Source organism: Oncorhynchus kisutch, linkage group LG18, assembly GCF_002021735.2.
Source record: "Oncorhynchus kisutch isolate 150728-3 linkage group LG18, Okis_V2, whole genome shotgun sequence".
NCBI classification, from domain to species: Eukaryota; Metazoa; Chordata; class Actinopteri; order Salmoniformes; family Salmonidae; genus Oncorhynchus; species Oncorhynchus kisutch.
The window spans coordinates 49425948-49539009 of NC_034191.2; the positions used below are offsets into that span (position 1 = coordinate 49425948).

Consider the following 113062-nt stretch of genomic DNA (forward strand, 5'->3'; position numbering starts at 1 on the left):
TTGTATTACTAGGATATGACACTCTGAGGCTCTGAGTGTGTGTGTGTGTGTGTGTGTGTGTCTGTGCGTGCGTGCATACGTGTGCTGTTAAGATATGAAACTGAGCTCTGTCTCTATTTCTCTCTCTGAGGACCCATTCATCATTAGTCCCTCCATGCTGCCATCAGAGCTGGTAAAGCAGAGCGCGGCCAGCGCCGAGTCCACCGACTAAAGCGAATTGTGTGAAATATACCCAGTAGGATCGTTGGGTGTCCAGGAAGGCCAACGCGGCCCCGCCCAGCTCCACCGCATCTCCAGCGCATCCTCCCAGGGCCCGTTGCCTGGCAACGTGGGCTGATTGGGTTAGCAGGGTTAAGAGGGGGTCTGACAGAGGGCTGGAGAAATCAGATCACTCCCATTGATCATCCTTTCTCTGTGCTCTGCTGAGGCCCGGGGCTGCGGCCGCACAATCAAAGCCCCTGGCTTTGTGTCTATCTGGGAGGGAGGAAGAGACTGGGGGGGGGGGGTATTACGCATGTAGGGGAGGAGGAGGAAGACGAGCCTCCTCAGTGTCCCATTGACTTCCGATGAAATGTTTATTGAACCATAGTGGGGGAGAAATGGCAGGAGGAGCAGGGTTGGGTTGGTGGGTCGGAGGCAGAGTCTGTGAAAGGTCCCTGGCTGTCCCTGGCTGCCCCTGCGGTGGCCACATGAGATGTGGGGGGGGATCAGTTTGAGGTCATTAGCTCTAATCCGGCATGACAGGCATTAAAAGGTTCCGCTTGCGTCCCGCTGGGGGGTTTTGTGGTGGTATTCCAGGTGCCTCCGGGAGGCACAGCCAGGCTGGTGCGCCACCTCACACCTCCACCCCCTCTTGGCAGACCAGAGGGCACAGAGACAGACAGCGACCTAGCCTGGATCCACCTCTGATTAGTATCACCACCCTTATGGAAAAAACACATGAATTTCACATGTGATTTTATGTGATAACATGAAACTACACGTGAAAACATTTGAGCACATGTGAAAACATGAGCTCGTGAGCTCAAAATGTGATACCATGAAACTACACGTGACAACATTTGAATGTTTTTGACATAAGAAATCGCAAATTCAATTTTAACATATGACTGTTTTTGACATATGAAAATTTAATTCCAAATGTGAGTTATTTTTGTTGTTGTTGCTAATTTCACATCTAAATCTGCAATTCACATGAGGTGAAAACATGTTATTCTGAAAAGGTGGTGTTAACATACACTACCTTTCAAAAGTTTGGGGTCACCTTGAAATGTCCTTGTTTTTGAAAGAAAAGCACATTTTCTGCCCATTCAAATAACATCAAATTGATCAGAAATACAGTTTAGACATGGTTAACGTTGTAAATGACTATTGTAGCTGGAAACAGCTGATTTTTAATGGAATATCTACATAGGCGTACAGAGGCCCATTATCAGCAACCATCACTCTTGTGTTCCAATGGCACGTTGTGTTAGCTAATCCAAGTTTATCATTTTAAAAGACTAATTGATCATTAGAAAACCCTTTTGCAGTTATGTCAGCGCAGCTGAAAACTGTTGTTCTGATTAAGAAGCAATTAAACAGGCCTTCTTTAGACTAGTTGAGTATCTGGAGCATCAGCATTTGTGGGTTCGATTACAGGCTCAAATGGCCAGAAAAAAAGACCTTTCTTCTGAAACACGTCAGTCTATTCTTGTTCTGAGAAATTAAGAAACTGAAGATCTCGTACAATGCTGTGTACTACTCCCTTCACAGAACAGCACAAACTGTCTCTGACCAGAATATAAAGAGGAGTGGGAGGCCCTGGTGCACATATGAGCAAGAGGACAAGTACATTAGAGAATCTAGTTTGAGAAACAGACGCCTCACAAGTCCTCAACTGGCAGCTTCATTAAATAGTACCCACAAAACACCAGTCTCAACGTGTAACGGTTGTCTTCGGTGGAAGGAGAGGAGGACCAAAGCGCAGCGTGGTAATTGTTCATATTTTTAATAAAACAACTGAACACTGAATAACAAAACAACAAAGTGAAAGAACGAAACGACAACGAAACAGTCCTGTCTGGTGAAGACACAAAACAGAAAACGATCACCCACAACTAAAATGGGGCAAACAGGCTACCTAAGTATGATTCTCAATCAGAGACTACGAACGACACCTGCCTTTGATTGAGAACCATACCAGGCCAAACACATAAACACAACATAGAAAAAAAGAACATAGACTACCCACCCCAACTCACGCCCTGACCAAACTAAAACAAAGACATAACAAAGGAACTAAGGTCAGAACGTGACACAAAGTCAACAGCGAAGAGGTGACTCTAGGATGCTGACCTTCTAGGCAGAGTTGAATAGTAAAAGCCATATCTCAGACTGGCCAATAAAAATAAAAGATTAAGATGGGCAAAAGGAACTCTGCCTAGAAGGCCAGCATCCCGGAGAAGCTTCTTCACTGTTGACGTTGAGACTGGCGTTTTGTGGGTTTAATGAAGCTGCCAATTGAGGACTTGTGAGGCCTCTGTTTCTCAAACTAGACACTTTAATGTACTTGTCCTCTTGCTCAGTTGTGCACTGGGGCCTCCCACTCTTCTTCCTATTCTGGTTAAGGCCAGTTTGCTAAAACAACGTTCCATTGGAACAAAGGAGTGATGGTTGTTGATAATGGGCCTCTGTAGATATTCCATTAAAAATCTGCCGTTTCCAGCTCCAATAGTCATTTACAATATTAACAATGTCTACACTGTGTTTCTGATCAATGTTATGTTATTTTAATGGACAAAAAATTTGCTTTTCTTTAAAAAACAAGGACCTTTCTAAGTGACCCCAAAGTTTTGAAGGTGGCATATGAACTCTAAATGGGGAACAATTGTTGACCTCACATGTGGCTCTTTTGTTTTCACATGTGAACCTTTCAGCTCAACATGCGAAAACAGCTATTTTACATGTAAAAATTTAATTTCACATGTGACATTTTTTGTAAAGGAAGTAATGGAATGGCATGAGGGTTTTAAGGTAAGTAGTATGCTGTCCAGCTAAAATAGTGTAAAAATAATGAATCAGTGACAACATGATTACATTTAGTGTACTCTGCACCACAAACTCTGCAGCCTTCTCAGAAGTCCCCTACACACTCATTACCTATAATATATCTCTGCACTTAGCAAAAGCGTGCCATCTGCACTGTTATTTACTCAGTCTGACTATTCTTGCATCATTGATTTAATGTACTTATTTAAACAGTTTTGGGGGGTCTTCTATATAGTTGTCTAATGTTAGTGGGGCATATTATTCTGTTTTCATGTTACTCCTGAATCACCATGATAAATAGAATATTTGTTCTTGAGTGTATTATACAAAGCTGAGATTTACTGTCAACTCCAAAGTGTATGAATACAGATGAAATCAGTCATTGACACAGACGTGGTGGCGTAGCAGGAAGATTGGATTGCCGTGAACCAAGAGGTTGAGGTTGAATAATATTTACTGTATAAATAAATATACACAATGTAATCATGTATGTCAACATGTGTTTAATACGTAAGTTGAAAACACTGTGTGCATTTTGTGACCTTCCGGGGATGTCCTAACAACTCATTTTTGTTTCCCAGTCGTCACCTGTGAAATCGCACGTGAGAATGATGCACATGTGATCATTTGAATACACGTGTGAAAGGTTATGTGGATCAAATTGGGAAAATCCACATGTGAAATATCAGCATGTGGAGCTTTTCCAAAGACACGTTTTCACATGCCATCCCATGTGAGATTTCTCATGTGAAATCAAATATGACACATTTTACATGTGAAATTTTACACGTGAAATCGGGTATTTTTTCAATAAGGGCACCACAGTGGAACACACTCAGGCACCGTGAAGCCACTCCACTGAGCCCTCAGTCAACCATATACTGTACATACATCTCACCAAGAACACATGTGTAGAAACAAAACTAAAAAAGACACTCAGTGAAACCAAAACAAAGTCAGAGCGACATAGTATGTGCTTTATTACAGCACTCGATTCCTATGATATTTCTTACAAATTGTGTTCCTTCCACACAAATGATGTGGTGTCCATTGCACAGTCACTTGCACTTCTAATATGGGCATGATGGTCTATCTTCTGTTGTCTTTGTTACCATGGGGACTGAGGAGCTGGGTGTTCTTGTAGCTATTGTGGGACTGGACCCATGACAGAGCTCAAACCCACAAGCAGCCTGTTAAGAGCCTGCCTGCCTGGGTTTAATGTGTGTGTGGTGGGTCAAGTGTTTAAAATACAAATTTACAGATAAGTAAATATGTCTGACCCATCTGTAACCTTACACTAAGGCAACATAAAATGATTGATTAGTGTTGTGCACAGTAATACTGACTGCTTTTGGATGGAGAGCCACCTCGGTAGCTATAGACAACTTGTTGGATTGGCTATGTAGTATACCATGTGTTTGCATATACATGTGTGTGTATTGTATGCAACCTTTTGGTCTAGTGTTTTGCATGTTGAGTTTATTTATTTGATTTTCCACATTTTCTCACTTCGTTCCTCACTTCATTTTGCTCCTCAATTTATGCACCTTGGTTGGAGAGTTTGAAAGTTAGGTAGCGGCCTTGTTACTTTACCTTTCCTATCAGGGTAAAGAATGTGTCATTGAGAATTGACGGTCTGGTATATACTGTAGGCTTGTTCTAGACGCCATCCTGGCCCTAGTTCTTCATCTGTGATGTCCTAGTCGGATGTTGGGTGCAGCAGGAGCGCAGGCGGGTGGAACTGGTCGGGAGATTCCTCCCACATCTGTCTCTCCACTGGTGCCGTCCCAAGAGGGTCTGGGGGTATCGACACCCGGGCCAAGCGAAGAGTCAGGGATTCACAGTATTCACGCCAAAGAGCAATTTAGTGTTCTCGAATTCTTTGAAGGGCAGAGACAGCAGTCTGGGTTTTCACCCTCAGATCCATGATTCCTATGGGTAGTGTAATTCTTAGAATCTTGATGTTCATTCATTGTAGACTTATAAGACTTTTTGCTGTATTTATTGAGGTTTATTTGTTTAGTAAGACATTTATTGACAGCAAGGACATTTGAGGTTTATACTGTGCTTTTAGCAGTACAAAATTGACTGTATTTTTAGGAGACTGTAGTTATGGACACTTGTTTCCTTTAATATCCATTTGTTGTTGTTTTTGTTTGTTGATTGCTTCAGATGATGATTTAGTGTACCCCTATTTAATTATGTGATACCCTTTAGGTGCCTAGATACCTGAAAAATGGTATTCTCTTGTCCTTTGTCCTTGTCTTCTCTCCAATCTGTCCTCCTTTCTGTGATTTCTCTTTAGGCATTTTGGTGCGATGGGCTAGTGAGAAAGTACACGTATTGGATGGATGCACTATAATATGTGGAGCAGGACTAAAATGAGTGAACAATTATTGTGTATTGTTGTATAACAATGGTACTCTACAGTGGTACTGTTCTAGCACCCTCACCTATGAGCTGAGGATGAACTACTTGTAATGTTATGGGTTTAAAAGATTAGACGGAATTGTGTTGTTTACAAAAATTTATTCATACAAATCTTACAACACTGTTTTTTTAAACATTTATAGACTTAACCCTTGTGGATCGCCATTTTTTTTCTCATTATAATAGTACTCTCTAATATCAATTTACTACACAATAAATATATATATTCTAAGTTTAATCTTCACGTTTAGTAAGGCTGTTGGCGCTTTCAAAATGATACACATTATGGAAAGAGGGTAATCATGATGCTTGCAACTATCTACCACAAATCTCTAAGTCTAAGTGCTCAAAAAAAAAAAAAAATGTCAAAAGAAATGATTGTGAGCAAGAGTGCTCGGAGACTACACCTAATGGCACTAAAGATCCAATCAAATGTCTGCGCAACACAAAAACAACAACCAAATGGTGAAATGTAAGCTGATGATGTGCAGCATTGTAGGGCTACTAAATAGCCATCTGTGATTCGTGGCGATTTTAAAGTCGAAGCAAGGCACCACAGCCGCAAGCTGCATTCTGCGTCACAAAGCCTGGAGGGGAATGCAGAATTAAAGAAAGATTGATTTCATACACACAGGCACAGATCGAAGAACTTTGCCCTACTGCTAAGTGTCACAAAGCTCAAACCTAGCCTACAGTGTCTGTAGAATCTGCCTGGTCCACTACTGGAGTTAGATCTCCTTGCAATTTAGGGAAGTGTGAATATGATGTCGTGGGGCCAGGAAATGGAAGTATACTGTACGGATTCAGAAGCTACATTTTTCATTATCTTTTTAACTGTTTTTCATAGTGTCGAAAAATGGGATGGCGCATAACAGAAGTAGCGAACCCAATCATGCCTCTAGTGAGAAGAAGTGTGGCTTGTTCTGTCTATCTGTCACTGATGGGTACAAGTGAGATGATAGGCCAAGTTCTTCTAATGAGGTGTGGAAACCTTTGTCTGGTAAATTCCTTTCACTGCCAAAAATCACCCTGTTTTCTCTCGAATCGATTGGTCATGGACTCTCCTTCTTTCTCGGTGTCCCTCTTTCTCTTTGTTCTCCTCTCTCGCACCCACTATCCTCATTCCTCTCTCTTCCTCCCACTCCCCCTCTCGTACTTGGGTCTATCTAGCACTGAACAGGTTTTATCTGCTTCTCATCTTGTGATCACTTACATCAAGAAAAAAGAGGCAAGTAAACTGAGAAGCTAGTTTGGAATTGGTGGTGTTCAGAATAGTACAGGCACGGTGAAGTACGTTTAAGGCTTTGTCTAACTGTTGATTAGGTAGAAGTTTGACTGTGCTGTGCTTGGGCTGCCAGGATAGGTAAGGATTATTCAAAACAACAATCATTCAAGCATTGTTTTTGGCATATAATACATTGGAATGTAACAGAATCTTGTCTCAAGTCCCATTGAGAAGAGACTAAAAAGAAAATATGACCGCGACTCTTTCTGAAAGCTTCTCCCCTGCAGTACATTCATCTGAGCTTTCCTATACAGAAGACAGGGGTGAGACGTTCAATCAAACACTTTGTGCAGTAATGTTGGGGAGAGAACAAAAACAAAACAACATCCAGAAAAAAACACATATGTATATACGTCAATCAGTGAGCAAAGAAAACCATCCAATTGCAGTAGTTTGCACAGATTTGGTGGCTAGTGCAATTACTTTAATCATGCGATCTAGCTTTACATTGGTTCACATGACAAGATAGGGGAAAGCACAGTAGACCAGGAAGGTGCAACGCGTCTTCAAATTGCCTCTGAAATGTTCCTCATGAAAAATAACAAAAAACACATTGAAATTAAGTGAAGCCACATAAAAAGTATAATGTCAGTGGAAATGGTCTCCGTTTCCTTATTGGACTTTCTTTTTGAGTCCGATAACCATTCTACGTTCATGATGCTTCTTATGTGGCGAGAAGAGACAAATGGAAAACCTTTACCAGCATTCCAGGTTTTCAAGAGCTTTTCAAACACATGTATATCATTACAGAGGAACACAAGATAGATATTTTGCACAAAGTTCAAAAGTGTAAGCTCATTTTCTTTAACACTGACGAAGAAAAAGAAGAAGAAGAAGAGGAAGGAAAGGAAAAAGCTCAAACGCACTCTGGTCCTCATCTTACGAGGGTCATAGAGGTAATAGGGGTCATTCTAACACTTTAGTACTTGAATTACTGCCATATATAAGGATTCTACAGCCTGTTGGGTCATGTCTGTTTTGGCCTTAAATAAACAATTGATTTATAATACTGTTTAGCAGTCACAATATTAACCTACTGCCTCCCATAGGATATTTATGGGGAATTTGAAAGGATTTACAGTATATCCATACACATTCAATGTGTAAAAAATATCTATGCATCTATATTCACGTTCATACATATACTGCATGCAGTATAGGTGTGAATATAGGTACAGTTGTACAGCATTTCAAGAGAGACAGGAGCCCAAATGAGAAAAGAAGAAGACTGGGTTGTATTTCGTATCTGGAGGGTAAGGTCACAGGGTAAGGTGAGAAAAAGTGGGAGGGACAATAGACATCCCTCAAGACAAGGCCTCGGGAAAGAGCCTGGAACTCACCGGAAATTCGGGAGAGAACTGTTTCAGCCAGTCTCCCAAAATAGCCTCAAACTCATCCCCATCCGGTAGGGCATCAAAGTCTATGTCTTGTAGAATATGGTGAAAACCTAAGTCTTCAGGGCTGTTGTAAATAAAGACACTGAGCTCTTAATTTCAGTTGCCACAAAGTAACATTCAATACATTGACTGTCTTTTAAACTATTTATTTCCGTCGCATTCATATCTGGATTTAAATCTTTAAAAGACAGGGTAAAGAGCATATTGATCATGTGCACATCATTTCATCTTCTTGTCTACGTAGGTCTAAAAATAAATAAATATAGGCTATATTTAGGTTGAACAAAAGGATTGGTCCACAAAGTAGATCTGCGCGTTCTCAAGTGCTTAAGTACAAAAGAAAAACAATATTATTATCAAAATATTAATTTTAATGGCTTTACTTCATACATAAATACATGTTTAAAGAACACAAGAGCGATCCACCGATTGTTCAGTTTTCTCAAAATGACTTGATCTGGGCTGTACACACATGGTAGTTTGGTTTAGCAACGCTACAAATACGCTAGCCGGCGTCCTTTGCTTCTATATCTCTGTCTATACCTTTTCCCAAGGACTGCCGCCAGGTATTTCTTGACTGCCATTTGCTTTCGGTAGCGGCTGTAGCTGTCTGTGAAGATCCCATCCGAGTGTCGCTTTGACAGAGGCTCTGAGTCGTCTTCCATGGTGCTCCCTCCACTAAGAAAGGGGGAGAGCAGAATAGTTTTCACTGTTAGAGGAGACGCCTACCCTGCCTCGGAATGTAGCCCATAGACTGCACTGCACAGCTCTTCATTTTTATATTTTCTCATCTCTTCAACTTTTAATCAATCATCCCAAATTGATTTTTATTTCGATATCATCATGGTTAGGCTGGCTGGTCGAGGATGTAGGGAATAATTGAAGCCTACATTTATCTTCAACCCTTGGGACTAACCCCCTACCCCCATCAAGTATTAATAATGAAAATGAAATGTATTCATCCACGTGGATCCTGGGCTTTGCTACTTAAAGAGACAATATCAGCACTGAGATCCACCGATTTGATCTAAATCATGCCGCACCCGGATTTGCGCTGTCGGAGATTTTATCAAGTCAACCCACTCTGTGCCTGAAGGCGTCAAATTCAAGTCGGAAGAACACACACATAGACACACCGGACAATTTGACGAAACATAGAATGAATAGTGAGTATTCGGAAAATCTGAGTTAGAAGAAAAACGAACACCAAAAATAACTAAGATCACAAAATAAGAGACGAGAACTAAGAAGATGTCCTTACCCTACACGCTTTGCCATCAGAGAATGGAGATATTTTCTTGCTGATAACTGACCCAGCGCTTTCCTGTAGGCTTTATTAAACATTCCGTCTGCATGCCTTTCCGTTCTGGGATGATAAAACGCCAAACAATAAATGATCACACGTAAGTGGTAACATAATGTATTTAGCCTACCAAATCCAACGCGTCATGTGGGCTGCTTTCCAAAATGTGAGCTGAAATAGTGGACAATGCTATTCTGGTGAATTTCATGACTTTGGAAATGGCCGGTTCATATTAAAAGTGTATCGTTCTGTTTTAGTTCGCTTATAGGCTTCTAACTTGATTCTATAGCCCACAGAGCTTTCCGATTATCTTCGTTTGAATACCAGGCTACCAACCATAGTCTATCTTGCTGCAATGAACATGTGGGAAGCTTGTTATTTTAAAGGCAAATTTTTTCCCCCTATGTATTTCCATCTAAAGATTAAATAACAAAATGTGATTATTGATGGTACAGTACATTTACTAACATAAAACATATAACATAGATGAACATAAATACGAGCCCGATAATGAAATGTTTAGCATGAATGTCAACGACATAAAAAAATAATAGGTTGAGTATAGTGATAATGATATAGTCACCTTTTCTCCGGTGGGTAGTATAAAGTGTACACGTCGTCCGCCACAGACGGGGGGCTTCTTATAGCAATTTGATCACCGTCAAAAGCCAAGTCCGGTAACGAATTTCCATCCTCGTCATAAACCTCATTTTCAAGTCTGAAATCGGAAATGCATTTGAATTATATGCTTTTTGATATAGGATTAATCATGTATAATCATGATAAAACCAATTCTGAAAATAAACACCAAAATAAATTACTCGCATTTTTAGATTGTATAGGCTATATTCCATGTTAAGAAATTAGAGTAATTAAAAAATATTTGATAGGCCTACAATAGCCATAATGTATCTGCTTAAATGTGTAATAATTGTAATTGCTATTGACCATTCCTAAGTAAGCTACAACACCTTACATAAAAACATTAGTGGAACCATAGGCTATATTTCCCAAAAGGCAAGCAAACTCATCCACATCGGAAATTAGGGGAAAAAACATGTTTAATTTAAAATCCTTTTGATTGTGAATTAAATAACACCATAACCAGATCTCAAAAACCAAATTAAAATGTATAGTTGTGATTCAAAAAATAAAATAATGCAGATTGTGTCTGCTTAGTTAAGAGAATACAAAATAAATCGATCTTGTTATTCTATGAATTAGTGGCTCCCACGTTTGCCTCACGCCTCAGCAAATTACCCCTCACTGTCATTCCCACGGGACGCGTCTAAACGCTGAGATAGAGTTCTGTATCAGACGCTTGATCTACCAGTAGCTGGTAATATGCTATATTCCACTGCTATGATTCCAGGCGCTCTAAAGCCCCTCATAGCAAAACATTGCAGCATATTCAAACTCAAAATAAAACGCATACACCAGTATCTGTCAATGCATAGCATATATTTGTATACCCAAATTGACAAGATGCTCTGGAGGGGAAAACGGTGTATTAATTTAGGTATCATCTATTTCCTTTATTTCTCCACACATTGATTGAACGAAAAAAATTGTATAGCAATTAATGGCATAGTTCTAGACCTATGCGGTTGCAAGTAGACTCGATCTAATACATAACTACTGTCCTCAGCAGCAGAAACAATGCGTTTTCCAATGTTCCTTTTACATGCAGAGATGTTCAGTTGAATGAGAAGTGTTCAGGTACCTACCTAAGGTTAGGATAGCTTAGCCCGAGAGGTGAGCAGTGGATGCTGTAGTGCATTATGATTCCATAGATGAGTAAGGCTAAAGTCGCTTTACTAGACATTGTCCTGCTGAAAAAGAAATGATTACAAAGTTAGACGTGCGAAAGTTATCTACCATTTCCAAAGTCAGAGCGAGGAAAAACGAAATGAATGCACATATTTGGTTTTAGAATGGATAGGGTTTTCTTATATTTTGGAGAACAATACGCTGACAAAAATGATCCAAACTCCCCATCTATTCATCACTTAGTGCTTGCGAGTGCAACAGTGCCTCAATGCACCTCAAGTGTGTTGCCCCATACATTCTAAAGTGCCAAATATGACCTCCAAACATTACATCCAAACCTTCTAAAGTACTATAGCCTGTTGCTGTATTCTCGTTTGTGTGTGTAAAAGTTCAGAAAGCATCACGTACCTATTACCGTGTGGAGAGACAAGCTGGATGTGATCCGGTTGCGACTGCGACTGGGAGAGTGAGATAATCTCTCTCTCTCTCCCTTTCTCTCTTTTCTTGCTTCGTCTGTAAAGCGTCTCTGCCGCCTCCCGATGCTCCTTTAATGTGTCCAACCCTCCGTGCGCTCACACATAAAACGCGATTATCGGATCTCTGTATGCACACAACCCCAGGAGAAAGAGCCCAAACGTTTGTCTTCACAGAGGAAACTTTTTGTTCTGAAGACCTGCTTGCATCGGCTTTTTTTAAATTCCTGAATCCAACAGCATGCCTTTTCACTGGTCACACTGGGGGATACTATCTACGTCATCGCCCCCATCCTCTCGGAATGTAACACTGTAGTACTTTTCCTTCCCCGTCAATGAGATGGCCCGAGTCATAAAGTGCATATGCATGTTTAGTTCAACCACGTAATTGTGGGACAATGCATGAACGCAAATATTTGTCAGCGTGACATATATAAGCCGTACGCTAAGTGAGGTCATTGTGCGTGGTTAATTTCAATACCTCAACCAAATGACTACAGTAAAATCGACTTGACCAACTTGACCAATCATTCAATTATGGCCATGTATTGTGAAAATGATCAAGGTCAAGTGCTTGCTTTGTGCCCCATCGCCCTTAGCGCACGACAGGTAATAGAGCGGGAGTTGTCCAGTACTCAGGTGCTGAAACCCTGGGCCTGGCAATGGTTGAATCGGCGTGTTTCAGCAAGACGACGTGAAAGGCATGTGGAGCTTGTTCCACAGAAACATTTGGTTTGAAACAGAAAAATAATAATTCAATTCAGACTACTGAATGTTTTCCTAAAATGTTTAAGGACTTCATAGCCTCCATGCATTCAATGCATTATGTACTCTATATGTACAAAGTATGTGGACACCACTTCAAATGAATGGCTTCGGCTATTTCAGCCACACCCGTTGCTGACAGTTGTATACAATCGAGCACACAGCCATGCAATCTCCACAGACAAACATTGGCAGTAGAATGGCCCATACTGAAGAGCTCATTGACTTTCAAGGTGGCACCGTCATAGCATGCCATTTTTCCAACAAGTCGGTTGGTCAAACTTCTGCCCGTGCTAGAGCTGCCCTGGTTAACGCTAAGTGCTATTATTGTGAAGTGGAAGCATCTAGCAGCAACAACGACTAACAGGACCGCCGAGTGCTGAAGCAGGTAGCGAGTAAAAATCGTCTGTCCACGGGTGCAACACTCACTACCAAGTTCCAAACTGCCTCTGGAAGAAATGTCAGCACAAGAACTGTTCCTCGGGAGCTTCATGATATGGGTTTCCATGGCCGAGCAGCAGCCCACAAGCTTAAGATCACCATGCGCAATGTCAAGCGACGGCTGGAATGGTGTAAAGCCTGCTGCCATTGGTCTCTGGAGCAGTGGAAACGTGCTCTTTGTAGTGATGAATCACACTTCACCATCTGGCAGTCTGTCGGACAAATCTGGGTTTGGCGGATGCCAGGAAAACGCTACCTGCCCCAATGCATAGTGCCAACTGTAAAGTTTGGTGGAGGAGGAATAATGGTCTGGGGCTGTTTTTCATGGTTCGGGCTAGTCCCCTTAGTTCTATTGAATGGAAATCTTAATGCTACAGCATACAATGACATTCTATATGATTCTGTGCTTCCAACTTTGTGGCAACTGTTTGGGGAAGGCCCTTTCCTGTTTCAGCATGACAATGCCCCCTTGCACAAATCGAGGTGCATACAAAAATGGTTTGTCGACATCAGTGTCGAAGAACTTGACTGGCCTGCACAGATCCCTGACCTCAACCCCATCAAACACCTTTGGGATGAATTGGAATGCTGACTGCGAGCCAGGCCTAATTGCCCAAAATCAGTGCCCGAACTCACTAATGATCTTGTGGCTGAATGGAAGCAAGTCCCTGCAGCAATGTTCCAACATCTAGTGGAAAGCCTTCCCAGAAGAGTGGAGGCTGTTATAGCAGCAAAAGGGAGGGACCCAACTCCATATAAATTCCCATGATTTTGGAATGAGATGTTGGATGAGAAGGTGTCCTCATACATTTTGTCATGTAGTGTACCATTGGCTATTATCTGTTATGCACACGATGGAACGATAAAGTTGCCCAATAAGCCATAGAAGCATATGACATGTCTTTAAAAATGTAGCCTGTACAACTGCCTCAAATTATGTCTCAATGATACAAGGTTTACTTTCTTGGAAAAGTTCTATTTTCCACAGATACACAAAAAAATGACATTCTATGACAAATGATCATGTTGTATGCAGTTTTTCCGATATTATAGATAGGGGTTGAATGGAATTTTATAACGGGACATAGGAATCAGTGGAAATGATCATGGAGTAGCAACATACCTTGTTTTATATCCAATCCCAAATTAACCCCTGAAGTGACAAATATATAAACTTAAAAATATATATATAAATTGTCGTTTGTCAATCTGTTAAACTACTTTTCCATTGGCACATGTATTTTCAAGTGTCTTTGACAGTTGACCATCATTCATGAATGACCATTTCCTGTAAGTCTATTTCACGCGCGTGTCTGGATCATGTGTGGAATCTTTGGTGAATTATTCAGACGCCCAGTTCTGACGTCATGTGACGAACATTTCCCCAAACTCATGTACTTTTTTTGTCTTTTTCAATGGGGAGATGATACGAAAAATTGCCCAGAAAAACGGTCCTTATATAAAGTGGTCGCTCCATGTGCTGAGCGAGCACTGCATCCAAGTGGTGATATGGAGTAAGTGCATCAGGATGAGAATGGAAGATCCATCCAATCCAATTTTGCAAACAGGATCAAATACTGACGATATAGACGACTATACATTTTCAGTTAGATCATATTCATGACTATTGCAGACACGTTGCCCTATGAATTCAATGTGTTAACAATTACGTATAAGTATTCAGAATAATTCCATGTACATAGACTATTTTGAACCACAGGAAGGGAACAGAAATATAGCTAAATATTTTCCCAGAAGGAACTTCACTTGTGGCAAGTCAGATAAGATATATATTAAAGCAACATTTGCACATGACAGATTCAAATGATATAGGAGTCATGTACAAGAATAACATAAGTCACAAACAAATCTATCACAAGATAATACTATGGATAAAGTTCATGATTACATGGCGACTGTAAACCTACCATAGCCATGACTACTGAGAATACCTTTTTTATCAAAAAGATATCAATCGCCGAAATATTGTCCCATTTTGGGCCCGGTGAAATCTAATAACAAGAACACAATCAATAACCAACCCATCATCATTTCCAAAGTGCAGGATGTGATGTCTGTCAGGAAGATTGATAAGGTTATTTATATCCCATAATTTCTGAGTCATGCCATAAAGTGTTTACACAGAGTGCTTCAGCTACTTCCTGTCATAATATGTGGCCACTCTGAAACCAACCCTTTCCCAGTTTGTTGACAAAGGTTTACTGTAAGTCGCTCTGGATAAGAGATCCTGCTAAATGACCAAAATGTAAATGTGAAAATTTGTTCGGAATATCCACCAAATCGTTAAGTGAATCTAATGACCATTAGAGCCATTCCCAGCTGAAAGGGCTAATTGAGGCTGCAGCTGGCTGTTGCAACCACATAAGCTTTTACTGCAATTAAGAAGAAGACCTGACCACAATCTAGAAAACTTTGGATAAAACATTTGGATGATGTCAGCTTCAGATGAGTTTGATGACATTTTCTCTCTTTTGTTTACAGCAAACACAGTGTTGTGTTTTTACAATGGCATACCCCTCACAAAAATATATCCTCTTTTCAGGCTTTATTTGATGTGTACCCGACTCATAGAGTTTCACAGAGTGACTCAGATTTACTCATGCCTTCTGATAGGATCTGAGTTTATACAGCCCTTCATAACATCCATACCTCATACAAACTCCTTCTGTCCTTTGTGTGTAGTGCGATATTGGCTACAGAACTCATCATTGGCCCTTCACAATAACCCCCACTAGATCACCATGTCCACTGTTTGACCGAATGGGTACACAAACATTCTATCTGCTCAATCTCAATCTGTTAATGACTTTACGACACACATCCAGGATTAGGATCAATTAAACCAGGCCATAGGGCATCTCTTATCATATTGAGTGAGCTGCCAGGGGTAACTGAAAAAGCACTTTGGACTCACCTGTAATAAGAACCACTTTCTCTTTCTGTTGACAATACTAATGACTAATTTATATAGGTACAACCTTTTATTTGGCAGTGGGCAAATATCTATCTCACTATAGGGTTTGTGTGTGTGTGTGTGTGTGTGTGTGTGTGTGTGTGTGTGTGTGTGTGTGTGTGTGTGTGTGTGTGTGTGTGTGTGTGTGTGTGTGTGTGTGTGTGTGTGTGTGTGCAATTTATGCATGCGTTTCTTACAGCAGTGGGCTTTAATTAGATTTTGATTAAGAAATCTTTCAAATAAAGCTTCAAAACATTTTCCACAGATGGACTATAGCGGTTTGATTGGCATTAATGAAATATATTTCAAAGAAAATAGGTATCAAAACAGGACACTCACCAATGACAAAACATTTACATTAAAGTCAAAACATAAACGAGGAAGACATTCAAAAGCAACATTTAAATGAATTGTTCATTGCCATATGTTATGACAAACCCAGACTTGTTGCAAGCCCCTCAAATATCTGACATTGTGACATCAAATAATATACTTTACAGAAATGTTACTCCACCACTATTAACAGTAATGGCCCTCTAATGGTGCGTCTCATAAAGCGGAACATCCCACTTACAGTTAATTTCATAATTCATTTTAGTCATTTAGCAGATGGTCGAGAGAGCAGTTAACAGTTAGGCTAATGGTTATTAGGGTCGACAGACCGGAAATACAGACATGACATGCAAAACATTTAAAGAGTTGGTCAACATTTTTTAAAATGTTATTAATATTTAGGCTTTGGTTTACTTGAACATATTGGTACATATGTAGACACATTCATAAAATGTCTTTAGTGAGTGTCTTTAGAGAGTGCCATTTGTATAGCTCAAGGGGTTCTTGCCAAGAAAGATGTCTGATTGTCTTGTAGTGTGGCTTGTTGCAATAGAGTGTTTGCTTGGGATCCTCAGATCATACTGCCTCTGTGTAGGGGTTAGGAACTCGTGCAGTGGATTGGTGGTCATGCAGGGGCACTTTAAAAGTCTCGACTGTGGCTTCATCTCATCTGCTCTCCAAAGATGGGAGCGAGTTGTAGCAATGATGCAACAGCATCGTCTCTGAATGCCCTCTAAGTCCTCAGAGAGACACTTTGGAAGGCCGGCCCACACTGGCGAGTCATACTCCATGATTTGTCCAACGAAGGTCAGGTATGCCTGCAAGTAGGACTTCAGTAGGGAGGCCGGCTCGTCTTGCAAGCTCGTCTTGCTACACTTAGTTCCTATGTTTAACCTTTTTTTAGGATATGACTGACGTGCTCTTCCATGGACAATTCAGCTGACACCAAGCAGGTGCACGGTCTCCACACGCTCCAATGGGTGGCCATTTACAGCAACCGCTGGTGGAGAGGCCTTGTCAGTAGCCCTAAAGCTGATAACCGTATCCTTGGTTTTCTTTTTCGTTCACATACAGTACAGGCAGTTGGTTTTTACCCACTCAGCCACTACATTGACGGCTGCTTGTGTTTGGCCTGGTAGCTTGCCAGGAAGCAACTCTGTGGGTGTGAAGTCATTAGCATACAGGACAGGTTGGGCGCTGCTTGGGGAGGATGGAGTTTAGGGTGTTCATGCAATTGCACAAACAATGGGGGGGAGCACTCCACCTTGGGGAACCACAGCTGGACTGGCTGTGAGTTAGAAAGGCATGTTCTCGATCTCACTGTCTGCTTGCTGTTGATAGTGAGTGGGACACCCCATGCTCTGCTAGAGTGAGGAGGAGCTGGCCATGGTCTATGGTGTCAAATGCTCTGAAAAAGTCTATAAAGGTTACATGAACATCCTGCTTTGGCACTTAGTTTGAGGCGTTGTGCCACTCCTGTTGGAGCTGAATGAGAGCACTGTTGACCTGTTCTTCACAAAGTCATGTTGCGAAGACTTGATGACACGAGCAGTCTCCTTCTCCAGTATGTCATGTAGCAACCCCTCAAAGATTTTTCCCATGAGGAGAGAGATTTGCCTGTACTCTTGGGGGAAGGTGGGGTTGCTCTTCTTAGGCACAGCACAGATTATATAGCATTTCCATTGAGAGGGGAAGTTCAGAAATTTACGATATGGCACAGTACTGGTGCAAGCTCCTCATGGCAGGTTTTCAGGAACCAGGGAGGAATCTCTTCGGGGTCTGCAGACTTCTGCCCATTCAGACGCTTCAGCAGTGTTAATTTCGTCAACAAAAAGAGTGACTAAAATATTTGTCTAACACCTATTTTTCTGTGGCAATTGAAGAGACTATAACTGACAAATAAGACCCAGAAGAAACTAGAACTAAACGACTCTCTTACCTGCCCATAACTAACCAGTCACAACCAGCCTCCTAGTTAGCTACCCTTCACCTAGTTAAGAAATACAAACTTCTTTACGAAATTAAAAACAATAGCAGCATTGTTTATTAGTAAAACCATTTTACATTCATAAAGCATACCGCAGGCTGTTCTAAAACTAGGCTACTTGCAAACGGGACCGTTAACCATTTGTTTAGGCTTTACATTTTTCAGTCATGATCCCTCATTATCTAGCTATAGCTAACAACCTGGGGCATGTTCAGCAGGAAGCAACATTTTGGTACGTTCTGATAGAAATATACTATATAGAACAAACATGCCTCACTGACATGTTGAATAAGCAATAATGCCAGCTCTGTTCATGAAATTTCTATCTGCAACGTTTGAGAACGTTTTGCAACTGAACGTGGCTCTGGTGACATTACCAGTAGCCTACATGCAAACATTTGATGGCACAGAAAGAAAGTAAAAGTGATAGCAAACTATTTATTGTCTAAATTCCTCTTGGCACTACACAAAAGCTGGCTGGGTAAATAACTTATTTTGACTTATTGTAGGTCCAGTGACTTGGGCAATTGGACCAGGACTTGAGAACTGGGACATGGACTACAGTCATAGGGACTCGTAACTTGACTTGTGACTTGACCATTGGTGACCCGGATTTGATCACAGGGAACTTGGGACTCAATTCAGACTCAAGGTCTTGTGACTTGATTATGTCACTGGGCGAAACAGTCATTAGTACCTATTCAAAGTCATTAGCAACCGTTCTACTATTGGACATCAATGTGGCTGTGGCGTCTGTTGAACGTTGATAACAATGGCAATGACGCGACCGAGTGACGGAGGTCCAATCCATACTACTTTGCGGTACCAGCTGGTGATTGTGCTACTCCATCTCTCTCTCTCTCACTCTCTCCGTGCGTGTGTGTGTGTTGGTTTTGTATGTTGTGCATCTATGTAGGCTGAATTAGGAATTTACATGGCCAGATAATTCATATATAAACTACCAGTCAAAAGTTTAAACACACCTACTCATTCTAGGGGTTTTCTTTACGTCATCAAAACTATGAAATAACCCATATGGAATCATGTAGTAACCAAAATAAGTTTTAAACAAATCAAAATATATTTTATATTTTATATTCTTCAAAGTAGTCCCTTTTCCTTCCTTTTTGTTGAGGACTGAAGCGTTTATATTTATTAAGGGGATAATTATATAGGGTTATATTCCTATAATAAGTGTAACAGTTATTACAATTAACCATTGTTACATTGTACTTACAGTGTAGGCCACAGTTGAAGTCGGAAGCTTACATACACTTAGGTTGGAGTCATTAAAACTCATTTTACAACCACTCCACAAATTTCTTGTTAACAAACTATAGTTTTGGCACGTCGGTTAGGACATCTAGTGCATGACACAAGTAATTTTTCCAACAATTGTTTACAGACAGATTATTTCACTTATAACTCATTGTATCACAATTCCAGTGGGTCAGAAGTTTAAATACACTAAGTTGATTGTGCCTTTATACAGCTTGGAAAATTCCAGTAAACGTTGTCAGGGCTTTAGAAACTTCTGATAGGCTAATAGACATAATTGGAGTCAATTGGAGGCGTACCTGTGGATGTATTTCAAGGCTTACCTTCAAACTCAGTGCCTCTTTGCTTGACATCATGGGAAAATCAAAAGAAATCAGCCAATACCTCAGAAAAAAAATGTAGACCTCCACAAGTCTGGTTCATCCTTGGGAGCAATTTCCAAACGCCTGAAGGTACCACGTTCATCTGTACAAACAATAGTATGCAAGTATAAACACCATGGGACCACGCAGCCGTCATATCACTCAGGAAGGAGGCACGTTCTGTCTCCTAGAGATGAGTGCAAATCAATCCCAGAACAACAGCAAAGGACCTTGTGAAGATGCTGGAGGAAACAGTTACAAAAGTATCTAAATTCACAGTATAAACAAGTCTATATTGACATAACCTGAAAGGCCGCTCAGCAAGGAAGAAGCCGCCATAAAATAGCCAGACTATGGTTTGCAACTGCACATGGGGACAAAGATCGTACTTTTTGGAGAAATGTCCTCTGGTCTGATGAAACGAAAATAGAACTGTTTGGCCATAATGACCACCGTTATGTTTGGAGGAAAAAGGGGGAGGCTTGCAAGCCAAAGAACACCATCCCAACCGTGAAGCACGGGGCTGGCAGATTCATGTTGTGGGGGTGCTTTGCTGCAGGAGGGACTGGTGCACCTCACAAAATATATGGCATCATGAGACAGGAAAATGATGAGGATATATTGAAGCAACACCTCAAGACATCAGTCAGGAAGTTAAAGCTTGGTCACAAATGGGTTTTCAAAATGGACAATGATCCTAAGCATATTTCCAAAGTAGTGGCAAAATGGCTTAAGGACAACAAAGTCAAGGTATTGGAGTGGCCATCACAAAGCCCTGACCTCAAACCTATAGAACATTTTTGGGCAGAACTGAAAAAGTGTGTGCGAGAAAGGAGGCCGAGAAACCTGACTCAGTTACACCAGCTCTGTCAGGAGGAATGGGACAAAATTCACCCAACTTATTGTGGGAAGCTTGTGGAAGGCCCGAAACGTTTGACCCAAGTTAAACAATTTAAAGGCAATGCTAGCAAATACTAATTGAGTGTATGTAAACTTCTGACCCACTGGGAATGTGATGAAAGAAATAAAAGCTGAAATAAATCACTCTCTCTACTATTATTCTGACATTTCACATTCTTAAAATAAAGTGGTGACCTGACTGACCTAAGACAGGGAATTTTTACTAGGATTAAATGTCAGTAATTGTGAAAAACTGAGTTTAAATGTATTTGGCTTCCGACTTCAACTGTATGTAGGGTTAATTAGGGTTTATGGGGCGGCAGGGTAGCCTAGTGGTTAGAGAGTTGGACTAGTAACCAAAAGGTTGCAAGTTCATATCCCCGAGCTGACAAGGTACAAATCTGTCGTTCTGCCTCTGAACAGGCAGTTAACCCACTGTTCCTAGGCCGTCATTGAAAATAAGAATTTGTTCTTAACTAACTTGCCTAGTTAAATGAAGGTAATATAAAAAGGGTTAGGGTTACTGCTCTAAGTACATTGTAATTCATTGTAGCAATGATTCATTACAATACCAGTTACACTGTATTTAAAGTGTTGCCAAAGTCTGCTACTTTTGTAGTCCCGTTGTTCACATGGATTTAAAAATAAAATAATGTATTAGGCCTAAATGGTTCAACAGGAGCAGACAGGGAGAATCAATGGAGAGCCCGGTGGATTTTGAGAAGATTGGTCCTTGGTCCTTGTAGCAAAATATGCAACTAACCTCTTCCCCACTCAAACAGTAGAAAAGGGCAGTTCAAACAAGGGATAATCCGATATTAGGCTACTGCCAGTAGGTGGCGATATAGCACCAGTTTTGGAGAGATATAATTGGATTCATCTTTCATAAACAAATCACATGAAACCACACACACGGTACACAGACGCATTTCTGGTTCAAACAATGACTTTTCCCTTTCAATATATATATATATTTTATCGGGGGGGATCATCCTGTGATGATCATCCTACCATCTCGACACCGGTCTGTAGGGTTGGTATCTCCAGCTACGGCGTCATTCCCTGGAGTCAGGTCGGCCATGTTGTAGTGGGGGTGGATGCGGGCTGGCGTAAGTTTAGAGGTAGGAAGTGTATCTACAGGAACTGGGTTACTTTTGACGACTTCTTTTGTCATCATGTCGCTGGACAGATTTCGCTGGGGTTTTATGCATTGAATTTCTGTCTGTGTCAGCCCCTTTTAATAATTTATTTTCTTCAACATTCGTCTTGCTTTGATTTAAATTCCTTGTTTTTTTTTCATTCACCGAGCACAAAAACGATTGAGAAAGGCTGATTTGTTGCAGGGAGTCGGGATGGGGGCGACTGTGATTTCCATGTTGGAATACTAGTTGATTTTGCGTCGAATAAATTGGAAATACAAACACAGGCGCATGTGGCACAAGAGCGTGGATTTCTAAAAGGTAAGATTGTTTATCATGATAAAAAATAAATAACAAGTTGACGATCCAATAGTCTTGATAGGCCTACCAGCCCTCTATGGCCGATTTTTCAGGGCATTGTCTGCACATCATTTTTCTGACCCCTACGAATAGCGGTCAATAGCCTATTATTAAAGTTACATGACAATCTTAGTGTGATAAGTTCCAATTCGTTTTTGGAGATACGCTTCACAGGCCTAAGTGTAGTTCACAATAAGGCTATCTCTGGTCTGAGCCTGTAATTTAAGTTGTATTTGTAGGCAATGGCTTGAGTTTCCGTAAAGCCTGCACCCCTTTCTAAAACCCCGACAATCGTTTCTCGATGGCAATCACTGTTAGTCCAGACGACAGTGTCCGATATTTCGAGACGACTGCTCAAATACCGAACACATGGAACAGTTAGCTGAAGAAGCAACAATGTAGCATTGTCTGGACTCTTAACACCGCATGGCCATGTTCAAATGTAACACATCCTAGTCTTGATTGTCCTGAAGATTGCTAACAGGTAATTAAGTTAAAGCAACTGTACGGAATGTGATTGGTAAATTGAAGATGTGCATCTGCAGGCTACACGTAGTCCATTCCTACACCATTTCCAGTAATGAGAGTGAAGAAATTAATTACCTCAAATTCAATTTCGGCATAGGCCTACACTAGTCATGCCAGAATGCAAATACGGAGGTTCAATTGGTAGAAGGGAATAGAGTACTACCTCTTAAAAGAATAACAACTCCACACCACCCTATGTTAAACATATCTGAGGCATATGCTTGAGCTTGTAACACGTCCAAATACACCAACAGATGTTTGGAGCGATGTCAGTTCAATGGAGAGAACTACTGACTGACTATCATTGCAGGGATAAAATACTATGTCTGAAAGGTCCAAGGCCTTTAAGCACTGTTATGTCTACTGTCATCCTCAGGATTCAGAGCAACCTAGACATTACCAAAGCTCCAAATGTGACCCCATAGGCTAGAGCCTATTCATGAAGACACTGATGCACCCTCTTGGAGGAACCAACATCAGCTTAACGTCCACTAGCATTCACTGTGTGTTGCTCTGTGATATTGGTTGCATTTAATGTTATAGTACAGAAATGACCCGGTATATAGGTTACCTAAGGCACAACATAGTAACTGCACAGTAATAACAAAAGATTTACAACCAAACTGATTGAGAAGCCACTGTTATAGAAGGACGAGAACATCAGTCACATACAGTAGGTCATGACTTGAGAGACATGGGTCTGATTCTCTAGAGACTGTCACTGTCAGTGGGAATGAGGACATTTCACACCCACGCCAGTGCCTTACAGCGAGAACGTCAGCTGGATCTGGGACAGAAGTATTGAAGAGTTGTGAATAGCATGTGAATAACACAGAGTGGGCTTGCCTTCTATGAGCTTTTAGTAAACTGTTCCAGCTGGGAGATGGGAGAGCTGGCCGTATGTATATTAGACACCAATGAAAGAAATTTGACTGAAATAGGGACGGACTACCTGAACTTCAATAAGCTACTGTATTTTTCCATTGCTACGTTTTACTATTACTATTGAATATGACCCTGAACCCGTGGCGATGCCAGGTCAAAGGTAGTGTCTGTCTGTCGTAGCTACATATAACATAGAGATAATTGTTGAGTGTGGAACCAAGGATATTGGGGGGACTTCTCTTTACATCAGGTAGCTTATTGCTGAAGGAAGTAGCGTAGGATGTAGCTTAATCTTATACCATCCCTACTTCAATACCATGCAGCCAGTAAGTTATGTCAAGCTACAGTTGTGTACATTGGTGTGACTGAACACAAGCTGTGTTCAAATACTCATACTAACCATACTATTTGTGACACAAATTGAGCATGTGGTATGCTTATTAGACATAGTATGGATATAGTTAGTATGCCAAAGGTTCCCGGATGTCGTACTGCATTCGTCAAAATACGAAGTATATAAGCAATGGGACACTATTTCACGTTTTCGGATTTGAAGAAAATGGAGGAGAAATATGCAGCCGCATTCCGACGAGAGTGGATACAAATTTGTTGACAAATGTTAAGAAAAGGTTGAGCAATGTAATAAAGTAATGACTTTTCAAATAAATTACTTTACACATTAGGTTGGCTGACAATTTGTTAGCTATGCTGTCCTTATGAACAGCATAGCATATCATTACAGCAATATGTACCCGGGTGTGTTAGCTACCTACTGTAACTTTAGGTGGCTACTAACACATCAAACATGCCAGTATATTTACTTTATTCTATTTAACTACCCAAAGTTTATTGACTTGATTATTCACGTCATTCATAGCTTAGTAAGTGGTTTAGAGGTTTGGCTGTGTTTGTAAATTCGCTCTGGCTATCTAGTCGGATTTCAGAGCACTCTCATCTGGCTGTGGCAGAGCGCAGAATAACTGATGAATTTACGAATGCTCAACACCTATTGAATATGACCTGTGTCAGTAAACGTCAGCAAAAAAAAGCGTAAATAAATTGTTGCCAGCAGCACAGTTCGAGTAACCAACGCTCTGGATAATATAAAAACAGCCTAACCAGCTCTACTAGGGCAAGTAAAATGGTCAGTGAGGTGTTCTCTCATTTGAGTCTGGAAGTAGCTAGCCAGTTAGCTTGGGGGCTTGACTGCGGTTGTGAGGTCAGAACGCTCTGACAAAACCACTGTGCGTTCAGAGAGCGGAAAGCTCTGAATTTACGAACAGACAATCTGACAACTACCTGAATTTACGAATGCCCAGAGCGCACTCTGGCACTCCAGATTGAGTTTATAAACACACCCGAAGTCGAGCTAGTAATTTGTTTTGCTAACAAGCTAGCAAGAGGTTGCATAGCAACAGCATCAACTTCCGGTAGACAGAGTACGCTCAACTGAAAGGATACCGTTTGTTTACAATATACTAAAATGAATTAATAGTATATAGTATGTAGTATATACTCATTAACTATACAGTATGTTAGTATGGGTATTCAAACACAGCTACAGTGTTTTAAGGAAGGGTTAGTAATGGTGGTGATGTCACTGAAGTCACCACAGCACACATTGGCAGTCAGCGCAAATCCTGAGAAGTAGGTGTTGATAGTTTAAATAGTCTTTCTCTGGCTGTTACTGTAAAAAGAAAAATGGAAGGTGTGTGGTCACCTGCTCCTAAAATAGCTCCTACACACTCAAGATTGACTACTGTATTGGCAGACGCAGCCAGGTATTCTGTGATGCTGGCAGCTTTGCACAGCTCCAAAGGTGGAGAGATGTTCTAATTCTAATAGTAGGCTACGTGGTTTTCCAACATCATAACACACACTATACAGCATCCTTAATAATCATGGCAACCTGTATACTACCTCTTCATTTCAAATTCATGTTTGGCCATGTCTTGCATGCCATGTAAGAGACTACATTAAGGCCTAATTCTGTAATTATGCTGATAGAATAAGTCACCAATGTAAAGTGATGTTCCAACTTCCTTACTTTTTAAATATTTATTGTTTGATATTGCAAGACTGCAGTTTCCAAGTTTCCAGTTTAAGCCTTGGCATTGGAGGAATGCGGAGGAAGACGCAGCATCTGTTGGAGATTTAAAGCATGGTAATCTCTAAGGACCCTCCCTGTCTACAGCCATGGTGTCAGCTGCTAACAGCTGTCCGTCCAGAAGGCGGGGCTACTCCCATACCCCTGGTTGCCGTGGAAACTTCCCCCATCACGCTCCTTCTTCATTCATTCAAACATAAGAGATGGTTCTCCTTGCGTTACAGTGGGCACGTTTCCGTTGACCCAGGTTTATTTGATAAAAGCATTGTCGCCATATAAATCACGCAAGTAGAACCATCTCTTATTGACGTGTAATGGAAAAGGCAGATATAGGATACATTTTCTAAAGATCGACAATCTTTGTCCGTTTGACAGTGTTGGATAATCTATTTTTGTCTAACTTTCTTTATTGCGACAAATGATGATGTGAACGCTGTTTTTCGAATAAATTATGATTGCCGAATAGTTTTGAAGGTAAGCGGGACACGTGATGTAATCACTTAACTATAAGCTACACTCCACATTTTATTCTGAATGACGACTGCAAGCAAAATAACATGTAACAAAAAAACATGTATATTTGCAGGACAAGGATTGTCCTGACTGAAGAGTGTCTGAATAAGTTTCACCATCCAATTATTTCTGATCTACAGGAGTGCAAGTTTCACCATTGCACGGACTGTGGCAATACGTTGGCACTTGAGAATTATTTGAATATCGCAAATAATAGTCATTTATTGCATTCTATAGGTGCTTGCTTTCGCAGGCTACCTGAGACATGATCGGTGGGATAGCTTACATACAGTCGGCAATTTATTAATGTGAAATTTGCCTAAATGGGTAATGAAAACACTTCAACCTCTACATTTTTATTCAACACAGTTTTTTTTTTGTGTGACATCCAGCTGTTTTTATCGACACGACAGTTTAATGGAAACGCACCCTAGCAGGCAATTGTGGCATCTATTTTCTAAGCATTCTAAATGGCAACAAGAAATCCCTGGACAAGTTAATAGAAACAAAGCTATTGTGTCAATTAGGGCTGTTATGGTGACCGTGCGCTCACGAGTCATGGCGCTAGTCAAATTTCACGTGACCGCTTAGTCAGGGTAATTAGGCTTCCCCGTGTGTTGATGGTCATTAGTAGCCTACCAAACTTGCTAACTGCCTGGTACTCAGTACTCTATTGTCCCTCTAATCACACTGACATCCTAGGCCTACTATATTATGAACTTTCCTAATATTAAGAACATTGCTTTGCTTTGCAGCAGGAGTATAGCTTACCTGACAGGCATGACAATTAACCATGGGAAATGTGTCCTCCATTCTCTATTTAAGTGCATAGATGACATGTATTTTTTTTATAATGCCCTTGTTCTGAGGCAGGTGCATGATAATGGTCCACTCTAAATCAAAACTGATACACATTATTTAATATATGTAAATACAACATTAAATTAACTTCTCTAATGTAGGGGGCAGCATTTGGAATTTTGGATGAAAAGCATGCCCAAATTAAACTGCCATCTACTTAGGCCCAGAAGATAGGATATGCATATAATTAGTAGATTTGGATAGAAAACACTCTAACGTTTCCAAAACTGTTAAAATTATGTCTAAGTATAACAGAACTGATTTGGCAGGTGAAAACCTGAGAAAAATCCATTCAGGAAGTAGGATTTCTTTTTTTGGTAGTTTTCTATTCAATGCCATTACAGTATCTATTGACTTAGGACTCAAATTGCAGTTCCTATGGCTTCCACTAGATGTCAACAGTCTTTAGAAATTGTTCCAGGCTTGTATTCTGAAAAATGAGGGAGTAAGAGCAGTCTGAATGAGTGGACCCTGCCGTGTCACAGAGCTTTTTCATGCGCACGACCGAGAGAGTGCCTTTCTTGTTTACCTTTTATATTGACAACAGTATTGTCCGGTTGAAATATTATCGATTATTTAGGCTAAAAACAACCTGAGGATTGAATATAAACATCGTTTGACATGTTTCTATGAACTTTACGGATATCATTTGGATTTTTTTGTCTGCCTGTTGTGACTGCGTTTGAGCCTGTGGAATACTGAAGAAAACGTGCGAACAAAACTGAGGTTTTCGGATATAAAGAGAGACTTTATCGAACAAAAAGAACATTTATTGAATAAATGAATGTCTTCTGAGTGCAAACATATGAAACATATAGATCATCAAAGGTAAGTGATTAATTGTATCTCTATTTCTGACTTGTGTAACTCTTCTACTTGGCTGTTTACTGTTTGTAATGATTTGTCTGCTGGGCTGTTCTCAAATAATTGTAAGGTATGCTTCCGCCGTAAAGCATTTTTGAAATCTGACACTGTGGTTGGGAACACAAGAAGTTAATCTTTAAACCTATTTAAAATAGTTGTCTTTTCTGAATTTTTCTAAAGAGTATTTCTGTATTTGAATTTGGCGCTCTGCAATCTCACTGGATGTTGGTCAGGTACCCTAGAGAGGTTAAGAATAGTCTGATGGGTGACAATATTAGCCTATCACTTGTGAATGATGTATTATTACTTATTAATGATGCCCAGCTTGTGCATTCAGGCAAGAAACAGCGCATACCTTTTTTTTGTCGCCATTTTCAAATCATAGTCGCACACCTTGTATCCTAGCCCATAGGCCTACAGTGCCTTCGGAAAGTATTCAGACCCGTTGACTTTTCCACATTTTGTTATATTACAGCCTTATTCTAAAATGGATTAAATAACTAAAAATATCCTCAGCAAATCTACACAAAATACCCCATAATGACAAAGTGAAAACGGGTTTTTAGACATATAAAACACAAATACCGTATTTATATACAGTACCAGTCAAAAGTTTGGACACCTACTCATTCAAGGGTTTTTCTTTATTAAATTTTTTTTCTACATTGTAGAATAATAGTGAAGATATCATAACTAGGAAATAACACACATGGAATCATGTAGTAACCAAAAAAGTATTAAACAAATGTAAAGTATATTTTTATTTTAGATTCTTCAAAGTAGCCACCCTTTGCCTTGATGACAGCTTTGCACACTCTTGGCATTCTCTCAACCAGCTTCACCTGGAATGCTTTTCCAACAGTCTTGAAGGAGTTCCCACATATGCTGAACACTTGTTGGCTGCTTATCCTTCACGCTGCGGTCCAACTCATCCCAAACCATCTCAATGGGGTTGAGGTCGGTTGATTGTGAAGGCCAGGTCATCTGACCCGGCACTCCATCACACTCCTTCTTAGTCAAATAGCCCTTACACAGCCTGGAGGTGTTTGGGTCATTGTCCTGTTGAAAAATAAATTATAGTGGGACTAAACGCAAATCAGATGGGATGGGGTATCGCTGCATAATGCTGTGGTAGCCATGCTGGTTAAGTGTGCCTTGAATTCTAAATAAATCACCTACACTGTCACCAGCAAAACACCATCACACCTCCTCCATGCTTCAAGATGGGAAACACACAAGCGGAGATCATCCATTCACCTACTCTGCGTCTCACAAAGACACAGCGGTTGGAACCAAAAATCTAAGGACAGATTCCCACCAGTCTAATGTCCATTGCTCGTGTTTCTTGGCCCAAGCAAATCTCTTCTTCTTATTGGTGTCCTTTAGTAGTGGTTTCTTTACAGCAATTCGACCATGAAGGCCTGATTGGGGTGACAGGCAGCCTAGTGTTTAGAGCGTTGGGCCAGTAACCGAAAGGTTGCTAGATCAAATCCCTGAGCTGACAAAGTAAAAATCTGTTGTTCTGCCCCTGAACAAGGCAGTTAACTGGTAACTCTAATTAACTTATCTACTGCCGCAGAGGTAGCTGGTTGAGTGAATGCCAAGAGTGTGTAAAGCTGTCATCAAGGCAAAGGGTGGCTACGTGGACAAATATAACACTTTTTTGGTTACTACATGATTCCATATGCGTTATTTCATAGTTTTGATGTCTTCACAATTATTCTACAATGTAGAAAATATAAAAAATAAAGAAAAAGACTGGAATGAGTAGGTGTGTCCAAACTTTTGACTGGAACTGTAAGTATTCATACCCTTTGCTATGAGACTCGAAATTGAGTTCAGGTGCATGCTGTTTCCATGGATCCTTGATGTTTCTACAACTTGATTAGATCAACCTGTGGTAAATTCAATTGATTGGACATGATTTTCAAAGGCACACATCTGTCTATATAAGGTCCCACAGTTAACAGTGCATGTCAGAGCAAAAACCAAGCCATGAGGTTGAAGGAATTGCCCGTAGAGGTCCGAGACAGGATTGTGCCGAGGCACAGATCTGGGGAAGGGTACCAAAACATTTCTGCAGCATTGAAGGTCCCCAAGAACACAGTGGCCTCAATCATTCTTAAAATGGAAGAAGTTTGGAATCACCAAGACTCTTCCTAGAGCTAGACGCTCAGCCAAACTGAGCAGTCAGGAGAGAAGGGCCTTGGTCAGGGAGGTGACCAAGAACCCGGTAGTCACTCTGACAGAGCTCCAGAGTTCCTCTGTGGAGATGGTTGTCTTTCTGGAAGGTTCTCCCATCTCTGCAGCACTCCACCAATTAGGCCTTTATGGTAAAGTGGCCAGATGGAAGCCACTCCTCAGTAAAAGGCACAGCCCACTTGGAGTTTACCCAAAAGACACCTACAGACAAGGTTCTCTGGTCTGATGAAACCAAGATTTAACTCTTTGGCCTTAATGCCAAGCGTCACATCTGGAGGAAACCTTGCACTATCCCTACATTGAAGTATGGTGGTGGCAGCATCATGCTGTGGGGATGTTTTTCAGGGGCAGGTACTGGGAGACTAGTCAGAATTGAGGCAAAGATGAACGGAGTAGTACAGAGAGATCCTTGATGAAAACCTGCTCCAGAGCGCTCAGGACCTCAGACTGGGGCGAAGGTTCCCCTTCCAACAGCACAACGACCCTAAGCACACAGCCAAGACGACGCAGGAGTGGCTTCGGGACAAGTCTCTGAATGTCCTTGAGTGGCCTAGCCAGAGCCTTGATTTGAACCTGATTGAACATCTCTTGAGAGAACTGAAAATAGCTGTGCAGCAACACTCCCCATCCAACCTGACAGAGCTTGGGAGGATCTGCAGCGAAGAATGGGAGAAACTCACCAAATACAGGTGCGACAAGCTTATAGCGTCATAACCAAGAAGATTTGGCTGTAATTGCTGCCAAAGAAAGGTGCTTCAACAATGTACTGAGTAAAGGGTCTGAAGAAAAAAATAAAATAAAAATGCTAACATTTCTAAACTTGTTTTTGCTTTGTCATTATGGGGTAATGTGTGTAGATTGAGGGAAAAAAATAATGTAATACATTTTAGAATAAGGTTGTAACCTAACAAGATGTGGAAAAAGTCAAGGGGTCTGAATCCAACGTCACAGTATGTTCGCCAATTAACTTAAAATTAACTTAAAATTAAGCACATTAACATGCTTTATAACCGGCGTAGAGCCTAACTGGCATACATTACTGAACGTGAGTTTCATGTTTGGGAAAGATGATTTTCCCGCTAATTGATTGCATTTTGGAACATTCGCGCTTATAGCCTACTGCCATGTGCTCATTGCTGCGCTTATAATGTGAAAAAATTGCCTAACATTTTATCAACATTTTTAAGCTAAATGATCAGCCTAATTTCTTTTAAATAGTTTTTTTGATGCTGGGTGGTTGTATTAATTTGGGATCTATTGCATCCCACAACTGTAGCAGAGTATGTTTTCAAATATTTATTTCTCACACAGGAGGACAAGTTAACCAAAAGAATAGGTCAACGTATGTACTATGGTGGATAGTAGATCGACATAGGTTAGTGCTTTTGCTGTTCGTTAGGCCTACTCATCATGTTGGCTGATGAAAAGTAGGCTACATGTGGACAGTTCTATCTTAAATATGCACCTAGGAATTCGATAAGGGGGACTCGAGCGGTTGCGTCCCCGATGTTTCTGTCTTCATTCACTTGTAGCCTACTTCTTAGCTGAAATTCCTGCGAGAAGAACCCGATCATGTGATGGGCATTGGCGACATCTGAGAGAGCCATGTGAGTGAGAGGTGCTTCGGAGCACGGCAGCTGGGAGAAGGGAATTATAATTACCCTATTATATTCAGCCCAAGGGCACAACGGCCACTTTGGCCTCAAAAGGCATGGATTTTTTTTAGGGGGCATTACAGCCACACAAGTGGGATGCCACCGGGAAATTCGAGTCCTGATGAGAATATTATCAAGTGCTTGTCAAATTGTGAGAGGCTGATGAAGAGTGTTCAGATTGCAACTTTTTTTCATATCATCGTCCCATCATGTAGCCTTAGAATGTATTAAACATCAACAGCCATATGGCATAGCCATATCAGGGCCTAACATAAGGACAACTCAGAGTATGTTCTTCTGAAATAGACTACATTTTCTTCATGTCATGTTTCTTTAGACCTGTCTAAAATAAATAATGGACTTATTGCGAATGTGTCGGCTATATTAAATGGATTTATTAGACTTTTTAAAATGTAGATGTTCCAAAGGTCTGCATCAGTGGCTTGTAAGCTATGCGTGGAAGCCAGGAGATGCTAAATGTGTTTGTTAATTAACGGTCAATTACCGCGAGACCGGCAGTTTATTTGCATGACAATCACTGGCTGACAAAATGTCATAACCACCACAGCCCTAGTGTCAATCAATGTTCCCATTTGTCACTGACTGATATTTAATGTACATTATGTAATTTCACCTGCACCATTCATTATTGTCAGGCATCAGCTTTATGTCTAAGTTACCTTGTTCGGTAACAGTAGCCATGACCCAGAACAACAAGGTTGACTGATATCCATCAGCTAACCAGTTTGTCTGTTTGTTTGTTTCCTATTCCTTCTCTCTCTCTCCCTCGCTCTCACTCTCTGTCCTTGGTAGGAAGAGCACATAGAGGTGTCATTGAGATGGCCTCTTGGCTGTACTGAATGTGTGTATTCATCAGTGAGTTTCCTTAGTGCGCACACTAATTTGTTTGTGCACGTGCGCTTGTGTGTAGACTTTGAGCATGCGTTTTTGTGCGTGCGCGTGTTTCTGCCTGCCTGCGGTCCTCTCAGTGAAAGCCACAGCAGGTGGCCTGGAGCAGAAAGGCCCGGCGGAAGGAAGTCTGGGCCAGCGTGATCTGTCCATTTCTCACTGACCATCCCAACACTCCCTCCATTTCAGAGCAGTCAGCACAGGGGGATTCATGTCCCTATGAGTTCTAGTCTGGGTGCCAGTCTGTTTCTGCTCTCTTGCCAACTCCCCGTGGAACTGTAATGTAAAACAATGTCATCAATGGAGTTAGCAAGAACAAACAGATCTGGGACCAGATCTGGGACTATCGGTCTAGTCCTCAAACAGCTCTACTTGCTATGCAATCATGCCATTTTCATCACGATGGGGAGAATCCTAACTGAGTTTTCAATTAGTCATGTATTGTTGAGGCGGCAGGGTAGCCTAGTGGTTAGAGCGTTGGACTAGTAACCGGAAGATTGCAAGTTCAAACCCCCCAGCCGACAAGGTACAAATCTGTTGTTCTGCCCCTGAACAGGCAGTTAACCCACTGTTCCTAGGCTGTCATTGAAAATAAGAATTTGTTCTTAACTGACTTGGTTAAAAACATTTTTTTTGTAAAAACCTTTGTGGAAGTTAGGATTCGATTTATCTAGCGGAAGTCTGATGCAGAACTCCCGGAGAAGGGTGAAGTTGCCCCTAGATGGTGATCTATGGTCAGTTTCACATTTTCCCCACTCTAGATACAGTATGTACTGACCCTAGATATGTACCTATGGGAAATGTCACCCCAGAGCCAGAACTCCAGGCTGTTTAATGGTGAATGAACCTGTCTCCGCTCACCTCCATGTTATCAGCCCAGGACCTTTTCATGAAGCTTGTGTGGAATGTCCAGTTCTTTCCCACTGTCAGGAAAGAATGGGCTGGTTGTGGAGGATACCATATACACAGAACCTTCATTCCACTGCAGTCTACAGTCGTGGCCAAAAGTTTTGAGAATGACACAAATATACATTTTTTACAAAGTCTGCTGCCTCAGTTTGTATGATGGCAATTTGCATATACTCCAGAATGTTATGAAGAGTGCAAGTCCCTCTTTGCCATGCAAATGAACTGAATCCCCCAAAAACATTTCCACTGCATTTCAGCCCTGCCACAAAAGGACCAGCTGACTTCATGTCAGTGATTCTCTCATTAACACAGGTGTGTTGACGAGAGAGTGTTGACGAGGACAAGTCTGGAGATCACTTTGTCATGCTGATTAAGTTCGAATAACAGACTGGAAGCTTCAAAAGGAGGGTGGTGCTTGGAATCATTGTTCTTCCTCTGTCAACCATGGTTACCTGCAAGGAAACACATGCCGTTATCATTGCTTTGCACAAAAAGGGCTTCACAAGGATATTGCTGCCAGTAAGATTGCACCTAAATCAACCATTTATCGGAACATCAAGAACTTCAAGGAGAGTGGTTCAATTGTTGTGAAGAAGGCTGCAGGACGCCCAAGAAAGTCCAGCAAGTGCCAGGACCATCTTCTAAAGTTGATTCAGCTGTGGGATCTGGGCACCACCAGTACAGAGCTTGCTCAGGAATGGCAGCAGGTAGGTGTGAGTGCATCAGCATGCACAGTGAGGCGAAGACTTTTGGAGGATGGCCTGGTGTCAAGAAGGGCAGCAAAGAAGCCACTTCTTTCCAGGAAAAACATCAGGGACAGACTGATATTCTGCAAAAGGTACAGGGATTGGACTGCTGAGGACTGGGGTAAAGTCATTTTCTCTGATGAATCCCCTTTCCGATTGTTTGGGGCATCCAGAAAAAAAGCTTGTCCGGAGAAGACAAGGTGAGCACTACCATCCGTCCTGTGTCATGTCAACAGTAAAGCATCCTGAGACCATTCATATATGGGGTTGCTTCTCAGCCCTTGGCTGAGAAGCAACCCTATATATGCCAACACATCCTCCGTGCCAACACATCCTCCGAGAGCAACTTCTCCCAACCATCCAGGAACAGTTTGGTGACGAACAATGCCTTTTCCAGCATGGTGGGCACCTTCCCATAAGGCGAAAGTGATAACGAAGTGGCTCGGGGAACAAAACATCAATGGCCAGGAAACTCCCCAGACCTTAATCCCATTGAGAACTTGTGGTCAATCTTCAAGAGGCGGGTGGACAAACAAAACCCCACAAATTCTGACAAACTCCAAGCATTGATTATGCAAGAATGGGCTGCTATCAGTCAGAATGTGGCCCAGAAGTTAATTGACAGCATGCCAGGGTGGATTGCAGAGGTCTTGAAAAAGAAGGGTCAACGCTGCAAATATTGACTCTTTTTCATCAACTTCATGTAATTGTCAATAAAAGCCTTTGACACTTATGAAATGCTCATAATTATAATTCAGTATTCCATAGTAGCATCTGACAAAAATATCTAAAGACACTGAAGTAGCAAACTTTGTTGAAATTAATATTTGTGTCATTCTCAAAACTTTTGGCCACGACTCTACAGTAGAGGTCTTCACGGATCCACCTGTACCCGAATACCAGAGACCCAACCCGGGACCCGAGCGGGTCTGGATCCAGAATTCTGAATAATGTCATGGGTCTGGGTCACATCTGATATGATTGTCACGGGTCTTGGATATATGTCATTTTAACCGACTTGTCCGGATGGCCCCATACACATCCGAATGCCACTGCTGCAGTAGAGAGAGACATGTTATAGTTTCTGCTGCTGCACTTTGCTGTTCACGAGAGTGCTTGTTGTTGGCCAGTCATCAAAGCGACAACAGGCTACAGTCAAGTTAGGAGATATCTCATCAGTGGAGGAAGATGGAGTTAAAAAGATGGAATTAAAAGTTCAAGGAGAAGGATAGGCTACAACTGGTAGGCTGTTCTGTTACTTTATATTCTGAATGCAGTTGTTGTTGTGTAACTGTGTAGGACGAGAAAGCCCATTTGAATACATATCAGGTCCCGATGGGAAAGCCCCAGGTTCACTTTGGAACGGGCTCAACATACTATAATTATGTTCTGCCGTGTTCAGCAGAATTGCCGAAGATGTTATCTTATTCTGTTGTAATGCGTTTTTTTGCTGTTGTTGATAGCTCTACAGAATATTCTGTGATCTGAGATTTAGAGTAAACGCATCAAATCCCTTTTGATGACGAAAGCTGATTCTCCAGTTTTAATGTGGATTTAGTGCGACTCTTTTTAATCCTCTACCATTAAAACTTTTGTGGAGGGACTCAAATCTATTGGTATCCATCCAAATATAAGTGGACTGACAAACAGTGCAGACTGCCAACCGATTTAAATCCGTACAGCTTTAAATAATAGCTCCTAGCTATCATAGCTCCTCTCCAGCCTTGACCCTCCAATCTGGGCTGACCTTTGGGAACATGCAGAAGGGACCACTTTAGCCCTTTTAATCTTATCTGTGTTATTATTTCATAGTTTTTCTACCAAACATACTTTCAATAAAGTTTTGTTATGAGCATTTGCATTTTCCTCTGTTAAATATATTATCTGTCCGGGTACAACACCGTTCTAAAGGTTATTTAACTCTGTGCCACTGTGGCACCCAAACCTGCCTGCGCCAGAAACACGGTGCACTCAGGACAGCGGGCTGTTCACTGGAGAACTGTAGCACCAATCACTGGCATGGAATACATATAAGTGTCACACCCTGACCATAGTTTGCTTTGTATGTGTCTATGTTAGTTGCTTGAGTCAGCACAGTTCTTAGGATAGCTTCACGGTCGTTATTTGTTTATTTGGTTTTGTACAGTTTACTTCGTGTTTGTTGTCATTTATTAAATGATGCATTTACACCACGCTGCGCTTTGGTCCGCTTCATACGACGATCGTGACAGAATCACCCACCAACCAAGGACCAAGAGGCGTGGTGACAGGCAGCGGCAGCAGGAGCAGCGCAAGGAGGAATGGACATGGGAGGACGAGTTGGACGGTAAAGGACCCTGGGCACAGCCAGGAGAATATCGGCGCCCCAAGGGCGAGCTGGAGGCAGCGAAGGCGGAGAGGCGCTGGTATGAGGAGGCAGCACGGCGGCGCGGATGGAAGCCCGAGAGTCAGCCCCAAAAATGTATTGAGGTGGGGGGCACACAGGAAGTGTGGCGAAGCCAGGTGGGAGACCTGCGCCAACTTCCTGTGCTTACCGGAGGGCGAGAGAGACCGGGCAGGCACCGTGTTATGCTGTGGAGCGCACGGTGTCCCCAGTGCGGGTGCATAGCCCGGTGCGGTACATACCAGCTCCTCGCATCGGTCTGGCTAGATTGGGCATCGAGCCAGGTACCATGAAGCCGGCTCTACGCATCTGGTCCCCAGTTCGTCTCCTTGGGCTGGCGTACATGGCACCAGCCTTACGCATGGTGTCCCCGGTTCGCCAGCCCAGCCCAGTGCGGGCTATTCCACCTCGCCGCACTGGCAGGGCGACCGTGAGCATTCAACCAGGTAAGGTTGGGCAGGCTCGGTTTTCAAGAGCTCCAGTGCGCCTACACGGTCCGGTCTATCCAGTACCACCTCCACGCACCAGCCCTCCGGTGGCAGCCCCCCGCACCAGGCTGTCTCTCCATCTAATCCCTACAGGTGCTCCTGCCCCTCAGTCCGGAGCTGCCCCTCAGTCCTGAGCTGCCCCTCAGCCCTGAGCTACCCCTCAGTCCAGTGGGGTCCTTTAGTAGGGTTGCCAGTCCTAGGTCGGCGGCGAGGGTCGCTGCTCAAAGGACGCTACTAAAATGGACTAAGACTACGGTAAAGTGGGGGCCACGTCCAGCGCCAGAGCCGCCAGCGCGGACAGATGCCCACCCATACCCTCCCCAATAGGTTCAGGTTTTGTGTCCGGAGTCCGCACCTTGGGGGGGGGGGGGGGGGTACTGTCACACCCTGACTATAGTTTGCTTTGTATGTGTCTATGCTAGTTGCTTGTGTCAGCACAGTTCTTAGGATAGCTTCACGGTCGTTATTTGTTTATTTGGTTTTGTATAGTTTACTTCGTGTTTGTTGTCATTTATTAAATGATGCATTCACACAACGCTGCGCTTTGGTCCGCTTCATATGACGATCGTGACAATAAGGAACTTCGTCATTCCTTCTCCTCAGATCTCATCAAGTCAAGTCTCACCCCTGCACCAGTCAAGTTTCACTCCTCCTCTTCAACACTCACCCCTCCTCGAGAATCAACCAGTGGTGTCGCGCAGTTCTGCGAGGAACCTATACATTTTGCCATGAGGCAGAGGGATAAATGTGCAGTTTTATAGCTAATCTCATTCTTTTCTACACATCCTTTTCCATGAGGCCGAGAGAAAATGTTGCTATTTTAAAGCTAATTTACTTGAATTCTAAGCATTTTGCCATGGCTTATGACGTGTTCATATGCTATCTGGGTGGCTTGCGACAATATTTTTTTTTAGCCCGGGGCAAAACACTGGTGATGAAACACTAGTGAGCACACCAGGGGTGAGGAAGTCAGGGGGTCAAGGAGCCTAAGGTGGCGGTGGAACACCAGGTTCCTCTCTGTGGAACGCATGAGGGGCGTACCTTTTTCAGCTAAAGCAATTCCAGGGTGAAGTTTTCCCCAGGTACAGATCTAGGATCAGCTTCCCCTCCCCCATCCTTAGGACAATCCTGAGGACAATGAAAAACGGACCCAAGATCACCGTCTTGGGGCAACTTCACCCTACACCAGCCAATGCATTCCACATGTACTAGAGTGTAATCTGAGCCACAAGAACCCTATGCAAATCAGGTCTACACTTTTGACGGCAAAATGTGTTTGTGTTTTCCTCAGCTTGCTACATAGTGATATTTGCTGTCTTCTTAAGCAAGCTATTCCTGAATCTTTCGCTATCTCAGAACACAATGCTTTTGATTTAGACAGAGGGAAGGATGGGGCAACTTCGACCTAGTTTTGGAAGGACACGTTTCTATTCTATTTCAACATCAGCTAATGCACTGTGAGCTTTTCCCTGATAGGACAACACATCTATGGTCTGCATTTATTCTGTCTCTCCTTCAGATCAGACCGAGGAAATGTTTGAGGGTTGTAAAATAACAGAACTTTTCCTTTTTCAACTCTACCTCGCCCAGTTACAGTAATATTTTATGGTGGACTACTTGCTACACAGAATGACACCACTGGAAATCCTTTCATGTATGTGTGCTGTTATTCTGTTATAGGTTATATGCTCAGGGCAACAGGATGCTGTCAGTAATTAGAACATGTTACTAAATTTAGCTCCAAATCAACAAACATATTGGCAGTTTTGTTTAGTATTTTTGGCTCTGTAATGCACGAATAATGAGAGCCTCTATGCATTTTAGATCCTTGGAATTGATGGTTACTAAGACTTAAGACTCCTTTGTGACTTTGGATTCATGGGAAATCATTTGATTACATGACTAATGCCCCTTAGGTTACATTGTGGACTCGCTCTTTGTTCATAGGGATCTGGGGATGGCTAATATGGGTACCATTTCTCAGCGTGCGGATTCCTTCAACCTTGCTTAGAACTGTCTCGTTCTCCAAACAATGTTATAACCTTTAAAGAATAGTTATACTACAATTTAAATCCGTAACAATATCCATGTTGCATCTCCACTATTTATGTAATCTCAGTCAAACCCAATCTAATCTCAGTCAAACCTGCGTGCTGGAGTTGGGGGGCTTTAAAGACATTGAGGGAGAAAGAGAGTGGACACAGTGGTCTGGTCAGACTTAAAGGAACCTTTTTCCTAGACGTGTAGGCCGAGATCGTTCAACTCTAGACCAATAATCTTAAAGGCATGTAAACATGTAGGTAGGCTTGGGTGGTATACCTTATACAGTTGGAAAGTTGGAAGTTTACACACACTTAGGTTGGAGTCATTAACTAGTTTTTCCAACCACTCCACAAATTTCTTTTTAACAAACTATAGTTTTGGCAAATTGGTTAGGACATCTACTTTGTGACGCAATACATTTTTTCCAACAGTTGTTTACAGATTATTTCACTTATAATTCACTGTATCACAATTCCAGTTGGTTAGAAGTTTACATACACTAAGTTGCTTGTGCCTTTAAATAACTTTGAAAATTCCAGAAAATGAGGTCATGGTCAGAAGCTTCTGATAGGCTAATAGACATAATTTGTGTCAATTGGAGGTGTACCTGTGGATGTATTTCAAGGCCTACCTTCACACTCAGTGCCTCTTTGCTTGACATCATGGGAAAATCAAAAGAAATCAGCCAAGACCTCAGAAAAAAAATTGTAGACCACCACAAGTCTGGTTCATCCTTGGGAGCAATTTCCAAACGCCTGAAGGTACCACGTTCATCTGTACAAACAATAGTACACAAGTATAAACACCATGGGACCACGCAGCTGTCATACCACTCAGGAAGGAGACTTGTTCTGTCTCCTAGAGATGAGCATACTTTGGTGCGAAAAGTGGGTCAAAATTCACCCAATTTATTGTGGGAAGCTTGTGGAAGACTACCAGAAAACTTTGACCCAAGTTAAGCAATTTAAAAGCAATGCTACCAAATACTAATTCAGTGTATGTAAACTTCTGACCCACTGGGAATGTGATGAAAGAAATAAGAGCAGAAACAAATCATTCTCTCTAATATTATTCTGACATTTCACATTCTTCAAATAAAGTGGTGATCCTAACTGACCCAAGACAGGGAATTGTTACTAGGATTAAATGTCAGGAATTGTGAAAAACTGAGTTTAAATGTGTTTGGCTAAGGTGTATGTAAACATCCGACTTCAACTGTATATCGTATACCCGGGTATTATGAAATAGCTACGGGATGATTTTGTCAATACTGTTGAAACTATTTCTTCGAATTTTTTCAATACATTCTAATATTTGTAGCTATTTTTTTTAAAAGTAAATACCTGCTGTCAACTTGTGCAATATGTTAGAAGATTAAGCACCTGTCACATTATTTTACATTATGAAGCTTATGTAGTTCCCCAGAACAGTTGATCCAGTCATGTGTCTGTTTTGTAAATAGCACAATGGGAGAAAGCAGGAGCAGGTGATTCCAGCTGTGTATCGACAGGGGTCGTGTTTTATATTGAAAGTAGAGTGTTTTTCTTTTCGTCAATAAACTGATCAGGGACTTGCAACTATAGTTTTCCTTCAGATAAATTACATTAGTGCAACACATTCGTCAAAAAATAGCGACGATGCATGGCCGTCATATTTATAATGTTAAGGCCTATCATAGGAAGAATGTAGCCAGCTACATTTCCTAATGTTTTGCTTAAAGTTAATCTTGCATTTTACCAGAGAAAAATAGGCTGGCTCCACCGAGAAAAGTACTGGAGAAAAGTAGCTAAACATCAGGCTCTGTCTTCTGATAGAATGCCCTTTTAGTGAATTCTCCAAGTTTAGAAGTGCAACTGAAGCACAAAATTAGTGCAATGCCGAGCAGAAATTACAATAAGATCCGTGTTTACAAACATAGCAAGATATTTCTTATGAGTTTTATATTTTTGTCCTGCATGAAAAACGCATAATTCTGTGTTAAACTTAGGGCTCATGTTAACTTGCCATCTAAGTAAGAATTATTAAAGTGATGGGGCATCATATTGTGCTAGCGTTTGAGAAGTCAAAGCCTTTTGGTTGAGTTAGTTTTACAGCTGCCACTGCTATCTTGATTTCCTTGCGTTGTTTCTCCTCTCTGTTCTTTGGTCTCCTCCCCACCCCCCCTTCTCCGAGCAGAGCAGGCAGGCCCGTTGCCCTAGTGACTCCAGACTCCACACAGACACAGTGTGTAGACATGCTGCTGGAGAGCCAATACGGCATTTGTCAAAACTTTGTTCATTCGCACAATGTCTCTCGTTCACATTCGCTTGTAAATGTCATTAGCTCCTACACATATATGTATAACTTTATACGCTGGATTGCCTGTCTGCAATTTGTTTATTTTAGTTTGCGTTCGTTATAATATAGGGCCCTATGAAATCCGCGTAACTTTTTTCAGAGTTCCGTTTAATTGTTTTCCCAAATTCATTTTTTTCCGTTTCATTTTTCTGAATTCTGTGTTTTACAATTTATGCTAATTTAAGCATCAGAAAGAGTGTCTAATAATGTGAATGAATAAAAAGTGAACCATTTAATAAGATATAACGGTACAGTTGTAATGATGCAACACATTGCACTATTTTTTTTAATCAAGGCAAGTGCTTCAATACAGAGTTCTAATAAGTGTTTCATTAAAAATGGAAAAAAGTAAGGCAAGAATCTAGGCAACAATGCAGCAAACTTCTCCTCTGTTTCCAGCTGGCCGAGGATGTTTGCGACGGCCTGGGATGATGACTTTTCTGCCAACAAAAACTCTCTGCACAGATGAACATGCTCTGCGTGGTACTTCACTGCCCCAAACTAGCTATTCCATCTGGAGCTCACTGCTTCAGGAGGGAGCCTTGTTCTGCACAAACCCCTTCATAATGAGGAAGCTCACCCATCTTCTCTTTCTGGCAGGGTTCTTGAAGAAGACAGATCTCATCCATGTCACAAGTGATGCAACTTCAGAGAAGTATTTTTAGTGCTGCCAGGTCTCACCCACCAGATTAAATGACATGGCAGAGACCGGTTACATGGACACTTGGGCATCACTCCTTTCAGAACCTCCTTGTATGCCTTCTGGCAGTAGGAGGCATTATCTGTGACCACTACCCAGGTGTCATTCAGGTTCAGATCGTTGCTGTGGAGGGAGGCTAGTATAGCTTGGGAAAACTTTGAGTAACACAATATAGATACAGCGATAGTTAGCTAGATGGAGAGGCAGTGAGTTCAATTCGCATTGCAGAATGTAAATGTAGGCTATTGCAACGGTATATTAATAGGCTGTTAACTCACCAATGACGATGTTTAGAACGCTGGAATCCCTTGCATCTGTTGTCTCGTCAACAACCACCGGAAACTTATTCCCACGGATCTTCTGTAAATGGCAGTCATGTGTTGGTCGAACACACTGGGCAGGTGCGTTTGACGGAGGCTGCTCTCATTTCCGGGCACCGCTCCTCCCTATTTGCAATGCTTCACTAGAAACGGCCGTAGCTTTCTTAGCTTTCCTAAGGGGATGTCAGACTCGGCGCAACACAGCCACAAAGTCCTGAATAAATCCTCGTCTTGAATCTGCTGATGCGCTTGCACTAGTAATGGTCGTTTGAAGAGGCATGCTCTGGCTAACATGGTGTTTTTCCTTGTTCTTCACATGGGCTTTAGACTTTAAGTGGTCATCATACATATTTTTACAGGTCCAATCAATAGTATGTTGACAGAATTTATTGCCTGACTGATACCCGTTTGGGTATTGCGCTTCTCTGAATTTAGGGGTCAGGGAAGATTTTTTAAATTATTATTTTTAGTTTTTTGAAAACTTGGCCCTCCCAGACGGCCGCTTCGACATGTTTCTCAAAGAGACAGCCAAATTATGAGGTGACGTAAGGGTCCCACACACGACCGACCCCCCCCCCCCCTCAAAACACCCCAATCAAAAACTAAATTGTTTCTCTAAGCCTACTCGTCTGTAATTTTACAATTATGAAATAATTTGTTACTACAATAATTAGGCCCAACTTTGATTAAAAAAAATTATATATATTTCAGCCAAATCATGTAATATTCTGCAATATTCCACGTTTTAAAGTTGAATCCATTTTTATAACCAAATTCTGCGATTCCGTCCGCATTTTCCGCATCGCAGAAAACATAGGGCACTAATAATATTTAGCTAGTGGCCTCCATGGAAATTCGCAATTACTTGGTAATAGACGCCCAATTATTTGCAATAGACTCCCAATGGGCTTTTCTTTGTGTTTTTGACTGAGATAATCATTATCATCAGCATAGTCTCTACACTATGATCAATGAAGAGTAGATGACATTGCAGCGCATTCCTATCTCATCTCGCCTTGTTTTATTTCTCCCCCCTCTCTGAGGAGATTGTGCTTGGTGTTGAAGACGACCAAGCATGATGTGGGCTAAACCCATCATGTCATTATGTGTGTGGGTTGCTTTAACTGTGGCCTGTACTGATAGCGGGTTAGCTGTGAGCTGATGAAGGCTGTCAGCCAAAGCCTGCCCAGCCACTACGGATCACGCCATCACAGCCAAGAGTGTCGTTAAGCTCCACCGGGACAGAAACCATCAGATCACTGGTAGCCTGAGGACGTTATCCTTCTTGAGGACTTAATGTTATTGGATCACAGGAAGGATCGATGCAGACAGGTGGCACAAGGAGAATAATTAACTGTGGAAAATGAAGCGAGTGCTATAGTGGAAGTAGTCGGAGAACAATAAAAAGCTAGGGAAGTAGTTGGGCCTACCATTTAAGCCCTCGTGCCCTCATCTGTTCTTCAGATAGTTCCCTCCCCCACCCTCTTTCAGCCTACGTCCACCACACCAGGTCTGTACATATATGGAAGCAGGTTGTTATGTTTCTCTCATCATCCTCACAGCCAGCGCAAAGCCTCCCTCCTCATAATCCTTCATTCAGTTGGCCAGGGGATTCTCTCTCTCAACAGATTCTTCCCTGCGCTGACAGTCCCCCATGTGAGAGGGTTTGGCACAAAATCCCAGCCCACTCTCTGTGTATCTTTGGCACACGCGCATGCACACATAAATACGGTCTTAAAAAAAATGTATATCTCTACATTCAGAGCAAATCTCTACCGCTCTCTTTGCCAGGCAATGTTATTCTGCTCCGATTATCTGCATTTGTGTATCGGAGGGGGGCTATGGGGATTAGCGTATGGGCGAAAGCATGACATGAGATGAAGAACAATCACTTGTAACACTGCACTAGGCATCTTCAAGGCTATGTGAACCTGCTGCTGTGTCCATTTACTTAGGATGGGAGAAGAGTTTCACTTGGGCCATGGGTTAGGGAAGGGGCTTTTTAAAACGGCTCGTTCCCCTCCTCCGCTGTCTGTTGATACAAATGCGCCAGAGGAACAGGTGTGTATGTGTGTCTACGCAGTCGGGTGCAGCCTGAATGCGCACGGCCTTTCCAGCTTTACGTGTGTGTCACCCAGACTAATCCAGTCTGTTTTCTCAGCGAGCTAGAGCTCATTCACTATATGACTGTGTTTGACTCACTGTGACGTAAGGGGGGCGAAGTTGGCGAATGGTTGACTGTGTCTCCCTTAGAAGAATGTTGCACCAGATGGTCTCTTGAGTTTTTTTTATACAGATGTTGTAATGGCATTGATGCAGGCTGGAGCCTTGAGACTGGGATGTAAAGGCCTGGAACTGTGGCGTGGCAAGTTAAGTGACCTGTCTCTGGACCACTTCTTTCTGATGGTAAAGTTCAAACCAACCACAGTCAACCAACCCAACCATTTCTACCCACCAGGAGCCCAGCAGTTAAAAGGGAGGGTGGGTTAGACTCCTTTTTAAAGGGAGGGCTGGTTCTGTAGTTACGTGGCTGATAGAATTCCTTGGCCTCCGAGCTGAACATCTGTGATTAGATTCATATGGACCAAGGCTTTTAATTATTATTATATATATATATATTTTACAAATCTGTGTTCACTTAATATAGTTTGGTCAGATAATTAGTATTGGCAACCAAGTATTGTGATAATATCGTAAAGTGAGATCCTTGGCAATTCTCAGCCATACTCTTAAATCAGTTTTATAGAGAACTACCGACACGTAATTCAAACCATAGCATGCAATTTATTCAGTGTACTTGGAAGTTCTGCTACTGACAAACTCTGAACTTCTGCCATTCCCTTTTTATTTATTTTATTTTACCTTTATTTAACCAACCAGTTAAGAACAAACTCTGCCTAGGAACAGTGGGTTAACTGCGTGTTCTTCTAGGCCAGTGTTTCGCAATCGTGGGCGTGCAAAATTCTGGCAACTTTCCCAAAAATCACAGGATTTCCAGAAATCCTAGTTGGAATATTCCTGGGATGTTGCTAACTGACAGGTCGCTCAGATAGTCAGTCACACTAATTTAGTCAGCTCTCAAGAGTAAATAAAAGTCCTCCTTCAAAGTAAGGAATTAATCATAGCTTGTTTGCCAGAAAGCTCCCGATTTTGAAAGACAGCTACCCACCTCAGGGTAGAGAAAACGATAGCGAATCCTGGCTGTAACCCTCTGACTAGAGCAGCTGTTTCCGAGATCAGTCAAAACATCTGGAGCCTGCTATAGGAGCGTGTCTGATGGCAACCGTATTTACTAGGCCTTCTCTTCACAAAGGAATGCCTTGACATAACACTGGCCAATTCTGTTGGATGGAAGAATGACAACAATGCAGATGGGGAAGACGCCAGTGTAGATGTGTTGTAGCTTTTTGGACATATGGTTTCACGTAAGAGTTACTGGTGGTTAAGGCGACGTGCCGATTCGCCAACCGTCTCTTGAATTATGTACTCGCACACGCTATTGCATGGATGTAGCAATGGTGGAAACTCCCTCCTGCCAATGCTTACACCATTCCTATGCTTTTAAATCCATGACAGGGAGTGTGCAAGTGCACACTTCAGAAGAAGGATGGAGAATTGGGGCAATACCTAATGTACATGGAGTTTTTAATGGCTAGTGGCCATGTTTTGCAACACTTATTGTGATGTTTGACCCACAAAATAAGTAGAACATTTTTATTCTGGGGGGGAAAACATGCTTTTAAATCCTTTTCTCAGAATTCTCACCATTTTGCCTCATCAGCACTGCATTTCAGATGCTGTCAATTTGGAATTCATATGTAATAAACGTCTCCTTAAATCCTACAGGTATACAACACAACAGCCCTCAACCCCTTTATAAAATGTCTTTGCATGTATTTTCTTGCGTTGGCTACACTAGACTAGTGCTGTCTCACAGTCGTATGTGTGTGCTTGATCCCGGTCATGTGTTTGATTATGACCATGTAACATGCGTTAGGACGCTCTACAACCAAATCATTTTTAGATCAGATTTAGGATTTTTGTCCCCAGATTAATAGAGCATCATGGGCTTGTGGCTTAAGCCATAAAATGACAAACAAATGGTTTATGACAAAACATTTTAATAGACGTAGAGTCGTCTAGGTTGCAGGATGGCTACAGAGGTAGTCATCTCATTGTTAAAGGCATCCTCCTAACCAGTCCATATGTTGTAATCCTTAATCATTTTTTTACCTCTTCGCTTTCATCGTTGATTCGACTGATGAAGGGCCACCCCTGCACACTCAGCCTATCACGTATATGCCGAGGGTGACACAGTGAATACTGTCCTGAAACTATGCTCTAACTAAGTGTGTGTGTGTTTCCCTCCAGACGTCACCATGGGCTGCATCAAGAGTAAAGAAGACAAGGGTCCCACCATGAAGTACCGGCCGGACAATGCTTCGGCCTCGGACGTCATCGCCCCCCACGTGGGCCCCTACGGGCCCGACCCCACCCAGCTGCAGCAGAACCAGCCACCTTCCTCTGGACCCGCCACAGGCTTCAACCCCCACGCTATCACCCCCTTCGGAGGAGCCTCCATCATGACCCCCTTCGGAGGGGCATCCACCTCCTTCTCCGGTGCTCTCCCCGGTGCATTCCCCGGTGCCGTATCAGGTGAAACTCGCCTACTATCCACATAATCCTAGATGTAGATCTTCAAGCATAGCCTACCTCGAATTTTCGTGCGAATTACCCATTGACATTTTAGACTTGCCCTACTATTTACAGAATTCGAACTTGAGACCTTAAGGCGGGTAGCACCCCCCCCCCCCCCGAGTGTCGGTGCAATCACGTGTTGACATCAATGGATGATTTGTACGATGCGTTTGTGTGCATGTATCTTTCGAGTGTGGGTTTCTTTTCGTACCCGTATGGCTTTCTACCATAACAACAATGCTATATAAACCCTCTAAGGTGTGCCATATGAGACTGCTATGGTTCCTTCACAAGGGCCCATATACTTATTTTCCAACAGAATAGTTGGTGACCTGACAACTCAATATCCGGAGTCGCTCGAAAAAACCACCTGCCATTGTGTTCCAGCCAATACAAATCCAACGGACTATCGTCATCTCCCTCTAGATGTCCTTCAGTCACGTTGTACACAGGTGCCATTGGCAACAACAACAACAAAATCAGCAACGATTGAAAGAGACATCTTTTTATAGGTCTACGGTCCCAGTGAGCAGGGAGACGAGATTGAGCCCTCCTGTATAGGTGGGATTAGGTTTGTAATCCCCCCCCTCCCTGTTGTGTTATCTGGTTTCGGGGTGGTGGCGGGGCTCCATGGCACGTTATGGAGTTCCTCTACCAGTTAATGGGATTAGTGTTGGCAGCTTTGTGTTGTTCAGCGTTGGTTTAGATGAACATGTGCTCCCTGTGAGGTGTGTCATAGGCTATGTCCGAAATGGCACCCTTATGGGCCCTGGTCAAAAGTAGTGCACTAACAATATATAGGGAGCAGGGTGCCGTTTGGGACGTAGCCGTAGATGGTTATCCACACAATCTGCCTACCTATCTAATCTCTGTCCAGCAAGCAGAATGGCTTACATTGTGTTCTGTATTGACATTACAGCTGTGAGATTAGATGACCTGTGCTATGCTATTATTCATGCTTTGTAATTGTTAGATTGGCACCGAGCTGACGTAAGCATTTCCCCTACGACGCTAAACAAACAACAACCTTGCCGGATGATGAAATCCACTCCCGTCAGAGCAACCAATTTAGTATCCACCCCCCTGACAAATTAATACTTGACATGAATGACAGTATTTCCCTTTACCCTTCCCAATATATCCATTGCAGACCTGGGATTAAATACTAGAGTGCCAGATGTGCAGTTTTCAACAATTATATTGATTCCATTGCACCAGGAAAGCTCAATTATGCCCAGCTTAAGTATTTTCAAATAATTTCCAATAATATTTCAACCCAGGTCGGATCCAGGGCCAATGGCGTGTCTATGTTGCTTTCCTGACACGTGGCAGTTTGTTCATATTTTTATACACTGGACATTGCCATAGAGTAGAATTAACGTCGGGGAGAAAATCGACAGGGAGCGCGCAGGCTGGAGACCACGGATCTATTGCTCCCCTCCACTCACAACAGTGTCACACTACACATACCAGTCACGTACCACCGCTATGGAAACGGAACGCGCCGCTACAGATCTACGTTCTCTGACTGACCTCCCCGTGGTCCCGTTTATCTTTGCAGCAGAGTTTGTTTCTGTCAATGTCACTGGATGTTGACAGTACCAATCTTGGCACAAATGTCACCAGGTATTTATAGAAAGTCTTTGTGTCTTTAGTAGGCTGTTAGTAGCTGTCAGAATGCCGTCATATTCAGACTTTTTCACCATCTGTATTGGTTCTCCACCAAAATGAGTCAACAAATGTATATACTGTCCATGAATTTCACTTGTGCTTTTTTAACGTTTTGCTGAATGTTTTCTGTCTGTGTGTGTGTGTGTGTGTTCAGGTGGGGTTACGTTCTTCGTGGCCTTGTACGACTATGAAGCCAGAACTTCAGACGACCTGACGTTCAAAAAAGGGGACCGCTTCCAGATCATCAATAACACGTGAGTTCTTGTGGGCCCTGGCCAAAAGTAGGCCACTATATAGGGAATAGCATGCCATTTGGGATGCAGGCTCCCTCTTTGCACCTGTTCTATACAACTTTCTTCCTACATGTTAAATAAAGGTTAAATATTTTTTTAAACATGGATTAGAGTTTTGCTTTCACCCTCTGATCCTGTTTTTTTACACCCAGATCGCTGGAGTCTTTCATTTATTTAACTAAACCCCTTTAACACAGATGTGCCTTAGGTCATAAATAACTCTCTGCTCTAGAATGTAGCCTTGGTTGACTTTGCTCAATTCAAATATAATGCATTGCTGCGTGCCATAATATAGCTATAGAACACATGCATAAAAGACAGCATGTACAAGACATAACCAGACTTCCGTTACTAGGAACCGTGTGTGCTGGAGTGTGCAGACATAGTGACACTAGATCTGGATGATTATCTCTTTCGCTCTGTGTTTTTCCCCCTACAGAGAAGGGGACTGGTGGGAGGCGCGCTCCATCAACACAGGGAAGAAAGGATACATTCCCAGTAACTATGTGGCTCCAGCTGACTCCATCCAGGCTGAAGAGTAAGGCCCTTGTTTATCCTCTCACCTAACCTAACCTGATTAGGACCTTCCACTGACACAACAGCGCTATCCTAACCACAGCATCATGATCATGCGTCACATGCCTCTCACTGGAAGCCCATTCACATTTTTTAAATTTTATTTAACCAGGCTAGACAGTTATTTGCAATGACAGCCTCCTGGGGTACAGTGGGTTAACTGCCTTGTTCAGGGGCAGAATGACAGATTTTTACCTTGTCAGCTCGGCGATTCGATCCAGCAACCTTTCGGTTACTGACCCAATGCTCTAACTACTAGGCTACCTGCCGCCCCCAAACTAGAATAGCTCATAGCTTCTTCTGCTCTCCTGAGGCCATATGTATCAAGCGTCTCAGAATAGGAGTGCTGATCAGGTTCCTCCTGTCCATGTAATCTTATTCATAGCGATCTACAGATGTAGGATCTTAATTAGATCAAGACAACTTTCCTGCAATTTTCAATTTGTAGTGTATTTGATGTTTAAAAAGACTTCTGAAGTTTCCACATTGACATTTCAGACTTAATTTTCATAATGTATCAACCCCTACCAAAAAATGCTCATGAATTTAATCCACATGATAATTCGCATGACTTGTTGCTGCAGGATTAATTTCCTGCTGTAGAAAACGGTCTCAAATTTAAAACGGGTTCTAAATCAGCACTCCTACGCCTGAGACACTTGATCCATGTGTTCCCAGGGGGTTTCATCTACCATCTCGTGTTGGATATAAGCCTAGAGCTTTATGATCGTTTAGCAAGGAAATAGAATGTAATCCTGTTTGTTCGATGACCCCTGACGGACTCAAATAATTCTGTATTTCCTCTCATTGTGTATTTCAAGTTTGACTTTTCCAAACACGGAAATGATCCTTACGAGTATTGAGTCAAATAAAGTTAATAATAACATAAGCCGGTATTCATGTTAATGTGTGTCATCATAAGAATAGAATGATATGCTAGTTCTGGAGCGCAGTAAATACCTGGAATGGCTAGGGTTTCTCAAGGACAGATTTGGGAAAGGCTCATTTTTACAAAGGCTCAACTCATTCTAAGTCTGTGTTCTTCCTCAGGTGGTACTTTGGTAAAATGGGCCGTAAAGATGCCGAGCGGCTGCTGTTGAATCCAGGCAACAACCGAGGCACCTTCCTGGTGCGAGAAAGTGAAACCACTAAAGGTGACGATGATTAACGTGGAAAACGTGCATGGACTGCATCTCAAGTAACACGCTATTCCCCATGTAGTGCACTACTTTAGAGGGTTCATATTCATAAAGTGCCTCAGAATATGGGTGTGCTGATACAGGATCAGATTCTCCCCGCCCAGAATAATCTGATTCATTGTGATCTAAAAGGTGAAACTGATCTTAAATCAGCACTATATGGAGAATAGGGAGTCATTTAAGACATAGCCAGTGACACTCTCATTTACATGAATAGATAAAGCCTAGATCTTAATACTGTTGGTTGGATGGACGAAGAATCTGGTCATTGTCTCCTCCAGGTGCCTACTCCCTGTCCATACGAGACTGGGATGATGCCAAAGGTGACAATGTGAAACACTACAAGATCCGCAAACTTGACAACGGGGGTTACTACATCACCACACGCGCCCAGTTTGACACACTGCAGAAACTGGTCAAACACTACACAGGTAGGTCTTGTAGCTCTTTTTCATAGGATCTCTCTCTCTCTCTCTCTCTCTCTCTCTCTCTAAGCCACTCACTCACCTCTCTTCTCTAACACTCTCTTACAGACCTACAACCCTCCAAATGTAACCTTGCTGAGCGTGAGACACTCCTATTCATTTCAATGAAACCTGGGTGGAAGCAGCACGGCTCCGTGTGAGGCTTGCACTGCTCATCGTAAAATTACACTGGTTCTATTTTGAAGAGTATGATGTGCAGCTCACACACAAGAACACTTAATAAAGTGGCTTGCGTTCTGTTGCGTTCTGTTCACACAACTGTTTTTCCTGTTTTCCCAAGTGTAGCTCCCCAGTAACTTTCTCATTCACAGCTTCCCTCCCTTCTCCAAGAGCAGAGCAGTTGCTGATCTAAAATTCACTCTCTTTTGTCTGTGCTTCAGTAATACCTGGCTTACCTGTAATTGTCCCAGTGATTTCTCCAGCTAGAGGAATGGTACTCAGATTGAATATTTAATGGATACCTTCCTCAAGTGCTTCTCTTGCCGCTAAAGGAGAGAGGTTAAAGCGCTCTGGGAGACCCCACTTTACGGCTTGGTTTCAAAATGCACCAGAGAAGAGTAAATTATGTCCCAAATGGAACACTGTTCCCTACATAGTGCACTACCTTTGACCTTAGCCCTATGGGACCAGGCGAAACGTAATGCACTACAGTGGGGCAAAAAGTATTTAGTCAGCCACCAATTGTGCAAGTTCTCCCACTTAAAAAGATGAGAGAGGCCTGTAATTTTCATCATAGGTACACTTCAACTATGACAGACAAAATGAGAGAAAGAAATCCAGAAAATCACATTGTAGGATTTTTAATGAATTTATTTGCAAATTATGGTGGAAAATAAGTATTTGGTCAATAACAAAAGTGTACCTCAATACTTTGTTATATGCCCTTTGTTGGCAATGACAGAGGTCAAATGTTTTCTGTAAGTCTTCACAAGGTTTTCACACACTGTTGCTGGTATTTTGGCCCATTCCTCCATGTAGATCTCCTCTAGAGCAGTGATGTTTTGGGGCTGTTGCTGGGCAACACGGACTTTCAACTCCCTCCAGAGATTTTCTATGGGGTTGAGATCTGGAGACTGGCTAGGCCACTCCAGGACCTTGAAATGCTTCTTACGAAGCCACTCCTGCGTTGCCCGGGCGGTGTGTTTGGGATCATTGTCATGCTGAAAGACCCAGCCACGTTTCATCTTCAATGCCCTTGCTGATGGAAGGAGGTTTTCACTCAAAATCTCAAGATACATGGCCCCATTCATTCTTTACTTTACATGGATCAGTCGTCCTGGTCCCTTTGCAGAGAAACAGCCCCAAAGCATGATTTTCCCACCTCCATGCTTCACAGTAGGAATGGTGTTCTTTGGATGCAACTCAGCATTCTTTGTCCTCCAAACACGACGAGTTGAGTTTTTACCAAAAAGTTATATTTTGGTTTCATCTGACCATATGACATTCTCCCAATCTTCTTCTGGATCATCCAAATTCTCTCTAGCAAACTTCAGACGGGCCTGGACATGTACTGGCTTAAGCAGGGGGACACGTCTGGCACTGCAGGATTTGAGTCCCTGGCGACGTAGTGTGTTACTGATGGTAGGCTTTGTTACTTTGGTCCCAGCTCTCTGCAGGTCATTCACTAGGTCCCCCCGTGTGGTTCTGGGATTTTTGCTCACCGTTCTTGTGTTCATTTTGACCCCACGGGGTGAGATCTTGCGTGGAGCCCCAGATCGAGGGAGATTATCAGTGGTCTTGTATGTCTTCCATTTCCTAATAATTGCTCCCACAGTTGATTTCTTCAAACCAAGTTGCTTACCTATTGCGGATTCAGTCTTCCCAGCCTGGTGCAGGTCTAAAATGTTGTTTCTGTTGTCCTTTGACAGCTCTTTGGTCTTGGCCATAGTGGAGTTTGGAGTGTGACTGTTTGAGGTTGTGGACAGGTGTCTTTTATACTGATAACAAGTTTAAACAGGTGCCATTAATACAGGTAACGAGTGGAGGACAGAGGAGCCTCTTAAAGAAGAAGTTACAGGTCTGTGAGAGCCAGAAATCTTGCTTGTTTATAGGTGACCAAATACTTATTTTCCACCATAATTTGCAAATAAATTCATAAAAAATCCTACAATGTGATTTTCTGGATTATTTTTCTCATTTTGTCTGTCATACTTGAAGTGTACCTATGATGAAAATTACAGGCCTCTCTCATCTTTTTAAGTGGGAGAACTTGCACAATTGGTGGCTGACTAAATACTTTTTTGCCCCACTGTATATAGGGAATAGTGTGGGACATAATCTACTTTTCTCTGGTGCATTTTGAAACCAGCTGGTCCAAGCCGTGTTAAACCATGCTCTTCTCATTCATATTTTAGCTGTGTAATTATAGGCTGAATTTAGCCGTATCGCATGGCGTACGGAAACACTTGAAGTAATGTGTGATGTCCCCTTTTTAAGCTACGTTCGGTTTTCCTTGTATATTAGTAACTCCTGTGACTCGTAAAAATATTGACCATGGTATTTATGTGTGTGGGTGTGTGTGTGCGTGCATCTGTGTGTGTGTATATGTGTGTGTCTGTCTCCCCGCTCAGAGCATGCAGACGGGCTGTGCCACCGGCTGACCACGGTGTGCCCCACGGTGAAGCCCCAGACTCAGGGCCTGGCCAAGGATGCCTGGGAGATCCCCCGGGAGTCCCTCCGCCTGGAGCTCAAACTGGGCCAGGGCTGCTTCGGAGAGGTCTGGATGGGTAAGACTGTACCCACACACATACAGACAGACAGAGACACACACACATACTTGACACTCCGAATGGTTTGGATGGGCAAGACAGACAGAGAATATACAGTATGACATATTATTATATTACTATGACTTTTAAAATCACCCAGCAGTGCTATTTGTAGAGTTAGCTCAGAGTAATTGTTTCAATTTTTCAACCATTCCCGAACCTGCAACCAAAAATAAGTTACACATGGGCAGTAGCAAAACAAGTGACCAAATGATTGTCTCTTCGCATGCTAAATCTGCAGAGCTGTGAGGGTTGTATCCCCCATATATATGGCATTCTATTGGTTGCAAGAATTTTGTTTAATAATTTAAATTGGAAAAACTCTACGTTTTGAACCCGGCGTCGTTTTGTGTATCAATTCATAAACCATGGGAACGGAATTGGTGTATCAAAAATCTCCTCCCAACTATTATTTTTCAACCAGTATGGCGCATCTGTCAATTGTTTGGTCCTAAAATGAACCTGGGATACTTTTTTTTATCTATCACAATTTTCTATAGCCAACTTTGGTCTTTAATGCAAGGCTAACAGACAAGTTCCTTACCTTCTCACATATCCACTTGTGTCATACATTTTTGCAGTAATGCTGCAATTAGTTGGTTGTAATTTTGGGAAGAGCAGACATTTCCATGTATTTTTGTTAATTGCATGTGTGACATAACTCCACCAGTCCTATTTATGATATAATTCACAAAGATCATATTTATTTATTTTCATAAATAATGTTTTTTCATCAATTAGTATATTTGAAATAAACCATAGTATTTGTTCTGTATTTTATAGTGGATTAAACTGAAATTGCAACCAACCAACTGTTCCTAGGCTGTCATTGTAAATAACCATTTGTTCTTAACTGACTTGCCTAGTTAAATAAAGGTTAAAATGTATATAAATATTTATTTTAATAAAGGGGAAAAGGACATTCTTAAACATTCTTAGAGAACCAGTTCAGATTTAAGTATAGTTTTTGTGTGATTGAAGCCTTTAGTGAGAGTTCTGATGCTTTAATATTTAATAATTTCTGCCCTCTAAATTAATATTCACGATATAAAAAGGCCTGTTTAATTTTGTCAGACTTCTATTCTAAATAAAGTGAATATTTTTTTCTCATAATAAAAAAAATAGGTGTAGGCAGGGCCATAAGTAAATAGGTCAACTGGGATATGACTGAATAATTAATCAGGGTGCACATCATTATTCAGTATTAATCCAGAGAGGTTAGAAAAATGATCTAGCTCCTGTCAGGCTGTGCAGGGATCCAAATCAGCGTACAATGACACCTTTGTTTTTAAGCCCTGGATTTCTAGCCCGTCAATATTGTTGTCGGATCTGACTTTAATAGCTAACATTTCGATGGCCATAATAAATAGATATGCCGATAGTGGACAACCTTGTTTTACTCCTCTTGACAATTTATTACTTTCTGAGAAGTAGCCATTATTTACTATTTTACATCTGGGGTTACTGTACATAACTTTAACCCATTTTATAAGAGATTCTCCTAAATTAACATAGTCCAGGCATTTATATATACATTTCCGGCGTACTTTATCAAAGGCCTTTTCAAAGTTAGCTATGAATACCAGGCCTGGTTTTCCTGATTTTTGTTGTTATAGTGTTCTATTGTTTCCAGTACTTATCTTATATTATCTCCAATGTATTATCCATATAAAAACCTGTTGTAAATGACTATTGTATCTGGAAATGGCAGATTTGTTTATTTTTATGGAATACCTACATAGGCGTACAGAGGCCCATTATCAGCAACCATCAGTCCTGTGTTCCAATGGCACGTTGTGTTAGCTAATCCAAGTTTATCATTTTAAAAGGCTAATTGATCATTAGAAATCCCTTTTGCGATTATGTTAGCACAGCTGAAAACTGTTGTTCTGATTTAAAGAAGCAATAAAACTGTCCTTCTTTAGACTAGTTGAGTATCTGGAACATCAGCATTTGTGGGTTCGATTACAGGCTCAAAATGCCCAGAAACAATTAACTTTCTTCTGAAACTCATCAGTCTATTCTTGTTCTGAGAAACAAAGGCTATTGCATGTAAGAAAGTGTCAAGAAACTTCAGATCTTGTTCAACGCTGTGTACTACTCCTTTCATAGAACAGCACAAACGGGCTCTAACCAGAATAGAAGGAGAAGTGGGAGGCCCCGGTGCACAATTGAGCAAGAGGACAAGTACATTAGAGTGTCTAGTTTTAGAAACAGACGCCTCACAAGTCCTCAACTGGCAGCTTTATTAAATAGTACCCACAAAACACCAGTCTCAACAGTGAAGAGGCGTCTCCTGGATGCTGGCCTTCTAGGCAGAGTTGCAAAGAAAAAGCCATATCTCAGACTGGCCAATAAAAATAGAAGAATAAGATGTTCACAGACACTGGACAAAGGAAGATTGAAAAAAAGTGTTATGAACAGACAACTCAAAGTTTGAGGAGTTCGGATCACAAAGAAGAACATTTGTGAGAGACTGAAAAAATGAAAAGACGCTGGATGAGTGCTTGACACCATCTGTTGTAAAGACGACTAGCTTTATTGAGCCTCCGCCATGTATATCTCACTCGTCAGGATATTTAAGCCTCCATATATCCACTAGTTCCAATACATTGATAATATTAGTAATTTCCTTAAGTGTGCGAGGGTGATAGTTTGCAGTGTGATTTCCAGTGATTTGCAGTTATTTCCAGTTATGTTCCATTGAGTTACACTATATATACAAAATAATCTGGACACCCCTTCAAATTAGTGGATTCTGCTATTTCAGCCACACCCATTGCTGACAAATGTATAAAAACGAGCACACAGCTGTGCAATCTCCATAGACAAACATTGGTAGTAGAATGGCCTTACAGAAGAACTCAGGGACTTTACATGGTACCGTCATAGGATTACACCTTTCCAACAAGTCAGTTCTTCAAAATTCTGCCCTGGTAGAGCTGCTCCGGTCAACTGTAAATGCTGTTATTTTGTGGTGAAAACTTCAAGGTGCAATAAGGCTCAGCCACGAAGCGGTAGGCCACACAAGTTCACAGACCGGACCAGAGAGTGCTGAAGCGTGTCGTGCGTAAAAATTGTCAGTCCTCAGTTGTGAAACTCCCTACTGAGTTCCAAACTGCCTCTGGAAGCAATGTCAGCACAATAACTGTTTGTCGGAAGCTCCATACAATTGTTTTCCATGGAATAGCAGGCGGCTGCTCAAGGCTAAGATCACCATGCACAATGCCAAGCGTCGGCCAGTGTGGTGTAAAGCTCACTGCCATTTGACTCTGGAGCAGTGGAAACATGTTCTCTGGAGTGATGAATCACGCTTCATCATCTGGCAGTCCGACAGACAAATCTGTGTTTGGCGGATGCCAGGAGAACGCTACCTGCCGAATGCACAGTGCTAACTGTGAAGTTTAGTGGAGGAGGAATAATGATCTGGGGCTGTTTTTCATGGTTCAGGCTAGGCCCCTTAGTGAAGGGAAATCTTTGTCTAGATAGGTGTGGAAGAACATGACTGTCAGGCACAGAGCCCTGACCTCAACCCCATCGAACACTGTTGGGATGAATTGGAACGCCGACTGTGCGCCAGGTCTAATCGCTCAACATCAGTTCCCGACCTCACTAATGCTCTTGTGGCTGATTGTAAGCAAGTCCCTGTAGCAATGTTCCAAAATGTAGTATATTTCGCCCCCCTGTACACATGGATCCTAGGGTCTTTAAGAGATAGGGGCCTATCCTTTAAAAAGAGCACAAGGTGACACCTACAGTACAGATCCAGATTCTCAGCCAATGTAATTTCAAACACATTCGCCTTGTTTGTACCCCTTCCCAACTCAAGAGAATACTTTATGTGTGAATGCATATACAGTTTGGCTGTTTAAGAAGGCATGCCAAATTGAGCATGAATCGGAAGATTTAATTAACCAATATCTAGTGCAAGCAGATGGAGCTCGGATATCCCCATTCCCCCCCAACACCCACACAAGTGTCCCCCATTGTGACCCATCTTACGAAGCACCTCTGTGCAGTCAGACCATTTTATTATTCTGTGCCGCCAGGGCCACAATAATATGCCCCCACTCTGATTGTCCGAGTGCAACTCCCTCCCCATGGGTTACTACAGCCAGTGTTTCCAGCACAGCCACTACCTGGGTGGGGATACTCCACCGGAATTCCCACCGGCTAGGTGCGAGGTCATCAAGGTTCTCATTAGCAGCTTTGAGAAAATCCCATCTGGGTCTTTAGCGTTTGGACCTACCCTGCCAGGCAGGGTCAGACTCTTGTGGTGGCGGTGCTGCTTTAGTGGATCTCAGACCACATCCACCTTTCTGTCATGACTGCATAGGCTACTTGCAGCAGGCCTATAAAACGGATAAGGACTAATCCTTAGTGGGTGGGTCACTCAGGTGGGTGTCTAGGATATAGGGTTGGCACTGTTCGATCATGATAGGACAAAAAACAAGTTGGTTAGGACATCTACTTTGCATGACACAAGTCATTTTTTCCAACAATTCTTTACAGACAGATTATTTGACTTATAATTCACTGTATCACAATTCCATTGGGTCAGAAGTTTACAGACACTAAGTTGACTGTGCCTTAAAACAGATTGGAAAATTCCAGAAAATGATGCCATGGCTTTAGAAGCTTCTGATAGGCTAATTGACATATTTTGAGTCAATTGGAGGTGTACCTGTGGATGTATTTCAAGGCCTACCTTCAAACTCAGTACCTCTTTGCTTGACATCATGGGAACATTTTTTTAAATCAGCCAAGGTCTCAGAAAAAAAGTTGTAGACCTCCACAAGTCTGGTTCATCCTTGGGAGCAATTTCCAAATGCCTGAAGGTACCACGTTCATCTATACAAACAATAGTACGCAAGTATAAACACCATAAGACCATGCAGCTGTCATACCGCTCAGGAAGGAGACGTGTTCTGTCTCCTAAAGATGAACATAATTTGGTGCGAAAAGTGCAAATCAATCCCAGAACAACAGCAAATGACCTTGTGAAGATGCTAGAGGAAACAGGTACAAAAGTATCTATATCCATAGTAAAACGAGTCCTATATCGACATAATCTGAAGGGCCCCTCAGCAAGGAGGAGGCCTCTGCTCCAAAACCGCCATAAAAAAAGCCAGACTACGGTTTGCAACTGCACATGGGGACAAAGATTGTACTTTTTGAAGAAATGTCCTCTGGTCTGATGAAACAAAATTAGAACTGTTTGGCCATAATGACCATCGTTATGTTTGGAGGAAAAAGGGGGAGGTTTGCAAGCCAAAGAACACCATCCCAACCATTAAACACGGGGGTGGCAGCATCATGTTGTGGGGGTGCTTTGCTGCAGGAAGGGACTGGTGCACTTAACTAAATAGATGGCATCATGGGGACGGAAAATTATGTGGATATATTGAAGCAACATCTCAACACATCAGTCAGGAAGTTAAAGCTTGGTAGCAAATGGATCTTCCAAATGGACAGTGACCCCAAGCATACTTCCAAAGTTGTGGCAAAATGGCTTAAGGACATCGAAGTCAAGGTATTGGAGTGGCCATCACAAAGCCCTGACCTCAATCCTATAGAATATTTGTGGGCAGAACTGAAAATGCGTGAGCAAGGAGGTCTACAAACCTGACTCAGTTACACAAGCTCTGTCAGGAGTGGGAAGCTTGTGGGAAGGCTACCCGAAACGTTTGACCCAAGTTAAACAATTTAAAGGCAATGCTACAAAATACTAATTGAGTGTACGTAAACTTCTGACCCACTGGGAATGTGATGAAAATAAATCATTCTCTCTACTAACATTCTGACATTTCACATTCTTACAATAAAGTGGTGATCCTAACTGACCTAAGACAGGGAATGTTTACTAAATGTAATGGGGTAAATGTCAGGAATTGTGAAAAACTGAGTTTAAATGTATTTGGCTAAGGTGTATGTAAACTTCCCACTTCAACTGTATGTTTGTATATCCCCATATCTGCGTAAAAGTGAAGACTCGCTCTGTCACAGTGACATCCGCTTCTTCGGGGACTCAAGTCCTTTCAGCTTCAGCTCATAACTTAATGTGTGCTTTCCTCTATGTACCCAAATACACCCCGTTTGTCACATTGTACCTATGACACACTGTGTAACTCTATAAACAGTAGCCATACTATAATATGTCAGAGGTTTGCATCCCAAATGGCGCCCTACTCCATACGTAGTGCACTTCTTTTGACCAGGCTGTGTAGGGAATAGGGTGCCATGTGGTACACATACATAATGTGTACTGTGCTGGAAACGACCATTTGTTTACTCCTGTTTACACTATTGTCTTTCTGGTACAATATGACTCAAACATGACTTTTGTAATTCTATTCAGGCACATGGAACGGCACCACCAAGGTGGCGATTAAGACCCTGAAGCCAGGCACCATGTCCCCCGAGGCCTTCCTCCAGGAGGCCCAGATCATGAAGAAGCTGAGGCATGACAAGCTGGTGCCCCTCTACGCCGTGGTGTCTGAGGAACCCATCTACATCGTCACTGAGTACATGGCTAAAGGTACACATCGTCGTACGCACGTATAGCGGACGCGTATAAATCACACACACACATACAGTGCCTTGCGAAAGTATTCGGCCCCCTTGAACTTTGCGACCTTTTGCCACATTTCAGGCTTCAAACATAAAGATATAAAACTGTATTTTTTTGTGAAGAATCAACAACAAGTGGGACACAATCATGAAGTGGAACGACATTTATTGGATATTTCAAACTTTTTTTTAACAAATCTAAAACTGAAAAATTGGGCGTGCAAAATTATTCAGCCCCTTTACTTTCAGTGCAGCAAACTCTCTCCAGAAATTCAGTGAGGATCTCTGAATGATCCAATGTTGACCTAAATGACTAATGATGATAAATACAATCCACCTGTGTGTAATCAAGTCTCCGTATAAATGCACCTGCACTGTGATAGTCTCAGAGGTCCGTTAAAAGCGCAGAGAGCATCATGAAGAACAAGGAACACACCAGGCAGGTCCGAGATACTGTTGTGAAGAAGTTTAAAGCCGGATTTGGATACAAAAGGATTTCCCAAGCTTTAAACATCCCCAGGAGCACTGTGCAAGCAATAATATTGAAATGGAAGGAGTATCAGACCACTGAAAATCTACCAAGACCTGGCCGTCCCTCTAAACTTTCAGCTCATACAAGGAGAAGACTGATCAGAGATGCAGCCAAGAGGTCCATGATCACTCTGGATGAACTGCAGAGATCTACAGCTGAGGTGGGAGACTCTGTCCATAGGACAACAATCAGTCGTATATTGCACAAATCTGGCCTTTATGGAAGAGTGGCAAGAAGAAAGCCATTTCTTAAAGATATCCATAAAAAGTGTAGTTTAAAGTTTGCCACAAGCCACCTGGGAGACACACCAAACATGTGGAAGAAGGTGCTCTGGTCAGATGAAACCAAAATGGAACTTTTTGGCAACAATGCAAAACGTTATGTTTGGCGTAAAAGCAACACAGCTCATCACCCTGAACACACCATCCCCACTGTCAAACATGGTGGTGGCAGCATCATGGTTTGGGCCTGCTTTTCTTCAGCAGGGACAGGGAAGATGGTAAAATTGATGGGAAGATGGATGGAGCCAAATACAGGACCATTCTGGAAGAAAACCTGATGGAGTCTGCAAAAGACCTGAGACTGGGACGGAGATTTGTCTTCCAACAAGACAATGATCCAAAACATAAAGCAAAATCTACAATGGAATGGTTCAAAAATAAACATATCCAGGTGTTAGAATGGCCAAGTCAAAGTCCAGACCTGAATTCAATCAAGAATCTGTGGAAAGAACTGAAAACTGCTGTTCACAAATGCTCTCCATCCAACCTCACTGAGCTCGAGCTGTTTTGCAGGAATGGGAAAAAATGTCAGTCTCTCGATGTGCAAAACTGATAGAGACATACCCCAAGCGACTTACAGCTGTAATCGCAGCAAAAGTTGGCGCTACAAAGTATTAACTTAAGGGGGCTGAATAATTTTGCACGCCCAATTTTTTTGTTTTCCAATAAATGTCGTTCCACTTCATGATTGTGTCCCACTTGTTGTTGATTCTTCACAAAAAAATACAGTTTTATATCTTTATGTTTGAAGCCTGAAATGTGGCAAAAGGTCGCAAATTTCAAGGGGGCCGAATACTTTCGCAAGGCACTGTATTATTGTACACACACGCATGTGACATGGAAATCCATCTACGTAGTTACAAAGTACATGACTAAACGCACCCATGATTATGACACACGAATGCATAAAGGCATGTACGTATGCGTTGCATAACCCATCTGCATAGGGGCAGTAGTCAGAGGGCTTGTTCGACAGTGCAGGCGACTGCCGACTGACTGATCTACAAATGACCTTGCGTCATAAATAACTACTCCTTATTATTTGTGGATCAGGCAGTCAGTCACATTTTAAAATGCTTCACGTTGGCAACAATGTGGAACAAGCCAACAGACATGGCTAGGTAGCAGGTACACATGTTCATGACACACACAGATGCAGTGACGTGTGTGTGTGTGACTGGCAGCATGGTGTTGAGATGTAGATCTACGGCTGATCAGATGTGTAATTAAAAAAGGTATAGCTAGAGCCTCTCTCCAGAAGGGTCCTTACACACTCACACACACGCCTGGGGCAGGTGATTGGCTGACTGGCTCAGCTGGCGCTTGTTATACATGTGTGATGGAGTTGGAGAACCTGACATGGAATTTAATACAAAGAAGAGAAAGCATGAGATTTGGACGTTAGTTGTTGCATGTCTCCGAAAGATTTTTCGGAGGCAGAATTTTTAGATATTACGCCACAATGCACATGTCACCCTATTAGAAGTATCCCGGACAATTTCCTTAAATATTACATTTTTTAAGTGTTATGGCCGTTTTAATTAACGTACCCTACTGGTTGAAAGTCCTTGGAAATCCCATGTGGGTTTTGGAGGCCCGGAGCAGAGATGTTTAATTGAAAACTGCAGTAGTTTTGTGGCGAGCTTTCATCTTTCTTGACTGCAATGCGTCTCACTGTTTCTTTTTAATTAGTGATTGAACACTAATGACTTATCCCTAAGTGGACTCAGTGATGTGTGTGTGTGTGCTAAATTATATTGCATTGGTGTGCGTGTGTAGACTAGCCTAACTCACAAGGGAGTGTGTGTTTATCCCATTGATGTCCCCTGTGGCTCTAATCTTGGTTTCCTCTCACACCGAGGAAATGTCCCAAATGACACCCTATTCCCTATACAGTGTACTAGTTTAAATAGTGTATCAGTCACCAGGGCCTCATAGGGCTGTGGTCAAAAGTAGTGCACTATATAGGGAATAGGGTGTAATTTGGGACATATACTAAATGTCATTAAGAGCCATGTACTAAACATATACACACGCTGCTAGCTTCATCAATACAAAGTGAATATTTAAGATGTCTTATTTAAGAAGCCTTAAGTCACTATTTCTGTGGTGTTTTGTTGCCGCACCGTTGGCAACATTTACAGCACTCTCTCTCTTTGGTACAGTAACTGTCATGTGTTGCTGATTTTGTAATTGTAGGAAGTTTGCTGGATTTCCTGAAGGAGGGAGATGGTAAATTCCTCAAGCTTCCCTTGCTGGTGGATATGGCCGCACAGGTAAGTCAAAAGTCAGCCTCTCAGTAAACCACCATGTATGATTACAAGTGTCTCGCCCATCAGTTTCTCCACCTAAGGATACGTTTGGCCTCTTTTTGACTACCAGTAGTACATGAAAAAACTATTTCTTCCTTTCTCCATCACAAGATTCCTCCCTCTTGTGTGTATCGATGGGTCCCAGATGGCACCCTATTCCCTATTTAATGCAATACTTTTACCCAGGGCCCATAGGGCTCTGGTCAAAAGTAATGCACTATATAGGGATTAGGGTGTCATTTAGGACTTAACCTAAGAAAGGCTGCTGCGCTCTGAGTGGGTCACATCAAATATTAATGTGGGCATCAGTGAGGAAATGGAGTGTTAAACTATTTTTCTTGTTTTCCTCAGATCGCTGACGGTATGGCTTTCATCGAGAGGATGAACTACATTCACAGGGACCTCCGTGCCGCTAACATCCTGGTCGCGGACAACTTGGTGTGCAAGATCGCCGACTTCGGTCTGGCCAGGCTGATCGAGGACAACGAGTACACGGCTAGGCAAGGTTAGTAGAGCACAGAGTAGGCTTGAGCGGGATACCGTATACCGAGGTATTTGGAAATAGCCACGGGGTGGTTCTTTAATACCATCAATACTAATAAACAATTTTAAGTTTTTCAATACATTGTAATATTTGTAGCTATTTTTAAAGTAAATACCTGTAGTCAACTTGTGCAAAGCGTTCTTATTTCACCTGTCACATTATTTTACATTATGATTTTTTAAATTTTATTTCACCTTTATTTAACCAGGTAGGCTAGTTGAGAACAAGTTCTCATTTGCAACTGCGACCTGGCCAAGATAAAGCATAGCAGTGTGAACAGACAACACCGAGTTACACATGGAGTAAACAATTAACAAGTCAATAACACAGTAGAAAAAAAGAGAGTCTATATACATTGTGTGCAAAAGGCATGAGGAGGTAGGCAAATAATTACAATTTTTCAGATTAACACTGGAGTGATAAATGATCAGATGGTCATGTACAGGTAGAGATATTGGTGTGCAAAAGAGCAGAAAAGTAAATAAATAAAAGCAGTATGGGGATGAGGTAGGTAAAAATGGGTGGGCTATTTACCGATAGACTATGTACAGCTGCAGCGATCGGTTAGCTGCTCAGATAGCAGATGTTTGAAGTTGGTGAGGGAGATAAAAGTCTCCAACTTCAGCGATTTTTGCAATTTGTTCCAGTCACAGGCAGCAGAGAACTGGAACGAAAGGCGGCCAAATGAGGTGTTGGCTTTAGGGATGATCAGTGAGATACACCTGCTGGAGCGCGTGCTACAGGTGGGTGTTGCCATCCTGACCAGTGAACTGAGATAAGGCGGAGCTTTACCTAGCATGGACTTGTAGATGACCTGGAGCCAGTGGGTCTGGCGACGAATATGTAGCGAGGGCCAGCCGACTAGAGCATACAGGTCGCAGTGGTGGGTGGTATAAGGTGCTTTAGTGACAAAACGGATGGCACTGTGATAAACTGCATCTAGTTTGCTGAGTAGAGTGTTGGAAGCTATTTTGTAGATGACATCGCCGAAGTCGAGGATCGGTAGGATAGTCCGTTTTACTAGGGTAAGTTTGGCTGCGTGAGTGAAGGAGGCTTTGTTGCGGAATAGAAAGCCGACTCTAGATTTGATTTTCGATTGGAGATGTTTGATATGAGTCTGGAAGGAGAGTTAGCCAGACACCTAGGTACTTATAGATGTCCACATATTCAAGGTCGGAACCATCCAGGGTGGTGATGCTAGTCAGGCGTGTGGGTGCAGGCAGCGAACGGTTGAAAAGCATGCATTTGGTTTTACTAGCGTTTAAGAGCAGTTGGAGGCCACGGAAGGAGTGTTGTATGGCATTGAATCTCGTTTGGAGGTTAGATAGCACAGTGTCCAAGGACGGGCCGGAAGTATATAGAATGGTGCCGTCTGCGTAGAGGTGGATCAGGGAATCGCCCGCAGCAAGAGCAACATCATTGATATATACAGAGAAAAGAGTCGGCCCGAGAACCCCCATAGAGACTGCCAGAGGACCGGACAGCATGCCCTCCGATTTGACACACTGAACTCTGTCTGCAAAGTAGTTGGTGAACCAAGCACGGCAGTCATCAGAAAAACCGAGGCTACTGGGTCTGCCGATAAGAATAAGGTGATTGACAGAGTCGAAAGCCTTGGCACGGTCGATGAAGACGGCTGCACAGTACTGTCTTTTATCGATGGCGGTTATGATATCGTTTAGTACCTTGAGCGTGGCTGAGGTGCACCCGTGACCGGCTCGGAAACCAGATTGCACAGCGGAGAAGGTACGGTGGGATTCGAGATGGTCAGTGACCTGTTTGTTGACTTGGCTTTCGAAGACCTTAGATAGGCAAGGCAGGATGGATATAGGTCTGTAACAGTCTGGGTCCAGGGTGTCTCCCCCTTTGAAGAGGGGGATGACTGCGGCAGCTTTCCAATCCTTGGGGATCTCAGATGATATGAAAGAGAGGTTGAACAGACTGGTAATAGGGGTTGCGACAATGGCGGCAGATAGTTTCAGAAATAGAGGGTCCAGATTGTCAAGCTTACCTAGTTCCCCAGAACAGTTGATCCAGTCACGTGTTTGTTTGTAAATAGCACAACGGGAGAAAGAGAGAGCAGGTGAGTCCAACTGTGTATTGACAGGGGTCGTGTTTTATATTGAAAGTCTTTTATTTATTTATTTTGGCTTCAATAGAGTGGTCAGGGACGCGCAACTATAGTTTTCCTTCATTAGTGCAACACAGAAAATAGCTTCATTTTCGTCAGATTGACAACACAAGTGCAATGCTATTTGGCTGGCAGCTACACAACTAAATGAGCTAACAATTAAAAAGCAAATACGATGCATGGCCGTGATGTTTGTAATGTTTAGGCCTGTCGTAGAAAGACTGTAGCCAGCTACATTTCCTAATGTTTTGCTTCAAGTTCATCTTGTAAAGCACCAGAGTTAAGTGGCTGCACATCAGTCAGAGCGCGGCCAGCTCATCGAATGCCCGTTAGTGAATTCTCAGCCGAGTTTAGAAGTGCAACTTGCGCACAACATTTGTCTGGTGCCGAGCAAGAAATTACAATAAGAAGTATTTTAGATCCGTGTTCACAAAACACAGCAAGATATTTCTTATGCGTTTCATTTTATTATTATTTTTACCTGTGTGAAAACCGCATAATTCTGTGTTAACGTGACCCCTAAGTTTAACTTGCTATCTAAGTAAGTGGCTGAATTATTAAAGTGATGGGTCATCGTGTTGTGCTAGCATTTGAGAAGTCAAAGCCTTCTGAATGAGTTATTTGTACAGCTGCCTCTGCTATCTTGATTTCCTTGCGGTTTTTTTTCTTCACCTCTCTGTTCTTTGTGGTCTCCTCCTCCCCCCGCTTCTCCGAGCAGAGCAGTCAGGCCCGTTGCCCTAGTGACTCCACACAGACATAGCTTGTAGATATGCTGCTGGAGAGCCAGTACGGCATGCATTAAAACTTTGTTCATTTGCACAATGACTCTCGTCCCTGGGATTAAACACCTCCCCCTGCAACTGGTTTCTGGACTTCCTGACGGACCACCCCCAGGTGGTGAGGGTAGGCAACAACATGTCTGCCACACTGATCCTCAACACTGGGGCCCCTCAGGGTTGTGTACTTAGTCCCCTCCTGTACTCCCTGTTCACCCACAACTGCATGGCCAAACATGACTCCAACACATTAAGTTTGCTGCCGACACAACAGTGGTAGGCCTGGTCACCGAAAACGATGAGACAGCCTATAGGGAGGAGGTCAGAGAACTGGCAGTGTGGTGCCATGACAACAACCTCTCCCTCAATGTGAGCAAGACAAAGGAGCTGATCGTGGACTACAGGAAAAGGCGGGCCAAACAGGCCCCCATGAACATCAACGGAACTGTTGTGGAGCGGATCAAGAGGTTCAAGTTCCTTGGTGTCCACATCACCAACAAACTTTCATGGTCCCTCAGGAGACTGAAAGGTCTTTTCACCCTCAGGAGACTGAAAGGTTTGGCATGGGTCCCCAGATCCTCAAAATGTTCTATAGCTGCACCATCGAAAGCATCCTGACTGGTTGCATCACCGCCTGGTATGGCAACTGCTCGGCATCTGACCATAAGCCACTACAGAGGGTAGTGCATACGGCCCAGTACATCATTGGGGCCAAGCTTCCTGCAATCCAGGACCTATATAGTAGGCAGTCTCAGAGGAAAGCCCATAAAATTGTCAGACTCCAGTCACCCAAGTCATAGACTGTTTTCTCTGCTACCGCACGGCAAGAGGTACCCGGAGCGTGAAGTCTAGGACTAAAAGGCTCCTCAACAGCTTCTACCCCCAAGCCAAAAGACTGCTTAACAATTAATCAAATGGTCAGCGGACTAGTACGTTGACCCCCTCCCAAGGTCTACAACTTGTTGTATTCGGCCCATGTGACAAATAAAGTTTGATTTGATTTGAAACTCACAAAAAATTACATTAGGTAGCTCCTACCTTCAGTGCCCTCGGAAAGTATTCAGACCCCTTGACATTTTTCACAATTTGTTGGCGTTCTAGCCTTATTCTAAAACATGTATTAAATCATCCACCTATACACAATACCCCACAATGACAAAGCAAAAACAGGTTTTTAGAAATATTTGCTAATTTATTAAAAATAAAAAAACGATATCACATGCTGCCAATACCATGCTTCACCGTAGGGATGGTGCCAGGTTTCCTTCAGACGTGATGCTTGGCATTCAGGCCAAAGAGTTCAATCTTGGTTTCATCTGGTCTGAGAGTCTTTAGGTGCCTTTTGGCAAACTCCAAGTGGGCTAATTTTGTTAGCATTCTGGTAATAGACGCCCAATGGTCTTTATTTAAAATCAAATAACTCTGGAAAAATATATATATATTTATTATTATATGAGAAGGGAACAACATTCCCACCTCTTTCATTGTCAATACTAAACATTTCTTTGTTGAAGAATGCCGAAAATGCTGTGATTGAAGAAAGATTGTTCAGAGATTAAATTACATTTAAATAATTATAATTTCTACACACTTTCTACCTGGTTTAAGTCGTTTAAGTTCAGACAAGTATTTTTCCATTAATAAAATATATATACATATATATATATATATATATATACTGAACAAAATTATAAATGCACCATGCAACATGTTTCACTGCGTTACATTAAATTAAATTAAAATATATTTAGGCCCTAATGTAAGGATTTATGTCCTCCCAGGCCCACCCATCCCTGGGAAGGCATAGGCCAACCCACTGGTTGGGCCTAGCTCCCCAATCAGAATGTATTTTTCCTCACAAAGGGGCTTTATTACAGACAGAAATACTCCTCAGTTTCATCAGCTGCCGGTGTGATTGGCTCATTAAATGTCATTATTGTAGGGCCCATAAAATGCATTGAATATATGGCGCATCAGGATTGGATGTTCATGCTGATCAAAGCTCTAATCAAATCCAGACATATTTATATCCTTTATAATGCTTTAGATTGACACTTCAGGTTTTGGTGGGAAATACCGGGTTTCCCGGGAGAAAAGTGATTTATTCTCGGAATGGAACATTTGTAAAATACCGGGAAAATACTCAGCCCTATTTCCTACCATGGTAAATTAGGCTAATGGTGAAAAGCAGATGGTCATATCCAATCGGATTAGTTGAGGTGAGTAAACTCTTTCTCAAGCTTCCTGCTGCTTAACCATTTAAGCCCAATGGTTTCAGCAGAGAACTAACACTCCTTTTCCCACTCAACAACACTCTAAAACCTCAAACCTTTTGGAATGGGACTTTTGATTTTTCACCCCGCTGTGATATATCTATTATGTAGGATTCTTTTTCGATCAATTACCTTGCAATCAGATCACACTTCAACCGTAAAAAAATTCAGCTATGATTCATTTTGTTACGGGAGGTCAATAGTGTAATTGTTATGGCAGACTTGAGTGTGAACTGTAATATCGGTCACCTCTCAGTGGTTATGGTACAGAGCTGTATGTAAAGGTCTCTGATGACCCCTAGTGGAAGTTAATGTTCTGTCTCTCTTCTTTCTCTCTATATTTCCCCCTCTTCTCTCTCTGTCTTTGTCCTTTCCCGCTCTTCTTTTATCCCTTCCCCTCCTGGTTTTTAGGAGCCAAGTTCCCCATCAAGTGGACGGCTCCTGAGGCTGCTCTGTACGGCCGCTTCACCATCAAGTCAGATGGCTGGTCGTTCGGCATCTTACTCACTGAACTGGTGACCAAGGGCAGGGTGCCCTACCCAGGTGAGAACACAGACAAAATGAAAAACCATGTTTGCGTCCCACATGGGACCCATTTCCCTATACAGTTCATTTCCTTTAACTAGAGCACATAGGGAATGGGCACTATGTAGGAATTAGAGTGCCATTTTGGGATGCAGTCCCATAACAACAATGGCAGTCTGTGAGGCTGTCCATCTGGTTAAGATACTTCAATTGTATGATGCCTGAAGCTGGGAAGCAGATTTCTTGTGTGACCAGGAGGAGTAGTCATAAATTAGATGCCAGCGCAATGTAAACAAGGAAGTGACTAATTTGGTTAAAGGTGATCCGTCACAAGTCTTATAGCCTAGACTAGTTAATACTGTCATAGGAAGTGGGCCAGGGGTGACACTGTCTGATTGCTGTTTTTGTCTCTGTGGGGTAAACACACACACACACAAGCTGGCTGAGATTAGAGGAGACCATCTGGTGGGATCTGATCCGGAGATTGAACACCACTCTTGTTTAGAACCATCTGTCCCAGACTGATCGAGCACTGGGGAGAGAGAGGGAGGCTGGCGGGTGCTCTGAAACACTGACACACACAGACACTAACCTTCAGGCTTTAGAACCGAAATAATTTTCCAATCGTTTCGTTCTGAACAGTACCATTATTATAATTTTTTTCCCGTCCAGCAAAATGAAATTCTGAACCGGTTTGAACCCTAACCCTTTCTGTTCATTTTTAAACCTCTTGATATCAACCTTTTTATTACATTTAGCTCAATATTAAATTACTTCACCAATCAGTGCAGGTAGAGCAGGTTGCTATGGAGTGTGCAAACTATTTACATGCATTGTACAGACTATTGTAGGGCACGAGATGCGACTGAACATTTGCAGGTGGGGAGAGACGGCGGAGGAAGAGGCTTGACTTGAAGCGCTGGGCATCTTGTTGTTATGACATTCGTTAGAATTATACCTACGGAGGAGCGGCTTCTACAGTATGAAGGAACTTTGAGTGTCTTTGAACTTCAGAGAGTTGCCTTAACGTTGGACCAGAGCTAGCTAGCTAGCTATCTAAGAAGCGTGTGTGTGCAGAGCGGCACCAGAATTTACTTCGGAAAGTATTCAGACCCCTCGACTTTTTCCACATTTCGTTACGTTACAGCCTTAATGACAAAGCGAAATTAGGTTTTTAGATTCTTTTTGCAAATTAATACAAAAAAATAATAATTGCAATACCTTATTTGCATAAGTCTTCAAGGACATAGAAATTGAGCTCAGGTACATCCTGTTTCCATTGATCATCCTTGAGATGTTTCTACAACTTGATTTAGAGTCCACCTGTGGTAAATTCAATTGATTGGACATGATTTGGAAAGGCACACACCTGTCTACATAAGGTCCCACAGTTGACAGTGCATGTCAGAGAAAATACCAAGCCATGAGGTCGAAGGAATTGTCGGTAAAAGTCCGAGACAGGGGTGTGTTGAGGCGCTGATCTGGGGAAGGGTACCAAAAAACCTCTGCAGCATTAAAGTTCCCCAAGATCACAGTGGCCTCCATCATTCTTAAATGGAAGAAGATTGGAACCACCAAGACTCTTCCTAGAGCTGGCCACCTGGTCAAGTTGAGCAATCGGGGGAGAAGGGCCTTGGTAAGGGAAATAACCAAATACCCAATGGTCCCTCTAACAGAGGTCTAGAGTTGCTCTGTGGAGATGGGAGAACTTTCCAGAAGGACAACCATCTCTGCAGCACTCCACCAAACAGGCCTTTATGGTAGAGTGGCCAGAAGGGAAGCCACTCCTCAGTAAAACGCACATGACAGCCCGCTTGGCATTTTCCAAAAGACTTTCAGACCATAAGAAACAAGATTCTCTGGTGTGATGAAACCAAGATGACACTCTTTGGCCTGAATGCCAAGCGTTACGTCTGGAGGACACCTGGCACCATCCCTATGGTGAAGCATGATGGTGTCAGCATCATGCAGTGGGGATGTTTTTCAGCGGGAGGGATTGGGAGACTAGTCAGGATTGAGGCATAGATGAACGAAGCAAGGTATAGAGAGATCCTTGGTGAAAACCTGCTCCAGGACCTCAGAATGGGGTGACGGTTCACCTTCCAACAGGACAACAACCCTAAGCACACAGCCAAGACAACGCAGAAGTGTTGACAAGTCTCTATGTCCTTGAGTGACCCAGCCAGAGCCCGGACTTGAACCCGAACAAACATCTCTGGATAGACCTGAAAATAGCTGTGTAGCAACGCTCCCCATCCAACCTGACAGAGCTTGAGAGGATCTGCAGAGAAGAATGGGAGAAACTCCCCAAATACAGCTGTGACAAGCTTGTAGCGTCATACCCAAGAAGACTCAAGGCTGTAATCCCCGCAAAGGGGTGCGGAGTAAAAGTGCGAAGTAAAGGGTCTGAATACTTATGTAAATGTGATATTTCCATTTCATTCCAAAAATGTATTAGCAAAAAATGTCTCAACCTGTTTTTGCTTTGTCATTATGGGGTGTTGTCTGTAGATTGATCGGGGGGGCATTTTAATCTAATTTAGAATAGCTTGTTACAAAATGTGGAAAAAGTCAAGGGGTCTGAAAAACCTTCCGAAGGTGCTGTATAGCATCCTTAACTAGCATTTAAAAAGTTTATCCATTATTTTCTAATTAAATATCTCTCTCCCTAATTTCTGAATCCCGCTTGTAACATCAGCAGGCTACAGTAGACTATGCCTCGGAAGGGGAGGGGCAGGCAGCCTTCACGCACTGGCAAAGGTTTTCCAGCTGGCATGCAGACAGCGGAATACGTTTCTAAGTGACAGAGGGCTTTTCATAGGTGCTATGTAGTGTTTTTTTTTGTGGGACTGAAAAGAAATGCCCGTAACATAATATAACGTTATTAACCGGTTCCCATGCTTTTAAAATAATGCTTCTGTTCCGGAAAAGGATAGATCACTTTCATTACAGATTCTGTTCCTTGAAAAATTTCATTGTTTTAGGATCTGTTCCCTGAACCGATTCCAACCCCTGATTCAGGCCTCCTTTTTAGGCCTCCCCTTCAGGCCTGCCCGCGCTCTGTTATTTATCTCTTTCTTTCTATTTCTCTTTCTCCACCCAGGCATGGTGAACAGGGAGGTCCTGGAGCAGGTGGAGCGGGGATACCGTATGCCCTGCCCCCAGGGTTGTCCCGACTCCCTCCACGAGATGATGAAGCTGTGCTGGAAGAAGGACCCCGACGAGAGACCTACCTTCGAGTACATCCAGTCCTTCCTGGAGGACTACTTCACAGCCACGGAGCCACAGTACCAGCCCGGGGATAACCTATAGTCAGGCCTGGCCGCAGCGCAGCCCTGGACCCCTTCACCGTGCAAAGTATCCCTCCACCCAGGAGGAACAGACTTTGATACTGACGCATGGAGATTAAATGCTATGAATAATGTGCTTCAGAAAAGGCAACTGGAAGCTTGGTTATCGAGTTGCACAAACCACTGCTATCCTTGATGATAAAAAATAAATATGCTTTTTTTTTAACACTAATTTTTACTGATAATTTTGTCTTTTTTATTTCAGGTACTACAGGTCTTAGTTTGTATGACTTTACTCCTTTTGTTCCTTTGGTTTTTTTTTATTCCTCAATTTCCCACATGGTTATAATGATCATGTTATTTTTCGAAGTGACCAATCATTCTGTTGTGTTGTTTCTAAAATCTTTGTTGAACTGTGAAAATGCCACATGAGAGAGATGGGTAGCTGCCCTTGTAATAAGAGCTCTTCAAAATGGTGGATGAGAGAGAAGGGTGTACTGTAAGCGATGAAAATATTGTCAAGTACTGTGGGAATATTTCAGTTAGGATAATTCAGTTCTGTGTTCAGTACATTTCATCAGTTCAACTGGAAAATGCTTTTTTCTCCTCCTGTGTTTTTCTGAACGATTGACTTGAGTGACGCGGATCAGGGACAGTTGCGTGGGTCCGTCTAGTCTGCTCATTTTCTATTTTATTTGTTGATTTTATTCTATGTAACTGTAAGAATAATTCATATCATGGACATGGTTCAAGGTTCATGTGAAGCCTTCCCTTCGAGTCCTTCAGTTGGACAACACTAAGGCCATCATGTTGTGTCCCTGACAGACCATTGCTATGCCAAGTTAAATCGCCTCTTTAAAGATCACTACAGAGTATTTTCTGCATATGTAGTTGTAAGATGAAGTTGCCCCTAAACACTGATCTTGGTTCAATTTAGCATTTCCCCTACTAATTGTTATGGAAAGGGAAGCTGATCTTAGATCTGTACCTAGGGGAAACTTCACCCCAGAGCAATATATCACTGTGAGATGGGAGAATATTCAGCTCTCCTTGCAAAGCCCACAGCCCTGTAGCTCACTAAGCTACATGCCAATGTGTCTCGTCTCTGCACATATCATTGCACTACACAAAAACAAACTAAATATTCACCCTTATTTCCAGATTTGAATTTGTTGATACAACCACCTGATTTGGCCATTACATGCCAGAAATTGGTTCTACACACCTATGTTAAAGAGGACTTGGCCTTCTCTTTTACATGGAGAAGTCCTTCAACAAACGTTATCTTTTGGATTGTATACTTGACTCATCCTCACGTGTTTCATTTTCAGATCTAAAAATAGTTTTAAAAAAAGTAACAATTTTGCCTTTATGGGAATATATTGCCAAAGCACCTGAACTGTTTTATGTTGTCTACATGTGATTTTATTTTGTGAATGGATTTAATTCAGTCTACAGTTTCAGCCTAGATACAAAGAGAATGAGTTTTTAATTACATTTTCGTTTTTATAAAGTAGCTATAAACCAGTGAGCAGTCAGTTATTTTAAGACTGCAACAGGAGGAAGCTCAAAGGTCTTTTTAATGTGTCATGTCACATCAACAGTTGTCATTTTACTCCTTTGTTTTTCTTTAAACTCATCAATTTAGTGACGCATTTGATTATGCATACTTGCATAGATGGGCAGAACACACATGGTCAGCTGAGGTTTTAAAGAAGGGCTTTCTACAAAATCCTAATTTTATAAATACATTTTAAAAAAGGACAGCAAAGACTAGAATGCAAGTAATAAAGTTGGTGGAAAGATAAATAAATATGATTTAGATATTAATCTGTGGAATTTGTAATTAAACATTACAAAAATTTAACATTTCAGATTTTAATGTGTGCTATTTGTTGAACTCGTTAGATTCATCAGTTTCATACAGACAACAGACAGTTGATATCACGTTTTTTTAAGACAGCTAAGACTAGAATTCAAGTTATGAAGCTGGTGGAGAAATAATTATGGATGCTTATCTGTGGAATTTGTACAGTTGGAAAATTAAACATGTCGGATTTGAATGTGTGCTATTCTTTGTTGAATTCGTTAGATGCAATAGTTTTATACAGGCAAACAAGGAGTTGATGACACTTGTCGAGGCATGAGCTGTCACAATGTTAATATTATTGGCATGAATTCATTTTTTGCCAGTTGCTTTGACGGAGATCTATGAAACTGCCCCGGATTTACCGAAGCTATGGCCCGTCACGTGACCAGATGTATCGGTTAAGGGAGGCCAGCCCTGCTCAAAAGTGAACGGTAATCTGCTCTGCACTCATATTGTCAACAATGCTGCGTTTTTAATCAAAACCAATAACTGCTGCATGTGAAAACACTGAATCCTACTCATTACTCCACGCGCGTCACTTTTGCCGTCGGACAGAACGGAGCACCCGGCTCAAGCCCAAGAGGCAGCCGGTACCCAGGAAGATTGTAATCAACGCCAACCTCGTTCACCCGGTTGTAGCCACTATGATTGCATAAAGTCATGTGAGAATCACACTTTTCCTACGCGGAAAGGCATTTCAACCAATCGCAGTGGGCGAGACTCCATGTTGAGCAAGCGATAGTACACTAGCGGGCTACTTCCCTGTATTAAGAAAACAATGAGCAAAATGACAAAAACAATTATAAAGTTGACTGTCCGCGATGTCAGATTTCCAACATCTTTGGAGCAACATGGTTCAGACGCAATGGTAGGTGCATCAATGCAATGAATGCGTTCTTGCAGAAGTTGCAGACAAAATTGATTTCTGCAGCACTTTCTTTATTCATGTCACATTTTCCCCTACCTATGATAGGCCTAAGGATCATATAGGAAAATATAAATGTTGCTTCTTTCAGCACACCGACCCGGACTACTCTGTCGCCTATGTTGTCATCGAAACTGATCAAGGAATGCAAGGATATGGCTTGACTTTTACTGTGGGGAGAGGCACAGAAATTGGTAAGATTCTTGATCCAACGTTCACCATTTCAATGTGTTATTGAGTGTCCCAGTTGGTGGGCTTTGTTTAGTAGTCTAAATACATGTTATCCACAGCTACATCTTGTGGTAGTATGTGTAAACACAACACAGTCTGGCTTTGTATGCATAGGTGCAACCAGAACATAGGTACTCCCGGATCTCTAAATGATTACGCATTACATGCTAGTTGTCCCCATGTGAACTTATCTGCCAGTCTGAGGATAATACTGTGTACTTTTTTTCAAATTACTTAAAATTTGTCCCTTTTTTAAACTGTGCAGTTGTGTGCGCTGTGGAAGCCCTGTCCGCCCTAGTTGTGGGGAAATCTCTAGAGGAGATTGTGAGTGACTTCCGTGGATTTTACCGTCTCCTCACCAGCGATGGACAGATGCGATGGGTGAGTGTACACAACCACTCCAACACAAACTACCCTAATCAATCCACACTGAGTAACTAACACTTCACTGAAAGACGTGTGTAAGCAGATCCTTTACCCCGGTCTTGTGCCAGATTGGACCAGAGAAAGGAGTCATTCAGTTGGCCACTGCGGCGGTCCTGAATGCAGTATGGGACCTCTGGGCGCGGTCCGAGGGCAAGGTGAGACATTGGATCCCTGTCCCCTATATAGTGCGCTAGTTTTGACCATGGCCCACATTGCCTCAGCAGTCGTTGCTGTCTGAACCTTGTAACTGATTTTATTTATTTTTCAAATGAATTGAAAGCAGTAACCCCTCAATGTACTATATATATATATATATGTGTATATGTATATGTATATGTATATATGTGTATATGTATATGTATATGTATATGTATATATATATATATATATATATATATATGTATATATATATATGTATATGTATATATATATGTATGTATGCAATGAGGGTTTTCATCAGACAGCGACACTATGGATGCCAAGCAATATAGCAAGACCCTTCATATGTCGAGATACTGCTAAAATGACTGTTGTCCTTTTTGTCAACAGCCACTGTGGAAGCTGCTTGTTGAAATGGTAAGTTGCTGATATGGAGAGCTTTTTAGCTTTACTCTCGAGTAAAGCATCAAACTTAAAGGTGTTTTTTTTTGGGGGGGGGGGGGATCATATCTGTATTTTGGATGTAAATGGCATGTTCTAGAAATGTCAAGACAGAAACTTACCCAAACCAGCGATTGACATCCTCGTTCTGTAGTATGTGGGCTCGAACAAAAGCTCCAAATACGTCTTTATAAGTGGAAAAAATGTCAGTATAGTGATGCAGGTCTTTAGATGTGTACAAATGAAATTGTCGTGCCGAACTTTATCCGCCACGTCATATTCAGTTTTGTGCGACATTGAAATATGACCTTGCGGATAAAGTTTGGAATGACACAATGTAATGTGTACACCTTGGAATGTGCTGTAATCAGACACGTTTTTAGGATGAAGTAGTGTATGTACGTGTGCCTGTACACGCTTGTGTTCTTGCCTCAGGACCCCAGAAAGCTCATCTCATGCATTGACTTCAGATATATCACTGATGCCCTTACTGAGGAGGAGGCCCTTGGTACGTCTTGCTGAACACTGTCCATAATATGTTCCTCTATTGGCCATCTGCACTCTGGTTTAACGGGTTCACAAGGTAGTTTACAAACACCATTACCTATTGTCTTTGATCTGCGTGTTCTCTCTTGTTCTCTCTTGTTCTCTCTTGTTCTCTCTTGTTCTCTCTTGTTCTCTCTTGTTCTCTCTCGTTCTCAGATATACTTGTGAAAGCCCAGACGGGGAAGCAGCAGAGAGGTAAGCACACAAAGGGCCTGAGCGACGTTAACGGCTTTGATAAGTGGAGTTTAGTGGCTGTAATTGCTCCTCCATGAAGTGCTTACAATCCCATAATATACTCAGTACTGCAATTATAAAAATGTACCTTCCTCTATTGGAATATGAATTTTATTAATGAAGTGTATTGATGTGAATGTATGACCTCTCAGTGGACCAGATGCTGAAGGAGGGTTATCCTGCCTATACCACCTCCTGTGCCTGGCTAGGATACTCCGACCAGCTGCTGAAACAGGTCTCCTCTCATACATATGCTGTGCATTGGTCCGAGTACCAAATGGCACCTTATTCCCTATGTAGGGCACTACGTTTTACCAGGCCCCATAGGGAAACCTTATATACAGTGTGGTCCTAAATGATTGACACCCTTAATAAAGATGAGCAATTACTGTATTTAAATTATTAAAATACTGGGCTATAATTAATGCAAAAAAAGGGATTGTTTTCTATACCAATACAGTTTTTGAGTTTTTAACAAGTAATACTTTTTTGTTCTCAAAGATAGGGGTCAAAATTGACACCCCTGAAGACTCTTATGAATAAAGGAGTCAAAAGTGTAATATTTGGTCCCGTAGTCCTAGTATGCAATGACTACATGAAACATATGCAGTTCGTTTTGTTTTGTTTTCAAATTATTTTGTGCCCAATAGAAATTAATGGTAAATGTGTTGTCACTTATTTTAAATAAGAATATGTTTATAAACACTTCTACATTAATGTGGATGCTACTATGATTATGTATACTAAGTGAAAAAGTCAAAGATCATACCCCCAAGACATGCTGACCTCCCCTGTTAGTAGTAATTGTGAGAGGTTAGCATGTCTTGGGGTTATGGGTGTCAATCACTTCGGACCCCACTGTATGTCAGTCTGTGTATTTCTATCTTCCTATAGCTCTGCACCGATGCACTAAATGATGGATGGACCAAGTTCAAAGTGAAGGTGGGGGCTGACCTAAAGGATGACATTCGCCGGTGCAGTCTCATCCGGCAGATGATTGGACCCCACAACACACTGGTAAATCTGTAATGCCGTTGGATTCAGTAAACCTCATGCACAGGATTGGCTCAATTCATTCTGCAGCCAATTGTCTTCTCTGTTTCAGATGATTGATGCCAACCAAAGGTGGGACGTAGGCGAGGCCATAACCTGGGTGACCAGGCTGGCTGAGTACAAACCCCTGTGGATCGAAGAGCCCACCTCCCCTGACGATATCCTGGGACATGCTGCCATCTCCAAGGTGATGAGGGAAGGATCTGAGGCCTTGGTTCTTAATTGCTTTGTGATTCCTCACATCCTATTTCCCTGCCTCCTTTTCAACTGTATTAGAGAAGGTCCCTCCCCTTGGACCTTTTCTCCAATGTGTTTTGAGGACTCAAGGAGATGGAATGTGAGAAATTGCGGAAGCACAAATTGAGAAACAGTCATGGCTTCAGAATGAAAGGTTATTCTCCAAGCCTCGACGCTTGTTTCTGCTTAAGTTTAACATCTCTGTTCTTGCCATTGCAGGCCTTGGCGCCGCTTGGCATTGGAGTGGCCACAGGAGAACAGGTTAGGACTCCCTGTGTGTCAATGTTACTGACTCGTTGTGTTCAGTGTTTTACACAAGCGCTGTCAGTATTTAGTCAGTTTATCTGATATGTAATGAATGAATGTTCTTGTGGCCCCTCCAGTGCCATAATAGAGTGATGTTCAAGCAGTTCCTCCAGGCGTCGGCGTTGCAGTTTGTCCAGATTGACAGCTGTAGACTGGGCAGTGTCAACGAGAACCTAGCCGTGCTGCTCATGGCCCACAAGTTCAAAGGTAAGACATCAGCAGTCATATTCATAAAGCATCTCGGAATAGGAGTGCTAATCTAGGATCAGTTTTGCCTTGTAGGTAAGATTGTATGGACGGGGGGGGGGGGGGGCTTGATCCAAGATCAGCAGATGCTTGATGAGTATGAGCCCAGCTGTGTGTCTCTGTGCCCGTGCTGTGTGTTTATCTTTTAATCTATTTCCCCAGTGCCTGTGTGTCCTCATGCTGGAGGTGTTGGACTGTGTGAGTTGGTTCAGCACCTGATTCTCTTTGACTACATCTCTGTGTCTGCCAGTCTTGACAACCGGTGCGTGAACATGGACATCCCAGCCCATCATTCTAAACCATTCAAGCTACAATGACATAATATAGAATATAACAATGACCCCATAATTATGTCAGTTGGTTATAACTGTAATTATTTGAGCTGTGGTCAGGTGCTGAAATAAAATCTGTTCTCTTTCTCAGGATGTGTGAATTTGTGGACCACCTCCATCAGCACTTCAGAAGTCCCGTTGTGATTCAGAACGCCCACTACATGCCTCCCAAGGTATGGTTTCTGTCAAAATGATCTGGTGTTGTGATCATTAATTTAAATGCTGTGGCTCTTTAAGTCTTGCCCATGGTTTCTGTTGGCTATTGTTCCATCAGGATCCAGGCTACTCCTGTGAGATGTTGGAGTCGTCAGTGCAGACACACCAGTACCCTCAGGGGCAAGTGTGGAAGAAGCTCCAGTGACGGGTACGGTGCCAGGCAGTTAAAGTAGATTTTTCAACCAATGATTTTCTTAAGTAACCATTGAAAAATTCCTGTATTTGGTTATCAATGCACAAGATGAAATGATTTCACTTTTGTATGTTTCTAAAAGGGATGTTTGTGCCAATAACTAAATGTATATATTCTTTATTTACCAAATTCCTGTGATACAAACAATATAAAATACACAATTGAATCTAAAAAGGCAACAGGTAGAAACTGTACTGTACCAGAATATTTCAATCAAAAGGAAAACCTCAACCCAGATATTACACTGAACAAAAATATAAACACAACATTTAAAGTGTTGGTTTCATGAGCTGAAATAAAAGATCCCAGAAATGTTCCATATGCCCAAAAAAGCTTTTTTTTTTTGTGCAGAAATTTGTTTACATCCCTTTTACGGCGCATTTCTCCATTGCCAGGATAATCTATCCACCTGACAGGTGTGGCATATCAAGAAGCTGATTAAACAGCATGATCATTACACCGCTGCAGCTTGTGCTGTGGACAAATGGCCACTAAAATGTGCAGTTGTCACAATGCCACAGATGTCAAGTTGAGGGAGTGTGCAATTGGCATGCTGACTGCAGGAATGTCCACCAGAGCTGTTGCCAGAGAATTGAATGTACATTTCTCTACCATAAGCTACTTATGTCATTTTAGAGAATGACTGCGACAGTGGCAGCAGTTTCAACTGTACCAGGCGGATGGCTTGTATGGTGTTGTGTGGGTAAGCCGTTTGCTGATGTCAACGTTGTGATGAACAGTGACCCGTGGTGGTGAGGGTATGGGCAGGTGTAAGCTACAATAAATGAATAATTGCATTTTAATCGATGGAAATTAATGCACAGAAATTCAATGACGAGATCCCGAGGCTCATTGTCGGTCCATTAATCCGCCGCAATTACCTCATGTTTCCGCATAATGCATGGCCACATGTAGCAAGGATCTGTACACAATTCCTGGAAGCTGAAATGTCCCAGTTCTCCCAATATCCAGCAACTTCGCACAGCCATTGAAGCGTGGGACCACAGGCCACAATTAACAGCCTGATCAACTCTATGCGAGGGTGTCGCGCTACACGAGGCAAATGAATGGTGGTCACACCAGATACGGACTGGTTTTCTGACCCATGCCCCTATTTTTTTAAGGTATGTCTGACCAACCAATGCATATCTGTAATCAGAATCATGTGAAATCCATAGATTAGGGCCTAATGAATGTATTTCAATTGACATTTCCTTACATGAGCTGTACTTGAGTAAAATCTTTGAAATTGTTGCATGGTGTTTATTTTTGTTCATTGTAGTTAATTGAAGGCCATTTAAACTGCCATCTACATTTTGATGATGCGTTGGAGATTGTAGTCAACGATCTTAGTCTTCTGCACGGAAGTCATCTCTTTTTTTCCACTGTCCGAATGAGCTTCAGCTTGGGGAAGGGTCGAATCTCTCTGGGGCTGTAAGGGAATCACGTTTGGGCCGCGGCCAGACATTTTGTGTCAGAAAATGATGGATTGAGCCAATGGTTTTGCAATGCGAGTCATCCGTTGACGGATAATGGACGACCGTCCGTCAAACGCACAATATGTAGGCCTTTGTACGTTTTGCAACCAGTCCAAAAATAGTTTAACTTTTGATGGACAAATACAGAAGGATGAATGTGTCTTTGTTTTCATGCGTCTGTGTGGCCATAGCGTTACACACTTGTCACTGCAGTGTGTATATCTCAGTTGTTGTATCTGTCATGAACCTACTTTCACCAGGCTGGAGGGAGAAAGGCAGGAATGAAATACATTATTTTACTACCCTGCTTTTATTATAGACCGGTTATTACACTTAACAGATCATCCTTTGTGTCGAAGGGAGGGTGTTAGCGAATAGGGGATTTAAGCTGGTGTCAACCCCACCTCAAGTCCTGTGATGTGTGGGCGATCATGTAGGTGAGGATGGCGTAGCTGGCGATGTTGAAGGGCACTCCCAGGCCCATGTCCCCCGAGCACTGGTACAGCTGGCACGGCAGCTTCCCGTCAATTGAATACAACTGACACAGGGCAGGGCAGGGGGGCAGCGCCATATGGTCTGGGAACAACACAGGCACAGGTGTGTGAGCAATACAAAACCAACATTGACTGTTAAGTGTATACACAGTGAAGACTGTCAGATGCCTTTGAGGTTCCACGCACACATGATGATTCTTCTGGATTGATCTTGATTGTGTCAACTTTCTGTAGTTAGTCCACACTTTGTCCTGTGTAATCTATAAGGGAAGTATTATCCATGAAAATTAAGCACTAGTTTTAAAAAAATTGAATTGAAACACATATCATAATCCTACAATACCATGTTAGAGTGTGGTGTACCTGCGTGCATATTTCTGTATTCCGCACCATAGTGCCTCCACTGGAAACTATACACAGGTCCCAGGTCTCCCTCATCCCGGTCTCTGAACCCCATCTTGTCCAAGAAGTGTCAGGACCCGTTTGCATCTCAAATCTTCACCCCTTTCTCTGAGCTCCTTGGCATTTGTTGAGTCCTGCAGCATACACACACAGAGAACCAAGACCTGTCAACTTCTCTGTCCCCTGTATGGTATGGAGCACCACCTACTGGATGTAGTATGCAAGTGCGTAGGCAGACCTACAATTCAATGCATTTTAGCTAACACACAAGTGTGGATTATTTCAGAGGATATGGTTTCATTCTTACTTTGATAAACCAAAGTAGTTTTTCAAGAATTCCTTTCCAGAAACTATTTTCGGCGTCAACAAAGGAAACTGATCTGGAATGATAAACAAATTTGCAAGATGGCACCGACAGATGGTTGCCTCGCTTCGAGTCCTTAGGAAACTATGCAGTATTTTGTTTTGTTATGTATCATTTCTTTGATTGTTAGACCAGAAAATCTTAAGTGTTATTACATACAGCCGGGAAGAACTATTGGCTATAAGAGCATCGTCAACTTACCAACATTACGACCAGGAATACGACTTTCCCGAAGCAGATCCTTTGTTTGGACCACCAGCCAGGACATTGGATCTAATCCCAGAGGCCGACCCAAAACAACGTCGCCGCAGAAGAGGTAGACGGAGCGGCCTCCTGGTCAGACTTCGAAAGCGTGTACACTGCTTCCGAGTATATTGCTCGCCAATATCCAGTCTCTAGATAACAAGGTATATGAAATTAGAGCAAGGGTTGCCTTCCAGAAAGACATCAGAGATTGTAACATTCTCTGTTTTGCAGAAACATTGCTCTATCGGGATATGTTGTCGGAGTCTGTACAGCCACCGGGTTTCTTCATGCGTCGTGCAGACAGAAATAAACTTCTCTCTCAGAAGAAGAAGGGCAGGGATGTATGTTTCATGATTAATGACTCATGGTGTAAAAACATCATACAGGAACTCAAGTCCTTTTGTTCACCTGACCTAGAATTCCTTACAATCAAATGCCAACCATATTAAGAGAATTCTCGTCGGTTATTGTCCCGTGCATATACCCCCTCAAGCAGACACCACGACGGCCCTCAAGGAGCTTCACTGGACTCTATGTAAACTGGAAACCATATATCCTGAGGCTGCATTTATTATAGCTGGGGATTTTAACAAAGCAACTTTGAGAACAAGGCTTCTTATATTCTACCAGCACATTGATTGTTGCGCGGGCAAAACACTCAAATTTGCTACTCTAATCAAAGGGACAAAGTGGAGTTGCAATTCAACGGCTCAGACACAATACCTATGTTGCAGGGTCTACAGGCAATTACAGACTACAGAAAGAAATCCAGCCAAGTCATGGACACCAACGTCTTGCTTCATGACAAACTAAACACCTTTGCCCGCTTTGAGGATAATACAATACTGTGGGCCTCCTTCTTCGTGACCGACGTAAGAGAGTTAAACATGTTAACCCTCGCAAGGCTACTGACCCAGAGAGCATCCTTAGCCGCGTCCTCAGAGCATGCATAGACCAGCTGGCTCGTGTGTTTACGGACATATTCAATCGCTCCCTATCCCAGCCTGCTGTCCCCTCATGCTTCAAGATGGCCACCATTGTTCCTGTACCCAAGAAGGCAAAGATAACTGAATTAAATGGCTGACTACCGCCCTGTAGCACTCACTTACGTCATCATGAAGTGCTTTGAGAGACTAGTCAATGATCATATCACCTTCACCTTACCTGCCACCCTAGACCCATTTCAGTTTGCATACCGCCCCAACAGGTCTACAGACGATGCCTACAGCTTAGCCTTCAACATCCATAGTACCCTCCAAGCTCATCATTAAGCTTGAGGCCCTGGGTCTCAACCCCACCCTGTGCAATTGGATCCTGGGCTTTCTGATGACCCAACTCAGGGAGTGGAGGTAGGAAATAACATCTCCAATTCGCTGATCCTCAACACTGGGGCCCCACAAGGGTGCATGCTCAGCCCCCTCCTGTACTCCCTGTTCACTTATGACTGCATGGCCAGGCACGCCTCCAACTCAATCATCAAGTTTGCAGATGACACAACAGTAGTGGGCTTGATTACCAACAACGACGAGACAGCCTACAGGGAGGAGGTGAGGGCACTCGAGGTGTAGTGTCAGGAAAACAACCTCACTCAACATCAACAAAACAAAGGAGATAATCGTGGACTTCAGGAAACAGCAGAGGGAGCACCACCCTATCCACATCGACAGGACAGCAGTAGAGAAAGAAAAAAGTCAAGTTCCTCGGGGTACACATCACAGACAAACTGAAATTGTCCACCCACACAGACAGTGTGGTGAAGAAGGCAGCATCTCTTCAACCTCAAGAGGCTGAAGAAATTTGACTTGTCAACTAAAACTCTCACAAACTCACAACGCATCACCAGGGGGAAACTACCTGCCCTCCAGGACACCTACAGCACCCAATGTCACAGGAAGGCCAAACAGATCAAGGACTACAACCACCCGAGCCACTGCCTGTTCACCCCGCTACCATCCAGAAGGCGAGGTCAGTACAGGTGTATCAAAGCTGGGACCGAGAGACAGCTACTATTTCAAGGCCATCAGACTGTTAAATAGCCATCACAAACACAGAGCGGCTGCTGCCTACATACAGACTCGAATCATTAGCCACTTTAATAAATGGATCACTAGTCACTTTAAAGAAGGCCACTTTAATAATGTTTACACATCTTACATTACTCATCTCATATGTTTATACTGTATTTTATATCTATTGCATCTTGCCTATGCCGCTCTGTCATCGCTCAGCCATATATTTATATGTACATATTCTTACTCCATCCCTTTAGATTTGTGTGTATTAGGTAGTTGTTGTGGAATTCTTAGATTACGTGTTAGATATTGCTGCAGGGTCGGAACTAGAAGCACAAGCACTTTGCTACACTCGCATTAACATCTGCTAACCATGTATGTAACCAATACAATTTGATTTGATTTGAAATAGTTAGCTTGTCATTTGAACAGTCATACCAAGGTCCAGGAAGGAGGTAGTGCTCTGTTATTGCATGCAATTCCCGCCATGTCAAAATATTACATTGGTTTCAGTCGTGCGTTTCAAACTGGATGCTATGGATGCAAGGACACACCATCCATTATATCAAAGGGCTCTATTCAATCTGTACAGCTGAAGCATTACAGATTCTGAGAGAGAAATTTAAAGGTCATTTTCGATTTACCTGACATATGCAGCGTTTACCGTGAATGCAGTCTCCGGCTAAAGCAGGAACATTGCCTTTAAATTTCAATCATGTTGTAATGCTCAACTTCCACGATGCGGAATGAATAGGACCCACAATCATAGGCTATATAGTGTTTGTTTACAAACATTGCACTAACTCTCTTGCACTGACTCTATGCACACACACTGGACTTTACCCAGATACTCACATTCTTACACTTACCCCCCCACCCACACACACGCATTACATACTCCCACTCACACATATAACATGCACACACATGCATACTAACACCACACACCACTTATTGTCACGGCTGGCTGAAGGACTGGACCAAGGTGCAGCATGGTAAGCGTACATTTTTTCTTTATTCAAAATGATGCCGACAAATGAAGAACATAAACCAAACCGTGAAGCTTTGGGCTATGTGCCCTGAACAAAGACAAACTTAACGTCCCACAAAACAGGTGGGGGAAAAGGGTACTTAAGTATGGTTCTCAATCAGAGACAACGATAGACAGCTGTCCCTGAACCATACCACATATAAATACAAAACATAGAAAAAAGGACATAGAATGCCCACCCTAGTCATACCATGCCCTTATCAAAATAGAGAATAAAAAGCCTCTATGGCCAGGGTGTGACACTTATGCTGCTTCTACTGTCTATCTTTCCTGTTGCCTAGTCACTTTACCTCTACCTAAATGTACAGTACATACAGCAGCTACCTCAATTACCTCGTATCCTTGCACAACTTGGTACTGGTACTCCCTGTACTCTTATGTGCTTTTCTACTCCCTGTAGATAGCCATGTTATTTATACTATTTACTTTTATTCATTATTCACTGTGTATTTATTCCTCATGTCACTATTTCAAAATGTTATTAGATTTTCTCACTATTATCTTATCTAACTGCATTGATGGTAAAGGACCCATCAGTAAGCATTTCACTGTTAGTCTACACCTGTTGTCTATGAAGCATGTGACAAATACAGTTTGATATGGGTTCTGATGGGGTTTGACAGTTGTACTAAGCTCATGAGGCATTTATAACACAGTATATTCTTCAAGAATCAATGGGTAAATATAATTTACTTATAAATCCAAAAATGGATGTAGAATCATTTAAATACAAAATTCAACAAAGTCAACAGGTGGATAAAATAAAATAGCCCCCCTTACCCCCCAACCACCACACACACAATACACTATTATACAGAATTTAAAAGAGTAGAAGTTATACCAGTTGACCATTATTGTGAGAAACTAGAATCACACTCACATTATTTCACTTGAGACATTAATCTGTTTATCTCTGTTAGTGTGTCATCTGATTTCATCTTCAAGACATAATCACCATCATTATCAAAGTTAATAATTCACACACACAAAGACACACAGAAACACACACCTCACTGAGAGAACATTGTCAGAGACACCTCTGATTGGCAGATCTTTATATCAGGGTTGGTGGCATTACTACTGGGTCCAACCATACAGTATGGGTACATCCTCTCTTTAAATGTAATGTCTTTAAGTGTAGATGTGAGTCATATATTTGGAGTCGTAGAAAGATACCTCCCCACTGTCATAGTCCAGCTGCACTTTGATCCTCTGGGGTCTCCTCTGCAGAGGGAGGATCCCACCTACTCCTACTTGCTGTTCCTCAACCAAATAGCCCAGATTCCACATTCTGGTGACACAGTCAGATTTTTCTTCCTCTCGATGGACTCTTCGGCCACACCCATATCCCAGAGAGGATGGTCCCCCACCTCCACCTCCCAGCTGTCCTTTCCTGAGCTGAACCCTTCAGAGCCCAGTACAATTTGATAATTCTCAAACCGTTCTAGGTTCATAGGTTGCTGCTGCCATTTTTGACTCACACTGGTCAGGTCGTCAGACAGAGAAAGCCAAGGGGCGGCAGTGTTGGGGTCCAGAGTCACGGGAGCTGTAAGACAAAAGACAGACATTCTGTTGGTTAGAAAATATAATATAAACGATCAATAATTTGTGACCTGGGTTGTTCTAGTGGTCTAAGCCTCAGGAATACATATATAGCAGCAGCATGGGTTCGAATTCGGCCTAGGCTATTTCAGAACACTCCCTTATATCTTAACCTTTCTATCCTATCCAATATAAATAGGTACGGTGTGGAACCGCCCAACTCCTTCAAAATAAACTATCAATAATGTATCATGAAAGTACTTACCATATTAATTGATTTATTATATTGTGCAGTACTCACTGTGTTTGATGATCCCATGCATCTTCTCCCAGATTCTGAACTGCAGGTTGCCCAGGTGTTTGGCTACATTTATCAGTGCTCCTGAGAGCAGCTTTGGATTGGGCAGTGTGCACTGGGTCCTAGGAAAACATTCAGGAGTCAGTGATGCTTTGGGGTTGGGTTCAGAACCAGAGAGAAGAGAGAGGAGGCATATCACTTACTTTTCTATCATGGCCTTGTAGTTCTGCAGATGAATACAAGGACAACATACTTATCAATGTTATCAACAATGTAATTCATATATTTTTCTGTGTGGAATGTATTTAGAATCTATGTTTAAAAAAAATATATTACATTATGTGTCTAAGAGAGAAGAGAGAAGTTCTTACCTGCACCAATGAGATGTCTTCAGTTTGCAGCTCCTCTATCTCTGATTGTGTCTGAAAGTGATAATGTACCCCTGGTCATCTCTTCAATCTTCATCATCTGAATCTTCTGCTGCTCTTCCTCCCCCACTGCAGCTATCCTGGCCTTCTCTTCCTGTCGTAGAAACTGGTAAAGCTTCTCAAACTCCTCCTCAATCTGCCTCTCTGTGTTCCGGGCCTGGCTCTGAAAACAGTGAGAGGAATAGCTCTCACAAGTGAAGTCCATTATTGCTGCAACCTTGTTTGACTTGTACTCACCTTAATGTGTTTAGTTGTTTGAGCACAGATTTGTTGAATTTTCCTTCAGTTTCTCCTCGAGGGGCTTTAGGCCAGTCTGGAATGAGACTTCATCCTGGAATAGGACATAGCCTCATTGAAAGAAACTCATTTTACTGGAGAGAGAGCAGTCTAACTGTATTACTCAGCTGTAACCTTAAACTCTACTGGGTCATTTCATGAAAATAGTGCCTGTTGCATCCCTTTGATAATTTAAGTAGAAATTGTGGACCAATATTGAATTTTATAAGCCTGTTACAGATGTAGGATCTTCATTTGAGCCATTCAATCATAATTAAATAGACATTTTTGTAGGGGTTGATACATTTTCCATTAGGGCAAATCAAGTCTGAAATTTCAAAGTTGAAATGACAATTTTAAAAGCCTTTTTAAAACTCAAATACACTACAAGTTTGCATTTTCTTTAGTGCAGGAAAATTCTCAGCAACAAAAGAGTGATCAAATGAATATCCTACATCTGTATATGATTTGAAGTGCTCTTTAATATAGACCACATGGATTATTCAATAAATCAGATTTTTTTAGAAGAATAAAGACTTGATGAAGTGCCAAAATGCAGCATTTTGACTTGTCCCTCTGTGCACCCTTGACTTCAAGGAAGATGTTTACCCACTTAACCCTACACTTTTCACCATCATTGTAAAGCCCTAGTTATTTTGTTGCTTTGACAAAGTCATTTCTGAAGATAATTTTTTTATCCCTCATTTTTTAAAAATGTTTTTATTTATTTTTTAGCCCTTTTTTCTCCCCAATTTCGTGGTATCCAATTGTTGAAGTAGCTACTATCTTGTCTCATCGCTAACAACTCCCGTACGGGCTCGGGAGAGACGAAGGTTGAAAGTCATGCGTCCTCCGATACACAACCCAACCAGCCGCACTGCTTCTTAACACAGCGCGCATCCAACGCGGAAGCCAGCCGCACCAATGTGTCGGAGGCAACCTTGGTTAGCGCGCACTGCGCCCGGCCCGCCACAGGAGTCGCTGGTGCAAATCAAAATCAAATCAAATTTATTTATATAGCCCTTCGTACATCAGCTGATATCTCAAAGTGCTGTACAGAAACCCAGCCTAAAACCCCAAACAGCAAGCAATGCAGGTGTAGAAGCACGATGAGACAAGGACATCCCTACCGACCAAGCCCTCCCTAACCCGGACGACGCTAGGCCAATTGTGCGTCGCCCCACGGACCTCCCGGTCGCGGCCGGTTACGACAGAGCCTGGGCGCGAGCCCTTAACCACTGCGTCACCCGGGAATCCCCATGTCCCTCATTTTAAGGTCAACCCTGTTATGTGAACTGAACTCTCGTTTTAATATGGTGAAACTATTCCTTTTTTTTAATTCAAAAGAAACAGACTTCTAATATTAAAATCATAGTGTAAAACCTGGTGAGCTGGTTCTATGCTTTTTGGCCATTTATTGGTGTTTTCTGGAGTTAAACTGAGTGGGTCGAGCATAACACGTCAACCCTGTTACTCATAGACAGTCTAGAAATATTTGAACAATATCTACAACTTTTTAAAGCTTGCATTCAATTGCCACTCCCTGTTGCACACAACAAGCTTCCATTCCCCATTTCACAACGGGATTTATGGCTGATTTAAGATGAAATCATCAACCCTGTGTCACCATCGTTGGAAGCACACTCAAACCAACGTGCAGCGTGATCTTGGTTCCACATCTTTTTTATTTAAAGTAAGTGAACAAAACAATAAAGAATAAACAAACTGTGACGACAATGGCGTGCTAACACACACATACACAATATCCCACATATCACAGGTGTAAAAAAAGCTACCTAAATATGATCTCCAATTAGAGACAACGATTACCAGCTGCCTCTAATTGGGAATCAGTGAAAGACACAATCTGTAAGATTTTCTGCAGTTCAATCAATGAATTAATTATATATCAATTGATGTAACTGCATCATCAAGAAAATATTTTTCATGAATGTATCTAATTACATAGGTTATTGTTAGATGATGGCTAATTAACTTGGCTCTTGGTGTCCCCCCGTGAGAGTTTGTTACATTAAGAATATACCTTGCTGCAGTAGAGGTATTTCGAAAATAGTTCAAGTTCCAGAACTATAGCTGTCCTATGAACACATTCATCAAATTGTGTGTTCCTGCAGCTGCACAGAAGAGCTATGAACACTGCAGAGCTCCTTAGATCCTGATGCCAACATAAAGGACTTACCAAACTCGTATGAGCTCTCTTTTCAGTCTTCTGTAAGAAGGACTCACACAAGTTCTTCAAAGCCAGGTTAGGTAATTCCATCGAAGATGTGCTCCTGCAAAGTGGACAGCCTCGAGATGTGGTCTTTTTCCAGGTCTTCTCCAGACATTCTTTACAGAAGCTGTGGCTACAGGACAGGATGAGAGGACGCTCGAAGATTTCACCACACACAGGACAAGAGAGATCCTCCTCTGGGAGAGATGATCTGGAAGCCATTTTCTCAGATGGTGCCACTGACGGAGAGATCTTTATACGCTCCTTCCAAGCTGAAATGAAATGTTTTAGTTTCACCTTTGAAATGAGCACCAAGATTGGACCCATAATTACAAAATGTGGAAATGAGCAATACAATGTGGTCATGAATATTGATTCATTTCATATAACACTAGCTACCTTCAGTTAACTGGTCAGCAAGATGATTGTTTTTCATTCTACGTAGGATATCCAGTGTGACATCCACAGCCATATTCTCTCCATAGGTCCGCACCAGCATATCCACCGTTTCCTCCTCCTTTGCATTCTGCAGTTGACTTGATGGGATGGAGGGACAGCTTTCAAACTGGTTCTGAATCATGTACCACTGCAATCTTTTCAGGTCATTTTCACCCAGCTCTTCCAGAAAGTCCATCAGCAGCTTAGGGACAGGAATAGATGTTGTCATCGTAGAACACCAGATACAGCAACAGCACTACTGGCAGTACACTTTAGCCGTTAATTCTAACTTTGTACATAAGAATCCCGGTGTTGTGTTCGGGAGAGTGAAGGCCACAAACAGCCCTTTGGTAATTGAGTTTGGTGAAACACCTCCAGAAAGGTGAAGTTACAGGAAAGCAGAACTTCTGTAAGACAGAAAAAAACATTAGTTCGCTTGTATGTGGCTGTACTTTTACCAATGACAGAATGATTGCAGTGCAGTTATAGTACACGCTGTCCTCCGTAAAGATATCAAGTCAGACGTTTACCTACATTACTGTTTCAGCTTCTGGAAAGTCACCGTTTTGAGTCAGAATAGGTCTGTTTCATATTCGCTCTTTGTAAGTGTTCAGTATTTCTAACAGTTTAAATCCCAATGTAAATTAAAATCCTGGAGTTAAGGCATGTGTGAAGCCTGGAGCGCTGAAGAGTTAAAATGCTGAACTGTACTTCTCTTCAACAGTCGGGGTAGGGTTTACAGGAAATCAGGAGTCTGGTTATGCGCAGTAATGGTGTACTGTAGATAAGAATGAAAGACACATCACTGACTGTAATATGTCATATACAGGCCACGTATTGTACAGACACGTTCTCATGCATCCCTGCCTGGCGTCTCCCTGTGACTGTATCAGATTACAACAAGTGTAGACATTACTGTGAAACACTTACTTACAAGCCCTTAACCAACAGTGCAGTTCAAGAAGAGTTATATACCTAAAGTAAAAAATTATAATAAAGTAACACAATAGCTATATACAGGGGGTACCGAGTCAGTGTGCGGGGGTATAGCTTAGTTGAGGTAATTTGTACATGTAGGTAGGGGAGAAGTGAGCATGCATAGATAGATAATGGTAATGGTCCTAGACTAGTTGTTCCAGTACCGTTTGCCGTGCGGTAACAGAGAAAACAGTCTATGACTTAGGTGACTGGAGTCTATGACAATTTTATGGGCTTTCCTCTGACATCGCCTATTTTATAGGTCCTGGATGGCAGGAAGCTTGGCCAAAGTGATGTACCGAGCCATACGCACTACCCTCTGTAGCGCCTTACAGTCAGATGCCGAGCAGTTGCCATACCCTGTGGTTGATGCAACCGGTCAGGATGCTCTCGATGGTCCAGCTGTAGAAGCTTTTGAGGATCTGGGGACCCATACCAAATCTTTTAAGTCTCCTGAGGGGGAAGAGGTTTTGTCATGCCCTCTTTCACGACTGTCTTGATGTGGTTGGTAGTTCATTGGTGATGATGATAGTTCATTGGTGATGTGGACAATAATGAACTTGAAACTCTCATCCCGCTCCACTACAGCCCCGTCGATGTTAATGGGGGCTTGTTCGGCCCGCCTTTTCCTGTAGTCCACGATCAGCTCCTTTGTCTTGCTCACATTGAGGGCATCACACTGCCAGTTCTCTGACCTCCTCCCTATAGGCTCATTGTTGTCAGCAAACTTAATGATGGCACACTTAATGATGGTGTTAGAGTCGTATTTGGCCACGCAGTCTTGGGTGAAAAGGGAGTACAGGAGGGGACTAAGTACACACCCCTGAGGGGCCCCAGTGTTGAGGATCAGCGTGGCAGATGTGTTGTTGCCTACCGTTACCACCTGGGGGTGGCCCATCAGTAAGTCCAGGATCTAGTTGCAGAGGGAGGTGTTTAGTCCCAGGGTCCTTAGCTTAGTGATGAGATTCGTGGGCACTATGGTGTTGAACACTGAGCTGTAGTCAATGAACAGCATTCTCCATAGGTGTTCCATTTTTCCAGGTGGGAAAGGCAGTGTGGAGTGTGATTGAGAGCGTCGTTTGTGAAGCTGTTGGGGCGGTATGCGAATTGGAGTGGGTCTAGGGTATCCGGGAGGATGCTGTTGATGTGAGCCATGATCAGCCATTCAAAACACTTCATGGCTACTGACATGAGTTCTACGGGGCGGTAATAATTTAGGCAGGTTACCTTCGCTTCCTTGGGCACAGGGACTATGGTGGTCTGCTTGAAACATGTTGATATTACAGACTTGGTCAGGGAAAGGTTGAAAATGTCAGTGAAGACACTTGCCAGGTGGTCCGGGCATGCTTTGAGTACACATCCTGGCAATCCATCTAGCCCTGCGGCTTTGTGAATGTTGATCTGTTTAAAGGTCTTGCTCACAACGGCTACCGAGAGCGTTATCACACAGTCATCCAGAACAGCTGGTACTCTTGTGCATGCCTCAGTGTCGCTTGCTTCGAAGCGAGCATAAAAGGCATTTAGCTCATCTGGTAGGCTCGTGTCACTCGGCGGCACCTTACGTCTGGGTTTCCCTTTGTAGTCCATTATAGTTCTCAAGCCCTGCCACATCCGACAAGCATCAGAGCAGGTGTAGTAGGATTCAATCTTAATCCTGTATTGACGCTTTGCTCGTTTGATTGTTCGTCTGAGGGCATAGCGGGATTTCTTATTAGCGTCTGGATTAGTGTCTCGCTCCTTGAAAGCGGCAGCTCTAGCCTTTAGCTCGATGTGGATGTTACCTGTAATCCTGGTTGGGATATGTACGTACGGTCACTGTGGGGACAATGTCATCAATGCCCTTATTGATGAAGCCGATGACTGAGGTGGTATACTCCTCAATGCCATTGGATGAATCCCGGAACATATTCCAGTCTGTGCTAGTCCAGTCCTGTAGCGTAGCATCTGTGTCACTTCCGTATTGAGCGAGTCACTGGTACTTCCTGCTTTAGTTTTTGCTTGTAAGCTAGAATCAGGAGGATAGAATTATTGTCAGATTTGCCAAAAGGAGGGTGGGGGAGAGCCTTGTATGTATCTTTGTGTGTGGAGTAAAGGTGGTCTAGTGTTTTTTTTCTTCTGGTTGCACGTGACATGCTGGTAAAAATTTGGTAAAACTGCATTAATGTCTCCAGCCACTAGGTGCGCCACGGATGAGCATTTTCTTCTTTGCTTATGACCTTATAAAGTTGGTTGAGTGCGGTCTTAGCACCAGCATTGGTCTGTGGTGGTGAATAGATGGCTACGAACAATGTAGATGAAAATTCTCTTGGTAGATCGTGTGGCCTACAGCTTAAGGTACTCTACCTCAGGCAAGCAATACCTCAAGACTTCTTTAATATTAGACATCGCACATCTGCTGTTATTGACAAATAGACACACACCTTCACCCCTCGTCTTACCAGACGTAGCTTCTCTGTTCTGCCGGTGCATCCCGCCAGCTCTATATTATCCGTGTCGTCGTTCAGCCATGACTCAGTGAAACATAAGATATTACAGTTTTTAATGTCCCGTTGGTAGGATAATCTTAATCGTAGGTAATCCATTTTCTTTTTCATTGATTGCACGTTAGCCAGTAGAACGGATGGCACTGGGAGTTTACTCGCTCGCCTACGTATACTCAGAAGGAAGCCCGACCTGCGCCCCCGTTTCCTCCATCTTTTCTTCACGCAAATGACGGGATTTGGGCCTGTTCCTGGGAAAGCAGTATATCCTACTCGTTAAAGGAAAAAGCTTCTTCCAGTTCGAGGTGAGTAATTGCTGTTCGGATGTCCAGAAGTTCTTTTATTTAAAAAAAATAATAATTCTGTTTCAAATATTTTTTATTAAACACACACAAGAATGGTGTATAGGTATACAAGACAGGTATACAATTCTTATCTAAACATAAAAGAGCATACAGGAACAACAAGACCCAGAGTTCTGGGTGCAGAACAAATAATACAAAACACGACATACAAAACAAGGACACGTATACAATAAATTACGTATACAATAAATGATCAACATTTGATCAAATCTGGCAGCCTTTCCTCTCCTACTTGGACAAGTCGGCGCTGTGAATTTGTACTTTTTAGCGCACTTTCAATTGTAATATTTGAATCTACCTTTGGGCAGCATGTGCTGCCCCCCCCCCCCCCCCCCCCCCAAATATTACAATTGAGAGTGCGCTAAAAAGTACAAATTCACAGCGCCGACTCGTCCAAGTAGGAGAGGAAAGGCTGCCAGATTTGATCAAATGTTGATAATTTATTGTTCAGAATATATCTAATTCTTTCTAAGTGTACAGTGTTTGCCAATTCACTGAGCCATAATTTGGTAGAGGGCGCTTCCCTCCTTTTCCAAAACAACAAGATGAGTTTTTTTGCCGAGATGAGACCGTACGAGATTAGTTGTTCGGTTAATCCGTTTAGGGACTCAGATACTCCCAGGATTATCAGAAGCGGGTCTGGATCTATTGAAGTCTCCAAAACTTCAGAGAGGATCCCAAAAATTCCACACCAATAACCATGCAAGCTAGAGCATAGGGCAAAGCAGTGGAGTAGTGTACCCTGCGTAGCCTGACATTTATCACATGTAGGGGATGTGTCAGGAAATATCCTATGCAGTTTAGTTTTGGAATAGTGTAATCTGTGTAATACCTTGAATTGTATGAGACAATGTCTGGAATTAATGGAGCATGTGTGGATATACTCCAAGCTCTCTTCCCAGCCTGCCACCGAGATGTCAGTCCCTAGTTCTTCCTCCCATTTTGCCTTGATGGCATCAGTAGAAGGTGTGCTAACAGATTGAAAAGCATCATATAGACGCGATATCAGTTTATCTGAGGTGGGGCATATTTTTATGCATCCGTCAAACATGGAAGGTTTAGCATTCCCAAATGTTGGGAGGTGTTTTCTAACGTAGTCTCTAATTTGTAGGTATCTGAAAAAATTACTTCTGGGAAGATTATAAGTTTCCCTCGGCAACTCAAAGGAAGCAAAGGTCCCTTCTATGTATAAATCCCCTATGGTACTTATCCCCAACTCTCCCCATTGCTCAAAGGTGTTATCAAGGTTAGAAGGGGCAAAGGAGGGATTCCTGGCGACAGGGAGCATGAATGGCATTGGTCTAAGCTCAAAGTGGACTTTAATTTGCTTCCAGATTCGGACTGTGCTATGTATAATAGGATTGTTACAATAAAGTGACATCTCCAGATTGACAGGCGACAAAATCACAGCGCCAATAGAGAAGGGGTGGACACTCCTCAAGCTCCATACTAAGCCAGCTGGATGCCGGGAGTACGTCATCCAACAGAAACGTAACAACGCGGAGGTTAGCGGCCCAGTAATAAAATATAACATTTGGGAGAGACAATCCTCCTTCCATCTTGGATTTACAGAGGTGTTTTTTACCTATCCTGTGTGTTTTATAATCCCAGATGAAAGGATTGATAATTGAGTCCAGTTGTTTATGAAAGGATTTAGGTATGAATACTGGGATGTTCTGATATAGGTAGAGCAGTTGTGGGAGGAAGACCATTTTAATGGCATTAATTCTTCCAAGCAAAGAAATTGGGAGAGTTCTCCAAAATAGTATGTTTGCTTTGAGTTTTTGTATCAGAGAGGGGAAATTCTCTTTAAATAGTAAGGAGTATTGTTTGGTAACTACAATTCCTAGGTAGGTAAATTTTTCTGAAGATAACTTAAATGGGAGATGTTCTAGCCAGGAGGTATTTTGCGACCGTGTGGGCATTAATTCACTCTTGTTCCAATTTATTCTGTATACCGAGAAGGTACCAAACAAATTGATCACATCAAGAATAGCTGGGATACTAGCCTGGGGTTCTGTTACATAGAGGAGGATGTCATCTGCGTATAGGGAGATCTTATTTAGAGTATCTTTAGTATTATAGCCGTGTATTGCTGCATGAGACCTAATTGTCTGAGCGAGCGGTTCGATAATTAGGGCGAAGAGCATAGGCGACAGCGCACAACCCTGTCTTGTCCCCCTGTTGAGGTTAAATCGTGGCGACAATGATTGGTTAGTGAGTATTCTGGCACAGGGGTTCCTATATAAAAGCTGGATCCAATTTATGAACCTGGATCCAATTTATGAACCTATCTCCAATATTACATTTCTGTAGGACCTTGAATAGATAGGGCCACTCAACTTGGTCAAAGGCCTTTTCGGCGTCAAGAGATATGACGGCATGGTCCACGTTGGGTAACCTCTGAGAATACATAATATTGAAGAGGCGCCTGAGATTGAAGAATGAGTTTCTGTTAGGGATAAAGCCGGTCTGAACCGAATAGATCAATTTGCCAATTAAAGTGCTAAGCCTCTTAGCCAGAGTTTTTGCTAAAATCTTTTGGTCTGTATTAAGGAGAGATATTGGTCTGTATGACCCTACCTCTTCTGGATCTTTACCCTTCTTATGTATAACTGTAATGAACGCTTCGTCCAAAGTAGGTGGGAGAGCTCCATCCTCATTGGCCTGAACCAACATTTTGTGCAGGTAGGGAGAGAGCATGTTGCTGAATGTTTTATAGAATTCACCAGGGTATCCATCTGGGCCCGGGGTCTTGCCACTCTTTAGAGATTTAATTGTTTCTCGAATTTCATCAAGAGATATTTCCTTATTCAGGAAGTTAGAATCTTCCTGGTTCAGGGCAGGAAGATCACAGTCCTCCAAAAATGTTTGCATAATTAAGGGGTTAGGATCCGCTTTAGATGTATACAGAGTCTCATAAAACTGCCGGAATCTGTCATTGATGTCTTTGGGGGAAGAGAGTAATTCCCCAGATGCAGATTTAACCCTGTGAATCATTCGGTCACTCACATTTTTTCGAAGTTGTCTGGCGAGTAATTTGTGTGGTTTGTCACCAAACTCAAAATATTTTTGCTTGGCACAGAGAAAAGATTTAGCAATTTTAGCTGAGAGAATCTGATTATATTCAAATTTTAAAGAGGTAATTTTTTTTATGTTTCTCCATAGATGGGTGGCTAGCATTCTCCCTATCCAGTAAGTGAATTTGTCCCTCCAGTTCTCCTCTGTTTTGCCTACTCCTGGCAGCCTGAAAGGAGATGATACAGCCTCGCAGATAAGCCTTCAGTGTTTCCCACAATAATGCTGGGGAGGTCTCTGTGTTGTCGTTGGTATCAAAGAAAAATGTAATTTGGTCTTTAAGATATTCACAGAATGTTGGTTCTGTGAGGAGCTGAGGATTCAACCTCCAGACCCTCTCGTTTGGTACAATGTCACCCAATCTCAGGGAGAAGGTGAGTGGACTGTGGTCCGAGATTATAATATCATGATACCTCACATTACAGGTATAGGGGAGTAGTCTAGCATCCAACAAAAGTAGTCAATTCGGGTGTAAACCTTGTGAACATGAGAGTAAAAGGAGTATTCCCTACCCGTAGGGTTAGCGATCCTCCATATATCAAATAAGTTCGAATTTTTTATCAGAAGTTCTTTTTAACATTATGTACAAAATAACTTTAAAAAATAAGTTACAAACAACGCAGAAAAACAAACAAAATAGCACAGTTGGTTAGGAGCATGTAAAATGTCAGCCATCCTCTTTGGCACCATATTATTATCATGTGCGTGCAGTCTGTACGGCCAACCTAAAATCAGAACTATATGTAGGATATTTTACTTACATTTGTGTACCACTAGTTAGTATGATGTGTTACATTACGTAATGTCACGTTACAGATAGTTTTGCAAACCCTGACCTAGGAGCAGGAGCACTACACTCCTAGAAAAAAGGGTTCTTCGGCTGTCCCCATAGGATAATCCTTTTTGGTTCCAGGTAAAACCTTATTGGGTTCCATGTAGAACAGTGGTGGTTGGTGACATATGAGGGAGGATGATTCTTTTTTTTATGACCATGGCCTTATTTCTATTACAGCATATTGTCATTCATATTCCACTCACCCAGCTCAATGTAACATCGACAGGTTTAGGAGACTACATGATACTCAAACTTTCCCTATACCCATCACGAGGTTGCTACAACCTAGCCTATGAATGAAAGTTTACAATGTAGGTGCACAGGTCGAAATACATCTTTTAGAAATCAAGGTGACAGACAGTGACACATTCAATACCGCCTTGCACACTCTTGCCTGCATCTTGATGATTTAGGGTATAATCATTAGTCCAACAGTTGCAAACGAGAGTTTCTATTGGACAAACTCAAGTATGTTTATCCCCGTTTCATTCTGTTTGCTTCCGTTTAAGAAATATTTTCAACAGAATCGGTGGAATGAATACTCCCCTGATCACACGCAAACACAGTTCACTTTCAAAGCAACCACATAAAAACAGCATTAACATTTTGCTCATTGTGTAATTCCTTCTCACATCTACGTGTTCTCCTCCTCTCACCTTTTCGCTTCACTTGTGGACATCAGTGCACAACACATCAGATTTCTGTGATCAGATGAAAAAACCTTTCCAAGCCAAACTTTCCTATCATAACTGCTAACCACTACACTCAGCGTACATCGTTGTCACCATATTAGCTAAAGTCAACATAGCTACTATAACTAACGCGTTAGTAAACCCGCTGCAATCATGCAGTACAGCAGTTTAGCAGTTACACTGGCGGTTTTACCTGGTGGTAAAAGCTTACATTGACTTGGAAGAGTTCCAGTGTTGGACAGCCATAGCCAGCTAAATAACATAGCATCCCTCTCTGTTTGAGCCGGGTGTTTGAGGAGGCTAAACTAGCTAGCTGCATTCACTAGCTAAGTGAAAGTGAAACAAAAGAAATATAGCTCTCTTTCTCTCTCTCTTGCTTCTCATTCATTTTTAAAGAAATATATTTGTTCAAAACTGTTCAACTATTGTCTTTCTCTCTCTTTGAGTCAACTACACACCACGTTTTATGCACTAGCTTTCCTCTGGCTACACCATGGTGCTATATTTAAGTATTTAAACATTTTTTTAATTCACTGAGGATGGTCCTCCGCTTCCTCCTCTGATGCGCCTCCACTGATGTAGAACCCTCTGTGCAATTGTATTACAGATGTCTTACTTAAGATACTAGTTGAAGAGGTAAGGTTTGATATGGGCGAACTTGGGAATGTTGAACACGAGGTGGGCTGTGGCATTCTGGATACATTCCAGGGGTTTGATGGCACAAGCAGGGAGCCGAGCCAACAGAGAGTTGCACTAGTCCAGACGGAAGATGAAAAGTGCCTGGATTAGGACCTGCACTGCTTCTTGTGTGAGGAAATGTTGTAGAGCAATGAACCTGCAGGAGCAAGTCACTAATTTGTAGTGTTGCACAGTACACTAAAACTTCTGTACTTTTTTAGTACTAGAACATGAAAAACGGTTTGGTACTAGAATTTATTTTACTTTAGGTACTTCTGTCAAATGTGTCTCACGTCTCACGTCCTATACTGATTGAGAGGATCAAGTCTGTCTATCATTGGAGCCGATGCTCCTTATAGCGCGAGTGCAACTTGCTTCTTGCCTGCTCCACTTACTCATTTCTAGAGCACTGGAAGTCGGGGCTGAAACATGTTAGCTCCCCACTCATTCTGCACAAAACTTAACACACTTGAATAACGCAACACGGCATGCAGAAATGTTGAAATTGTTCATTAATGTTCGCAAAACAATGTCCATACAGGGTAGAATACTTTACAATGCCAGAAGATACTGGTAGCTTCCAGATTTGTAGGCTAACTTTCCTTGCTAACTTACAGCTGATGCTAACATCAATTCACTACCCCAGTACTTGTTTTGTGATTATATGCCAACCATAACACCAAATATGCTGATTTCAAAGCTTATTGTCACCAAAAACTTTATGAATTCACTTAGGGAGGAATTCCGACCCAAGTTAAGCGTGTGTAAATGGAACATCATTCCCTTCCTATGCACTTTTCTCTCTAAAAGTATTCTGACCTTGAACTTCAGCAATATTCACCTGCTATTTGTTTTGGGTGGAGATCGAACAAATGAAGGTGTGACACGTCGCATTCTGATTTTGACTCAAATAATTGCACCACCTTTACATGGGAGGAAACCATGAACAAGGTCTAGCGAACCTACTGGTTCCAAGTGGAAAAAGCATGTACTTTATTTTTTCCAATAGAAATAACACCATTCTCCATGCACTGTAATCTACTTGATAAGAGCTATTGATAAGATCTAGGTATATTAGTAGTCTGATGGTATAGGGGGATTTTAATGTCTTAATTACAGGCTACCACAACCTTCTGTTTCCTATTTCTATCATGTTAAATATTGGCCACTATCAGTATCGACCGTCAGTAGGCCTAATAACCACACATATTCAAATGCCTATTTGCTGTTAGTTCCCTTCATTTGGTATAGTATAGCCTATCGTTTAATTTAATTACATTGTTTCATTTACCTTGATTTGCTTCTTCTATAAACGCAGTGTGGTTGTTGCTGAGGATCATTAGTAACAGTTGATAACATATATAAAATAAAATAAAATTATATGCTAATTAAATCGTTATGGAGCAGAGCGCAGACCAAGGTATAACAGTTTGAAACCAACCAATTACGCAATGCTTGGCCGTGTCATCACACAGTTCCATGGTTAGTGCAGGCAATAGACTAGGGCCCTTAAACTCAACTCTGGACCTCGAAGCCAGTTCCACTGCATTTTTTTCATTGCTCCCCTCTAATCAGGGACTGACTTAGACCTCGGACACCAGGTGTGTGCAATTAATTATCAGGTAGAACAGAAAACCAGAAGGCTCCAGACCTCGTAACGTAAGAGTTGAGTAACCCTGGACTAGGGTATAGCCTACTATTGTACCCTATTTCCCTATAATAATTATATGTACACTAATCTTCCAACGTTACCATGGGTTGAAGAACTGAACGTGGCAATTAATCAAACCACCATTTTCTTGCATAAAGGCTCTCCAAACCAGTTATTTTTATGATTATGATACTTTGCTAAGCCTAAATAAGAGTTTTTTTTTATCTACCAATTGGTATTGAAACAGAGATGAATATGCATATATTTATTGTAGATGGCTTTCTTTCATTGATCCCTAATATTCTAAACCAGTTCTCTTGATATATTTCATAGTCCATAGCCGCAGCACCCCTTGAAAAATCTGAATAAATAAAAAAATGAAGAAAAAAAAAATTCCCCCAAAAAGTAGTGCACTGGGCCTTTACTAGTCGTATTAGAGGACCAATATAGCCGTCTATAGTGCGGGCAACAACTAAAAGTTCTGCGCAGCACCCCCACCACCAAATATATTTTGCGGTGAGTCTTTCGAGTCTGAGTGAGTCTGTCGACAAAATTATATTTCCTACAACGTATTTAAAGTGATGGCTTAAGAAGAAAAAAAAAACACATACTGAATGAAAACTCCATGAGAAAATTTGTTGGCCAGCAAGTGGGAGGCTTTTTAGCGGTTGAATTAAACTTATTCAAAGCCTGCAAGGTAGCCACACCTGCATAAGTGCGATACGCAACTGAATAAGGCAATGCCCCGTACACATCATCTTCAAGGAGTCTTACCCACTACTGAATGGAGAAGTGTAGCGTTTGCCAAGCAATATAGAGGAGAACACTCTCGTCAGGGATCACATTTATACATAGCAAAATATGACATTTTCATTCAAGACAGGATGAATACTGTACATTGTTTAAGGTGATAATAAAACATGTTTTGTTTAGTTACTTTTTCCTCAACTTATTTCTCTAACTTCATAGTAAGTCAAGCTAGTTTGCACTGCATAGTGGCTACAGTGGTTCCTTACTTAAAAGTTGCATCATACAGCTTGCGTGATGCTGCGGTATAGTACTGCATGTTACAATGCATGACTTCATTGTATTTTACTCTCAGCCATTGTTGCAGTTAATGCTCGTTCAAACCACCAGAGGGCATCTTTGAGGGTGTCTTCATGAAGTTTGTTGGCACTTACATTCCCAAATAATCCTAGATTAATAACAGAGGGGAATCTGATAATGCAGAGATTCCAGCAGGGTGTGAGTTGAAGTAGTCAAATCTGGAGCTGACAAGGGCTGGAATGTAAATGACGTGATCATCTCGGATTATCTAACATCTGAGAATGGGCAGGCATTCCCTCGGATGAAGAGCATCTCCGTCTTGCTGATTCTGTGCTGTCACCCAGGTGGAAATGTCACCTGCATATCATATGATGTAGGAAAAGAGATAAGAGATAAGTTGAGTGTCCTGTCAATATCCAGGCTGCATCACATCCGGCCGTGATTGGGAGACACATAGGGTGGCATACAATTGGTCCAGTGTCATCCGGGTTTGGCCGGGGTAGGCTGTGTTAAATAAAGGTTAAATAAAATACAAGTTTATGTATATGTACTGTGTACATGTGTTTGAATGTGATTATACAGTTGAAGTCGGAAGTTTACATACACTTAGTTTGGAGTCATTAAAACTCATTTTTCAACCACTCCACAAATTTCTTGTTAACAAACTATAGTTTTGGCAAGTCGGTGAGGACATCTACTTTGTGCATGACACAAGTAATTTTTCCAACAATTGCTTACAAACAGATTATTTAACTTATAATTCACTGTATCACAATTCCAGTGGGTCAGAAGTGTACATACACTAAATGACTACGCCTTTTAATAGCTTGGAAAATTCCATTAATAAAAAAAAGAAAAAAAATGGTAGACCTCCACTAGTCTGATTCATCCTTGGGAGTAATTTCCAAACCCCTGAAGGTACCACGTTCATCTGTACAAACAATAGTACGCAAGTATAAACACCATGGGACCACGCAGCCGTCATACCGCTCAGGAAGGAGACGCTATGTGTCTCCTAGAGATGAACGTACTTAGGTGCGAAAAGTGCAAATCAATCCCAGAACAACAGCAAAGGACCCTGTGAAGATGCTGGAGGAAACAGGTACAAAAGTATCTATATCCAAAGTAAAAGGAGTCCTGTATCGAAATAACCTGAAAGGCCGCTCAGCAAGGAAGAAGCCACTGCTCTAAAACCGCCATAAAAAGCCAGACTACGGTTTGCAACTGCACAAAGACCGTACTTTGTGGAGAAATGTCCTCTGGTCTGATGAAACAAAAATAGAACTGTTTGGCCATAATGACCATCATTATCATTAGGAAAAAAGGGGGAGGCTTGCAAGCAGAAGAACATTATCCCAACCGTGAAGCACGGGGGGTGGCAGCATCATGTTGTGGGGGTGCTTTGCTGAGGAGGGACTGGTGCACTTCACAAAATAGATGGCAGCATGAGGAAGAACAATTATGTGGATATATTGAAGCAACATCTCAAGATATCCCTAAAGCTTGTTCGCAAATGGGTCTTCCAAATTGACAATGACCCCAAGCATACTTCCAAAGTAGTGGCAAAATGGCTTAAGGACAACAAAGTCAAGGTATTGGAGTGGCCATCACAAAGCCCTGACCTCAATCCTATAGAAGATTTGTGCGAGCAAGGAGGCCTACAAACCTGACTCAGTTACAATAGCTCTGTCCGGAGGAATGGGGCCAAATTTCACCCACCTTATTGTGGGAAGCTTGTGGAAGGCTACCCCGAAACGTTTGACCCACGTTAAACAATTTAAAGGCAATGCTACCAAATATTAATTGAGTGAATGTAAACAACAGCCTCTTTGGTAACACTTGCTACAGCCGCTGCAAACTAGCCAAAAATAAAAGCTAACTAGCTAGCTATACCATGGGAAAACTACTGTTCGCTATTGCGCAGTGACCTGTTGGCCTTCAAGAAAGAAGAAGTTTTCATACGTTTTTGTAAAAACGGTCCCACTCATTAAGTCAAAATGTGATTGGTTGATTCCACTGTCACTCCCAAATATTGCCCTAATACAGTTGCCTTTATCAAGCTTCTGATGGCCTAGCGAATGGCTGACTCAGCTAGCTAGATGTTTCTCCCCAGAGACCAGCAAAGAAAAATCCTGATTAGATCTTTTTTCGCTTCAATGTTAACCTTTTCCTTTCCAACAAAATCTGAAGAAATCAAATCAGAACAACATTGAAAATAATAATATCATTATCATAATTTTTATATGATTATAATCATTTTTAAAATCCTTAGCCCTTCTCTGAAGGCATAGAAAGCCCATCGTTCGCCACTGTGTTTGAGGTAGTAATAATTTGTAGAGAGGCCCTATTTTCCCTCAGCATGCATTTTTTTGGGGACAAAATTAGAATCATGGACATGAATGGGACTCGCATTTTTCTGGTCTGGTCTTGACCCCTTGCCCCACCCCCGGTCTGAGACTCGATTAAAATTAATGAATATTTTACTACATGAAAAAAGAAACAGAAAAACATGCTCTCTTGACTGGCCCTTAGGTATGTCACAATGGGCCGCCGGACTATCGCGGCTCTGCGGCTGCGGACTCTGAATTCGTCTTTAGAGTGATGACATCTTATGTAACCTTCCTGGAAGTCATTGATTTGTTTAGAACGCTTGATCTTGTCTGATCTTCACAGATCAGAGGATTAGAATAGACACCACAGGTGACGTATTTGTATTTCTGTCTTCTGCCACAAGGGGGTGCCATATCTAAGTTATTCAGCCGAGTTATGAAAATAGGCCTATGATTTGCAATTCAATTCATGAGGACAATAAATAGCCAGACAGAATAGATCGACCATGATTTTTATCATTCACATTTCAGGGATGGGTAATGACAGAAAATAATTTATGTCCACAAAATAAATAATCCACTAAAATGCAACGGAAGTTACTGAATAGTGGATGGCAAACTACATAGTAACTCAATGCTAAATGAACGTTCTTTTCTCCCACTGACAATATTCATATTCTGTATTTCTGTCAGAGCTAAATATCATCCGGAGCAAAAAAGACAGTAAGAGCAAAACACATGAAAAAAGACACCACACAGCCTTTCTCTTAGCGCAATATCAGTCATCAGTTGTTGCCAATACAAAAAATAGGTACAGTTGAAGTCGGAAGTTTACATACACCTTAGCCAAATACATTTAAACTCAGTTTTTCACAATTCCTGACATTTAATCCAAGAGTTTTAGGTCATTTAGGATCACCACTTTATTTTAAGAATGTGAAATGTCAGAATAATAGTAGAGAGAATGATTTATTTAAACTTTTATTCATTTCATCACATTCCCAGTGGGGCAGAAGTTTACATAACCTCAATTAGTATTTGGTAGCATTGCCTTTAAATTGTTTGACATGGGTCAAATGTTTCGGGTAGCCTTCCACAAGCTTCCCACAATAAATTGGGTGAATTTTGGCCCATTCCTCCAGACAGAGCTGGTGTCCACTGAGTTTGAAGGTAGGCCTTGAAATACATCCACAGGTACACCTCCAATTGACTCAAATGATGTCAATTAGCCTATCAGAAGCTTCTAAAGCCATGACATCATTTTCTGGAATTTTCCAAGCTGTTTAAAGGCACAGTGAACTTAGTGTATGTAAACTTCTGACCCACTGGAATTGTGATACAGTGAGTTATAAGTGAAATAATCTGTACACAATTGTTGGAAAAATTACTTGTGTCATGCACAAAGGAGATGTCCTAACTGACTTGCCAAAACTATAGTTTGTTTAACAAAAAAATTGTGGAGTGGTTGAAAAACGAGTTTTAATGACTCCAACATAAGTGTATGGTAACTTCCGACTTCATAGAAGCCTACATACATGCCTAATTACTTTTTTTTTTTAAACGTATTACATACCACAAACCAATCAGAGAGCAACATGGGAACATGCTATAGGATGAATGACAAAAACTCCTTAAGAGATGAGAGAATATCATCCTCCAAAACAGAAGCAGCAGACTCGGTAGTGGCTTGCTCTTGAGATTAAGGTGTGCGCATTACCCAAGGATTGTTATATTTATGTGACCATTAAGCCTGCCATCATTAGCACCTTACCTGCACCGCTGACTAGTGACTACAGTTTCAGTTGCATACACAAAAACAACAATAACAGTCTGTTGATCTTTTCCATAGGGCTCCAGAGAGTAATTTCTCCATAGGCTAAGTGTCCTAGTGAAACTATCTCCATGAATCCCCCTTATTCACACTGCCGAGAGAGGGCGAGAGAGACCCATAGCACCCATAGGACAGACAATGGCACCGGAGTCGGAGTATTGACTTACTCTTAATCTAAAATATCTGCCAGCACCAACACCGGACAAACACTCACTCACATCCCTGGGCCTCAGGGTGGCTCCATGCCAGAAACACCCAAACTCTAACCCAAACACCATGGCATGAATATAACTACTATTCCCTGAAGGAGGGAACAAGGTATAACATACTATTGGGAGTCAACAACCAATCATATTCACCTGAAGAAAACTGAAATCATGCCCAATGGATGACGAGCCCGCTCTCGGAAGCCCCGCCTTCCTGGCTATAGTACAGGGACAGACAGGGCAGCTAAAGGCTCAAACCTACAAGGAACTGTGGATAACCCAGATAAATGAGAAACCTGCGTGCTGCCTACACCCACTCCCGGATCCATCATAAGAACATATTGACAGCAGTTACATCCAAGCGATAAAACCTCACCAAGGTATGTGGGGAACCCCAACTTGGTGCAGCACAGATATCACCAATTGTCATTTCCCTGAACAATGCCCAAGAAGCCACCACACCACTAGTGGAGTGAGCACGCACACCGCTAGGCAACCCTTGTCTTTTTGCTGTCATATGCCAGGGAGATCCACAATCAAATGAGAAAGGCCCTGCTTAGAAAGCGCCCTGGATTAGCGAAACAGACAAAAAGCTGGTCACAATTGCGGATAACCTTGTTCATATTCATATACACTGAGTGTACAAAACATTAAGAACACCCCGCACCCCTTCAAGGCGCTTAAATATTTTGTCTTACCCATTCAACCTCTGAATGGCACACATACACAATCCATGTCTCAATTGTCTGAAGGCTTAAAAATCCTTATTTTTTCCCAATTTATTTAACCTTTATTTAACTAAGCATGTCAAGTTAAAACCTTTCTAGCTCGACAACATTCCGCTGAAAAGGCACGTAGTGATGCCTCTAGCACTGAGATGCAGTGCCTTAGACCGCTGCGCCACTCGGGAGCTCTTTAACCTGTCTCCTCCCCTTTGACAAGTGAGATCAATAAGGGATCATAGCTTTCATCTGGATTCACCTGATCAGTCTATGGCATGGAAAGATGTTTTGTAGAATCAGTGTATGTGCGTAAACAAACACAGGCCATGCAACCTCAGTTGTTCACTGGAAGCAAACAGAGGAGGTGAGAAAGGGAACAGCTCGAAAGCCAGGGACCTGTAAGCCATAAACAGAACCGTGGGAGAAAAAGTTGCATTAGAATGTAAGATCACTTTGAAGTCACCAGGCACTAACTCCAAACAGGAAGGGTGTACTGATAGCATGTGGATATCCCCAACAGTTTTGGCCGATGACAAGGCCATGAGTAGGGCAATTTTGTAAGAACGGACCTTCAGGTCCACAGACTCCATTGGTTCAAACGGAGGCTCACACAGACTGTTCAGGACCAAAACCGGGTCCCAGGTCGGTGCAATAGGCTTAGACACTGGTCTGAGCTGACGTACACCTTTCAGGAACCGCACCACAAAAGGATGATACCTCGGGGTAGCGCCGTCAATCCCTAGATGACACGTCGAGATAGCTGCCATATAATCCATCAATGTGGAAAAAGAAAGGCCCTGCTCAAAAATCTGTCCTCCAAAGAGCTTTGAAAAGGGGAAACTCTTTTAGTCTGACACCAACCCTCAAACGCGCGCCACCTATACGTAGACAACCCTTTCATAGAGGGCGCACGTGCTAATTAAATTTGAGAGTAAATCCCTCGCCGTCAAATTCAACCAATTCAATCTGTGGGGCCAAACCCACAGATCCCATGTCTGCGGTTGTGGGTGCCAAACCCTCCCATGCGCCTACGACAATAGATCCTGATGACACGGAACCCTCCACGGTTCCCCGCCCAACAGGTGGATGATCCTCGGGAACCAGGGTTGTCTGGGCCAACGGGTAGCCACCAGAATCAACAACAGACCTTTCTGACGGACCTTCTCCACAGTGGCCTCTACGGACCCTCTCCAAAGGCCATTGATACACCAAAGCATCCGTTCCCAACGAAGCACCCAGATCCCTCATTCAGAAGGACAGACGACAATGCACGTTTTTCTTGCGATGCATAAAGATCTACGTTGGACCTGCCGAACCGGTAACCATATCTGGGCACCCACAGAGGGGTGCATTCTCCACTTCGTAGAGATAGAGTATAGAAAGTACCATAGAAAGTAGAGCTGCCTCCACGTTGCTCCTACAGCAAATCGATATGATACATCTGAAGCATTGTGACCACATTCAACGACCGGGATGCCACATCCTCAACCTTGTACACTTAGTCTGGCTGATCCACCAAGAACCGGCATTGTTTATTATAAAGCATTGTGTTAAGATTAGCCCCTTTGTTAGCCTCTGGAGCTAAGTAACTCGCCAGCTTTCCATCCATCAGTGGTGCGCAAACGAGCTCCGCCTCCATACATACCCTTTACATTCATGAACCCGCCATGACCTGGTAGCACCAGCTTGGGTGAACGAGGGGAATCCCAGGTTGCCATTAGCTCACCGGCAAAATCTTTAAACAGGGGTAAGCGACGCTTCACCGCTGCAGGAACAAGAGGTAAATACCTTCCCCCAAACCTGGAGGAACTCCACTGCAGGTGAGAAGATGACCAATCCACCCCCAGGTGATCTGCTGCCCTACGACACAACTCAATCAAAGGCGCATTAACCACCAATGGTTCACTCTCCCCCCGAATCCAAAGCAGAGGATTTAGGCTATCATGGGCTGTCATCCGATTCACACTCTGAAAACCCTCCAGAGCCAACCAGGGATAGTGCTGTATATCATTCCTGGAATCGGGACTCTGAACACTGCCAGAGAAACCGGAATGAGCCTTATATCCTCTCCAACCACCGCTGCTGCTCTCTCCCGGCCTCAGACAACCCCTTTTCCCAAGGTCGCTTCACCGGAAGACCCTTTGCCAACAGCCACAATCTTTCTCACAAAGTCAACTTGACACCCAATGGAAGTCGAACCCAGCAAGAGACAATGGTCACATGAACTGGTCCAAGCCAAAGCTTTCTCAGCGTGTTTCAACCGTAAGCAAACAGGACAGCACTTGTGAGTATCTTTCATTTTCATTGTGAAGCTACATGGCCTAGGGTACCATCAGGTTCAAACTCAGCTGGTTAGCCTTTTTGAATTTACTCTTACTACTGGCTCAAGCAAGGAAGCACTGGCTACACAAGCAGAGCAGAAAGTAGTTAGATTTTAGCAAACACAAAAAACGATACCAGGACCCAAACTTACAACCGATACCAGGACCCAAATTTACAACATGGATGCCGAGCCACCAAAAGCTTGGCATCCATTGGCCCGTTGGACGTAATTTCAGTTTTCTACAGGTGTATATGATTGATTGTTGACTCCCCATAGTATGTTAAACGAAGTGACCTACTGAAAGGGAACCTCCTTTCACTCAGGCGCCTCAAATAGCCACCATGCATGCGTGCTCTGTGCGTGTGTGTTTCTGTGTGAGTCGGTCTGTGCATGTGAATGATGTTTGCTTTTCACTTTCTGACCATGTTAATATCATTCTGATCATGTGACAATCTAGCGCTGGTCCAGGGCGTTAGAGCACGTTCCTTGACTAACTTAGTGAAGAATGTGGAACTTATAGCGTCTATGTGGTATCTATCTCCAGCCAAGTTAATATGAACCCTCTGTACTGCTAAGAGCCCTGACCCAGCAAATGAGGTCCCAACCTCTGAAAGAGGCCCAGCAGGAGTCTGGTCTACAGACTACCTGCCACTCTGATCTTTACCTGGGGCCTAATACCAGCCTGCAGCTGCAATTATGGCCGATAGTAAAACAACAGTTTTGCAGCCATAAGAAAAACACTGGAGGACCCCTAAAATGATTTGAGGCAGGTTTGGAATCTGATGCACTCCAGCCCTTAACACTGAGCCTGGGTTAGTCTGGGTTATGGGCTCCGTTATCCAAAGAGAAGAAGGATGAGTCCCAAATCTCACTCTATTCCTTATTTAGTGCACTACTTTTGATCAGAGGACTCTACAGGACTCAGAGTCGAGTCAACCTTGCCTGTTTTGTCAGAGATCGATCTGTTTGTAGATTCAGATTGCGACTTAGTGCGTACCAGAGGATCAGCTTGAGGGTGAACACTGCACACACACACAGACACTAGATACTTTGTTCAATGTGGACGTAAGAGCCAAATGTAGGTGACTGTCTATTATTTTGGGACAACCAGAAAAGCTGTGTGTTTTTTTTAAATGTAACCTTTATTTAACTAGGCAAGTCAGTTAAGAACAAATTCTTATTTACAATGACGTCAGAACGTCAGATTTTTACCTTCTCAGCTCGGGTTACTGGCCCGACCCGACGCTCTAACCACTAGGCTACCTGCCGCCCCAGAAGTAGTATCCCATTGACACTCAGTAAAACATGCGGTTTTGATGTGCTAATTAGCCTGAGAAAATCATGTGTCTTTGATCAGTGGGACTGCTTCTGCAGGGCAAAGAGGTTTCAGGGGCCACAAACCAGAGAGGGCATGTTCTATGCTTGGGTTCCCATTAGGCTGAATGAAATGGTATGGCATTCCACACCCCCAGCTGTGATCACTTGTCCCAAATGTGATAATAGTCATTGGTAGTAGTGGAGACATTTTACAACTTTATCCCTTACGAAAAAAGTTTGCAGTCAGAATG

The 113062-nt window shown here is 42.4% G+C and overlaps 3 protein-coding genes and 1 pseudogene across 10 annotated transcripts; 2 read left to right on the top strand and 2 right to left on the bottom strand.

The window, feature by feature from the left end:
• Positions 1-5643: 5643 nt before the first annotated feature.
• Positions 5644-11919, bottom strand: LOC109908786 (glucagon family neuropeptides). Of its 7 annotated transcripts, XM_020507483.2 has the most exons (7): positions 11624-11919; positions 11173-11277; positions 10029-10163; positions 9404-9508; positions 8686-8820; positions 8086-8206; positions 5644-6047 (listed from the first exon to the last, which is right to left on the bottom strand). In XM_020507483.2, exons 2-7 carry the CDS (start codon positions 11268-11270, stop codon positions 6039-6041), a joined length of 603 nt encoding a protein of 200 aa, XP_020363072.1. In that variant the 5' UTR covers positions 11271-11277; positions 11624-11919; the 3' UTR covers positions 5644-6038. The 7 variants fall into 7 exon arrangements, with proteins under 7 accessions (XP_020363072.1, XP_031652372.1, XP_020363071.1 ...); XM_031796512.1 differs by lacking the exon at positions 9404-9508; XM_020507482.2 differs by having other exon boundaries at positions 5860-8206; positions 11173-11274.
• A 9884-nt stretch (positions 11920-21803) lies between these two features.
• Positions 21804-75664, top strand: LOC109908785 (tyrosine-protein kinase Yes). Its single transcript, XM_020507480.2, has 12 exons — positions 21804-22188; positions 47049-47333; positions 49201-49300; positions 49779-49877; positions 50966-51069; positions 51396-51545; positions 54170-54325; positions 60726-60905; positions 63950-64026; positions 64414-64567; positions 70198-70329; positions 73415-75664. The coding sequence occupies exons 2-12, from the start codon at positions 47057-47059 to the stop codon at positions 73621-73623; spliced, it is 1638 nt and encodes a 545-aa protein (XP_020363069.1). The 5' UTR covers positions 21804-22188; positions 47049-47056; the 3' UTR covers positions 73624-75664.
• Positions 75665-75876: 212 nt separating this feature from the next.
• Positions 75877-82270, top strand: enosf1 (enolase superfamily member 1). 2 transcript variants are annotated; one of them, XM_020507478.2, is made up of 15 exons: positions 75877-76339; positions 76488-76590; positions 76893-77008; positions 77122-77208; positions 77603-77629; positions 78089-78161; positions 78356-78394; positions 78586-78668; positions 79328-79450; positions 79539-79673; positions 79943-79984; positions 80107-80236; positions 80438-80537; positions 80699-80780; positions 80882-82270. In XM_020507478.2, the coding sequence occupies exons 1-15, from the start codon at positions 76250-76252 to the stop codon at positions 80966-80968; spliced, it is 1317 nt and encodes a 438-aa protein (XP_020363067.1). In that variant the 5' UTR covers positions 75877-76249; the 3' UTR covers positions 80969-82270. The 2 variants fall into 2 exon arrangements, with proteins under 2 accessions (XP_020363067.1, XP_031652090.1); XM_031796230.1 differs by lacking the exon at positions 78089-78161.
• Positions 82271-87209: 4939 nt separating this feature from the next.
• Positions 87210-93211, bottom strand: LOC109909607 (zinc-binding protein A33-like; annotated as a pseudogene).
• Positions 93212-113062: the final 19851 nt, after the last annotated feature.

Bases quoted from the DNA above. Each gene is read 5' to 3' on its own strand.
- LOC109908786 (XM_020507482.2), bottom strand. From the start codon at position 11,270: ATGTCTAGTAAAGCGACTTTAGCCTTACTCATCTATGGAATCATAATG. The intron at 10,164-11,172 runs GTAGGTACCTGA...TTCCGATTTCAG, and splicing joins CTAAGCTATCCTAACCTTAG to ACTTGAAAATGAGGTTTATG. The intron at 8,821-9,403 runs GTAAGGACATCT...CCCCTTTCTTAG, and splicing joins CTGATGGCAAAGCGTGTAGG to TGGAGGGAGCACCATGGAAG.
- LOC109908785 (XM_020507480.2), top strand. From the start codon at position 47,057: ATGGGCTGCATCAAGAGTAAAGAAGACAAGGGTCCCACCATGAAGTAC. The intron at 51,070-51,395 runs GTGACGATGATT...TGTCTCCTCCAG, and splicing joins AGAAAGTGAAACCACTAAAG to GTGCCTACTCCCTGTCCATA. The intron at 70,330-73,414 runs GTGAGAACACAG...TTCTCCACCCAG, and splicing joins GGGCAGGGTGCCCTACCCAG to GCATGGTGAACAGGGAGGTC.
- enosf1 (XM_020507478.2), top strand. From the start codon at position 76,250: ATGAGCAAAATGACAAAAACAATTATAAAGTTGACTGTCCGCGATGTC. The intron at 78,162-78,355 runs GTACGTCTTGCT...TCTCGTTCTCAG, and splicing joins TACTGAGGAGGAGGCCCTTG to ATATACTTGTGAAAGCCCAG. The intron at 80,237-80,437 runs GTAAGACATCAG...CTATTTCCCCAG, and splicing joins CATGGCCCACAAGTTCAAAG to TGCCTGTGTGTCCTCATGCT.